This window comes from Mytilus edulis, chromosome 7 (assembly GCF_963676685.1).
Source record: "Mytilus edulis chromosome 7, xbMytEdul2.2, whole genome shotgun sequence".
In the NCBI taxonomy this organism is placed as follows: domain Eukaryota; kingdom Metazoa; phylum Mollusca; class Bivalvia; order Mytilida; family Mytilidae; genus Mytilus; species Mytilus edulis.
The window spans coordinates 72,152,096-72,288,081 of NC_092350.1; the positions used below are offsets into that span (position 1 = coordinate 72,152,096).

The following is a 135,986-nucleotide window of genomic DNA, read 5'->3' on the forward strand; positions in this document are numbered from 1 at the left end:
CATGTATTCATAAAACTCCAAGATATTCTTTAATTTACAACTAAGTTTATTTCTGTAGAATATTTGGAATGTTTAAAAAAAATATCAATTATAAACCTAAATATTATATTATCAAACATCAGAAGTAATAGAGTACAAGACACTTATTTGATTACGACATGAATACAACTTCACAATGGATAGAACATGAGAAACAATGAAAAAGAAAGCACACATTGGACCTCCAAATTTATACAAAATATGAAAATAAAATGTGGCATCAATGCAAACGATAAAGAATCCAAAAACCTAAACCAAAACCATTTACTTGTAGTTGAATATATTTTGAACACGTTTTTTCATGTATTTCATATACATTATGTACAAATTGCCTCCTAATACACAACCTTTCAATCTAAAAATGAAATCAAATGCAGTTGATATAATAAAATAAGTTGTCATTGTCTATAATTAAGTTAAAAAAACAATTTAACAGTAGCGTTTATTTTAAGCATAGTTAACATTGTATACAAGTACTTGACCATTTCGTTCGTTTGCCACAAGCAAAGATTTCAATTTGATGTTGTAGTCGATTGCCCACGGTTTTACAACCAGGTCTGTTTTTGATAGTAGTATTTTGTGTTCTTTGCCATCAGAAGATATTGCAACGACGCTATTTGATTTGTTCCCAGCGACGAACACATTTCCGAATTCATCTACTGCGATACACCTGTGTTTTCGTAAAGCCGTTTTGTTTGTAAATGTCCACAGCATCTCACCGTTCCTATTTTGACAGATGATGGTATCTGTTTCTTCGCTTTTTCCAAAGAACAGTTTATTTCCCAGAGAGGCGATATAATTTGAGGAAATAGAACTACCAATGGCATTTGTCTTGTTATCCACTAAGCTGATTTCCTGCAACTGTCCATTATTTGGAGAAACTATTAAACTGCCATTTGTGTAAGTCAAGCCTAGACAGGGAAAGATTGTTTGGATCCTTTTTATTGTTTTCCCTGATTCAAGACTAACTATTGAAATGTTTTTATCAGAAGCTGATGCTACTGCAATAGTTTCTTTACCGACACAAGAAACATCAAAAATTTTGGGCATTATATTAGTTATTTTTTTTTCAAGTGTGCCATCAGGTGTTAATAACACCAAAAACGAGGTGGCATAGTTTGAAATCACAAGTTTACCGCAAGGCAAAATACAGCAACCTGAGACATTTGACGCTGATATTTTTATTTTTGTTTTTAAGGTCAATGTGATATGATCAATTGTTTTAGGCTCCGTCTTTACTTTCATCAACTGAGCCTGGCTATCTTTCCTCCTTCGTATTGGCAGTTTACATGATTGCACGTCTACAACAGGTTTTCCGAACTTTGTTATCTCGTCTTTAATGTTATTAAATACAGAGTCTATCTCGTACGAAACTACGATGTGAGGCAAACTACCACCATTTATCCAAGACTGCATGTCATTTTCTATTTGATTCAGTTTATTTTCTAAAAGCCTTGTTTCTATATATGTTTGCATATCGGTTGCATGATTTTTTATGCTTTCTACATCTTCTATACACTCGTCTGTTTCTCTTTGTTTATTCTTCAGAGATGCAATGAAGGTTTGTATTTGATGGGTCGATTTTTCCACAGCTTTGTTTAATTCAACAATGAAATGGTGTTGTATTTCATCAAGGTGTTGATTTATCTGGCGTCGAATCGCTGATATCTCTAACTCTATTTTTTGTTTCGAACCAAACAGCGAAGATATCTTCTTTTGTCTGTCCTCAAGGATACGTTTCAGAATTTCTTTCATTTCTTGGAATGAGGACTCGATTTCGGTAAAGGTTACAGATGTTTTAGCATTTTGAATGACATTTTCAACGGGGAACATTTCTTTACATTCTACATGTTTCGCAGAAATAGCGCATTTTCTACATAAAACTTCATTGTGCTCCTTGCAAAACAATTGGTACTTCTCGTTGTGTTCATCGCAGTGCAGATTGATGTTCGCGGTAAATGATGGCAATTTATGGTATTCATCAAAAGGAACAGTCTTGTGGTTTCTTGTTGCCTTTGACAAGCTATGGTGTTCTATACAGTCTTGGCATAGTCCTTCATCACAGTGTGGGCACCAAACCACGGATGGCCTAGAAACGTGTCTTGAACTACAAATACCACAATGATCAAAAGAGGAAGCCATCAGCTGTAAAACAATTTTTGCATTATTATAATTAATCAGATATATCAAAATTCAGAATGAGGACAAAACACTAAGATCTTTATAATGAATTATGATTATATGAAATATAAGTCCTGCCGCATTATATTTTCCCTTGTTATTTTTCAATTTTGCACTGTAATCAAATAAATCAAATCGCCGTGTGAATGTTGTAATGTTGTTAAATCCAAGTGTTGTGAAATTGAACATGAAGTTTCAAAACGCGATGTCATAAAATATTTGACAAGAGTTCAGAAATATTTGTAGAAATTCAATATTTTCGGATATGAAGAGTAACTCGATTATCTTTTGAATAGACAAACACATTAAATGCACGAAGCACCCCCTTTCTGGAGATAGAACACTTTGCGACAAACAATGTTGACAAGACATTGATCCCTATATATCTATTAGAAATAGATCATTGATTTTTCAAGTGTATAATAACCCCATTTCGGGAATGATTATTTTTTAAAGAATAACTCATAGATTGAGTTCAAACCATGGAACAATTTCAGCATAGTTCTGCATTGCTAATTTTAGTAACTAATATTTTACAGCAACAAAACTAGAAAAATGAAGACACACCACTATGAAACTATTCACTGAACTGCCGTAGTCCAACTAGATGAATACTAGTAAGCTATTATAATTAATTGAGAGTGTGAAGATAGAACATTGTAGTTCTGACAAAAGTGTAAAAATCTCGTATCATAGATGTAAATTAAGGGAAATTGACCATTGCACATAAATTTCAAATGTCAAATGTATAGCTATCTCAATTTTTATCAAAATGGATATTTAACACTCTAAGACTCACACGACGAAATATCATCTTGATAACAAAATACATACCATAAAAACGTATTGTAAGCTCTTTTACTTCGTATTTGCTTTGGCATATATTAGAGACCGTATTTGCACCGCACATTTCACTCTGGGTACAGACAAACCTGTTCATCTTAAGAACTTTTAGAGTATGTACCTATATACACAAAATTTAAAAGTTTCAGATTATGATTTTGCTTTTAATTTATTTTAATTCCTGCAGAAGGTGCAAAAATAAACTAATTTGGGAATGAGGTTCGAGAAGCTGCCCTCCTATAATCAATATTGTAAGTTATATTAATTGTATCGATTGACAATAGGTGGACAATAGATATCTGCAATGCGTGTGAGAGAATGAGCCGCATCAAATTTGTAATGATATCAATCATTTGTATTTACTTAACTTGATTAGCTTTACCTGTTTACATGTGCATCTAATCTTAGTACCGCCTACCAGATGGAGTGACAGTATAACTGATTAAATATATAATTGTATTTTGGGGATTCCAAGCAGTTGTTATAATCATGTCTTACTGTATTATTAAAGTATTAGAATTTACATGGATTTAGTTATCAGTCATTAAGCTACTGAAGAATATAACAAAATTAAACTCAAGTGTTTGTTTATTTTTTTTTATCTTCTGCACACTGGAAAAAATGCACATCAAAATCCAGGTAAGATTTTTTTTTTTAAATAGACTGCATATATGTTTCCTATATCTAGGTCCAGCCATGCCTAATCATTTTTCTAGATGTTTTGGTTTGTCTATACTCAGAGCAGATTTGTAGTGTAAATACGGATATATATTTTAAATTCCTTTTGATGAACCTTAAACATATAATGGATTGCAACTCAGTTTGATACAATTTTACAAGGAAAGCAATGCAAAAACCTTGGGTCTACTTCACAACAGTTTGTCACATATTTCGATTGTTATTTTAGGAAGTGTTTCACCGTTTCATTTCCAGTTTCATGAATTTGTTCAGGCAACTTTATGGGTAGACGCCCCTCTGTGTCTGTAATGTGCTAAATCAACCAGCAAAATGAATAAGTTAGAAGATTCTTTCGTTTAATGTATAAAACGATTAATTTTGATAACAATAACTCTTGTACATACCTTAAATAAAACACAAGAACAGTAGCTCAGTTCATCAAATTTAACAAGCTCCATCCTGTGTTAAAGGAAGCAAATAACATGTCACTTTCCTCTAATCACGTGGTATATCAACAGGTAAGATAACTTAAGAATACAATCAATAACATATTTAAATCACCAATCTTTATTTAGCTCACATTGTTTTAATTTTTCTATTTAATTGAAAAGAAACACTTAACAGGTAATTTTAAAGATACAATGGACAACACAAAGAGCACGGTCTGAAGCTCTAATTAGTCATGTTAGTTGGGGTGTAATACTTATTTGGCAAAGTTTGACATTGTATAAATTTTGACAGATGAGTGTACGTAAAAACTTTAAAAGGCAGTTCGAAAATGTTATATCCCTCATAATATTTGCTTCTGATTTTCTTAAGAATGAGAAAAATTATTTATAAGAAAGGAAGCAATTGAGCTAGCTTAAAATAACTGTGAATACTCTTAGATATCATCTTTGTCTTTATGTTGTTTGCTTTCTGTGCATAGTGCCGATCTGATGAGCCAAGCCATTTCCAACTAAAGCTGATACTAATGTTGGGATGTCTCGCCACCGTCTCAGGCCTTATGGGGAGGATTCAGCAATCACAGATATAAATTACCCTGACTCATTCACTATGTACTTAAGTTAGTAAGAAGCATGCAGATGCTTGATTTCTTGATTGACAACATATTTGTTACGTTCGGAGGACGTGTTTTTCAACAGACTGTCGGCATTCCAATGGGAACAAACTGTGCCCCTCTACTTGCCGACTTGTTTCTTTATTATTATGAGGCTGACTTCATACAGGAACTTCTTAGGAAGAAATATAAGAAGTTAGCACTATCATTTAACTCTACTTTTCGCTATATAGATGATGTTATTTCACTAAATAATTCAAAATTTGGTGACTATGTGGAACGCATCTATCCAATAGAGCTAGAGATAAAGGATACTACAGATCAAATCAGTCGGCCTCATATCTTGACTTACATCTAGAAATTGACAATGAGGGTCGGTTGAAAACAAAACTTTACGACAAAAGAGATGATTTCAGCTTTCCAATTGTGAACTTTCCATTTCTAAGTAGCAACATTCCAGCAGCACCTGCATACGGGGTATATATCTTCCAATTGATACGATATTCCCGTGCTTGCATTTCCTACCATGATTTTCTTGATAGAGGGTTGCTGCTCACAAGGAAGCTATTAAACCAAGAGTTCCAAATGGTGAAGTTGAAATCATCCTTTCGTAAATTTTACGGACGCCATCACGAGTTGGTTGACCGTTATGGAATAACCGTATCACAAATGATATCGGATATGTTCCTTACGTCGTAACTACAACCCCCTTCCCTTTCCTGAATGTGACCTACCGAATTAGACTATTTACCGGATTTGTAATCACATAAGCAACACGACGGGTGCCACATGTGGAGCAGGATCTGCTTACTCTTCCGGAGTACCTGATATCACCCCTAGTTTTTTGGTGGGGTTCGTGTTGTTTATTTTTTATTTTTCTATGTTGTGTCGTGTGTGCTGTTGTTTGTTTGTCTTTTTAATTTTTAGCCATGGCGTTGTAAGTTTGTTTTAGATCTATGAGTTTGACTGTCCCTTTGGTATCTTTCGTCCCTCTTTTATAGGTTGTCGAAGGTTGCTGTCAGTCATATTTGTTTTTCTATCATTATTTTTTCATATTACACAAGGCAGTTAGGTTTTTCAATTTGAATGGTTTGAAAGGTTGTCATCTAAGTGCTTTTTGAAGCTGACTACATGGTACGAGTTATGGTCATTGTGGAAAACCGATCGTGACTTAAAATTGCTTACATCCTCCTCATTTTGACATTTTTGGAAAGTTGTCTTATTGGCAATCATACCACCTTATATAATTACAACCACAAATCTCCTAAATGACATTGTACATTATTTCTATACGTGTTTATTTCCTTTACTCACATTGTTGTCAACAAGTTCATATTTATGATCCTAACAAATTGTATTGTAAGACAAGGTAGTATTTGTTATTTGACGCGTTAAGGAAAAAAAATCATGTGTATTTTATGATAATCATGTAAAAAATAAATAAGCATTTTATAGTGTTGTATAAAAAGATCAAGTGTCTCACAAAAAACTGCTGAAAATAGCTATTTTGATAATGGAATTTTTAAACATCCACTTTGGTTTGATTATGTTTTTGATAAAATAAAAGATGTATGCCATTGAAATATTGTAGGTCGCCATAGATCAATTTTAATTTCCATTACTTTGCTTCAGACTGTTATTATGATGTCCAAATTTGGAGAATAAAGCATTTCCTCAACTTTGTAATTGAAGTAAAGGGCGGGCGATGCAGTGCATTTATTTTCCCGAGAATATCACTTCTTATAGATATCGATTTATTAGTAATGTGTAGATAATACTTGAATAGTTTGTAAAGTGTTTCCTGTTTGGCGATGAACCCCTCTCAGTGTCGTTATATACTCGGAATTCCACCGGTTCCAAAAATGCTCCATTAAACTCAACTGTTTATTCAAATGTTTATGCAGTTCTTGTTTTCCACTATTCACGGCAATGTAATCAATATTCGGTTGTGGATACAGCGTTAAAGATATTCTTCTTCCGTACAGTACGGCTGCTCATCCTCAATATCCGGTGATACGTAGGTCAATGGTCTATCTTTGATGATCGCTTCTATATCTGTTAGAATTGTATGAAGTATACCCATGTGAACGTAAGATCTACATTATGTTTTCCTCAAACAAATTTTTGTAATTCCTATAAAGCGTTCCCACCATCCACCATACCAGAGCGCTTTTTTCGGTATAAATCTCCAATTTGTTCCATATGTTGACAACGTATCGTTTAGCGATGGTGATTTGGTTAATTTTTTTAATGTTTCCGAAGCGGCTAAATATGTCGAGGCGTTATCCGAAATCATGGTGTGTGGTCTAGATTTACGACTAGCCAATCTTCTAAAGGCTTGTAAAAAGGATTTTTCTGATAAGTGCGGTACAACTTCCAGGGTACGGCTCTCGTTGAGGTAAATAGACATATAAAAACCTTGTTTTCAGTATCATGTTTATCTCTAACGTACAGTGCTCCTGTAAAGTCGACGCCGATAATTGTAAAAGGCGGTGCTTCCAGTAATTGAACTTTTGGGAGTTGCGGTGGATCAGGTGATGTATATGGTTTACTGTTGATTTTTCGACAAATTACGCCATTCCTCTTGCGTATTGACGAATTCCGGGTATCCAGTAAGTTTGTCGTATCTGAGTCATTGTTGATAAAACTCCCGAGTGTTTCATATACTTGTGTATATCAAGAACAACTAATTTAGTAAAAGGATGACTTCAAAGTAACAAATGAGGATATTTCATATTTTCACAAACAGGTGCGTTATGAATTCTCCCTCCACAGCAAATTGCGTCTTTGTTATTCAGGTGCAATCTAAGTTGTCTAACAGTAGGTTTAGTATCCTTTAATTTCAAGTACAACATTTCGTCCTTAAATGAAGTTCTTTGGCAATTTCGTATCCAACACTCTGTTGCATCCTGCAATTCCTCTCTTGAAACGTATTTTGCCTTATTTCTCTGTAATATTGGCGAACGGCAATTTCGTATAAATCGTAAAAGATAAGCTGTTATTCGTAGTAATTTTGATAATGTACTATATCTAGTTATTTGCACAATTTGGTGTATTCCTTGTTGATTATCTATTTCATTGTCCGCTGTACTTCTATATCTGTACTGATTAGTAATACTGTTGTGTCATTTGGCTTCCACGACGGCCATTTTGATATATCAGTGATCCATTCGGGTCCGTTGAACAGTAGATTTAGTATCCTTTAATTTCAAGTATAACATTTCGTCCTTAAATGAAGTTCTTTGGCAATTTAGTATCCAACACTCTGTTGCATCCTGCAATACCTCTCTTGAAATGTATTTTGTCTTATTTCTTTGTACTATTGGCGAACGACAATATAAATCGCTGTTATTCGTAGTAATTATGATAATGTACTATATCTAGTAATTTGCACAATTTGGTGTATTCCTTGTTGATTATCTATTTCATTGTCCGCTGTACTTGAATCTTCTATATCTGTACTGATTGTTGTGTCATTTGGTTTCCACGACGGTCATTTTGATATATCAGTGATCCATTCGGGTCCGTTGAACCATAGTTTGTTCTTTTCAAACTGTGACACATTGAGTCCTCTAGTAAGAAGGGCAGCCGGATTATCTTTCTTTTGGCAATATCTCCATTCTTGTGTATTGGTCAATTTGTTATTTCCGTTACTCTATTTCGTATGAATCTTTTCATTCAAACTGTGACACGTTGAGTCCTCTAGTAAGAAGGGCAGCTGAATTATCTTTCGTTGGGCAATATTTCCATTCTTGTGTATTGGTCAATTTGCATATTTCCGTTACTCTATTTCGTATGAACCTTTTCAATTGCTTTGAAGTTGATAACCACTGTAGAACTATCTGACTGTCTGATCAAAATGTTATGTCTTTTATGTGTAAAACTGATTTAACATGATCGGCTAGTCGTGCTCCAATGAATGCGGCCATTAATTTCAGCTGTGGTAGTGTTTAAGCGGTGCTACTCTATTTTTTGCAATAACTAAAGATGACTCATGATGGTTACATATGTAAACAGTTGCTCCGTATGCAGTTGTACTAGCGTCTACAAAACGTGAAGTTGGGTTTTCTGATTTGGTAAATTGGGAAAATACCGTCTTTTCAATTCTGTATAAGTCGTTTTCTCCAAATACTTGGATAAATTTATCCATGTTGTCTGTATTTCTAAAGGTGATGGCTCATCCCATACGTACTTCTGTTCCCACAATGTCTGCATTAAAATGTTTGTTCGTACGGATACAGGACTAAGTAATCCTAGCGGATCGTAAATACGTGACGACTGTTTAAGAATTTCACGTTTCGTAATATTTGGTAGTTAAATATAAAAAAAGTCGACATTTTGAAAAGTGATCGTATCTTTAACTGTATTCAATTTCAGTCCAAGTATTTTGACAAAAGTTTCTTTTTCACATACGTTATGTTGTTTGGCTTAATCAGTAAGTTTTGATCAATTTGAACTCCATGAACGAAGGTTGAATCCAGCCTCCGACATCAATGATCTGGCTTGTACAAAATACTTTGCGGCGTCATCTTCATTTTCCAAACTGGGCACTATATTATCCACGTAAAGGTCATTCTTCATCATTGCTGATATATTATTTGTGTCGCATGCATCCAAGTGTTTAAGTAGTGTTGCATTTAGGATGAACGGTGAACTTGTTGCACCAAACAAAATAGATTTAAATCGTTATGTTGTAAGAGTACTGCAAGGATTATCTGTGTCGCTCAACAACAAAAAAAGTGTGTAAAAACTCGATCCTTCTCATCTAATCTAGTATGTAAGAAAGCCTTTTCAATGTCCGTGCTTATTGCGTACTTCTTAGTTCTAAATCCCATTAATACCTTTGTCAAGTCGTTTTAAGTCTGGCGGAGTTGATATTAGGCAATCATTCAAACTTGCGTGATCTGGCGACTTTTTAGAGCTACAGTCGTACACTATACGAATTGGTGTTGTTGTCGAATCCTTTTTCTTGGCACGATGTTGTAAATAGTGGGTGCTTTTACCATTGTCGTTTTTATCGTTTACGTTCTCTATGAACCCTCTCTTCATTTGGTCTTCAATAATTTCTGAATATTTTTTTAATAAATGTGGTTCCCGACTTAGTCTTCTAATTGTGTTTTCGGTCCTTGGTTTAGCGATCATGATGTTTGAAGTCCGGATGATCCAGTTTCCATGGCAACTTGGCAGAATAACGTTCGTTTTCAAATTTGATACAGTCTTGTTGATAAGTCTTTACAAAACTCTCCTCGTCGTCCTGTTGTGGTAAATGTATTCCTCACGATTCTAGATTCCAGAATTTCTCGATCTCGCTTTCCTCTGCATGGTGTGAAGTAACATTCAAAAGAACTGATGAAGAAAAGAATTTCTTTCGGTTTATTATTACGGATCCAGATGACAAGTAACCATTTTTTGATGCTACGGCTGTAGGTCCATTCCCTCTAAGGTGTCATACCACCAATTACTCCCTCAAATTTAGAACGTATGTGAAAGTAGGCCTACTCGGACAAAAAAAAGTGCATTTGATGTCATTGTTCACCTAAACTAACTAACAAATTTGCAGAAATGAAAGTTTTGTTGAAAGAGAAATATATTAAGACCATTTTGAGCCAAAATTTACCTGTCTATGAGTTTGCATTAAAAATTGAGGATTAATGCGCTCCATAGTATACTAATTTAGATTTCCAGAAAACCAGGGGTTATTTTTAGTGGTACCTCCTTTCGGAAGCTCTCTGCTTTCTTATATGATTTTGAATGTATGTTGAAAATTGACATGCAGAAAGGTGACACCTGTACAATTCAGGATATACCTAGTTTCTATGAAGTTAAACTTAAGGTAAAATATTTAGAAAGCTGTGAAAATTGCCAAATTTGGTTGAACAGATAGGGACTTTTAATTGGTGGTATGACACCTCTAATCACGTGATCTTGAACTATATCCAAATAATAATCGGCTCCTATCAAGAGTGAAATTTCAAAACTATCAGCGTTATTTGCAGGATGTGCGAGCTTTAAATCTTTCAAGAATGGCAAATTGCGTGTAAGGTATTTTCGTCTGATTTTGAAGTGGAACTGCAATATCTGGAACAAGCCATGAATTAATGTTTACAATCTCACCTTTGTCAGTTTGTAGTTGAACGGTTGCTGTATCCAAATGGCATATATTCTTTTTCTTGTCTCCAACAGCTGACAGTTCAATTGTGTCCCTTCCGCTTGGTCTAATCTGTAATTTTTCGGCTATGCTCTGAGTGATGAATGAACGTTGGATACATTCGTCAAATAAAATTTTCAACTAGTAGTTCACTTTTGGGTAGTCCATTTCTTGATGTTCTCTCGAGCTTGGACAGATGATGAATGAAAGTTGGACACCTTCGTCAAATAAAATACTAGCTTCTGTGATCTGTTTCCCTTATGATATTGGTGCGATAGCTGTTGTCAATAAAACGCTTGTGTGTTGTGAGGTATACATTACTGCGGTTTCTGGTTCTTCTGTTTTTACCAATCTTAAAACGGTTGATTTCTCCTTGTTGTCCTGTCCTTTTCCATCTGTAGCTTGTTCCCCGCAAATACTGGTGTTGCATTTCTTACATCGGTTACGCGATTTACACTCGGAAACACCGTGGTTTCCTAGACAATTGAAACATTTTTTCTTTTGCTTTACGATGTTTATTCTTTCATTCACGTCAGAAATTATCGTGCAATCTCCCAGAAACACCAGTGAATTAGATGCATGGACGTTTTTTGTCATTGAAACGTGTCTCATTGAGGCGTGGGTTGTTTGAATTTAAAATTTTGCTGTGTTTTATTACGAGCTTCGGTCAGAAATGTTGCGGTAATATGTAAACCGTCGCGGTCGGTAAATTGTCCCGCTTCAAGAATTCTCGCTCCTTTTGTGGTGGCTTTTCTGAGGTTGTTTAGAGTTATATGATCGCTATCATATTCACGGGCAACACTTTTTCTCGTTTCTACTGGTAGTTTACTAATAATTATAGGTACTAGTAGTGCGCCATACATTTCTTGTGTTTGACCCAAACATTCAAGACCTCTTACGTACGTTTCTATGTGGTCTCCATACATTCTTAGGCTGTTTAAATCATTTGACGGTGAAGGAAGATCCATTAAAGCTTTCATGTAGGCATGAATAATCTTGTGAGGCGATCCAAAACGCTCTTTGAGCAAATTAACGGCAGTGGTGTAATTGGCATTTGTCAGTGCGAAACCTTCAATAGTTTGGGCGGCATGGCCATGGAGTTGGGCTTTCAATTAACTAAATTTCTGTATCTCGGTCAAAGTACTGTTGAAATGAATAGTTGATAGTTAAAATTTCCCCATCAAGTGCGGTAAATCTAGTTTTGGTAATCTGTGGTTTTGACTGCTATTTGATACCGAAGAAAAGCCTTGGTTGTACAAATTATTTGTAGACTGCAAGTCACGATTGGTATTTTGCATGGAGCGCAAATTACAAAAATGGGTTGACTGTACATTAATTTCAGTGTCATTGCTGCGTATAACATTGGCATTGGTAAGCGATGTATTTGTGGGGTAAGATAGCGTAAAACTGTTTGCATTTGGATCTAGAGACGTTGATGCGACATTTTGAGAATTTGAATCAGAATTTGATATTTTTTTAATTTTCCGAAGTTTAGACTTTAAATTAAACATATACTCACCAGACTCTTGAATTTCCTCTGCTACATCCTCCCTGACGTTAAATCCAGTATCTTCTCATTCAAGTTCACAATAGTCCTCTGTTTCTGTTCAATTGCATCCGAAATTAATTTCACATCGTCTTTATCTAAGTCCGAATTCTTTTCAATCCCATCAAATTTCTTTAATAACTTTAGTAACTTGCCCTCTGTGTCCTCTACGTACTGCTTTTAACTTGGATTCCATTGTTTCCGACAGTCACGGCACCATAAATGTTGTGTAAAGTAGATAAATGCGTTGTTTATAGATCGTGTTTATTCTAACGTCTGAGGGAAGACACATACTCATATGGTTAATGACATGTTGCATTAACTTATATACCTTATACAGTTCAGCCTTATTGGATGTGCCACATTCATCAAAAGCATATACGGGACTAATCTGATAAGCAAATAAAAAGGCAAGTACATTTAGAAACTGTTAATTAACGCTCAAAATATACACCAAAGAATTGAATAATAGTGCAATCTTTCGTTTAGAAAAACTAGATATCAGAATCTATCTCGATGTGTTACAGAAAGGACAATATGAAAAGATATATGTATACCTTTTTTTCTAATTGATCATCATTATAAATATCAGAGTAAAATTTGCAAATATAGGATTCCAAATGTTTTGCTTAGTAAACCTGTTTTCTAGTCACAATAATATATATATTGACCGATTGATATGATTGAAATTAAGGTCGATTAAAGATAAGTTTAAGTTTTGCCACTCTTCTAAAATATGGTTGGTGTTTAACGCACTTTCAGTATTATTGACTCCATCATGGCAAACAGTTTTTGAAGAAACCAAATTCTTCATTTTTTTCCGAAACCATGAACTGTGGTCCAATTTGTATCAATTACTAATTTACATGAATTATCATTGATATGGTCATATTTATAAATTAACTGTTTACAACATATTTTGAATTTTTGAAATACTATAGCTTTTCTACCTCAGGAATGGATTATCTTAGCTGTATTTGGCAAACATTTTAGGAATTTTGGTCATCAATCTCTTCATCTTTGTACTTTATTTGGCCTTTTTAACGTTTTTGGATTCTAGCGTCACTGATGAGTCTTTTGTAGACGAAATGCACGTCTGTCCCCTAACCGAATAGGTTGCCCGACACGATATGTCGGTGACTATACTTACTAGGGATTGTTTTCGCGGTCTTAGATCTTAAGATACCAGTCTAGTCGTTAAATATGTAACTTTACTCTATATAATTAAGCTGCTCCGAGTACACAGTTATTTCGTGGTGCATTTCTTTTAGACAAGAAATGAAAATTAAAAAAATATCCCACCTGCGCTTTCCCAATAATATTTTTTCAGTGTGTTGTACTACTTTTGGGACAAATTATATCAAAATATAGAAAACTTCATTAGCTCTAACTCAAAATATGCACAATTTTATGTTAAGGGGGTCTTGAAACCTTTTTACAGCTTTCGAAGTGCTAATTTTTTACCTTTTTCAGATGGACCTAATCACTAAAAAAAATTTGTTACAGTGTCATTTCACCCCCTACTTGCTCTATGAGGCATAAAACATGAAGAAATAAATTAGGAAGGGGTATAAAAAAAAATTGGCAAGTAACACACTGTCCACACAAGGGACTATATTCGTGGACAACGAAAGGACAACGAAAATCAAAGGACGATAACTGTGTACTCGGACCAGCTGAACTTGAGTTAGGTTTTACCAAAAAAATGAAAGACAACAATAGTATACTGCTGTTCAAAAGTCATCAACTGATTAATCGAAGACAAATTCGGAAGATATTTGAAAAAAGTATACGATGACTGTACGAATGCTTAGTTATGGTAATCATTTTATAAGAATGTGCTCTTTTTTTCCTAAGTTTCGACGAAGAGGACGGTGTGTATTTTTATTTTATGTTTATCTGTCTGCTTTTATTCATGATTATAACTGGGTCGCGTGTCAATCGACAGTTTTCGTTTGTTAAGTCGATAGTTTTCTTTTGAAATTATCTAGTCAACCATACACACGGATTCTTGATGTTTTATAATGTTATAATGATTCCAGACATACAAAATAAAATGAGAGTTCGAAAAAAAATATCTTTACATAAATTTTGCAGCTACAGCCCTTGGATGGTGTAAACTTCACAATACACGTTACACCATTACACCATATGCCATACAAAGTTCTTTTTATTTTATTTTTTCGAATTATAAACTTAAACAATAATAATAATCTTAATATTTGAAATTTAATTGCTTTATGGGTAATTTCGGATCGTGTAGATAGAATGGGGAATGGTGCATGGTGTAATGAGTAAGGTGTATGGTGCAAAGGTGTAACGTGTATGGTGTAATGGTACAAGGTGTATGGTGTAATGGTGTATGGTGTATGGTGTAATGGTGTATGGTGTTAGTGGGAAGTTTACACCATACAAGAACTGTAATGTCCCTTTTCAGGAAAAATTAAACTTAATTACTTCAAGGTGTTTAATTTGATTATGTCATAGATTCTTATAGCTGATTATGATATAAAGATATTAGACACCAGCTGGAATTGTTAATCTTTTTCAAAATATTCCTATGCCAACGAACAGAAAATGGTTCCCCTTATTGAATATTTTAAGGAAAATGCGTTATGACAGTATACTTCATCGGGATTTTTTTTTATCTTAGTTCCTCATAGATTATTTCTATCCAGTTTATGATATGGATGTTTTGTAACCTAGTTTGCTTTTAATTATGTGATTGAAAAAGGCGATGAAAAATTTTAGATTGCATTTCTCAAAATCTGCCGTGACCCTCGTTCGAATATACCCAATATCAATAATCATTTCTCATAGTCGAATTAACTTTACAACAAAGCAGTTGATTTAACAAATTGCCAATACTGTCAAGTAATATTACAGCAACACCTGCATATGGAGTGTTATTATATGTCTCAGTTGATACGATATAACTTGCGTTTCTTATCGTTATTCCTTGAAATAGGGTTACTCCTTACGTATACAAAAACTATGGCATAAAGGGTTCAAAAAGTTTCAGTTGAAGTCATCCTTTTTAAAAGTATTATGGACGCCATCCATGCCATCATGATATGCTAGAATTTTATAAAGAATATCTATGTTACAGTTTGAAATTTCGAAACGGATATGTACACATGTCGTAACCACAATCCCGTTCTCCATTGTTTGATTGGAACATTACCAAAAGCAACTATATTATAGGACAATGTACGGCCTTCAACACGGAACCTTGGCTCACACCGAACAACAAGCTATAAAAGGCTCCAAAATTACTAGTGTAAAACCATTCAAACGGGAAAACCAACGGTCTAATCTATATAAAATAAAAAAACGAGAAACGAGAAACACGTATAAATTACATAAACAAACGACAACTACTGTATATCAGATTTCTGACTTAGGACAGGTGCAATAGCATAACATCACAACATAGAAAAACACACGGTAAAATATCAATTGGCAGGCTTAACTCAATCAAAAAACGTACATTAATACACTATAAACGAATAAATTTGATCTGCAATATCTGAATACAAATGCACAGTAAATAAAAGACTATTTTTGAAGATCTTCGATATAATTCTTGTTGACACTGGAATCAAAATTTGGTTGACCTCATTCCAACAGATGTGTGTTTGTGATATGACAACGAAAAATCACTAACAAAAAATCACATACATACTCCTTTGAATTTTTACAGAAAAGAACTGCAGACACAAGTAATAATTTCTTTAATCTCTGAAGAATTGCAGGATTTTTTTTAAAACGGATTGGAACGTTATTCCTTTTTACAAGAAACGTAAATAATTAAGTCATTTAACAAAACAAGGCAAGAGTCTAGTTTATGAATAGTTGACGCTGTACAGAAATGCTCGACCATCTTTGTCGTTAGAAACAAGCAAATATTTGAATTTGTTGTTGAAGGAAACTGCCCAAGGTGAACCACATAAGTCTGTTTTCGACAGGAGAATTTTGTGCTTTGTGCCATCAGAGGATATTGCAATTACGTTGTTTGATTCGACCCCGGCGACTATAACATTTCCAAGGTCATCTACTGTGATGCCTCTCGGTTTTTGTAGAATCTCTTCGTCTGTAAATGTCCACAATACTTCCCCGTTTCTTTTATGACACACAACCGTATTCGTATCTTTCTTTACAGAATAAAGAGTGTTGTTTAATTCGGTAATACTTCTTGACACCACCGTACTGCTAATATTATTTGTTTTGTTATCCTCTAACCGGACTTCTTTCATTTGTCCGTTCTCGAGGCAGACTATAAAGGTACCTTCAGTGTAAGTTAAGCAGATAGCAGGGTCAGACGTACTGATAGTCTTGATTGTTTTCCCAGATTTCAGGCTAATTAATTCAATATTTTTCTGTGTATATGATATTACGGCAACAGTGTCATTATCAACACATGTAACATCAATGATTGTTTGCATGATGCTGATAATTTTATTCTCTGTTTTTCCATCAGTTGCGATCAATATCAAATACGAAGGGTCATAATTTGACACTACCAAGTTTCCATTTGGCAAAATACAACAGCCTGACACATTGAAGGCATTAGTGCTCATTTTTGCTTTTAAATTCAGTGTCATATGCTCTAAAGAACTTTTAGATTTTCCATTCACTTTTATCATTTGAGCCTGACCAAGCATTCGTCTTTTTAATGCTAATTTACTAGGCATGGCATGCACGACAACTTTTCCAAACTTAGTTCTTTCGTTGATTATATCATGTAATAAAGTGTCCAAGTGGAAAGAAACTACGGTTTGAGACAAATGGTTACCGTCAATCCAAGACTGCAAGTCGTTACTTGTTTTATTTAGTTTGGTTTCTAAATTCGTCATCCCTAAAAATGTTTGCTTATCTGTTGCATTTTTCTTGATGCTTTCTACATCTTCTATCCATTCCTCGATATCCCTTTGCTTCTTAGTCAAGTCCATAATGAAGCTTTGTATTTATTTAGTTGAATTTTCTACAGCTTTGGTCAGTTCAGCAACAAAATGGTCTTGTAATTTATCTAGATGGTGATTTAACTGCTGTCGAGTCACAGAAATCTCGGATTCGATTCTCTCTATTGAAGCTGATATTGAATACATATTCATTCGTCTGTCTTCCAGAATAAGAGCAACGTTACCCTTCATTTCCTGAAGTGAGGACATGATTTCTGTAAAAGCTACAGATGTTTTAACATTTTTAACGACATCTTCAAGGGGGGATATTTCTTTGCATTTTCTGTGCTTATCTGAAATGACACATTTTTTACAAGCACATTCGTTATGCTCTTTACAAAACAATAAATATTTCTCCTCGTGCTCATGGCAGTGCAATTTTATGTTTTCAATAAAAGCTGGCAACGTTTCATATTTACCAATAGGAAAAACAGTGTGGTTTCGTGAGGCCTTAGATAAGCTATGGTGTTCTCTGCATTCTTGGCACAATCCTTCGTTACAATCAGAGCACCAAACAACAGACAACTTTTGAATATGTCGCAAATCACAAATACAACAATTTTCAAACGAGGTAGTCATAGCCTGAAAACAAATAAACACTTTAAAAAAAAATATATATAAACAAGCACATATGGTTTTATTTAGATTTATTTTTTACAAAAAAAAAAAATATCGGTTTATGATGGGTTGTGCAATTTTCTATACTTTTGCATCTTTTTTTCTTTATGCAGATGAGTGCAAATTTCGACACCGCCATGGAATTTGCACATTTATGTTTAACTTAACTTCTGTATCTCAGTTGTAAGCTGCGTTTATACGGAACCATTCATTATATTTATCTGAAAATACTGCTCGACAAGTATTTTGTTTACCAATCAAATATATATTCAATATTATAACCATTCAAATTGGTTTTTATAGTTGAGGAATACAAAATGTATCTTATATAATTCATTGCAAATTTTAAACAATTATATTAAGATAATGTAATCATTTTTCTATGAAAAGAAACAAACGAAGATTTTACCTGGCTGCAGAACTTTCTGTGAATTTGCTTGTTCAAATATTTTGCTTCATATTAATCCATGAGAAACATTTGTTTTCAATTGGTTACTGATGTCATATAGTCGAGTCAATCAAGTAGAAAAGGCTGAGAGAAAATAAAATTTCTACTTGTGTGTTTTGAGTCCAGAATGTCATGCTAATTAATGAACTCGAAGTCTTCCATTTCGATATTGATGGAAACGTGTTATTTTGGGCTCATTTTATAGTTTTGTAATAAAAAAAGGCAAAGTAGGAAGTTTTTATACTAATGTTATGAATATAGCAAAATCCTTTATTACAATATAATTCTATATGAAACCATGCAAGCATGATTGTATAGGGAAATGTACTAAATTTAATGACCTGAATTTAGTATTTTGAGGCAATAACTATTCATAAAACTCGTGATGGGATTTTCATAAAATCTAAATCAACAGGAAACCGGAAATTTGGGATGATGTAACTGTATTCGAAATATATTAAATATGTAAAGGTAACTAATCGTATTTCATGACGATAAATTATTATTTTAAGTGGAAAACCTAAGATATTGATTATTAATATCAAACGCATTACGAATTATGCTTGCATTAAAATACTAGTATGAAATTATGGAATCTCGGAAAACAGAAAATTCGAAAATTTGTTAAATGTACTTTTTTTTATGTAAATATTTACCAAAGTATATTCTAAATAAGTTGATATATTTCAAATCTCTCAGTGTATGTATAAAACATATTGATATGTGTTATGTTATCAATGAAACAACTATTCGTCAGCTTTCAAAACGTGGATGTAAGCAACAATAGATCGTATGTGAGTCTTAAACTATAAAAAAGAAAGCCCTATAAAAGGTCATGTCATTACAAAACGTGAAACAATTCTAATAAAAAAAACATACGACCTGATATGACAAAACAATACACGAAAAACAAGTATGACAGACAGCCTTTAACGACAGTTACAAAATTACAGGTCCGTTACTTGGGACATACACATATAGAAAGTGTCGGGCTAAACATGTTTGTTTGTGCACAACCCACTACTAACCAGGGACACTGATGTTATATCACAACATATAGTGAAACTGCGACTGTCACAGTTATATTCCTTTGGCAACATCTTATAGTGTATATAATTCACACAATTCGTTCGTTATGCTTGTGTCTGTATTGACGTTTAGGTTTTAAATAAATGTTCTATATGTAAGGGATTTTGTTACCTCAAATTACTCAAAATCTTTACTAAATTCTACCATATCAAGATTTAGGATGAAAGTCTGAATGTGGAAAACTTATTTCAAACGGGATAGCAGATTGTAATTTTTACGGAGATATTTTGTTACAATACGGGTAAACTTATCGATCATAAAAACAAACTTATTTCAAAGAGTTACCAAAAACAACATGAATTTACAGAAAATTATCCAAGTTAGTGATATAATACGTTTGAAAGTTTTTTAAAAAATCATTTAAAAAAATCTTATTCCATAAACAGTTGTGTATCGTAAAAGAGAATTTGCTATTTGATTAGTTCATATATATTTACGGAATGATTAATGCCTTTTGTGCCTACGTGATGTAATTAGAATCTAGTGAAACGATTAAATATCCCCTTGAACAGTTATGTGTACTTTTAGGATCTCTTATTAATACTTTTCTTGGTGTTTGATTTTTGATCGGCAGAATGAATAATCATTATGCAAAGTACGAATAAAATAAAAAATAGAAATATTTAAACATACCTTAAATACAATTTGTTAGAACACCATTTGTATACGACTAATGTGTAGTAGGAAGTAAATGATATTTTATTTTATAATCACGTGAACATGGTGAAATAGTAATATATCATAAAGTATAGAACTAAACAATCAATAACTTAATAAAACTATGCTCACAAATCCAACATAATCATGGAATACTGATTGAAGTATCATTTCATGTTTTGTATTTTAGAATAAAAACCATAAAATTATCAAACTGAAAATTTGACATGGACGTTCGATGTTAGCAATTAAATCAGATACAAGAGGCGTTGTATTGACGTTGTTGACCACTATTGCGTCGTACATTTTGTATATTTCCAAACTTATGTCTGTAAATAAAACTATATTGACGTCTTGAATTGAAATAAATATAAGGAGTTCCAACTTTAGTCAGGATAAATTTTAAATAGGAAAGGAAATGTGTCTAAATATATTTTTGCTTGAAATGTCGTCGTTGACACAGCTGGTAAGAAGACGTACATGCATATGGAATTTATATGAGTCGACTGATCTGAAACAAATAAAAGAAGAAATTTCCCCTGATAACAATCGTCTCTCAATGCAAACTGAAGATTAGTCGTAATATCAATTACATACGAATTATGCAACATAAATTGCAGTATACTTCAACTTAACGACGAAAGAGATGATTTCAGCTTCCCAATTGTGTTTTTTCCATTTCTATGTAGCAATATTCCAGCAGCATCTGCATACGGAGTACATATCTCACAATTGATACGATATTCCCGGGATTGTATTTCCTATCAGGATTTCCTTGATAGAGGATTGCTGCTCACAAGGAAGCTATCAAACCAAGAGTTCCAAATGATGAAGTTGAAATCATCCCTTCATAAATTTTACGGATGTTATCACGAGTTGGTTGACCGTTATGGAATAACCGTTTCATAGATGATACTGGATATGTTCCTTATTTCAAAACTACGATACCCTTCCCTTTCACGAATGTGACCTACCGAATAAGACTTTTTACCCGATTTGTAATAACATAAGCAACACGACGGGTACCTCATGCGGAAAAGGATTTGCTTACCCTTCCAGAGCATCTGAATGTTTGGTGGGGCTCATGTTGCTTAGTCTTTAGTTTTCTATGTTGTGTCTTCTGTTCTATTATTTGTCTGTTTGTCTTTTCATTTATTCAACGTATCTGATTATACCTGTACACTTTAGATTATTTTCCAAACGCAACAACATCTTATGTATTCTTTGTAGACATTTTCAACATCTCTCTACACTGACTAATGACACCTACAGTTTACAGGTAAAATGGAGGGGTCGTCTCAAATACAAAAACAGTATGCTATGCCTAATCACTTAACGTATGTAATTTCGATTTGGCGGTTATATATATAGCAACAGAAGATATATCAAACAAAAAATAAATAGATATATTTCTCTGTTATGTTATATCCTTATTGCATGTATTTAAACGTTATTTCGCGTTGAATTGATCAAAAAAATTGCTGAAATCATTCCGCATCCTGAACATCTTTCTCTTCAAGTTTAAGATTATGCCGTCGGCCAATAACGATGAAATTTGTATTTTTGGGACTACGCGGCTTCATTGTTAACGCTGATATATTTCCTTGATGATTTTTTTTTGGGGGGGGGGGGGTGTAATTGACTGCTCTTTCCGATGAAAAATCATTTAAGCATTACATACCTGCATATGGAATATATTTCAACACGTTATTTACTGAATAGTTTGTTGTTATTGCAAATTTTTTTTTTTGGACAGTGCTAAGTAGGGATTTGGACTCAAATGACTTAGGTTATCCCTCGTCTAGTTATATGGTCGTCTTCACGAACTGATAGACCGATATAATTTTACATGTCCCGAAAAACAACATACTTTGTCACTGTATCGTAGAGTCAATCCCCAGTTCGCTGAAATGACCGCTAGGTTTCTTACAAGAAGCGGTAATTTCTTAGCAGTAAAGTTTAATTGGGTCCGTGTTGATCAAACATCGTCGGTTTTATATGTTAAACAGATATTGTTGTATTTTATTGTGTTGTCAACGGGTCAGACATTGTTTCTCTATTTCTCTTTGGCTTGACATAGATTTGGTTTTGTAATCTGTTCTATGTTTTCGTACTTATGATTCTTTTTGTTCATCTATGACCATACATAAGGCAGGTTTTGGATCCAATTCGACTAGTTAAACCTCGTCGCATGTTTTGTGCGCCTGAACCAAGTCTTAAAAATGTTGGTAATTTGTACGTCCTTGACTAGGTAGATGTTTTAGTAAAGTAAGTGATATTTGACATTATGATTTCTCCATTTTATTTTATTCCTTTTTAGTCGATCAGAGACCGCTGTTTTATTTCGTTTTTGTTTTCTTGGATTTTACTTTTTTGATATGACCCCTCACATCTTACCTGTCGTAGTCGTGTTTAACTGTAGGTGTAGACAATTGTTGAAAAGGTCTTGTACTCAATGCCAACATTGACTTGCTTAATGTTCAACTTTAAATGTTTTCTTATTTTGTGTTTTTGTATGTTCATTACGTGTCAATTGACTAGATAGAATAAATCATTTTTTGCAAATGTTTAAAGTTATAATGTATATGTGTTTTATGCCCTCATTGTGACGAAATTTGTTAAATATAATACTGAGTTCTAGTTTATTGTACTACATCGACATTTTAAGCACATCTTGAGAAAATAATCTGTTGATTCTTTATGTATTTTTTGTCATATGGAACAAGCAAATTAAAAAAGTAGGAAAATTTGGGGGAATAAAATTTGAATATTCATGATATTTATTACACACAACAGAAAGCTATCAACATGTAAAACGGTATGGATTAATCTACGTAATATTCCAGCCGACGATAAACATTTAATTAAAATGGTTAATACCCATGAAAAAAAAACCGCATAGTTGGAAAAATGAAAAAGATTAGACATGTTTAACCAAAACTATCTATTGGCAAAAAATAAAAAAGAAACCAATTGTTTTTCAAAATAAAAAAAAAAAAAAATAGAAAAAAGTTACCAATGAGCGCTAGCAACACTTGCATCATCAATTCTTACAGATTAAAAAAGACGTTATTATATTCACTAATGATATTCTTGTCATTTAGAAAAGATAACCAACGCGTATAAATGACACATTTTTATAAGTCTGCCATGAATATACAATTCTTTGGTATCCAATGTATCTTGAAAAAAAGGTTTAAAACAAATTTCATGCAATGCTACTTTTCATTTTAATATCTATTTGTGTTATATTATTTTCAATGATAAATGAAGTATTTTATAACTTTTAACGTTGCTTTCTTTGAAATAACACAGGAGCAGCAAAAATAGTTCATGCGTAAATAACGCTGTACAGAAATGCTTGGCCGTCAGTTTCATTTGCAACCAGCAAAGATTTGAATTTGCCATTATAGCAAAGTGCCCATGGAGAACCACACAGGTCTTTCTCTGACAGGAGTATTTTGTGACCTCTACCATGAAAAGATATAGCCTCAACGTTTTTTTATATGTTCCCAGCAACAAAAGCATTTCCATATTCATCAACTGTGATACCTCTGGGTACATTCAGAACCGATGTGTCTGAATATGTCCATAGAACGTCACCGTCTTTATTATGACAGACGATGGTATTTGTGTCCCTCTTTCTAGAATAAAGTTTATTGCCTAATGCAGCCAAATTCAATGAACTCATAGAACTGCCAATACCAAATGTCTTTGTATCTTCTAATCTGATTTCCTGTATCTATCCTTTTTGGGGACTAACTATAAAATGATTATTTTTATACGTTAAGCCGCAACAAGGGGAATAAGTTCGAACAATTGTGCATGTTTTACCTGATTCCATATTTATAAGTTCGATATTTTACATAGTCATTGATACAACGGCCACAGTTGTGTCGTCAACACATGCAACATCATAAATGTATGGTGAATCGCAGTTAGTTTTTCGATTTATTTTCCCATCAGGTGAAAATTATGTCAAATATGAAGGACAGTTGTTTGAAACTACATGTTTTCCAGATGGCAAAATACAACAGCATGACACATTGAAAGCTTTAGTTTTAAATCTTATTTTTAACTCCAAAGTTATATTCTCAACGGAACATTTAGGTTTCACCATTACTCTCATCATTTGAGTCTGGCTTTGCTTGCTTCTTCGTAGTGATAGTTGAAATGGTATGACATCTATGATGATTTTTCCAAATGAAGTAATATATTTATGAATATTTTGTAATACCAGGTTCAACTGGGAAGAAACAACAGTGTGAGTCAAACTACCACTATCAATCACATCCTGCAGGTCTTTTTCTTGTTTTCGAAGTTTGGTGTCTAATTGCGCAATTCCCTAAAATATTTGCATATCTGTTGCATAATTCTTTAAGCTTTTAACTCTTCTATACACTCGTCGATTTCTGTTGGTGTTTCTCCAGAGATGCAATGAAGCTCTGTATTTGTTGGGTCGATTTTTCCACAGCTTTCTTTAGTTCAGCTTTAAAATTGTCGTGTATTAAGTCGAGATGGTGATTTAACTGCTGTCGAATCGCTAATAACTAGGATTCAATTAACTTTTTCGAAGCTGAAAATGAACATAAATTCTTTTGTCTGTGTTCCAGAATTAAATCAAAGTTTTCCTTCAGTTCGTGAAGTGATGTTTCACATCTTCACTGGGGACCATTTTATATTTTCTGTGCTTTTCTGAAATGACACAAATTCTACATATACATTCGTTATGCTCTTTGCAAAACAATAAATATTTCTCATCGTGCTCATAACAGTGAAGTTTTATGTTTGCAATAAAGGTTGGCAACGTTTGATATTTACCAATAGGAAAAACAGTGTAGTTTCGTGAGGCCTTAGATAAGCTATGATGTTCCGAACATTCCTTCTTCAGAGCACCAAAATAACAGATGGCTTCGAAATGTATCGCAATTTACAAATACCACAATTATCGAAAGAAGTAGCCATGAACTGTAAGGTAAAATAAAAAAAGATATGTTACTATAAAGAATTTCATATGGTTTAATTTTCAAATATAATAATGCAATGAAACATCAAAATAAGATTCATTCAATATTTACTTGGTTTTCTGAATAAATTTAAAAAACATGTAATGATCCGTATACCATTTCATAACACAATATCTCATCAAACCTTTAAAATAGGAACACCATTTTGCAGGAGTGGAAAAGATGAGGGCTGTGTTTGCTTTACTTTTTTTGATAAAGGTCTCTCTACAACAGGCTGAAAAACTTAGCATAACAAATTTACCCCGAATAACGTCAGCCAGTTAGATTACTATATTCAACAAAGGAAGTGATTAGAGTCATTATGTGGCACTTGATATTGCAAGTACAATTGTAAAAGACTTTCAAAATAATGCTACAAGCATATGTGTTAATGTTTATTGATAAATGAATTAGTTGATAACAACGGCACACACCAATGTGGAAAAGTCACAGGTGATGTCACTATGATGTCATAAAGCTGTTGAAATTGAAATATTTTACAACGATTTAAATTTTACACAACGTTATGTGCAGTTTAGATAACAGCAAAGACTACACCCCGAAAGGTATTGTACACTCATGTACGTTTTTCTCCTTCTCCTTTAGCTGAGAATCGAATGTACTCATGTACCGTTCATCAATGACCTATTAAAATGACAAGGTCAAGTAAATCCGCCTGACAAACATTTACTGCTTGACAAATCGTTAAACAATTGATATATGAGATTGAATGTCAACTGCCAAATACAGTAATAAGTTTGATGGTACCATTTTTATTTCAGCAGATGCGTATTCCGACTATAAATGTCTCATCAGTGATACAAATATTTGAAAATCCCAAACTTATTAAAAATATAGGCTAATATAACTAAAACGAACAAAAAATATAAAGCATAAGCCAAGAAAGGAATCAGACCTTTGCTTTAGGGATATATATATTCCTCAATTGGGAAATGAAAAACTAACTTTGTTTTGAAAGCAATGTTGAATCACGAACCATGTAAATAGAAAGGGTTTACATTATAATTGATGAACCCTTGTAATGTGATGGAAATAACTCCTCTAAGCGGTAATCAATGAACCTTGAAGTTATGGTTTGATCAATCGTATTAGCTTGACGTATAGACCTTATAATCTTATAATGAATTATGCTTAATTAATTGTTTTTTTTAAATTCAAAGGGTGGTTATTTGGTGAAAATCATTTCAGGTTATACATCTATATGAGCTCGATTTGTAGATTTGACTTTACCTTGGCTATACGTTTTGTACTTTCTAAGATTATGCCACTTCATATTTCAATTAGCTTTTTTCGTTTTTCAAATAGTTTGGTCTCGAGCATCACTGAAGAGACATTTATTGTCAAAATGCGCATCTGGTACAGAAAAATTTGTACCGTCAGTGTTATTGATAATATCCTCCTGCATATGTATTAATTATTAGAGCATTATCATGTGTACATAGCTTAAAAACAATTAATCATTACTCTTGTTACTGTTATCAATTTCGACAAATTTGTACAAGAAGGTAAATAATGCGTCATATTCTCTAATCACGTGAACATGGTGAAATATTACAGATTAGATAATCCTTAATACTATCAGCAACTTAGTAAAATATCAACATAAGACCCTGAGTATCATACATGTATATATATCATTATATTGCTTAAATGTTAATATGCAATAACAAATTTCATAGTATTTAAAAAAAACAAAAATAAACAATATCTTAAAAAGGTTAATAAAAATATCAACCTGAGAATATTTTATAGATTCAGATGTTAAAGTTACAAAAGAGGGACGAAAGATACCAAAGCGACAGTCAAACTCATAAATCTCCATACAAAAGAAAAATATCATAAACACAAGGCTAATAATTTCTAAGGCAAGATGCGCGTTTTGTTTGTAAAAGAAATCATCGTTGACGCTCAAATCATAAAAGTTACAAGATCAAATATACTACAAAGGTGAATATCATTGAGAACCCATAATTCCGAGAGATGTTTGACAAATAAAACAGATTAAGAGAAAACGAAGGCGAAAATAATATCCATTATTTATTTTCCAGTTTTAGAACGTTGTGAATTGTAAGCCCTGTATGTTTTTCCCAATGTTCTACTTAAAGTTTATCAATATAGTTCCAGAATAAGATCTTTGAATATTTTTCTAATTTGAGGTTACACTTTTTTTTGGTAATGGGAACATTGCTTAATATGATTGTTATACAGTTCTTAAATCTTACGGTCCTACATCCTGTAGACACTTTTGGGATTGCACAATGTAATGTTTTTCAGACAATTTTTGAAGTCTCGTTAGCATACATGTTTTGTCACAGATCAAATTTATTCGTTCAGTGTATGTTACCTTGTTTCTATTAATGTTTCTTTTGATTGAGTTAAGCCGTTTCAATTGATATTGTATAGTTTTTCTTTCTTTGTTTTTTTTGGTTTCAAATTTGATGAAGGTTAGCACATGTTATAACATTTAAGGTGGTATATAGGAAAGAGTAAAAAAAGATATAATTTGTTCATACTTTGCCAAAACGTAGTACGTATATGGGATATGTTCATAAATATAATAAAAATGATAGATCACCGTGCATTCGCTAAAGCTACATATTGTGACAAAATGACACATGTTGTATGGATTATACAGGAAAAAACACCATCATTATGTGAATAGAAACTAAATTAAATGATAGAACTGAAAAATAAAACATGAAGGATAGCTTATAGAAAATGCTTTGAAAAGAAAAAAATGGGATGCCGTTCATTTGTTCCGGTTAAATTACAAAATGTTATGTATATAACATCAGAAAATGACCAATTTTAGAGTTACCTCCCCATAAAATGTCATCAAATAAAGACAAAAATCAAGCACAAATAATCTATGTATGTAAGCATATAATAATTTATAATTATAATCTTATAATAATTCTTTTGAATAAAGATTCACACTAGTTTGATTTGGCTAATTTGATTGAAAATCTGAACCGTAGGTTCTCTGTTGTTAACAATCCAAGATGGCGAAAGACGCCCATACCACCTTAAACCTGCTGCATTTGATTTCATCTGTCCTGAGTCAGAAACCCGATGATTAGTGGTTGTCGTTTGTTGATGTGGCTCATAAGTGTTTTGTGATTCTCGTTTTTTTATATGAATTAGACCGTTGGTTTTCCTGTTTGAATGGTTTTACACTAGTAATTTTTTGGACCCTTTATATCTTGCTGTTTGGTGTGAGCGAAGACTCCGTGTTGAAGGCCGTACTTTGACCTATAATGGTTTACTTTTGTAAACTGTGCCTTGGAGTTTTAAAGTCTATGATGCAAATGCCAATACATTTGCATACCAAATATCACTTACAATAAACGGTTAATTTTAATCTGATCTAATCACAAACTAGTACATGTAAACTCAGTCATATTTTTACAGTCAAAAGACCCGAGGGGAACATGAGATGTGCTAATGCATATACAACTGCATACCAAACAACATTAGCCTACCACAAATAGTTCTTAAACTAACCTAATCACAAACAAATACATGTAAACTAAGAAAATATTTAAGTCAATAGACTATGACTGAGGGGGAGCAGCCGAATAATCCTCATGGCAATGAGATGTGGCAATTCTAATACAACAGCATGCTAAATACCTCTGGTCTTCCACTAGTGGTTCCCCATTTAACTGACATAATCATTAAACTAATACATTGCTGACGCCGACGCCGGAAACAGCATACATATGACTGCCTTTTGACTCCGTCAAGGCGAGACAATTATTGCTGATATAAATCAGTCACTTCATGTAGTCCTCTGTGAATCACTCCAATACGTTGTCATATTAAAGGTGTATTATTTTAGGGAGTGTAAGTATAATCAAGTTTGAGCGCAAGCGATCAATGTTCAACAGAAATTCCGTTACGAATCGGGACACGAACCACCTTGATACGATTCTTTCTCTCCATTTAATACCTTTTCAAATTATTTGAAGTTTACATCCCACTCCTAAACTTAAACCTTGAATCGTGCTTTCAATTATCTTGTTTTATGATCAATGTTACAAAAACAATAGACATTTAAGTGTGACAGACAAATTCTCTATAGAATAGTGTTGTGAAAAATTTCTATAAATTGTATATGACATTATCATACACTAAAAAGTTATAAAAGATATTGATTTGATTTGCATTAAAACAAGTTTTTTTGTCAAATATTTTCGTTTAAGTTAAAATAGTTTATCAGATGGGAATATTTTTTACGCGTGGTTAACATGGTTAACAATGTACAAATATGCTTGGCTATCTTTTTGGTTTGCTACAAGCAAAACTTTTAATTTGTTGTTGTAGCATATAGACCACGGAGAACCGACCAAGTCTTTCTCTGACAGGAGTATTTTGTGCTTTGAGCCATCAGATGCTATTGCAGTAATTGTTTTGGATTTGGTCCCGGCAACAAAAATATTTCCATATTCATCCACTGCGATACCTCTTGGTCCTTTAAGAGCCGTTTTGTTTGTAAATGTCCATAGTATGTCACCGTTTCTATTATGACAGATGATTGTTTCCACATCTCTCTTTCTAGAGTAAAGTGTGTTGCCAAATGCCGCGATATACAAAGATACCACATCACTGCCAATTTCAGTTGTCTTATTATCCTCTAGCCTGATTTGCTGTAGCTGTCCCTTTTTGGGACAAACTATTAAATTACCTTCAGAGTGAGTAATTCCACAGCAAGGAGAACTTGTTTGGATAGTTTTAATTGTTTTTTCTGATTTTAAATTCACAAGTTGAATGTTCTTTTCAGTTACTGAGACTACAGCAACAACATCATTGTCGATACATGCAACATCATAAATTGTTGGCATGATGTCAGCAATTGTTTTTTCAATTTTTCCATCAGGTGAAAACAATATCAAATACGATGGATCATAGTTTGCCACGACAAATTTACCACAAGGTAAAATACAGCAGCCGGACACATTTGATGCTGATGTATTTATGTTTGTTTTTAATTTCAGTGTTATATTCTCAATAGAACATCCACATGATCCAGGTCCGATATTGTCTTTAATCAACTGAGCCTGACCCTCTTTCCTTCTATGTAATGAAAGTTCACATGCTTGACTATCAACGAACGTTTTTCCAAATGTATTTATTTCGTCATTGATATTTTGTAATACGGTGTTTAACTGGTATGAAACTACGGTGTGAGCCAAAAGTTTACAATTACTCCATGATAGCAATGTGTTTTCTGTTGCATTCAGTTTGTTTTCTAATTCTTTTATTCCTAAAAACGTTTGCAGATCGGTTGCATGCTTCTTTATGGTTACTATATCTTCTATGCATTCATCAATTTCTCTTTGGGTTTCCTGTACAGACGCAAGGAAACTTTGGATTTGTTGGGTTGAATTTTCTACTGCTGATGTTAGTTCTTTGATAAACTGGTCTTGTATTTTGTCAAGGTGGTGATTTATCTGCTGTCGAACTGCTAAAATCTCGGATTCTATTTTCTTTTTCGTATCTGATAATGAAGATAAATTCTTTAGTCTGTCTTCTAAAATAAGAGTAATGTTCCCCTTCATTTCTTGGAGCGAGGACTCAATTTCTGTAAATACTACTGATGTTTTGGAATTTTGAATCACATCTTCAACAGGGATCATTTCTTTACATTTCCTGTGCTTTTCAGAAATGATACATTTTCTACAAACGCATTCGTTATGCTCTTTGCAAAATAATGAATACTTCTCATCATGCTTATCGCAATGAAGTTTTATGTTTACCAGAAAGGATGGCAACTTTCTATACTCAGCAATAGGAACAACGCTGTGGTTTCGTGATAACTTAGATAAGCTGTGATGTTCTGAACATTCTAGGCACAATCCCTCATCGCAATCAGAGCACCAAATAACAGAATGCTTCGAAATATGTCTCAAATTACAAATATCACAGTTATCAAAAGAAGTAGTCATTGCCTGTAAAAGAGAAAGGTATGTTACTATTTAAGAATAAAACTCATTGGGTTTTCTGCAACATTTTCTTGGTATGTTTTATATATTTGGCACACTGTTTGCAATTTTTGTTCCTCAATGCTCTTCAACTTTGTACTTGTTTGGCTAAATAACTAGTTTGATCTGACTGTCACTGATGAGTCTTATGTAGACGAAACGCGCGTCTGGCATATTAAATTATAATTCTGATATCTTTGATAACTAATTATAATTTTTTGTTACTAAATAAACACGATAAACTTAAGAACAAAAAATATATAAACCATCAAACTATCAAAATAGGGACATAACTTTACAGGATTTGGCATGATTAGGATTGTTTCTGCTTTACTTTATGATTAAGGTCTGCCTACTACAGGTTACAAAAAACCTTATTATGATTAATATATCATGAATCACGTCATCAGGGTAGATTTTTAAATGATTATATATGTTGTGTACAAGTTATCATTTTGTACAAATTATAATTTGTACAAACAAATTGTACAAATTATAATTTGTATTTTGACTTTGTACAAATTGTAATTTGTACAAAAAGTGCCTATACAAATTACAATTTGTACAATTTTTGACGAAAATTCACTTATAACTTGTACAACAATTTATAATATTGATTTTGGTGGAAAAAGCATTGATACACACCACTATAGAATTGTTACTAAGTAACCGTACAGTACATCTTATGCACAAAATACAAACACATGTATATAGATCATTTGAGCTGGTGAGTGAATGATAGCATTAGAAATTTCATATTTTGACTTTCACATATATCTCTTCTTAAGTGATTTTCCAAAGCTATGTATCCGAGGTATTATCATTTACACTCATCTAGTCATTTACTCGGTTGATGTAATTGTGTAAACATGGTCGGCATTGTTGATCTGAAGAAGAAATTTGTCCAAGTTTCTGAACCTAGCGGGAAATGATACATGAAAGAACAATTATGTGTCAATGACAGCTTATAGTTGAATTGAGTATGACAATCACATTGAAACACCGATCATTTGCCGTGTGGACAATAGACCCAAGACTAATATCTAACATAGAAAACGAGACAATAACTTAGAATCAAAACTTGTTGTTTCGGGTTAATGTCATTATACATATTCCTCAGTGTGATCGTGTCCAAACCAGTTCTCAAAATATCTAAGGTGTAATTGTTGAATCTGGAGATTTTGTGTACCAAATATACGAAAAGCTATGTTAATTTTAACAGGTTATTTATGTCTTACGGTTAAATTAAAGCTTTCAAAGACACATGTTAATTTACAACATCGGTTCTTGTGCTTAAACTTTTGATACGTAAAAAAGTTTAACAGCCTTAAAAATAGCTTGTCCAGGGTTTCTTTCATGTAAATGCATGGGCGGGAATAGTGCTTCTGAATGTAAATGTGATGTCAAAAGATGCCATAATTCACTCACCTGCTCAAACGAAATCAATCATAAAGAACTGCTTAAGTATTTGATAAAAAAAAAGATGAACTGTGTGGTCATTTTACAACAGTTATGTAGTGTGTATCAGTGCTTTTTCCACCAGAATACATTTTGTAAATTATTGTACAATTCACTACTGGACGAAAAAACAACTGTCCATACCAGTAACAGTCGTTGTACGACTGTCTTAGTCTGTAAAAGACAAGTAATGACTGTCAAATCTGTCATATTTCGTTGCAACAGTTCATTTGTGTCTGTCCCAACTTTTCTACGGGTTGTGAAAGTCAAAAAATGCTACCATCAGTCATTTCAGAACTGTTGCAGTGGTTTACGGTGTTGTCACAGTCAAAATCTATTTATTACAGTCTTTCTTATAGTTGTGGCAGTTGCATAATGTCCGTTCCAACCTTTTAATAGTTGGGACAGTTAACATTTGTTTGTGTCAACTTTTCAGACGTTGATGCAGTCAAAAAATATTTGTCACAACTTTTTTATAGTTGGGACAGTCGTTAAATGTTTGTTACAACTTTCTAAAGGTTGGCACAGTCATTAAATGTTTATTACAACTTATAAAAGGTTGACACAGTCGTTAAATGTTTAAAACAAACACTTCATAGGTTGATACAGTCGGTAAATGTTTTAATACAAATATTTTAGCGTAACGGTAGTCCATCAGTGTAAAAAAAAATCACGTCTCACCCGGCTCTCAAGATTTGATTTTGTTGTGAAATAGTCTATTACTTATACTATTATCGTCTATCGTGCGATTGTAAACTTGTTTTGCTGTTTATTCATTTATTTTGCGATCGTTGTTTGTCTTTTGTCGTTTTCCATTTATTGCCGTAGCATTGTCCGTTCATTTTTGACAGTCATGTGCGTTTGACTTTAAATAATCCTTTTGATATCCTTACTTTTTATTTTATAATATCTGTTTTATAACATTTTCGTTCATAACTGGTTTTAAAAACCAGAAGCTTTCGTTTAAAATAGAGTTTTAATATTATTGCAGAAGAATGAGAAGATGGTAATGGATTCATTCAAATTCATATTTGATAAATTCTGCGCAATAGAAAAATGTACAAGGGTGTACCTGAAATAAATTTAAAGATTATGACTAAGTTACAAATATTGTACAGCATAATAAAACAGTTTTAATTCGAATTTAATAAACCAAGGATTTGTATATAGTATACAAATCCTTGAATACACCAAGAGGGACATTTCCGATGATTAAAAAAATAATTAGTAAAATCTGTCAAGTTTCATTAAAAACGGAAAACAATTCTTCACCGTAAACGATTTATCCACTTTAATTTTTTGTCGGCAAAAAAAACAAAAAAACCTGGACCTCAGGTCGATCGGCAAAGTAACTATATTTTTACACAGGTAACTACAGATGTTAGACCACATGTTCAATAATCTGAGCTGGAAAATACAATCGGTGAGTAGAAATTATCAATATTTTAAATAAAATTGAGAAAGGAAATGGTGAATATGTCAAAGCGACAACCACCCGACCATAGAGCAAACAACAGCCGAAGGCAACCAATGGGTCTTCAATGTAGCGAGAATTCCCGCACCCGTAGGTGTCCTTCAGCTGGCCCCTAAAATATGCATAATAGTACAGTGATAATGGACGTCATACTAAACTCCGAATTATACACAAGAAACTAAAATTTAAAATCATACAAGACTAACAAAGGCCAGAGGCTCCTGACTTGGGACAGGCGCAAAATTGCGGCGGGGTTAAACATGTTTATGAGATCTCAACCCTCCCCCTATACCTCTAGCCAATGTAGAAAAGTAAAACAATAACAATACGCACATTAAAATTCAGTTCAAGAGAAGTCCGAGTCTGATGTCAAAAGATGTAACAAAAGAAAATAAATAAAATGACAATAATACATAAATAACAACAGACTACTAGCAGTTAACTGACATGCCAGCTCCAGACCTCAATTAAACTGATTGAAAGATTATGTCTTCATCATATGAATATCAGGTACAATCCCTCCCGTTAGGGGTTTAGTATCATACTATCATAAAATATATGAGAAGAACATAACCCGTGTCATGCCAACAACTGTTTTTTTAGAAATAAATGTGTTTAGTTCCGATGCAAAGACCCTATCAGTGAATCAATGTTAAAGCCAAAATATGCAATCTTTAATGACCTGACAACAGTATTAAAGCATGTCTATCGAATAATCATGGATTCATAATTTTGAAGGGAAAATGTGCACATTTGTCGGCTTACAGACCTTACCATGTGTTCTCATTGGCGGATCCGACCAAAAGGGGGGGGGGGTCCAAGCTAGGGTTCGAACCTCCTTTGTTTTTTCCGCTCAATGCATTTAAATGGGGACATATAGTTGGACCCCCCCCCCCCACCCCCTGTTTCGTTCTGGGTTGGACGCCCCCCCCCCCTTTTTAGAATGGCTGGATCCGCCACTGATCCTACGGAATCTATATTGAGATACTCCGATAGGCTATATATAGCTATGAATCGACGTTCTATATTACCACACTCGTGCATAGTTGCATGTTCCAGGGAAAATATAAGCTTTGAGCCACCTTTGAGCTTCAATGTTAAAATTGTGCATCGTAATAAATCATGGAAAGTCATAAAGGACACCGTTCCCCTCCCCCTATTATCATGTGTATGTCATTTATTCCCTTAATTATTTTGCATACATCACCCCGAGTGGAATACATAAAAGGTTACTCTATATGTTCCCCTTTTTTGTGGGAATAATTTGGTCGATTATATAGGGAATCACTCAAGCATGACTGGATCAGTGCCCCTAAGGGCAGTCAGGGGCCCTGTCCCTTATGAAAAGTTCTGGATCTGCCACTGACCTATACATCATGTAGTGTACATATTGTATGTTAATGTATTGCTAACTCGGGTCATAAATTTGCATGAAATACTTGTCACTGGGCATTTTATAACCAACAACCAACCGATCTTTACATGTACGTATCCATATAAATGTGTTTCTTATCATGCTTATGCTGGATTACTAGTATTTCCCTGGTTTTGCTTTATCAGCTGATAGTTTTTGTTCTATTAAGAATGCATTGTGACGTCACGATTTCCATAAAAAAAACATGCATAGTACAAACACATATGATTTGATCATAAAATGTTAAGAAAATTATTAACTTTAAGATTAAATAGTGACTTATTTAGCAAGTGTCCACTTTCATTTAGATTTTAAATAATTCTCAAATCACATGAATCATGGACAACAAAACATTAATATATTTGATAATAGCAGGCATTGAAAGTGAATAAATATTTTAAAAATGGTTTAAAATAGCATTAATCATCAAAATAAAACAATATTATTAAATTAATGTTCCTGAAACAAGGCACAGAGTCATAAACAGTTGCCATTTAAACACAGTTAATTAAACAAATTGTGCTAATTCAATTAGTAATTGTTTTATCATGTACTACATTGTTTAAAAAACACATATTAAAAGAGCAAAGCTAGCATCATAATTTTATTCTTTTTAGATTTAACATAGAATTTATATTAAATCACTATAATCATGATAATTTGATCCCAAACTATATATTTTCATGTAAAAATTTTATATAAATTGTGCCCTGTTACAAGGACGTATATGTTAGTTATACGTCCTTGCCTGTTAGCATTGTTTTTCAAAATTCATTTGTTCCATACATGTTATCTAACTTACAAGTAGTAACATTCAATGGTCATTATATTTATTCCGCAATGATTAAGGACCTTCTAATCATAACTTATTCATAAGTCATATATATTTTTCGACACACATTCAATTGTGTTTTGGTTACTTTATTGTTGCCTAACTGTTGGGTTGATGCATCATTGATATATCCCACATCTCCTTTGATCATGTACATTCACATACGACTGCAGATTTTTTGCATTTTTAACATAATCATGATAATTATTTTATGTTAACATTCAATATGTCAGGAAAACATAAAAAAAAAATCTATCTTTTTTAAAGTATTTTATGAAGCTCAAAATATTTTTTTATAGATATAGTATTATCCAGTAAGTTCTCATAAAATTTACTGTGTTAACTGCATTGTATGTGTTGTATCTACTAATTTAGTCTAAAACAAATATTTTTAATTCAAATTCAAAATAAACAATTAAAATATTTGTATTTACTGAATATGACCATGCAAATGTGACATTAAAATAGGTAATAATCAGGATGTAAACACTGGACATAATGTAGCTAATATACAAATTAAGACACAATAGTTTATTGCCCTGGGGGATGATATTTAATCTGTCATTGGTATAATGATACAATTTTATAATAATGTTCACAAATTATCATGATTAAAATTGTCCTCTTCAAAATTTTGATAACTTTTTCAAAACAAATTATAATTTAAGAAAAATATGAAACAGCAGGATATACTATTATTTTGGATATTAAAATGCAAATTTTAAAAGTAATCTGAATATTGATTTAATAAAATAAAATTAGGTAAATAACTAAATTAAATAAAAAAAAAAGTGAGCTGCAAAGCATTATTTAATGCAAGCTGTTATAACAAATGATTATATGTAAAAAGTATTCAGGGTAACACAAAAGATGTAAAAATTATTAAACGCAATGATTTAAAACATTAATTGGGATGGTTAAGTCTTGGAACAATATTTTTACATCACAAAGGTTTATTCATTATATGCACTGGACAAAGGTAAAGTCAATATCATCTACATGTATATAGTAACAGTGCATTTATCATGTTTATTTATGTTATTTTTTTCATTCCTTAAACTTTTCTTTGTCATGTTTGTAGTATCAATATATATATATTTCATATTAAATGATAAAACATAATTAAAATGAACAAAAGAAATAACCTGTTGTGTTTTAGAGAGGAATTACTATGTCCATGATGTCTTACTTTAAAGAATTGATGAAAAAAAGTATGGTGTGAGCCTCAATGAGACAGTAACCCTTCAATGAAAGTACACAATCACACTTAACAAATTATTAATGCAGGAAAAAAGACAACACTATATAGAATTTAGACCCCCTTAAAAGATTTATTTTTCTTGTTAATAGTGACTTGAAAATAGAATTGTATTAGTGCTAGAATTTTTTGGTCAATCAAATGAGAAGTGCTAGTTTTATCTAGGTAAATACAGTTATTGTAATTAACTTTCTTATTATTGCACAATGTATATACATGTAGTATTATATATTTATTATTAGTTAAATAATTACTGTACTTGAGTCTAAATGTATATTTTATTTTGTAGAATCATACTGAATATGTATTGGTTTGACCATGATTCCCACTTAGAATATGACACCTGCTAGTACATGTGCACTTTGACGCATAGAAAATATAGATGTCACTGAGTCCCTGTATAGCTGCAAATTGTGAAACAATGGATTAATTCATTATTTAATGCTAGTTATCTATTGTTTTTGGAAATTATGAATATGGCGTGCAGCATTATTCCATGATGATAATGTGCATGATGTGAAGTTCTGATTAAATTGGACAAGAAGAAAATTGTGCCTTGTACAAATAGGAAAATTACAAATTGTATTAAAGGAGGACCACATTCCTGGAGGACTAATTACCTTGGATTATCATGATCAATTGTGAAATTGGAATAACAAAATTTCGTAGTTGCAGTGAATATTAATAGTGCAATCATACATGTTCATTATTTCTGAATTCCATGAATACCCAGGATAATTATTCATTTGAAATAGCAATTTGGAATAATGAAAATGCATAGTTTCAGTGAATACTACTAATAATAGTGCATCATATCTGAATTCATGAATACTTTTAATTAGTGGATAATCAGTCATTTTAATATAATAACAATATGGATAATGTGAATTTCTAGTTTCAGTGAAATTTACAAAACAATACATGTATATCACATCTGAAGTTTATGTTGGCATTGCAATTGTTAACTACCGCCAGCATGTCCAGGGTGTGTAAAAAGATCTTAACCAACTATTAGGGTCTCGTGCAGTCCGTGTCAATTGTTTAGAGTCAAATGACTGCTTGCTGTACTTAAATTATTAAAGTCTGAATTAGAATTAAATAAAAATCTTAATTAGCATGATTAGTCATGTTAGTGGCCAAGTATTCATGGTATTTGAAACAAAAAAACCATGCATGTACATTAAAGTATAATTTTATTATCCCTCCTGCAACAAAAGTTGAAGTACATGGATGCAAGTCAAGAAATATGTATTACAATCTGGCAGTGGCTACAGCGTACCATTTTGTATTTAAGCTTCACCAGATACATTTTAGAAGCTGAAATGCCTGGATACTTCCTTATGTTATGAAGTTTCTGTTATTGATTTGTCCATTGCACTTCACCTAGTTTTCATGGTACACTACATGTACATGTAACTGTTTACAAAAAAAACCATATGTATATTAATTGAGTTACTGGATTAATTGTTATGGTATCTTGAAAGGTGTACATGTCTCAGTGTCTGTCAGGCAGGGTTGGACTTCATTTCATGGATCATGCAGTGATTAAGGTTACTTCAGTTACATGTAATTTGTCAAGTTTGTTTCTCACACATGTTTAAAAATACTACAAGCAGTAGGAAAAATAGGTCAACTATATTTGGTTTATGAAATGAGTGTAAGGTGAATATGTCTAATTGCAAGACTTACATCAGACTTTGACCCCAATGAAAATGTCATGGTTCATTGAACAATGCTTAGTTTTTGTGGTTTGATTTATTTCCAAATGTTTCTCAGATGCTACAGTATAAACTACATGTACATGCATGACATGTATAGGATCACTATTTTTGACATATTATTGGATATTCATAAGTTAGTTTTCATGGTTTGGATGTTAAGAATGTTAAGTCTATTTCACAGACAGTATAAATCACTATTTTGGGTATCATGGGTATGGAATGTCAGTTTGTAGGGTGTACATCATCTGTCTGGCATGGTTAATTTGACTGCAACTTCATTTTCAAAGCTTAATGAAAATTGAAAGTTTGTGTGATACTTGTACATGTAGTAAAACCTTCATACATGTACATGTAGGCAAAGCAGAGATGACATTTCAGCATTTGCACAGTCACTCTTGTTTACATCTGACACCAGTAATCATGTCTACATCTTGATTTGAGGGCCTCAGGGAAGATTAGTTTATTGTAACTAACTGAGTTTACCCTCTTTAAATAAAGAATTTATTATTATTATTATACACATGTAGCTGCTTTTTGATAACAAACGTCTGACAACTATTAACAATTGTTATAATTCATTTGATAATACTAGGTATTTTAGTCTTGTATAACATATAAAAAAGAAGATGTGGTATGATTGCCAATGAGACAACTATCCACAAAAGACCAAACATTAACAATTATAGGTAACCGTACGGCCTTCAACAATGAGCAAAGCCCATACCACATATTCAGCTATAAAAGGCCCTGATAAGACAATGTAAAACAATTCAAACGAGATTTTATGTAACGAAATGAACGAAAAACAAATATGTAACACATAAACAAACGACAACCACTGAATTACAGGCTCCTGACTTGGGACAGGCACATACATAAATAATGTGGCGGGGTTAAAGATGTTAGCGAGTTCCCGACCCTCCCCCTAACCTGGGACATTAGTATTACATGTATACTGTATGATAACCAGAATAAGGAGATGTGGTATGAATTTCAATAAGACCACCATCAACCGTAAACCAAGACAGGGATCTCCATGGATGAAAATTGAACTATGGAGGAACTTCAAGTGAAGTGATGTAACTGTACATCCTTCAACAATGAGCAAAATCAGTTCCCCATAAGTGTGATAATGAAAAACCTATAACAGGCCTAGCTATATTGCATAATGTAACACGATGTAAACAAGTTCAGATGAGAAACCAAAGTTGGATTTTTATACCATGTATACAAAAGCAACATTGATACGTCAGTGATGACAAATATATTGTGGTTAATCAAAGACTTGTACTATAATAGTTGATCATCTGCCCTTATTCATGTTTTTCTACAAATCAATTCTATCTGCTTTTGAATAAATGCCTTCTAAATATATATCACAAGATGTTAAGCAACATTTTCCCATTGTTTTCCATAAACACAATAAGCATTACAAAGTCTTACATGTATAACGTACTAAACCATTATAGGTCAATGTATGGCCTCAGGGGGTTTGAACCCCCCTTTTTTGGGACGATCAAGGCATTTGAATGGGTACATGTAATTGGAACCCCCCTTTGTCCTGGGTAAGTAACAACCCCTTTTTAAAATGGTTGGATCCGCTCCTTGGCCTTCAACATGGAGCATCGGCTCACACCGAACAAAAAAATATAAAGGGACCCAAAATATTGTCTGTACATAGTTTATATCTATCTATCTATCTAGTAACATTGTTAGTTTTCTTTACTGGTCCGAGACCACAAATGTTGTCCCTTGATTTTCGTTGTTTAGTGTTGACAGTGGGTTACTTGCCATCAGTTTTTATACCCCTTCCAAATTTATTTCTCCATGTTTAATGCCTCAAATTGCAAGTAGGGGGGTGAAATTACACTGTAAAAAAATTCGGGTCCAGAATTTTAAAGGAAAGTAGTGATTTGGTCCAGGTGAAAAAGGTTGAAAAATAGCACTTCGGAAACTGTCAAAAGATAAAATTGTCCATATTTTGAGTTAGAGACGATGAAGTTTTCTATAATTTTGATATAATTTGTCCCAAAAGTAGTACAACACACTGTAAAAGTTTCTTTGAGAAAGCGCAGGTGGGATTTTTTTATTTTCATTTATGTTCTAAAAGAAATGCACTACGAAATAATTGTGTTCTCGGACCTAAGAGATTGAATAATATGTCATTATTGTACAAGCATTTATGGGATTAAATAATTTGAATTTAAACAATTGAAATGGAAAAATATTTTGGATAAACGTTAGTACATCTGATCAACTGAAACCACATAAGAGAATCCGATGTCAGTCTTTAGAATTTAAGAAGACCGGAGTCTAAAGAATACATCAAGTTCTAAAAAGTGATGTGAAAAAAATAAAAGAATTAAGATTTGATTTCCCTGTCTGAAACAATGCGAGTTTTCATGTTTTGAACATTTGAACTTTCACTGGCGCTAGTTAGGGAGCTACCATTTGATTTTTATGGGGGGGCTAGGATGAAAAATTTTGTCCTGCATATTTTTTTAGGGTACACGACAACTCGTACTTTCGGCAAGTCGTACTCAACCAACTCGTACCCTATTTTTACCAACTCGTAACCATGTTTTATTTGATATTATTTATCAAGTTTATATGCATAGTTATTGTAACTTTCTTTCGTATATCATTATATAGCAAAATACAAATAAAAAAACAACTTTCATTGTTAATAAAATTCAATCATAATTGTTTTAAATAAGCTTATAAAATGCTAATCGATATAATCATTAGTATTCCTTAGAATTGATTGTTTGAAATTGTTTGCACGGCAATTTATTTGATATGCACATTAAAATAATTATGAGTACACAATATGCTAATCAGTGGTAATTAGTGGATAACATACCTACAAAAATAGAATGGATTTGTTAAAAGTAGAATAAACAGAGAGAAGTAAATGAAAACAAAAAATCGGTATAAGTGCGGCACTATGAACATCAAAGGCCGTTGAGTTATACTTAAACAATCACCATCCTCACCGAAAAGAAAATGCATGGCTTAAACGTTGTAAAAACCAAGCTTAGAGAAAAAATATATAAACTATGGTGAAATGTCTGATCATCTTCAATTGCACTCATGGTTCGTCCACGTTGTAATGTATGCAAGAAGACTGTTACGATTCGACAAGATGCTCTTCAATGTGACACATGTGACAACTGGCAGCATCGTCTATGTGAAACTGGTAAGGAAACTAATATTCGTATTCGTAATTGTGCTGTGTATTTGCAAATAAACAAGGGCCCTTTCCTAAATGTTATCATATCTTTTATCTTTTTAAAATTGAAGTATAATTGTGATTTTATATATATCCTTTTATGTAGTCAAATATATAACAGAAAAAAGTATTATGTTGTATTCCACATGTTCCATGCAGATTTTCGATATATAAATTGTGTATCTCAATAATATTTTCCCCTAATCCTGTTATTTGGTCCATGTTTGGGGCCAATAAGAGTATATATTTCAAAAAGCTGTATTTGTAGGACCCTTATTACTATTATTAATAGCAACAAAGCCTTGTAAAAATGTCTTACAATGTGTGTGTAAATATTAGTGATACTAGTGGTTTTTTTAAATACGCCTCTCGTAATTCTTCTAAATATTGGCTTAATTTTTATTTTAACTTTTATAATAATTGAGGTCAATACGTATATAAATGATAGTAGTATTGTGATGAAATATACATTTTAAAATATAGTGCAAACGTACATGCAGAAAGATTAGATCAGGTGTGAAGTTGTTTTGATAACGGTTAATTAATGGCACGCTTCGTGTGTGAATAAGGGCCGATTAACTGGTAATCGACATGCTTCAGGTGTGAAACAATGATCAATGATCAATTAATCACCGGCACGCGAACTGCAATAAATAATTTGTGTATTAAGGTTTATGTTTAAAGGCTGTGGATTTTCAGCTATAATGACCAGTAAAACAATTCAAACGGAAAACGAACTGACTGCCATACTTATATAAAAAAAAGAACAAAAAACAAAGTGTTAACACATCAACAAACAACGTGTTTATCGCAATATTCAGTAAAAAACCTCTTCAAATATTATAAGGATCGAGCACACCTTGACACTTGAGGATTTTTTTTCAGATACAAATCCTATCAGTAGATAAATCAGTAGGTAAATAATAAAATATGAAGCATTATAATGTTAAAAATATTTTCTACTAACACGAAAAAACTAAGACATGTTCAACGCAATGTTCAGTAAAAAATATCCTTTTCATATTCTATGGATCTACCTCAGGGTGCACTGGGATACTTCAGGGAGTTAAAATATCCATATCTACGGATATAAACGTAGAAAACTTATATTATAATGCTAAAAAAATATTGGGTACGACTTAGTAGAAGTACGAGTTGGTAGAAGTACGAGTTGCCGAAAGTACGAGTTGGCTGAGTACGAGTTGCCGAAAGTACGAGTTGACATGTATCCTTTTTTTAGCTGTAATCTCTGTCCTGCCTTTTTATTTTTCACTTTGTTTGGTCCTGCTTTTTTTTTTAGTTTATCCTGACCTTTTTTTACCTAAATTGTCGTCCTGACTATTTTTTTTGGCAATTGTCTCATCCTGCCTTTTTTTTTACTCAAAACTCCTGTCCTGCCTATTTTTTTCAAATTTCATCCTAGCCCCCCCATAAAAATCAAATGGTAGCTCCCTTATTTTGTCAGGTCTTGAACAGTACGACCATCTACTAGTATTTACATATGTATGGTAAATTCTTTGCGAAAAATCCGGTGAAAATATGAATTTTTCTCGCGAGTGATAATATTTTTTTACCTCAATCATGAATGCTGACGTGCTATTTACCTGTATCATGTGTATCAATTAAGGTGGCACGGTAGTATTTCCTGGCCCATAGGGATAATGATAGCCTTTTTAGAATTTTCACCACTTTCTAACACTGCGAAAAAATCTACATTCACACTTAACTGAAGTACTTTCATTTTACTATTCAGAAATGAATTTGAATATGTATCATGACCGTTTACATTTTTTGCTATTTTTAGAAACCTAAGGCCACTAGTAATTTTAGGTCTTTTATGGTGCAGTGAATACAAAATTTAAAAAAATTCTCAAAAATTCATTTTCATCTGTATGTAAAATTATTTCATATTTTTCTACACCTGATTCATCCCTCAGTTTGGGAAAGTATGTTCAGTTGATACTGTATTTTTTGTCCAATCACACTGTTTAGATACATTTACCTAAGTAGGGTACACAAAAGAGCAACCTAAATTCTGGAATGCAAATACTACCGTGCCACCTTAACCAAGACATAACAAACTTGAAACCAGTCATGACACCTATGATGCATAGACTTCTTACTTTGGAACATATAACAATAAAGAATACTAGTCTGCACTCATTTCTTATAAAAAAAAAATGAAACATTACATCCCTACCCCATCTGGCAGATTTTCACTTTTTTTCATCTTACCATTTTTACTTAAGAAGTGAACAAAACCCAAATATATGATGTTTCAAATAAACACAGAAGTCAAACATGGTGATTTAGGAGGAATTATTGGATTGCCAACTCTGTTTATGGTAAATCTGAGTAAAAGAAACAGTTTAATCACCAAATCATGAAAACTGATATTAAAGTCCATTCCACATTTTACAGCATGCCTTACATTACTTTAAACATTTTCAGATTATGAGGGCAATACAACAAGAGTCTTTAGATTGCAGTTAACTATTATTCCGTAACCTGTTTGACAATACATGTACTAGAATACATCTCTAAGTTGACTGTTTGTCTATTTCTCATGTATGCATTAAGTTAAATTATGTCCCCTTACATAATCAATTTGCATTTATTGTGCTTTTCACTGTCAGAAAATCTTAAAAACTAATGGTATTTGCATGGAAAATGAATAAACCATTTAATCTTGCTGATATAGCATCATAAATACATTCTTTGTCAAAAATAATGTCTATTCAATGTACAGAAACCCCTATTTCTATCTCTATTTCATACCAATATGAGAGCTAAATGAATAAGTAAGGACCCCTTAATCACTTACTGGTTCCCCAAAAGCTCCTACTGGTGTCATGTAACATCAGAACTACTAATTAAACTTTAAGAAAACTAGTATAGCTATACTTATGTTGAAAAAAATAAGAAATTATGCAATTTATTTATTTCGGTGAAAATAATAGGATGAACATGCAACCGTAGAATGTCGCGTCTCAAATTTCAGTGGTTGCACATGTGTCAGACACTGCAAAAAGTTAAAGCGAGCATTTATAATTAAAAATGTATTGCAAGTTACATAAAAATAATGAAGTTCTACTTTCTATGAAAATTTTTACATTATTACCTACAGATCAGGCAAAATTTGCTGAATCAGCAATTTTTTACTCTCAGGGGTGGAATTTAAGGCTTGTTTTATCATAGTTGCCCTTAATCAACTTTTTATTGATAAACTTACAAATTGCATAGGTAAAAAAAGTTCCTTCATTGATTTAGTGTAAAAATATATATCCCCCTTAACCAAGACATAACAAACTTGAAACCAGTCATGACACCTATGATGCATAGACTTCTTACTTTGGAACATATTACAATAAAGAATATTAGTCTGCACTCATTTCTTATAAAAAAAAAATGAAACATTACATCCCTACCCCATCTGGCAGATTTTCACTTTTTTTCATCTTACCATTTTTACTTAAGAAGTGAACAAAACCCAAATATATGATGTTTCAAATAAACACAGAAGTCAAACATGGTGATTTAGGAGGAATTATTGGATTGCCAACTCTGTTTATGGTTAATCTGAGTAAAAGAAACAGTTTAATCACCAAATCATGAAATTTGATATTAAAGTCCATTCCACATTTTACAGCATGCCTTACATTACTTTAAACATTTTCAGATTATTAGGGCAATACAACAAGAGTCTTTAGATTGCAGTTAACTATTATTCCGTAACCTGTTTGACAATACATGTACTAGAATACATCTCTAAGTTGACTGTTTGTCTATTTCTCATGTATGCATTAAGTTAAATTATGTCCCCTTACATAATCAATTTGCATTCATTGTGCTTTTCACTGTCAGAAAATCTTAACAACTAATGGTATTTGCATGGAAAATGAATAAACCATTTAATCTTGCTGATATAGCATCATAAATACATTCTTTGTCAAAAATAATGTCTATTCAATGTACAGAAACCCCTATTTCTATCTCTATTTCATACCAATATGAGAGCTAAATGAATAAGTAAGGACCCCTTAATCACTTACTGGTTCCCCAAAAGCTCCTACTGGTGTCATGTAACATCAGAACTACTAATTAAACCTTAAGAAAACTAGTATAGCTGTACTTATGTTGAAAAAAATAAGAAATTATGCAATTTATTTATTTCGGTGAAAATAATAGGATGAACATGCAACCGTAGAATGTCGTGTCTCAAATTTCAGTGGTTGCACATGTGTCAGACACTGCGAAAAGTTAAAGCGAGCATTTATAATTAAAAATGTATTGCAAGTTACATAAAAATAATGAAGTTCTACTTTCTATGAAAATTTTTACATTATTACCTACAGATCAGGCAAAATTTGCTGAATCAGCAATTTTTTACTCTCAGGGGTGGAATTTAAGGCTTGTTTTATCATAGTTGCCCTTAATCAACTTTTTATTGATAAACTTACAAATTGCATAGGTAAAAAAAGTTCCTTCATTGATTTAGTGTAAAAATATATATCCCCCTTAACCAAGACATAACAAACTTGAAACCAGTCATGACACCTATGATGCATAGACTTCTTACTTTGGAACATATTACAATAAAGAATACTAGTCTGCACTCATTTCTTATAAAAAAAAAAATGAAACATTACATCCCTACCCCATCTGGCAGATTTTCACTTTTTTTCATCTTACCATTTTTACTTAAGAAGTGAACAAAACCCAAATATATGATGTTTCAAATAAACACAGAAGTCAAACATGGTGATTTAGGAGGAATTATTGGATTGCCAACTCTGTTTATGGTTAATCTGAGTAAAAGAAACAGTTTAATCACCAAATCATGAAAACTGATATTAAAGTCCATTCCACATTTTACAGCATGCCTTACATTACTTTAAACATTTTCAGATTATGAGGGCAATACAACAAGAGTCTTTAGATTGCAGTTAACTATTATTCCGTAACCTGTTTGACAATACATGTACTAGAATACATCTCTAAGTTGACTGTTTGTCTATTTCTCATGTATGCATTAAGTTAAATTATGTCCCCTTACATAATCAATTTGCATTCATTGTGCTTTTCACTGTCAGAAAATCTTAACAACTAATGGTATTTGCATGGAAAATGAATAAACCATTTAATCTTGCTGATATAGCATCATAAATACATTCTTTGTCAAAAATAATGTCTATTCAATGTACAGAAACCCCTATTTCTATCTCTATTTCATACCAATATGAGAGCTAAATGAATAACTAAGGACCCCTTAATCACTTACTGGTTCCCCAAAAGCTCCTACTGGTGTCATGTAACATCAGAACTACTAATTAAACCTTAAGAAAACTAGTATAGCTGTACTTATGTTGAAAAAAATAAGAAATTATGCAATTTATTTATTTCGGTGAAAATAATAGGATGAACATGCAACCGTAGAATGTCGCGTCTCAAATTTCAGTGGTTGCACATGTGTCAGACACTGCGAAAAGTTAAAGCGAGCATTTATAATTAAAAATGTATTGCAAGTTACATAAAAATAATGAAGTTCTACTTTCTATGAAAATTTTTACATTATTACCTACAGATCAGGCAAAATTTGCTGAATCAGCAATTTTTTACTCTCAGGGGTGGAATTTAAGGCTTGTTTTATCATAGTTGCCCTTAATCAACTTTTTATTGATAAACTTACAAATTGCATAGGTAAAAAAAGTTCCTTCATTGATTTAGTGTAAAAATATATATCCCCCTTAACCAAGACATAACAAACTTGAAACCAGTCATGACACCTATGATGCATAGACTTCTTACTTTGGAACATATTACAATAAAGAATACTAGTCTGCACTCATTTCTTATAAAAAAAAAATGAAACATTACATCCCTACCCCATCTGGCAGATTTTCACTTTTTTTCATCTTACCATTTTTACTTAAGAAGTGAACAAAACCCAAATATATGATGTTTCAAATAAACACAGAAGTCAAACATGGTGATTTAGGAGGAATTATTGGATTGCCAACTCTGTTTATGGTTAATCTGAGTAAAAGAAACAGTTTAATCACCAAATCATGAAAACTGATATTAAAGTCCATTCCACATTTTACAGCATGCCTTACATTACTTTAAACATTTTCAGATTATGAGGGCAATACAACAAGAGTCTTTAGATTGCAGTTAACTATTATTCCGTAACCTGTTTGACAATACATGTACTAGAATACATCTCTAAGTTGACTGTTTGTCTATTTCTCATGTATGCATTAAGTTAAATTATGTCCCCTTACATAATCAATTTGCATTTATTGTGCTTTTCACTGTCAGAAAATCTTAACAACTAATGGTATTTGCATGGAAAATGAATAAACCATTTAATCTTGCTGATATAGCATCATAAATACATTCTTTGTCAAAAATAATGTCTATTCAATGTACAGAAACCCCTATTTCTATCTCTATTTCATACCAATATGAGAGCTAAATGAATAAGTAAGGACCCCTTAATCACTTACTGGTTCCCCAAAAGCTCCTACTGGTGTCATGTAACATCAGAACTACTAATTAAACCTTAAGAAAACTAGTATAGCTGTACTTATGTTGAAAAAAATAAGAAATTATGCAATTTATTTATTTCGGTGAAAATAATAGGATGAACATGCAACCGTAGAATGTCGCGTCTCAAATTTCAGTGGTTGCACATGTGTCAGACACTGCGAAAAGTTAAAGCGAGCATTTATAATTAAAAATGTATTGCAAGTTACATAAAAATAATGAAGTTCTACTTTCTATGAAAATTTTTACATTATTACCTACAGATCAGGCAAAATTTGCTGAATCAGCAATTTTTTACTCTCAGGGGTGGAATTTAAGGCTTGTTTTATCATAGTTGCCCTTAATCAACTTTTTATTGATAAACTTACAAATTGCATAGGTAAAAAAAGTTCCTTCATTGATTTAGTGTAAAAATATATATCCCCCTTAACCAAGACATAACAAACTTGAAACCAGTCATGACACCTATGATGCATAGACTTCTTACTTTGGAACATATTACAATAAAGAATACTAGTCTGCACTCATTTCTTATAAAAAAAAATGAAACATTACATCCCTACCCCATCTGGCAGATTTTCACTTTTTTTCATCTTACCATTTTTACTTAAGAAGTGAACAAAACCCAAATATATGATGTTTCAAATAAACACAGAAGTCAAACATGGTGATTTAGGAGGAATTATTGGATTGCCAACTCTGTTTATGGTTAATCTGAGTAAAAGAAACAGTTTAATCACCAAATCATGAAAACTGATATTAAAGTCCATTCCACATTTTACAGCATGCCTTACATTACTTTAAACATTTTCAGATTATGAGGGCAATACAACAAGAGTCTTTAGATTGCAGTTAACTATTATTCCGTAACCTGTTTGACAATACATGTACTAGAATACATCTCTAAGTTGACTGTTTGTCTATTTCTCATGTATGCATTAAGTTAAATTATGTCCCCTTACATAATCAATTTGCATTTATTGTGCTTTTCACTGTCAGAAAATCTTAACAACTAATGGTATTTGCATGGAAAATGAATAAACCATTTAATCTTGCTGATATAGCATCATAAATACATTCTTTGTCAAAAATAATGTCTATTCAATGTACAGAAACCCCTATTTCTATCTCTATTTCATACCAATATGAGAGCTAAATGAATAAGTAAGGACCCCTTAATCACTTACTGGTTCCCCAAAAGCTCCTACTGGTGTCATGTAACATCAGAACTACTAATTAAACCTTAAGAAAACTAGTATAGCTGTACTTATGTTGAAAAAAATAAGAAATTATGCAATTTATTTATTTCGGTGAAAATAATAGGATGAACATGCAACCGTAGAATGTCGCGTCTCAAATTTCAGTGGTTGCACATGTGTCAGACACTGCGAAAAGTTAAAGCGAGCATTTATAATTAAAAATGTATTGCAAGTTACATAAAAATAATGAAGTTCTACTTTCTATGAAAATTTTTACATTATTACCTACAGATCAGGCAAAATTTGCTGAATCAGCAATTTTTTACTCTCAGGGGTGGAATTTAAGGCTTGTTTTATCATAGTTGCCCTTAATCAACTTTTTATTGATAAACTTACAAATTGCATAGGTAAAAAAAGTTCCTTCATTGATTTAGTGTAAAAATATATATCCCCCTTAAACAAGACATAACAAACTTGAAACCAGTCATGACACCTATGATGCATAGACTTCTTACTTTGGAACATATTACAATAAAGAATACTAGTCTGCACTCATTTCTTATAAAAAAAAAATGAAACATTACATCCCTACCCCATCTGGCAGATTTTCACTTTTTTTCATCTTACCATTTTTACTTAAGAAGTGAACAAAACCCAAATATATGATGTTTCAAATAAACACAGAAGTCAAACATGGTGATTTAGGAGGAATTATTGGATTGCCAACTCTGTTTATGGTTAATTTGAGTAAAAGAAACAGTTTAATCACCAAATCATGAAAACTGATATTAAAGTCCATTCCACATTTTACAGCATGCCTTACATTACTTTAAACATTTTTAGATTATGAGGGCAATACAACAAGAGTCTTTAGATTGCAGTTAACTATTATTCCGTAACCTGTTTGACAATACATGTACTAGAATACATCTCTAAGTTGACTGTTTGTCTATTTCTCATGTATGCATTAAGTTAAATTATGTCCCCTTACATAATCAATTTGCATTTATTGTGCTTTTCACTGTCAGAAAATCTTAACAACTAATGGTATTTGCATGGAAAATGAATAAACCATTTAATCTTGCTGATATAGCATCATAAATACATTCTTTGTCAAAAATAATGTCTATTCAATGTACAGAAACCCCTATTTCTATCTCTATTTCATACCAATATGAGAGCTAAATGAATAAGTAAGGACCCCTTAATCACTTACTGGTTCCCCAAAAGCTCCTACTGGTGTCATGTAACATCAGAACTACTAATTAAACCTTAAGAAAACTAGTATAGCTGTACTTATGTTGAAAAAAATAAGAAATTATGCAATTTATTTATTTCGGTGAAAATAATAGGATGAACATGCAACCGTAGAATGTCGCGTCTCAAATTTCAGTGGTTGCACATGTGTCAGACACTGCGAAAAGTTAAAGCGAGCATTTATAATTAAAAATGTATTGCAAGTTACATAAAAATAATGAAGTTCTACTTTCTATGAAAATTTTTACATTATTACCTACAGATCAGGCAAAATTTGCTGAATCAGCAATTTTTTACTCTCAGGGGTGGAATTTAAGGCTTGTTTTATCATAGTTGCCCTTAATCAACTTTTTATTGATAAACTTACAAATTGCATAGGTAAAAAAAGTTCCTTCATTGATTTAGTGTAAAAATATATATCCCCCTTAACCAAGACATAACAAACTTGAAACCAGTCATGACACCTATGATGCATAGACTTCTTACTTTGGAACATATTACAATAAAGAATACTAGTCTGCACTCATTTCTTATAAAAAAAAAATGAAACATTACATCCCTACCCCATCTGGCAGATTTTCACTTTTTTTCATCTTACCATTTTTACTTAAGAAGTGAACAAAACCCAAATATATGATGTTTCAAATAAACACAGAAGTCAAACATGGTGATTTAGGAGGAATTATTGGATTGCCAACTCTGTTTATGGTTAATCTGAGTAAAAGAAACAGTTTAATCACCAAATCATGAAAACTGATATTAAAGTCCATTCCACATTTTACAGCATGCCTTACATTACTTTAAACATTTTCAGATTATGAGGGCAATACAACAAGAGTCTTTAGATTGCAGTTAACTATTATTCCGTAACCTGTTTGACAATACATGTACTAGAATACATCTCTAAGTTGACTGTTTGTCTATTTCTCATGTATGCATTAAGTTAAATTATGTCCCCTTACATAATCAATTTGCATTTATTGTGCTTTTCACTGTCAGAAAATCTTAACAACTAATGGTATTTGCATGGAAAATGAATAAACCATTTAATCTTGCTGATATAGCATCATAAATACATTCTTTGTCAAAAATAATGTCTATTCAATGTACAGAAACCCCTATTTCTATCTCTATTTCATACCAATATGAGAGCTAAATGAATAAGTAAGGACCCCTTAATCACTTACTGGTTCCCCAAAAGCTCCTACTGGTGTCATGTAACATCAGAACTACTAATTAAACCTTAAGAAAACTAGTATAGCTGTACTTATGTTGAAAAAAATAAGAAATTATGCAATTTATTTATTTCGGTGAAAATAATAGGATGAACATGCAACCGTAGAATGTCGCGTCTCAAATTTCAGTGGTTGCACATGTGTCAGACACTGCGAAAAGTTAAAGCGAGCATTTATAATTAAAAATGTATTGCAAGTTACATAAAAATAATGAAGTTCTACTTTCTATGAAAATTTTTACATTATTACCTACAGATCAGGCAAAATTTGCTGAATCAGCAATTTTTTACTCTCAGGGGTGGAATTTAAGGCTTGTTTTATCATAGTTGCCCTTAATCAACTTTTTATTGATAAACTTACAAATTGCATAGGTAAAAAAAGTTCCTTCATTGATTTAGTGTAAAAATATATATCCCCCTTAACCAAGACATAACAAACTTGAAACCAGTCATGACACCTATGATGCATAGACTTCTTACTTTGGAACATATTACAATAAAGAATACTAGTCTGCACTCATTTCTTATAAAAAAAAAATGAAACATTACATCCCTACCCCATCTGGCAGATTTTCACTTTTTTTCATCTTACCATTTTTACTTAAGAAGTGAACAAAACCCAAATATATGATGTTTCAAATAAACACAGAAGTCAAACATGGTGATTTAGGAGGAATTATTGGATTGCCAACTCTGTTTATGGTTAATTTGAGTAAAAGAAACAGTTTAATCACCAAATCATGAAAACTGATATTAAAGTCCATTCCACATTTTACAGCATGCCTTACATTACTTTAAACATTTTCAGATTATGAGGGCAATACAACAAGAGTCTTTAGATTGCAGTTAACTATTATTCCGTAACCTGTTTGACAATACATGTACTAGAATACATCTCTAAGTTGACTGTTTGTCTATTTCTCATGTATGCATTAAGTTAAATTATGTCCCCTTACATAATCAATTTGCATTTATTGTGCTTTTCACTGTCAGAAAATCTTAACAACTAATGGTATTTGCATGGAAAATGAATAAACCATTTAATCTTGCTGATATAGCATCATAAATACATTCTTTGTCAAAAATAATGTCTATTCAATGTACAGAAACCCCTATTTCTATCTCTATTTCATACCAATATGAGAGTTAAATGAATAAGTAAGGACCCCTTAATCACTTACTGGTTCCCCAAAAGCTCCTACTGGTGTCATGTAACATCAGAACTACTAATTAAACCTTAAGGAAACTAGTATAGCTGTACTTATGTTGAAAAAAATAAGAAATTATGCAATTTATTTATTTCGGTGAAAATAATAGGATGAACATGCAACCGTAGAATGTCGCGTCTCAAATTTCAGTGGTTGCACATGTGTCAGACACTGCGAAAAGTTAAAGCGAGCATTTATAATTAAAAATGTATTGCAAGTTACATAAAAATAATGAAGTTCTACTTTCTATGAAAATTTTTACATTATTACCTACAGATCAGGCAAAATTTGCTGAATCAGCAATTTTTTACTCTCAGGGGTGGAATTTAAGGCTTGTTTTATCATAGTTGCCCTTAATCAACTTTTTATTGATAAACTTACAAATTGCATAGGTAAAAAAAGTTCCTTCATTGATTTAGTGTAAAAATATATATCCCCCTTAACCAAGACATAACAAACTTGAAACCAGTCATGACACCTATGATGCATAGACTTCTTACTTTGGAACATATTACAATAAAGAATACTAGTCTGCACTCATTTCTTATAAAAAAAAAATGAAACATTACATCCCTACCCCATCTGGCAGATTTTCACTTTTTTTCATCTTACCATTTTTACTTAAGAAGTGAACAAAACCCAAATATATGATGTTTCAAATAAACACAGAAGTCAAACATGGTGATTTAGGAGGAATTATTGGATTGCCAACTCTGTTTATGGTTAATCTGAGTAAAAGAAACAGTTTAATCACCAAATCATGAAAACTGATATTAAAGTCCATTCCACATTTTACAGCATGCCTTACATTACTTTAAACATTTTCAGATTATGAGGGCAATACAACAAGAGTCTTTAGATTGCAGTTAACTATTATTCCGTAACCTGTTTGACAATACATGTACTAGAATACATCTCTAAGTTGACTGTTTGTCTATTTCTCATGTATGCATTAAGTTAAATTATGTCCCCTTACATAATCAATTTGCATTTATTGTGCTTTTCACTGTCAGAAAATCTTAACAACTAATGGTATTTGCATGGAAAATGAATAAACCATTTAATCTTGCTGATATAGCATCATAAATACATTCTTTGTCAAAAATAATGTCTATTCAATGTACAGAAACCCCTATTTCTATCTCTATTTCATACCAATATGAGAGCTAAATGAATAAGTAAGGACCCCTTAATCACTTACTGGTTCCCCAAAAGCTCCTACTGGTGTCATGTAACATCAGAACTACTAATTAAACCTTAAGAAAACTAGTATAGCTGTACTTATGTTGAAAAAAATAAGAAATTATGCAATTTATTTATTTCGGTGAAAATAATAGGATGAACATGCAACCGTAGAATGTCGCGTCTCAAATTTCAGTGGTTGCACATGTGTCAGACACTGCGAAAAGTTAAAGCGAGCATTTATAATTAAAAATGTATTGCAAGTTACATAAAAATAATGAAGTTCTACTTTCTATGAAAATTTTTACATTATTACCTACAGATCAGGCAAAATTTGCTGAATCAGCAATTTTTTACTCTCAGGGGTGGAATTTAAGGCTTGTTTTATCATAGTTGCCCTTAATCAACTTTTTATTGATAAACTTACAAATTGCATAGGTAAAAAAAGTTCCTTCATTGATTTAGTGTAAAAATATATATCCCCCTTAACCAAGACATAACAAACTTGAAACCAGTCATGACACCTATGATGCATAGACTTCTTACTTTGGAACATATTACAATAAAGAATACTAGTCTGCACTCATTTCTTATAAAAAAAAAATGAAACATTACATCCCTACCCCATCTGGCAGATTTTCACTTTTTTTCATCTTACCATTTTTACTTAAGAAGTGAACAAAACCCAAATATATGATGTTTCAAATAAACACAGAAGTCAAACATGGTGATTTAGGAGGAATTATTGGATTGCCAACTCTGTTTATGGTTAATCTGAGTAAAAGAAACAGTTTAATCACCAAATCATGAAAACTGATATTAAAGTCCATTCCACATTTTACAGCATGCCTTACATTACTTTAAACATTTTCAGATTATGAGGGCAATACAACAAGAGTCTTTAGATTGCAGTTAACTATTATTCCGTAACCTGTTTGACAATACATGTACTAGAATACATCTCTAAGTTGACTGTTTGTCTATTTCTCATGTATGCATTAAGTTAAATTATGTCCCCTTACATAATCAATTTGCATTTATTGTGCTTTTCACTGTCAGAAAATCTTAACAACTAATGGTATTTGCATGGAAAATGAATAAACCATTTAATCTTGCTGATATAGCATCATAAATACATTCTTTGTCAAAAATAATGTCTATTCAATGTACAGAAACCCCTATTTCTATCTCTATTTCATACCAATATGAGAGCTAAATGAATAAGTAAGGACCCCTTAATCACTTACTGGTTCCCCAAAAGCTCCTACTGGTGTCATGTAACATCAGAACTACTAATTAAACCTTAAGAAAACTAGTATAGCTGTACTTATGTTGAAAAAAATAAGAAATTATGCAATTTATTTATTTCGGTGAAAATAATAGGATGAACATGCAACCGTAGAATGTCGCGTCTCAAATTTCAGTGGTTGCACATGTGTCAGACACTGCGAAAAGTTAAAGCGAGCATTTATAATTAAAAATGTATTGCAAGTTACATAAAAATAATGAAGTTCTACTTTCTATGAAAATTTTTACATTATTACCTACAGATCAGGCAAAATTTGCTGAATCAGCAATTTTTTACTCTCAGGGGTGGAATTTAAGGCTTGTTTTATCATAGTTGCCCTTAATCAACTTTTTATTGATAAACTTACAAATTGCATAGGTAAAAAAAGTTCCTTCATTGATTTAGTGTAAAAATATATATCCCCCTTAACCAAGACATAACAAACTTGAAACCAGTCATGACACCTATGATGCATAGACTTCTTACTTTGGAACATATTACAATAAAGAATACTAGTCTGCACTCATTTCTTATAAAAAAAAAATGAAACATTACATCCCTACCCCATCTGGCAGATTTTCACTTTTTTTCATCTTACCATTTTTACTTAAGAAGTGAACAAAACCCAAATATATGATGTTTCAAATAAACACAGAAGTCAAACATGGTGATTTAGGAGGAATTATTGGATTGCCAACTCTGTTTATGGTTAATCTGAGTAAAAGAAACAGTTTAATCACCAAATCATGAAAACTGATATTAAAGTCCATTCCACATTTTACAGCATGCCTTACATTACTTTAAACATTTTCAGATTATGAGGGCAATACAACAAGAGTCTTTAGATTGCAGTTAACTATTATTCCGTAACCTGTTTGACAATACATGTACTAGAATACATCTCTAAGTTGACTGTTTGTCTATTTCTCATGTATGCATTAAGTTAAATTATGTCCCCTTACATAATCAATTTGCATTTATTGTGCTTTTCACTGTCAGAAAATCTTAACAACTAATGGTATTTGCATGGAAAATGAATAAACCATTTAATCTTGCTGATATAGCATCATAAATACATTCTTTGTCAAAAATAATGTCTATTCAATGTACAGAAACCCCTATTTCTATCTCTATTTCATACCAATATGAGAGCTAAATGAATAAGTAAGGACCCCTTAATCACTTACTGGTTCCCCAAAAGCTCCTACTGGTGTCATGTAACATCAGAACTACTAATTAAACCTTAAGAAAACTAGTATAGCTGTACTTATGTTGAAAAAAATAAGAAATTATGCAATTTATTTATTTCGGTGAAAATAATAGGATGAACATGCAACCGTAGAATGTCGCGTCTCAAATTTCAGTGGTTGCACATGTGTCAGACACTGCGAAAAGTTAAAGCGAGCATTTATAATTAAAAATGTATTGCAAGTTACATAAAAATAATGAAGTTCTACTTTCTATGAAAATTTTTACATTATTACCTACAGATCAGGCAAAATTTGCTGAATCAGCAATTTTTTACTCTCAGGGGTGGAATTTAAGGCTTGTTTTATCATAGTTGCCCTTAATCAACTTTTTATTGATAAACTTACAAATTGCATAGGTAAAAAAAGTTCCTTCATTGATTTAGTGTAAAAATATATATCCCCCTTAACCAAGACATAACAAACTTGAAACCAGTCATGACACCTATGATGCATAGACTTCTTACTTTGGAACATATTACAATAAAGAATACTAGTCTGCACTCATTTCTTATAAAAAAAAAATGAAACATTACATCCCTACCCCATCTGGCAGATTTTCACTTTTTTTCATCTTACCATTTTTACTTAAGAAGTGAACAAAACCCAAATATATGATGTTTCAAATAAACACAGAAGTCAAACATGGTGATTTAGGAGGAATTATTGGATTGCCAACTCTGTTTATGGTTAATCTGAGTAAAAGAAACAGTTTAATCACCAAATCATGAAAACTGATATTAAAGTCCATTCCACATTTTACAGCATGCCTTACATTACTTTAAACATTTTCAGATTATGAGGGCAATACAACAAGAGTCTTTAGATTGCAGTTAACTATTATTCCGTAACCTGTTTGACAATACATGTACTAGAATACATCTCTAAGTTGACTGTTTGTCTATTTCTCATGTATGCATTAAGTTAAATTATGTCCCCTTACATAATCAATTTGCATTTATTGTGCTTTTCACTGTCAGAAAATCTTAACAACTAATGGTATTTGCATGGAAAATGAATAAACCATTTAATCTTGCTGATATAGCATCATAAATACATTCTTTGTCAAAAATAATGTCTATTCAATGTACAGAAACCCCTATTTCTATCTCTATTTCATACCAATATGAGAGCTAAATGAATAAGTAAGGACCCCTTAATCACTTACTGGTTCCCCAAAAGCTCCTACTGGTGTCATGTAACATCAGAACTACTAATTAAACCTTAAGAAAACTAGTATAGCTGTACTTATGTTGAAAAAAATAAGAAATTATGCAATTTATTTATTTCGGTGAAAATAATAGGATGAACATGCAACCGTAGAATGTCGCGTCTCAAATTTCAGTGGTTGCACATGTGTCAGACACTGCGAAAAGTTAAAGCGAGCATTTATAATTAAAAATGTATTGCAAGTTACATAAAAATAATGAAGTTCTACTTTCTATGAAAATTTTTACATTATTACCTACAGATCAGGCAAAATTTGCTGAATCAGCAATTTTTTACTCTCAGGGGTGGAATTTAAGGCTTGTTTTATCATAGTTGCCCTTAATCAACTTTTTATTGATAAACTTACAAATTGCATAGGTAAAAAAAGTTCCTTCATTGATTTAGTGTAAAAATATATATCCCCCTTAACCAAGACATAACAAACTTGAAACCAGTCATGACACCTATGATGCATAGACTTCTTACTTTGGAACATATTACAATAAAGAATACTAGTCTGCACTCATTTCTTATAAAAAAAAAATGAAACATTACATCCCTACCCCATCTGGCAGATTTTCACTTTTTTTCATCTTACCATTTTTACTTAAGAAGTGAACAAAACCCAAATATATGATGTTTCAAATAAACACAGAAGTCAAACATGGTGATTTAGGAGGAATTATTGGATTGCCAACTCTGTTTATGGTTAATCTGAGTAAAAGAAACAGTTTAATCACCAAATCATGAAAACTGATATTAAAGTCCATTCCACATTTTACAGCATGCCTTACATTACTTTAAACATTTTCAGATTATGAGGGCAATACAACAAGAGTCTTTAGATTGCAGTTAACTATTATTCCGTAACCTGTTTGACAATACATGTACTAGAATACATCTCTAAGTTGACTGTTTGTCTATTTCTCATGTATGCATTAAGTTAAATTATGTCCCCTTACATAATCAATTTGCATTTATTGTGCTTTTCACTGTCAGAAAATCTTAACAACTAATGGTATTTGCATGGAAAATGAATAAACCATTTAATCTTGCTGATATAGCATCATAAATACATTCTTTGTCAAAAATAATGTCTATTCAATGTACAGAAACCCCTATTTCTATCTCTATTTCATACCAATATGAGAGCTAAATGAATAAGTAAGGACCCCTTAATCACTTACTGGTTCCCCAAAAGCTCCTACTGGTGTCATGTAACATCAGAACTACTAATTAAACCTTAAGAAAACTAGTATAGCTGTACTTATGTTGAAAAAAATAAGAAATTATGCAATTTATTTATTTCGGTGAAAATAATAGGATGAACATGCAACCGTAGAATGTCGCGTCTCAAATTTCAGTGGTTGCACATGTGTCAGACACTGCGAAAAGTTAAAGCGAGCATTTATAATTAAAAATGTATTGCAAGTTACATAAAAATAATGAAGTTCTACTTTCTATGAAAATTTTTACATTATTACCTACAGATCAGGCAAAATTTGCTGAATCAGCAATTTTTTACTCTCAGGGGTGGAATTTAAGGCTTGTTTTATCATAGTTGCCCTTAATCAACTTTTTATTGATAAACTTACAAATTGCATAGGTAAAAAAAGTTCCTTCATTGATTTAGTGTAAAAATATATATCCCCCTTAACCAAGACATAACAAACTTGAAACCAGTCATGACACCTATGATGCATAGACTTCTTACTTTGGAACATATTACAATAAAGAATACTAGTCTGCACTCATTTCTTATAAAAAAAAAATGAAACATTACATCCCTACCCCATCTGGCAGATTTTCACTTTTTTTCATCTTACCATTTTTACTTAAGAAGTGAACAAAACCCAAATATATGATGTTTCAAATAAACACAGAAGTCAAACATGGTGATTTAGGAGGAATTATTGGATTGCCAACTCTGTTTATGGTTAATCTGAGTAAAAGAAACAGTTTAATCACCAAATCATGAAAACTGATATTAAAGTCCATTCCACATTTTACAGCATGCCTTACATTACTTTAAACATTTTCAGATTATGAGGGCAATACAACAAGAGTCTTTAGATTGCAGTTAACTATTATTCCGTAACCTGTTTGACAATACATGTACTAGAATACATCTCTAAGTTGACTGTTTGTCTATTTCTCATGTATGCATTAAGTTAAATTATGTCCCCTTACATAATCAATTTGCATTTATTGTGCTTTTCACTGTCAGAAAATCTTAACAACTAATGGTATTTGCATGGAAAATGAATAAACCATTTAATCTTGCTGATATAGCATCATAAATACATTCTTTGTCAAAAATAATGTCTATTCAATGTACAGAAACCCCTATTTCTATCTCTATTTCATACCAATATGAGAGCTAAATGAATAAGTAAGGACCCCTTAATCACTTACTGGTTCCCCAAAAGCTCCTACTGGTGTCATGTAACATCAGAACTACTAATTAAACCTTAAGAAAACTAGTATAGCTGTACTTATGTTGAAAAAAATAAGAAATTATGCAATTTATTTATTTCGGTGAAAATAATAGGATGAACATGCAACCGTAGAATGTCGCGTCTCAAATTTCAGTGGTTGCACATGTGTCAGACACTGCGAAAAGTTAAAGCGAGCATTTATAATTAAAAATGTATTGCAAGTTACATAAAAATAATGAAGTTCTACTTTCTATGAAAATTTTTACATTATTACCTACAGATCAGGCAAAATTTGCTGAATCAGCAATTTTTTACTCTCAGGGGTGGAATTTAAGGCTTGTTTTATCATAGTTGCCCTTAATCAACTTTTTATTGATAAACTTACAAATTGCATAGGTAAAAAAAGTTCCTTCATTGATTTAGTGTAAAAATATATATCCCCCTTAACCAAGACATAACAAACTTGAAACCAGTCATGACACCTATGATGCATAGACTTCTTACTTTGGAACATATTACAATAAAGAATACTAGTCTGCACTCATTTCTTATAAAAAAAAAATGAAACATTACATCCCTACCCCATCTGGCAGATTTTCACTTTTTTTCATCTTACCATTTTTACTTAAGAAGTGAACAAAACCCAAATATATGATGTTTCAAATAAACACAGAAGTCAAACATGGTGATTTAGGAGGAATTATTGGATTGCCAACTCTGTTTATGGTTAATCTGAGTAAAAGAAACAGTTTAATCACCAAATCATGAAAACTGATATTAAAGTCCATTCCACATTTTACAGCATGCCTTACATTACTTTAAACATTTTCAGATTATGAGGGCAATACAACAAGAGTCTTTAGATTGCAGTTAACTATTATTCCGTAACCTGTTTGACAATACATGTACTAGAATACATCTCTAAGTTGACTGTTTGTCTATTTCTCATGTATGCATTAAGTTAAATTATGTCCCCTTACATAATCAATTTGCATTTATTGTGCTTTTCACTGTCAGAAAATCTTAACAACTAATGGTATTTGCATGGAAAATGAATAAACCATTTAATCTTGCTGATATAGCATCATAAATACATTCTTTGTCAAAAATAATGTCTATTCAATGTACAGAAACCCCTATTTCTATCTCTATTTCATACCAATATGAGAGCTAAATGAATAAGTAAGGACCCCTTAATCACTTACTGGTTCCCCAAAAGCTCCTACTGGTGTCATGTAACATCAGAACTACTAATTAAACCTTAAGAAAACTAGTATAGCTGTACTTATGTTGAAAAAAATAAGAAATTATGCAATTTATTTATTTCGGTGAAAATAATAGGATGAACATGCAACCGTAGAATGTCGCGTCTCAAATTTCAGTGGTTGCACATGTGTCAGACACTGCGAAAAGTTAAAGCGAGCATTTATAATTAAAAATGTATTGCAAGTTACATAAAAATAATGAAGTTCTACTTTCTATGAAAATTTTTACATTATTACCTACAGATCAGGCAAAATTTGCTGAATCAGCAATTTTTTACTCTCAGGGGTGGAATTTAAGGCTTGTTTTATCATAGTTGCCCTTAATCAACTTTTTATTGATAAACTTACAAATTGCATAGGTAAAAAAAGTTCCTTCATTGATTTAGTGTAAAAATATATATCCCCCTTAACCAAGACATAACAAACTTGAAACCAGTCATGACACCTATGATGCATAGACTTCTTACTTTGGAACATATTACAATAAAGAATACTAGTCTGCACTCATTTCTTATAAAAAAAAAATGAAACATTACATCCCTACCCCATCTGGCAGATTTTCACTTTTTTTCATCTTACCATTTTTACTTAAGAAGTGAACAAAACCCAAATATATGATGTTTCAAATAAACACAGAAGTCAAACATGGTGATTTAGGAGGAATTATTGGATTGCCAACTCTGTTTATGGTTAATCTGAGTAAAAGAAACAGTTTAATCACCAAATCATGAAAACTGATATTAAAGTCCATTCCACATTTTACAGCATGCCTTACATTACTTTAAACATTTTCAGATTATGAGGGCAATACAACAAGAGTCTTTAGATTGCAGTTAACTATTATTCCGTAACCTGTTTGACAATACATGTACTAGAATACATCTCTAAGTTGACTGTTTGTCTATTTCTCATGTATGCATTAAGTTAAATTATGTCCCCTTACATAATCAATTTGCATTTATTGTGCTTTTCACTGTCAGAAAATCTTAACAACTAATGGTATTTGCATGGAAAATGAATAAACCATTTAATCTTGCTGATATAGCATCATAAATACATTCTTTGTCAAAAATAATGTCTATTCAATGTACAGAAACCCCTATTTCTATCTCTATTTCATACCAATATGAGAGCTAAATGAATAAGTAAGGACCCCTTAATCACTTACTGGTTCCCCAAAAGCTCCTACTGGTGTCATGTAACATCAGAACTACTAATTAAACCTTAAGAAAACTAGTATAGCTGTACTTATGTTGAAAAAAATAAGAAATTATGCAATTTATTTATTTCGGTGAAAATAATAGGATGAACATGCAACCGTAGAATGTCGCGTCTCAAATTTCAGTGGTTGCACATGTGTCAGACACTGCGAAAAGTTAAAGCGAGCATTTATAATTAAAAATGTATTGCAAGTTACATAAAAATAATGAAGTTCTACTTTCTATGAAAATTTTTACATTATTACCTACAGATCAGGCAAAATTTGCTGAATCAGCAATTTTTTACTCTCAGGGGTGGAATTTAAGGCTTGTTTTATCATAGTTGCCCTTAATCAACTTTTTATTGATAAACTTACAAATTGCATAGGTAAAAAAAGTTCCTTCATTGATTTAGTGTAAAAATATATATCCCCATTAACCAAGACATAACAAACTTGAAACCAGTCATGACACCTATGATGCATAGACTTCTTACTTTGGAACATATTACAATAAAGAATACTAGTCTGCACTCATTTCTTATAAAAAAAAAATGAAACATTACATCCCTACCCCATCTGGCAGATTTTCACTTTTTTTCATCTTACCATTTTTACTTAAGAAGTGAACAAAACCCAAATATATGATGTTTCAAATAAACACAGAAGTCAAACATGGTGATTTAGGAGGAATTATTGGATTGCCAACTCTGTTTATGGTTAATCTGAGTAAAAGAAACAGTTTAATCACCAAATCATGAAAACTGATATTAAAGTCCATTCCACATTTTACAGCATGCCTTACATTACTTTAAACATTTTCAGATTATGAGGGCAATACAACAAGAGTCTTTAGATTGCAGTTAACTATTATTCCGTAACCTGTTTGACAATACATGTACTAGAATACATCTCTAAGTTGACTGTTTGTCTATTTCTCATGTATGCATTAAGTTAAATTATGTCCCCTTACATAATCAATTTGCATTTATTGTGCTTTTCACTGTCAGAAAATCTTAACAACTAATGGTATTTGCATGGAAAATGAATAAACCATTTAATCTTGCTGATATAGCATCATAAATACATTCTTTGTCAAAAATAATGTCTATTCAATGTACAGAAACCCCTATTTCTATCTCTATTTCATACCAATATGAGAGCTAAATGAATAAGTAAGGACCCCTTAATCACTTACTGGTTCCCCAAAAGCTCCTACTGGTGTCATGTAACATCAGAACTACTAATTAAACCTTAAGAAAACTAGTATAGCTGTACTTATGTTGAAAAAAATAAGAAATTATGCAATTTATTTATTTCGGTGAAAATAATAGGATGAACATGCAACCGTAGAATGTCGCGTCTCAAATTTCAGTGGTTGCACATGTGTCAGACACTGCGAAAAGTTAAAGCGAGCATTTATAATTAAAAATGTATTGCAAGTTACATAAAAATAATGAAGTTCTACTTTCTATGAAAATTTTTACATTATTACCTACAGATCAGGCAAAATTTGCTGAATCAGCAATTTTTTACTCTCAGGGGTGGAATTTAAGGCTTGTTTTATCATAGTTGCCCTTAATCAACTTTTTATTGATAAACTTACAAATTGCATAGGTAAAAAAAGTTCCTTCATTGATTTAGTGTAAAAATATATATCCCCCTTAACCAAGACATAACAAACTTGAAACCAGTCATGACACCTATGATGCATAGACTTCTTACTTTGGAACATATTACAATAAAGAATACTAGTCTGCACTCATTTCTTATAAAAAAAAAATGAAACATTACATCCCTACCCCATCTGGCAGATTTTCACTTTTTTTCATCTTACCATTTTTACTTAAGAAGTGAACAAAACCCAAATATATGATGTTTCAAATAAACACAGAAGTCAAACATGGTGATTTAGGAGGAATTATTGGATTGCCAACTCTGTTTATGGTTAATCTGAGTAAAAGAAACAGTTTAATCACCAAATCATGAAAACTGATATTAAAGTCCATTCCACATTTTACAGCATGCCTTACATTACTTTAAACATTTTCAGATTATGAGGGCAATACAACAAGAGTCTTTAGATTGCAGTTAACTATTATTCCGTAACCTGTTTGACAATACATGTACTAGAATACATCTCTAAGTTGACTGTTTGTCTATTTCTCATGTATGCATTAAGTTAAATTATGTCCCCTTACATAATCAATTTGCATTTATTGTGCTTTTCACTGTCAGAAAATCTTAACAACTAATGGTATTTGCATGGAAAATGAATAAACCATTTAATCTTGCTGATATAGCATCATAAATACATTCTTTGTCAAAAATAATGTCTATTCAATGTACAGAAACCCCTATTTCTATCTCTATTTCATACCAATATGAGAGCTAAATGAATAAGTAAGGACCCCTTAATCACTTACTGGTTCCCCAAAAGCTCCTACTGGTGTCATGTAACATCAGAACTACTAATTAAACCTTAAGAAAACTAGTATAGCTGTACTTATGTTGAAAAAAATAAGAAATTATGCAATTTATTTATTTCGGTGAAAATAATAGGATGAACATGCAACCGTAGAATGTCGCGTCTCAAATTTCAGTGGTTGCACATGTGTCAGACACTGCGAAAAGTTAAAGCGAGCATTTATAATTAAAAATGTATTGCAAGTTACATAAAAATAATGAAGTTCTACTTTCTATGAAAATTTTTACATTATTACCTACAGATCAGGCAAAATTTGCTGAATCAGCAATTTTTTACTCTCAGGGGTGGAATTTAAGGCTTGTTTTATCATAGTTGCCCTTAATCAACTTTTTATTGATAAACTTACAAATTGCATAGGTAAAAAAAGTTCCTTCATTGATTTAGTGTAAAAATATATATCCCCCTTAACCAAGACATAACAAACTTGAAACCAGTCATGACACCTATGATGCATAGACTTCTTACTTTGGAACATATTACAATAAAGAATACTAGTCTGCACTCATTTCTTATAAAAAAAAAATGAAACATTACATCCCTACCCCATCTGGCAGATTTTCACTTTTTTTCATCTTACCATTTTTACTTAAGAAGTGAACAAAACCCAAATATATGATGTTTCAAATAAACACAGAAGTCAAACATGGTGATTTAGGAGGAATTATTGGATTGCCAACTCTGTTTATGGTTAATCTGAGTAAAAGAAACAGTTTAATCACCAAATCATGAAAACTGATATTAAAGTCCATTCCACATTTTACAGCATGCCTTACATTACTTTAAACATTTTCAGATTATGAGGGCAATACAACAAGAGTCTTTAGATTGCAGTTAACTATTATTCCGTAACCTGTTTGACAATACATGTACTAGAATACATCTCTAAGTTGACTGTTTGTCTATTTCTCATGTATGCATTAAGTTAAATTATGTCCCCTTACATAATCAATTTGCATTTATTGTGCTTTTCACTGTCAGAAAATCTTAACAACTAATGGTATTTGCATGGAAAATGAATAAACCATTTAATCTTGCTGATATAGCATCATAAATACATTCTTTGTCAAAAATAATGTCTATTCAATGTACAGAAACCCCTATTTCTATCTCTATTTCATACCAATATGAGAGCTAAATGAATAAGTAAGGACCCCTTAATCACTTACTGGTTCCCCAAAAGCTCCTACTGGTGTCATGTAACATCAGAACTACTAATTAAACCTTAAGAAAACTAGTATAGCTGTACTTATGTTGAAAAAAATAAGAAATTATGCAATTTATTTATTTCGGTGAAAATAATAGGATGAACATGCAACCGTAGAATGTCGCGTCTCAAATTTCAGTGGTTGCACATGTGTCAGACACTGCGAAAAGTTAAAGCGAGCATTTATAATTAAAAATGTATTGCAAGTTACATAAAAATAATGAAGTTCTACTTTCTATGAAAATTTTTACATTATTACCTACAGATCAGGCAAAATTTGCTGAATCAGCAATTTTTTACTCTCAGGGGTGGAATTTAAGGCTTGTTTTATCATAGTTGCCCTTAATCAACTTTTTATTGATAAACTTACAAATTGCATAGGTAAAAAAAGTTCCTTCATTGATTTAGTGTAAAAATATATATCCCCCTTAACCAAGACATAACAAACTTGAAACCAGTCATGACACCTATGATGCATAGACTTCTTACTTTGGAACATATTACAATAAAGAATACTAGTCTGCACTCATTTCTTATAAAAAAAAATGAAACATTACATCCCTACCCCATCTGGCAGATTTTCACTTTTTTTCATCTTACCATTTTTACTTAAGAAGTGAACAAAACCCAAATATATGATGTTTCAAATAAACACAGAAGTCAAACATGGTGATTTAGGAGGAATTATTGGATTGCCAACTCTGTTTATGGTTAATCTGAGTAAAAGAAACAGTTTAATCACCAAATCATGAAAACTGATATTAAAGTCCATTCCACATTTTACAGCATGCCTTACATTACTTTAAACATTTTCAGATTATGAGGGCAATACAACAAGAGTCTTTAGATTGCAGTTAACTATTATTCCGTAACCTGTTTGACAATACATGTACTAGAATACATCTCTAAGTTGACTGTTTGTCTATTTCTCATGTATGCATTAAGTTAAATTATGTCCCCTTACATAATCAATTTGCATTTATTGTGCTTTTCACTGTCAGAAAATCTTAACAACTAATGGTATTTGCATGGAAAATGAATAAACCATTTAATCTTGCTGATATAGCATCATAAATACATTCTTTGTCAAAAATAATGTCTATTCAATGTACAGAAACCCCTATTTCTATCTCTATTTCATACCAATATGAGAGCTAAATGAATAAGTAAGGACCCCTTAATCACTTACTGGTTCCCCAAAAGCTCCTACTGGTGTCATGTAACATCAGAACTACTAATTAAACCTTAAGAAAACTAGTATAGCTGTACTTATGTTGAAAAAAATAAGAAATTATGCAATTTATTTATTTCGGTGAAAATAATAGGATGAACATGCAACCGTAGAATGTCGCGTCTCAAATTTCAGTGGTTGCACATGTGTCAGACACTGCGAAAAGTTAAAGCGAGCATTTATAATTAAAAATGTATTGCAAGTTACATAAAAATAATGAAGTTCTACTTTCTATGAAAATTTTTACATTATTACCTACAGATCAGGCAAAATTTGCTGAATCAGCAATTTTTTACTCTCAGGGGTGGAATTTAAGGCTTGTTTTATCATAGTTGCCCTTAATCAACTTTTTATTGATAAACTTACAAATTGCATAGGTAAAAAAGTTCCTTCATTGATTTAGTGTAAAAATATATATCCCCCTTAAGGTGGCACGGTAGTATTTCCTGGCCCATAGGGATAATGATAGCCTTTTTAGAATTTTCACCACTTTCTAACACTGCGAAAAAATCTACATTCACACTTAACCGAAGTACTTTCATTTTACTATTCAGAAATGAATTTGAATATGTATCATGACCGTTTACATTTTTTGCTATTTTTAGAAACCTAAGGCCACTAGTAATTTTAGGTCTTTTATTGTGCAGTGAATACAAAATTTAAAAAAATTCTCAAAAATTCATTTTCATCTGTATGTAAAATTATTTCATATTTTTCTACACCTGATTCATCCCTCAGTTTGGGAAAGTATGTTCAGTTGATACTGTATTTTTTGTCCAATCACACTGTTTAGATACATTTACCTAAGTAGGGTACACAAAAGAGCAACCTAAATTCTGGAATGCAAATACTACCGTGCCACCTTAACAATTGAACTTCAAATAGACCATTCCGTACAATGTAAAATACAAAGTCGAGTTAATATTGAACTATTCAAAAATAAAATACGGTAAAATAAAATAAATTAAATTCAGATAGATTTAAGATTTGTTTTCCATAGCTGCAAAAGATGTGTTAAATGTCTGATTTTTTTTTTCATGTATAGAAATCAAAATGATTATACGGCAATATTTATAATTTTACAAGAAAAAAATGTAGCCACCAAAAAAATAGTGTGTGAAATAAGTCCTCAAGAAAATATAAAGCAGTTTTATATGGGGATAAGTTTGACAAGACTGAGTGTGTGCATTAGGAGTTCCCCGCTAGGTTTAGAGTATATCATGTATATTCAGCGTTATTATGAAGTGATGTGATTCGTAAAACTACACGTATTGAAAACAACCGTGTATGCATGAATGATTTTACACCTAACTAATTTAATAAAAAAATAATTAAATTGTTATTTAGATGATATAAAAATTGTCAACTTTTAATTCAGTTTTAAAGATACATTTGGTAACAAATATATTGGGTAACGTTTTTCGATTTTTCTGTTAGTAGTTATCTTTTATCTAGTGAAATTGCAGGTATCTAGTGCTGGTTCCGATTTTATTGGTTCGAAGAGATAAGGGCGAGGAAGTGTTAAAAAATATATCAATTCAGCACATTCACTAAATAACCAAGGAATACAAAAATGTGTTCAGCGGCAAATATTTCAAAATACTTTTTTTTTAAATCAATATCTGTCTAAAATTAATGTATTACATTAGAGTGATAGTTGTTTCTCTTTGTCACAACCTTATATTTCACACAGTAAATTTTTTTTACAAATAATTGAACCTATATCCCTGACTGTTAGACATTTTGTATACTTTTAAGTGTACATGAAGATCAATGTTTGGAAGTTGCTACGCTTATAAATTAGCTATGCCTATACAATGGTTGTAGCTATCATATTTTAACTGTTGCAACTTTTTCTGCGTTTAAACAGTTTATTTATGACTGTTTCAACGTTTTCCGTGTTGGTACAGTAATTAAATGATTGTTACAACTTTCAAATGGTTGCATCAGTTTTATCACGACTGTGACAACCCTTTAGGCGTTTAATCAGTTTATTTATGATTGTTGCAACGTTTTTCGAGTTGGGACAGTTGTAAATCAACTGTTACAACTTTGAAATAGTTGTATCAGTCCTTAAATAACTGTGACAGTTATTTCTAGCGTTGTTACAGTCGATTTATGTTGTAGACAAACACTTTTAAAGTTGGGACAGTTACAAAAAAGCTGCAGCAGTGAAATTTATCAAATGTTACAACTTTAACAAACATTATCAGTCTTAGAACGACTGTTACTGGTATGGACAGACGTTTTTTCGTCCAGTAGTGCAAGTTATAAGTGAACTTTTGTCAAATTTTGTACAAATTGTAATTTGTAGAGACACCTCTTGTACAAAGTCAAAATACAAATTATAATTTGTACAATTTTTTTGTACAAATTATAATTTGTACAAAATGATAACTTGTACACACCATATCATCAAAGAAAATATCCATTTATTTGTACCTGATATTAGAAAATAGTATGATCATTCAAGACATTCGAAAGAAGGCTTTTTTTAATTGCACGATAAATGCACATGATGATAAAATCAATGCGGAAATGTCACATGTAATGTCACTATAACGCCATTAAGATTTTGAAATTTACATTTTCACTAACAATTATCGTTTTACACATAGCTTCTCATAAGATATATGTATGAGCGAAATCTTTTCTCTAATGCTATTATACACATATTGACGTATTCTTGAATAAAATTGAATGGAAATGGATAATGTATCAAAGAGACAACCCACTCAAAGAAAAGAAAACTGCCCAAGGCCGGTCTTACACGCAGCATGAAAATCCCGTACCCGGAGGCAGGGTTTGACCCCTATACAAGAAGGAAAATGATCTTTTTAGTTAAAGTTATTTTCGCGGGGTGTAAGGTTTCGTTTATTTTCGAGGATAAAACAAAATCGCCAAAATAAATTGAGCCAATTTAAAAGTGCACGTGCAAAGGTATTTTTTACATTTTGAACCCGCCAAAATAATAACCGTCAAAATATTTCGTATACGGAATATACGGATACTTGACCTTTTGCTTATAGTTTCTAAGAAAAATACCTAATCAAGAAAACTAAACATTGACCAAAAAACAATAAAAATGAGGGAACGGTCAGATGAAACATGCCAGACAGACATATACACCTTACAACTATCTATAGTCCAGTCAAACTAAGATTTAACCTCAAACTAATTGCAACATAAAATGTTTTAGTTCTAATCTATAGCATTATGCCCTTTATATACACAGTAAAGTCCCATAAAATCTAACTTGAGGAAAACTCAAAATCAGCCTTTTTTTATATTGGAAGGGGATATAACTCTCCCAAAATGAGTCTTTTTTGGTCAGTTTTTGGTTGTTTTTCTTGAAATTTATGTAAAGTATGATACTGCGATGGGGCTATAAGTTTGTATTTGACTAAATTGTATAATCTTCTGCTCATGAAATGTACAAACCCGAAGTGTTATGGGTAGTTTAATTTTTTTCATGCATTTTTCATTAAAGAAATTTCAAATTTGAAGCTTTGTGACCATTTTGAAAAAGTAATATGAAAATTTGGTATTGTTTATATCTGTATATTATATTTTTTCAGCAACTTACTTATCTGAAAAAACTTTAAACCACAAAATGAAGAATACATGCATAATTATTATTAAATTTGAGATTCTTTACCTTGACGTGTTAAAAAATTCAATAAATGGTCAACTAATGAATTACAAAATCTAGATTATAGCTTAATAAAAGATATGAAAACACCTTTAGAGTTGTTTGTCATACTCTAAAGACCGCTAAAAAAAATCAAGAATCAATACATTCTGATGAATGGAAGTGGTAAAGTTATAACTTTGTATCAATTGTTATTGTTATTGATATTTCTGCCTTTTTTGCACGAGTTATCTCCCTTTTCAATGCAAATCTTCATAGGAATTTTAAATGGTGATTTTTTTTAGTATTCCTCAAGCTAGATTTAATGAGACTTTTTTCTGTGTATATTTGCTGTATAATGCTAAAGATTAAAACTTAAAAATCTTCTGTTGCAATTACTTTCGGGTTAGGGTCAAATTTATGCGAGATTAACTGGACTATTATGCATTTAATATATATAGTTGACCTGTTGCTGGTAGTATCTAAGAAACAAACAAAACATTGACCCCTGGACCATGAAAACGAGGTCAAGGTCAGATGGCCATTGTCAGTTGGATATGTACACCTTACAATCATAGCATACAATAAATATAGAAGACCTATTGATTATAGTATCTGATTTTAGACTTGACCACGAAAACTTAAACTTGTTCACTGATCTATGATATGATCTCGGGGTCATATGAAAGCTGTCTGGTGGGCATGAGGACCTTGCAAGGTACGCACATAGTAAATTTATTATCCCATTATTTAGGATAAGTAAGAAAATCAACATTACCAAAAAATCTTGACAGCAGTCGAAGGGCTCGAGAAAAATGGACACAATACTACTAAACGACGATCAATGATCAACAAAACTAGCAGGACGTATAAAACCTTATAATCTATTAATGGACTATGCTGAATGGATTTATTCAATGTCAAAGGGAGATCATTTTGTATAGTTCATAAGTGAAATCACCGCTTTATATGCTCGAATTCTTGTTTTGATATCATCCTGTAATGTATTAATGATAATAGCATTTGCACATACCTTAAACCTTAAATGCAATTAAACATAACACTTGTTACTGTTAACAAATTCGACAATTGTGTACTAGGATGTAATAGGAAGTAAGTAATACGTTATTTTCTCTTATCACGTGAACATAGTAAAATAGCAACAGGTTAGATAATCTAAAAATAATAATCAACTTGAGGCCTGTAGTAGCATATATGTACTGTTTGATATTCAATTACTGAAAAGTAGTATTTTTAAAATAAAATTAACAACTTAAATTAGTAGAAATATAAAATTTTGGCATGTTTATAAGGTACAAATGGGACACTATACAACAAGAGTGCAAATGCTGAAATGTCTCGCCTTCATTCCTAATCATTGATATTATGTTAAGTCCTAAATATAAAGCTTTATTACAACTGTCACATAAACTAAACATTAACCATGAAAACTAAACATTGATCAATGAACCATGAAGATGAGGTCAAGGTCAGATGAACCATGTTAGACAAGCATGTACAGCGAACAATTCTTCCATACAACAAATAAAGTTGACCTATTGCTTATAGTGGAAGAAAAACAGACCAAAACACAAAATCTTAACACTGAGCAATGAACCGTGAAAATGAGTTCAAGGTCAAATAAAACCTGAACGACTGACATATTGATTATAAAATATTTCGATACACCAAATATAGCAGACCTATTGCATACAGTATAAGAAAAACAGACCAAAACACAAAAACTTAACTATAACCACTGACCCATGAAAATGAGGTCAAGGTCAGATGACACCTGCCAGTTGGACATGTACACCTTACAGTCCTTCCTTACCCTGAATATACTAGACCTATTGCTTATAGTATCTGAGATATGGACTTGACTACCAAAACTTAACATTGTTCACTGATCCATGAAATGAAAAAGAACATTGAGGACCAAAAATTCGTAAGAATTTACAAAGCCATATCCTATTACGTATGTTCCAGCTTTCGACAGTGATTCTCCTTTAACAGTAATATGCGTTGTGTATATTTTTCACTTATAATTTAACAACAGAATAAGATCTTTAAATATTGTTTTTAATCGGCATTTTTTTTTTCTTTTTTTTCAATTATGATTTTAACAAATTAATATGTATTGTTTTGCAGTTCTAAAAACTTGAAGTCCTGCTTTCTTGCACGGTTTGGACTCACTTTGTCGGATGGTAATTACTATCATACCATATCTCTTGATGTGTATTATGTATACTAGCTCTTTTGACTAAACCCTAAACTATATATATATATTGTATCTATAAAGCATCACCAAAGAGGAGCGAAAGATACCAGAAGGACATTTAAACTAATAGATTGAAAATAATCTGACAACGCCATGGCTGAACAAAGAAAATGACACAACATAGAAAACTAAAGACTAAGCATCACGAACCCAACCAAAAAACAGGGGGTAAACTCGTGTGCTCCGGAAGAAATGACTTTGGTGTAGCTTGATGTTTAGGAATAATGAATGTTGTAGCATGATGTTTATGAATCGTGGTTTTTGTCCTTTATTCAGCCTTTTTAAAAACGATTGATTTTGTAGCACCATGCTACTATCACCAAGAAAAGATGAGGTATGTTTCCTAAGCAATATTTTTGAATAGTTTTGTTGAAAATAAATCTATATTTTCTTTATTACAATAAGGATGAATTAAAGTGTTAAAATGTCAACATGTAAAAACTGAGTAAGGGCTTATTGCAAATAATTCATCTCAAAGAGAAAGTAACTAGACTGTCTTTCTTAATTCTGGAAAAGGAATTAAGGTAAAGTGAGGTAAAGCTATTAGCACCTTCAAAATATTACAATAAGACGGTAATTAGCTATTTCCTATTTAAGATTAGATACAATAGAAGTGTTACATTTTATTTACATAATTTTATACTTTAACTATAGATTAATTGTAATTGTTATTGACAAAAACTAATCTGAACCACTGACAGCAGAGGCGGATCCAGCCATTTTAAAAAGGGGGGTTCCTAACCCAGGACAAAGGGGGTGGTTCCAATTACATGTCCCCATTCAAATGCATTGATCGTCCAAAAAAAAGGGGGGGTTCCAACCCCTGGAACCCCCCCCCCTCTGGATCCGCGCCTGGACAGTCTTTGTTAAATTACCTCGTGCAAAAATGACAAAAAAGGGGTACAAAGTATTGTCCCCGTTAAACTGTAATGTACACGTTTCAGCTCTGAGGTTCCCAGTGAAGACATTTTTTCTCTAAAAACATTTGAGGTACACAGTCTATAAAATGAAACAAACGTTTAAAAGATGATGCTCGTCTTGGCGTATACTCAAGAATTTACTAATTCGGAACTGCTTACACATGAAACGAAGTCACAAGACACATGCGAATAGTCGCTGCGTGAATAGGCAGAATTGCCCTTCATTAAATTTGAAAAATAGTGCCACAGTGCCCTAATGATCTAAAGCATAATGAAAATTATATCATACAGTTTTCTATAAAAGAAATAACATAACTAATACTTTTAGCCATAGATATTTAGATGTAAAAACACAGTACTTAAAGTTAAGTTTTTTTTGCATTTGTTCTTCGCTTTATTAAGCATGACATGTATTCTTTTTTCGACATTTGCAAAATTTTTGTGAATGAATCGAACAGCCCCTAATCGAATGCAGGATTCACTATCTTAGAAGACATGTCATTGACAAACACTAGTCTGAACCACTGACAGTGTTTGTTAAAATACCTCGTGCAAAAATGACAAAAAAGGAGTACAGAGTATTGTGCCCGTTAAACTGAAATGTACACGTTTCAGCTCTTAGGTTTCAGCTTTGAGCTGGGTTCGTCTCAAAATTATAATTGTAAGTTTCCCAGCCGAAGGTGAGTGGTTCCATCCGGGATCTCCAGCTTTCTACACCATACAAAAACCTGGCCGCCATGAAATAGCAAAACATATGATAACAGTGGCGTTAAAGACCAACAATGAATATGTAGTACCAACATCGTGCGCAATGTCTTCTTCTCAACTTTTACTGAGAGGAATAATTTGACATTTAATTGTTTGCTTTAAGATTTTGATTTTCTTTGTCAAACGAAGTTCGGGGAGGGATATAGTGTTTCATCTTTCCGTCACAAAATAAAGTCCATATATCCATGGAAGTATAAGTCATAGTTCTTGAGATTTGATGCGTCTTGTATCACCAAGGGGTCCTGATAAAAATAAGGAATCTTATCCTACATTTTACAAATGAGTAACTGATCGAAGTTTGAGTAAGAATCCATATCTGAGATACAACTCATGAAGATATAATATTTTGTCAGTAGATGCGTCTTTAATGGTCAGAATCGAGAGTCCTAAAAAATATGTCATCTTGACATAAATTCATGGATGAGTAAACGAGGTGAAAGGCTGCGTTTAAGTCCATATCTGAGATGAGGAATACAAATACTTTGTTAGTAGATGCCGCTTTGATAGTCACGAGTCAAAATCAAGTCTTGAAAATGAATTAGATGATATTCCGTTTAATCAACTGCGCTTAAAAGAATTTCGATTTTATTAACTTCACAATTAGTTATATTCTATAGCATTATCATAACTAATTGGATTGGGCCAGTTCTGGCAATTGAGGATTAAGGTCAACTCAATATACAGATTGTTTATATAATACTTTGCACTTTTTTACACAAAAAAACCTCCATATTTTTGGCCCACAAATTTGGTGCGTGAACCAATTAACTCTCTTGTAAAGCATTTGCAATGGGATAGAGTCAATTGTCTCCTTCGTATTGACCAATCAGAAGCCGACATTTTGACATGATATAAGAAGTATAATAAGATATAATGTCTTATGTAGCGTGAGATTTTGTGTGTTCATCCATGGTGCTTTTTAAAGATGCTCAGCCTGCCTTGATTAATTGCGGGTATTGCATCGCCTACACATCTAGATACTAAACGAATCCTTGCTTAAACTGCGTCCATATTTACATTAATTTCCGTTCCCGTTCCGTATTCCGTTTCCGCTGTTTATCAACACCCCTCACCCCTAATGTAGTGGTCTTTGATTTATTTTCGACTGTCTTCTTATTAGAATATTTGTGGATATCCAAGTGTGTATTTGTTGAATAATCTAGCTGTAGAGGCATTGTCTCCTTTAACACAATGGTCCCTATTGTGAAATTATGCTTAGTTTTTAAGATAACTTCAACTATCGGCAGTGGAATTTAAATTATTAACGCGATTTTTTAAGCAATAGCCATGTGGATATTCGAGGTGTCATGCACAGAGAGTTTTTATGTTGATATTTTACCTTTAAAAAAATCACGATTCATGTAGTTCAAGTAAAAGTAGATAAGTCTTTATTCCCTTTTTTGCGTCCATTCTGTTGTCTTTGTCCATTATTCTCTATATATAAACATCCCATCCAGAACTTCATTCATATATATGACAAGGCAGGCATCGTTATTGGTGAGTTATATGAAAAATATTTAGAACAAAAATTAAATCTTATTCTTTTAGCTTATAGTTTACATACTATTTAAATCTAAAGGAGATACTACAAAGCCAATTAAAAAATACTTACATTTTCAAAATATTCATTCAAACAAATCCCGACAAAACAATTTAAATTATGTTAAAATGAGAAGAAAATAGTTGTTAATTAGATCTGTTTGTGAAAATACATTTGTGGATATTTTTTTTTTAAGTTTTAAAAATGGTGGTGGAAGAACACATCTCGTAAAATGTTTTTTTGGCAAAGGTAAAATGATACTAATAACAGTTTTTCTCTGAGAACTTAAGACACTGTGCAAAGGGAGGCAAATCAAATTTTCCAAAAAAGGTGCCGTATCGCCAGCTGATGGTGCTATATCAGAAGGTGCTCTATCAGCAGGTGAGTGATAAAGACCTTACTGAAGGTAGCAGCAACCATTCCTGACGAAGGGTATTGTTTATTTCATGACGTGTTTGAACTGGGGTGTCCTTTCGTGCACTTTACGCCCAATAGTGTCCAATATATGATCGATATGGTTCAAATTTGGGCTACGATCGGGCCAAGGAAGATAAACCGAATTCCATGGGAACAACGGATCTTCCTCCAAGATGTTTATTTCCAACTTTGGCGAGCTCTGTACTCTATTGGATACGGGCAACTGTGTGTCTGTTCGTAGGCAAAGGTCCCCGAAAGGGTCTTATCGCACGATAACCAGTAGCGATGAACCGATCTCGAACAGTTCTTGTTTAAAGGCTCCTGTATGGTCATCACTCTCTTTTTAGGATTGGATTGTTTGCAATGGGTTTCCTTCTGACCAACCTTCGTTATGCTTAATTTCCCTAGCAGATGTTATAGGAGGTTTTCTTGATCTCGGAAGGTCTTTAACAACGTATATGTTGCCTGATTTTTATTCTTAAAACGACTTATAGTGGAATGGTAATGACCAACAATACGTGAAATTGTCACAGTGACATACCTGCTTCTCTCATGCTGTTTATCTGCCATCTTGCTGCAGTTATGAGTTGTGGATGACCAATTTCAAGGTGTCAATCACAAAACTTTATAAACCTTGGTTAATATTTAAAGTGTTGAAAACAATGAGGATAAAAACATCTGTTTTATTGGTTACGAGTACAGTAGCTGCATGTGCAGATAAGAACTTATCGAGTCGATATTTATTGATTTAACTCGGGTGATATTTAAATAATGTTTAACTAGTTCTATTTCAACAAGTTATATCACAAAAAAATAAAGAGTGTTTTTTTTTAATTTGAATTGCAATTTGGTGTTGCAATGCTTTTTTCCATGTGTATGTTACCTTCGCTGTATTTGGCACTCCTTTTTGGAACTTGAAGAGTCTCCAATGCTGTTCAACTTGGTACTTTTTTGTCTTAATTTCTACTGCGTCACTGATGACGAAACTCGCGTCTAGTGTATCAAATTATTAGCCTTTGATAACTATATCCAACAGTCTTTAAAATGTCCCTTTTCCATGCTGGCAAAAAGAATTGAACTGTGTTCTTCAGTACTCTATTATTATCTTTTGTTCTTACAATGTGTGCCATTATTCCGTACTGTGTATTCATTATCATTCGTTGGATACCAATTTTCATGGTTTTCGTGGGAACAGGTGAACCACGAATTCAAATGTTCAACGAATAACACATTTTGTATAGGCTCTTTGTATGCAGAGATTGGCAAAACCACGAAATCAAATATCCACGGAAATTCGGTTTTTCCTCATTCCTTTTTGTTTGCAAGTGTCTCATCCTGTCAACATGACCAGGACAGGATATTGAACTTCATTGCTTCGTATGTAACAATAGGGGACGTAGATGATTATAGAAATAAGCTTAAAAAACTGTTCCGAGGTCAAGCCACAATATTGTCCAATGGAATTAACAGCAATTTAAAACACATCTTTGTAAAATTTAAACATGATAAAGCAAAGCTATAAGTTGTGTCTCAGTTAAATATAAACATCTGCAGAAAACAAAGGATTGTAATATCGGCAAATTATACAAAGAATATTTAAGGAATTACCAAATACATTACACACAATGCAACACACCAACAGCACCAATCAAATTATTTAAAAGAGTGGTATTTTATGCTACTTTCAGCACTATATAAGCTATTTCATGGAGGTCAGTTTTTATTGGTTGAGGAACTCGGTGTGACTACCGACTTTTCTCATGAGAAGAGTCGGAATCACATGCCACGTGCGGGATTCGAAATGTTGACTGGCTAGTTATGATATAGTTGTTGGACTACGAAGACCTCTTGACAACCAACCCTTCAGTCATATGTCTCAAAAATAAAACAGCATGTATAGAACACTACCTTGAGTCTATCATCAAACAGGATGACCACTAAATTGAAAAGATTTTTTTATGTCTCATTTATGTTCATTATTTGTTCTGGTTTGTGCTTCCGTCCGTCCGTCTGTCCCGCTTTGTATTAAAGTTTCTGATCAAGGTAGTTTTTGATGAAGTTTAAGTCCAATCAACTTTAAACTTAGTACACATGTTTTCTATATGATATGATCTTTCTAATTGTAATGCCAAATTATAGTTTTAACCTCAACTTTATGGTCCACGGAATTTAGAAAATGTTTGTGCGAGTGGGGCATCCATGTAATTTGGAAACCTTGTGTTTTTATACTTTGACACGAATTAAGTGAAGCGTTATTGTGTGTTATAAGCTCGTGATAATTTTTACCTTTTGAATATTGTCGTTATATCTTAGACTAACTGTTTATTCTTTTTATCATTTGTGTGTGCTTCAAATGTATAACTACCAAGATAGTGAGATTAGTTTGGACCTTTTCTATAATCGAGTGGTTAAGTTAAAAATTTAAAACAATATTGTTACATATGATGTAAATAAATTTTGATTATAGAGGTAAATACAAATACAAAAATTACACAAAAATTGACAATAGATATATAGCAGTTAACCATTGTCTAGTAAGATATGTAAGCGTCTTGTCATTGTTAACAATAACTTAAAATGGTCCTAAAATTGTAAAAGACACATGTGCAATTTAATGACAAAAAAAATTTATAATGAAAAAAATGACCACACGTTTGGTTCATTCGCAAATGTTTGCAGCTGCAATTTATCAGCATACTTGTATCAAAATAAAGAACGAATTTGTGCGAATTTATAACCACGAAAATATGACATTATTTGTGCCTTTTAAATCTGTTTTGCCTTACATAGTATAAAAACATATAATACAGTTATTCGTAATTTACACTATACAAAAATGCGTGCCCGTCAGTTTCGTTAGCAACAAGCAAATACTTTAATTTACTATTATAGCAGACCGCCCTGGTTGAATTACACAAGTCTTTTTCTGACAGAAGTATTTTGTGCGTTGAGCCATCCGAAGTTATCGCAACTACGTTCTTTGATTTGCCCCCGACGACAAAAATATTCCCATGTTCATCTGCAGTTATGCCACTAGGTCCCGTCAGAACAGTTTCGTTTAAAAAGGTCCATAGAATATCTCCAATTTTATTATGGCAGACTATCGTATTCGTGGCTCTTTTTTTAGAGAATAGATTATTGCCTGATGAAGCCACACAAGTTGAGACCAGATTATTGCCAATTATATTTATCCTATCATCCACTAAACTGACTTCCTGTATTTGTCCTTTATCAGGACAAACTATAAATTTACCTCCGAAATAAGTTAAGCTACGCGACGAAAAACTAGTTTCAATGCTTCTGAATACCTTCCCCGATTTTACACTCAGTAATTTGATGTTCCTCTCAGTATATGATATTGTGGCCACAGTTTCGTTGTTGATGCATGCAACATCATATATATTCGGCATAATATTGGTGATTTTTTTATCAATGTTTCCTTGGGGTGTAAAAAATAACAAATAAGAAGGGTCAAAGTTTGAAACAACGAAATTCCCACTAGGAAATATGTCACAGCCTGACACATTGAAAGCTGTCGTACTAATTTTCGTTTTCAAATCCAATGATATATGCTCAACATGAATTTTAGGCTCGACGTTTGTTTTCAATGATTGGGCTTGTCCCGTTTTCTTTTTTTGTAATGACAGTTCACATGGTCGAATTTCTATAATAGTTTTTCCGAATGTATTTATTTCTTTACTGATATTTTGTTATGATGTGTTTAATTGACAAAAGACCACGGTGTGAACAAAAGTATCACCTTTAATCCAAGTCTGCAGGTCATTTTCTGTTTTATTTATTATTCTTTCTAAATGAGGAATTCCTAAAAATGTTTGCATACTCGTGGCATGTTTTTTTTATGGTTTCTACGTCTTTTATGCACTCGTTAATTTCATTTTGGTTTTTATTCAGAGACGCAATGAAGCTATGCATTTGTTTGGTTGAATTTTCCACAGTTGTGTTTAGTAAATCGGCTAAAACATGGTCTTGCATTTTATCAAGGTGAGAATCTATATGCTTTCGAAGTGCTAATATCTCGGATTCGATTTTTTCTTTTGAAGTAGATATTGAAGATAAATTCTTCTGTCTGTCTTCGAGAATAAGGCTGACGTTCTCTTTCAGTTCCTGGAGTGATGATTCGATCTCTGTAAAGGCAACATATATCTTAGCATTTTGAACCACATCTTCAACATAAAATATTTCTTTACATTCCTTGTGGATTACAGAAATGACGCATTTTCCGCATAAAAGTTGGTTGTGCTTTTTGCAAAACAACAAATATTTTTCATCATGTTCACTGCAATGCAATTTAATATTTGCAATAAAGGATGGTAATTTTTGGTATTCAGCAATTTGAATAATGTTGTGGTTTCGTGTTGCCTTTAGGAGACTATGGTGTTCTCTGCAGTCTTGGCATAAACCTTCATCACAATCTGAGCACCAAACCACGGGCAGCTTAGATATGTGTCGTAAAGTACAAATGCCACAATTTTCAAAAGAAGTCGTCATGACCTGAAAAAGCAAAATATTAGAATCTATTGATCTATATTAAGAATTACATAAAGTTCTCAACCGATAAAAGTCAGCTCATATATATGTTTTAAATGAGAACACAAATCAGCAAGATACGGATATATATGTAAACATGTTGAATAATCTTTAATCATTCTTTTAGTCTTAGTTTCTTACACATACTTTTCAATTAGACCTTGAAGTCTTTCCGAAAGTAAATTAACGTTTTTTTCAAAGAGGTACAAAGCTATACATATCCATGATGTCTAAATTTATACTTGTCAAATATAAAAGGCAAAAAGAAGAAATAGATAGAACACGTTTCCTCGACGAAGGTGTTTCATTTTGTATAATAACATAAACTTTTGTGAAAGCGTGTACTGTTAGATTTGTTTTTACCAAGGAAAACATTGTTTATCTAACCTTAATCATCTCGATGAATCGAATGACACTACACACACGACATATTTTTGAAAAATTCCTTGTAAAGAAAGGAATGTATTTTTCTCTTGCAGAGCTCTGAACGCTTGTCCGATTTTTGGTATTATTTTTATTAAAAGCCAACATACATAGAAACAAACTATTTGATATAAACAACTGCCATATTCCTGAATTGGTACAGTTCATTTGAATAAAAAATGGTGGGTTGAATCTTGTTTTATGACTAGCCAAACCTCCCACTTTAAATGACAATGTTACAAAATATAACTTAAATGACAACACTACGTGATCGAAATACAGCACAAACACACGCAAGAACACTCATCACAGAGAATCGTACAAATAAATAATATGACAGTCTACACAACATGCAAACCACAGAACAACAACGAACATCTTTCATCAAAGACAAACAGTGACGTATATTGATCTTTGATACATTTAACTTAAAAACCACCTGATCTATTCACCGGATGTTACCCATGTTCAATGTGGGATATCAACTATGACTAGAATAAAACCCTTTAGTCTTTTTCGTATTCACGGCAGCTCTGGCATTCACTCTTATATAGATTGCCATTCTATGGAACATGATACCACATGCAAATCGAGTTGGTAAGTGGAAAATACAGATAAACGCTATTCATCATGTAATGATACACATTTTAAAATCGACTATAACATCTTTAATAAATGTTTATTTGTATTTAGTATTGGAGTCCATTGAGAGTGTGTTGAATACAATGTCAAATTATGTTCACACAAAAAATAAACTACAAAGGAACATACACAATTATTTCCAAGTAAACGTTGTTCTTTTAACAACATATGATTGTCCTTCATTGCAAATTTGGCCAAACTATAAGGATAAAAAGGCAATGTTGTCAAAGTCTAATTATACATACATTTTTTTTTACAAATTTTGAAAGCATACAGAAACTCTTCAACGTTTTCTGTCTTTATATATCCTTTGATTTCAAATATTCGGATTTGAGCGTTTGGTTTTTGTATGCCATTTTCATAATGTTGTTTACTAGTAAAATATCCATGCAACATAGTTCACAATGAGAGCAGACAAACCTATTGTTTATCAGTATTTTTTCTCTTTGGAATTGTTGTTCCTTTTGTCATGTCGGGATCTTATTAAAGGTTACTTTATTTGATCGGTTTAATAATTGTTGAAGCCACTGGTGATAAGTAAATGTTTACATCTATAGATGTCATTTTGTCTCTGCATATAGATACTTGTATTTTATGGGTAATAACTTCTCATAGAAAGTGATCAACAATTTCTGCCCTGTAGACTTGTTTGTAGATGTTATCTTTCGGATAATGTTTTTCAATTAAACAATTATACTATATTTATCTGGATGATAAGGCGATCGACGTTGTAAATTTAATCAATAAAGAGCTATAACTCTTTATAGAGAGTCTCCTTTTTAAAACTAGATATCCCAAATACTGATTCTGTTAACGGACGACGACGACGGACGCCAAATGATGTGAATAACTGGCTAACCCTTTAGATCAGGTGAGCTAAAATGAATCTTAAAATAGAAAAAATTAAAGAAAACATGTATTACTACACTAACTATGTGTGGACAGGCCTACACACTTCTTAGTTGCACAAGTGCATCAAGTACATTCTGAGATGAAAAACCAACCATTTGGTGATATAGTTCTGTCGAATGTTAACCAAATATTCCCTGTTCAATCCATTTTATCCTTTACTCAGTATTAAAATTTTTTACATACCTTAAATGCAGTCAAACATAAGAACATAAATTAGTAAATGTCATCCAATTTACTAAATTCAACACTTCGTCATTTGAAGCAAATAAGACGCCATATTTCTGTGATCACGAAGAATAACAAATGGCTATAGATCGTTTAAATAAATCGATATTTAATAATATATACCAACCCGAGGCTCTTAAAATTTTACCTGTATGGCTCACTGAGATTGTAAATTATGTAATAGTAATCACATGAAGACGAGGTGTGTTAGCGTAAGATCATCCCGATGGCCGGAGGCCAGAGGGTGATCTAACACTGACACACCAAGTCCGAATGTGATATTTCTTTTACATCCCAGTTGTTATAGATTAGTCGAAAAGACATTTAAAATTCATAAAATCTAGTTTAAAACGCCACACAACCGTTATAATATACTTTATACATTATGTATGCCATTTATGACCCCGAACACGATGATTAAATATGAAACAATGTCAACTCGCTCCACCGGCCAATCGGCCCACACTAGATCCCCGCTTTATAAAAAAATCGACCCACTCTTGTTTACCGACTTGCCCCATTTTTGAAAAAGTTTGAAGTCAAATTGAACAATCAGTCTGACAACTCACTTATTCACGAATAGGGTTTTAACCCCACTGAATAATGGTGTAAACTCGTTCCACTTATAAAAATATTTTGCTTCCTTTAAGTATGTTAAATTACTGATATAAAAAAAGAAAATGTGGTTTGATTACCAATGAGACAACCGTCCACAAGAGACAAAAATGACACAGAAAAAAACATCTATAGGTCACCGTACGGCCTTCAATAATGAGCAAAGCCCATACCGCATAGTCAGCTATAAAAGGCCGCGAAATGACAACTAACGGCCTGATTTATAAAAAAAGATAGTTTGTAGCCAGTCGTCCTGGTGTAGTGGTATGTGTCGTGGGTTGATATGCTTAAGGTCTTGAGTTCGAAACCCAGCATAGTCTACGGATTTTTCTATGTAAATTTTGATAGAAAGTCTTTTTAGTATAATTAATTATAAGTTTTATAGTGGATTCGACATTCCCGCCAAAACGCACAGAACAAAGGAAAACATGCAAAATAAAAAAACTCAAGCTAGGGTAATCTGGTAGGGAAGATCCGGCTCAGATCACCCCTGGTAGTACAAAGGCAATGATTTTATTGCTATTTTATTCGCACGGTGTTAACACTATTTTTTTTTATTGTTGTAAAGCATTCTGTGTCGACATGAATTATCATTGGTATTGTCATAACATTATTATAAAAATTAACTGTTTACAAAACTAGGAATTTTTGAAACACTAAGGCTTTTCTACCTCAGGAATAGATTACCTTCAGTAAGCTGTATTTGACAAAACTTTTAGGAATTTTTGGTCCTCAATGCTCTTCAACTTCGAACTTGTTATGGCCTTATGAACTTTTTTGATTCGAGCGTAACTGATGAGTCTTTTGTAAACGAAACGCGAGTCTTGCGCAAAAACGAAGTTTTAATCCTGCTATATATGATGTGATTATGTTTGAATAAAAAAGGTGAAAAATTACATTTGTTTTAATCATTTGAATACCAGCTGCTAAAGCTCGCCTCCGGGTGCGTTTTTCCCGCTATATTGAAGCCCCGATGGTGGCCTCCGGCTGTTTTCTACTCTTTGGTCAGGTTGTTGTCTTTTTGACACATTCTACATTTCCATTCTAAATTTTACTCTAATGATGTTAAAAATTATTCATATTATTTTGAGGTAGCTTTATTTACTTTTCAATTTTCATATCGTACAGTAAAGCACAAATAATCCAAAAAATATTCAAGACTGAAAATCATATTAAGACAATTTAAAAAAAATCTTATCATAATTAAATTGTATACTGGTATAATGGATAAATAAGATTTCTATTTATCGAAAATGGATGCGTAAGATACCAAACAAAAATTCAAACTAACAAGTCGAAAAATCAAACCGACAACGCCATGGTTGAAAAAGAAAAAGACAACAGACAAAAAGACAAATAACAGTTCACAACACCAAACGAAACTCACAAAACACTTCGGCTGATCACAAGTGCTCCGGAAGGGTAATAAGATCCTGATTTACATGTGGTACCCGTCGTGTTGTTCATGTAAGAAGAAACCCATTGATACGTGTAAGGATTGAATACTCTTGTACAGAATAATAAAGACAAAGGAAATCTTATGGAAGGTTTATTTTAAAATATATCAATGTTTGTTGAAGAGAATATAACTGCCCACAATTTGGCATCCGTATAATGCATGCTGATTGTACATCTTTTCATTACATAAAAGTAGACGGATACACGATAAAACATGGATAATGATCAGAAATTTAAGAAGAACTCGCGATTGTAAAGAGTTCTGCGGAATTCATAGCCCCGCCTGCGATTTCTTGTGGTAGTGTTTAGTGTAGTAAAAAAAGGTTTACTGCCAAATCTATTTCATTTCTTTGAAAGATGTGGAAAACCCGTATTCTCCAGATGCCATTCCTGATTTTGCAGATATTAAGTTTCGTAGCTTTCCATGAATGTTAAAAAAGTGGGTTTTTTTTAAAATCAAACACGTTAATACCAATAAAATATCAATAGAACATGTAAACATGGTAAAATACTGGGAAACAAATATTTTTCTAACTTTTTAAAGATGTAATCTATGTATGGTAATGCATCTTTTGTCAGAGTCTTAGTAATTCTATAAAGGGTTGACAAAGTTGTTGATGTCTACATCTAAGTGTCATCTGTCATCAAAACACGAATTTTATTTTTCACTAAAATACCAAAATATTTAAATAATTCAACTTTGGATACTGTCTCGTGATGACGAAGACGCATCTGCTCAAGTTTCGTAAAAGTCGATGTCTGTCGATGTCTGTCAATGTACTCTAAATATTAATTGCTAAGAAGTCAACTCAGTAATCTCCTTTATCAGTAAAATACGAAATGTTGAAAATATACGGAGATGTTCTTTTAATCATGAAAAAGCTACTGTTAAGTTTCGTAGAATTCAACAAGGTTCGAGAAAATTATTGATGTCTGAAGATAACGAAGCAAACGACGACAGAATGAAGGATCACTATGTTTCTCTTCTATGACATGCAACGAGTGCTAGAAAAAACCGGAATGGAAGTTTATGCAGGTTATTTGTACGACATATTCATAATTGAATAAAAAAAGTTTTCCGTGTAAAATAATTTGGAGTAAAACAATACAACAGCTAAAAATATAATTACGAGTAGTGTACACTGTACAAAAATGCTTGACCATCTTTTTCGTTTGCTACAAGCAAAGATTTCAATTCGCTGTTGTAATCAATTGCCCATGGAGAACCACATAAGTCTGTTTCTGTCAAGAGTATTTTGTGCTTTGTGCCATCAGATGATATTATAATTACATTTTTTGATTCCTTTCCGACGACAAAAAGATTTCCATGTTCATCTACTGTTATACATCTGATTTCTTTTATAACCGTTTCGTCTGTAAATGTCCATAGTAAATCTCCGTTTCTGTTTTGACAGACTACTGTATCTTTATCTTTCTCTTCAGAATAAAGATTATTCCCGAATGAATCTACATATAAAGAGCCAACACTACTGCAAATTATATTTGTCTTGGTATCCTCTAGCCCGACCTCCAGCAAATGTCCTTCTTTAGAAGAAATTATAAAATTACCTTTAATGTAAGTTAAACCATTGGAAGGTAAATCTGTATAAATGCTCCTGAATGCCTTCCCTGATTTTAGATTTACAAGTTTAATATTCTTCTCATAGATTGATACGACCGCAACAGTTTCATTGTCGATACATGCAACATCATAAATATTAGGTATGATGTTGTTAATTCTTTTTTCAAATTTCCCATCAGAGAAAAACAAATTCAAATACGAAGGATGAAAGTTTGACACAACCATTTTACCGCAAGGTAAAATACAACAACTTGACACACTTTTAGATAAAGTTTTGAATTTCGTTTTTATTTTCAGCGTTATATGCTCAACTGAAGTTTTAGGTTCCAGACTTACCGTCAACTGTGCTTGTCCTTCTTTCTTTCTGTGTAATGATAGTTCACATGGTTGTACATCGACGCTATGTGTACCGAACTCAGTTATTTCGTTACTGATATTTTGTAGTATAGAGTTGATCTTGAAAGAAACTACGGTGTGACCCAAGCCAGTACTGTCTGTCCAAAGCAATATTTCGTTTTCCGTTTCATTTAACTTGTTTTCTAATTGTTTAATTACTAAAAATGTTTGCATGTCTGTTGCATATTTCTTTATGTTTTCAACATCTTCTATGCACTCCTTAATTTCCCTTTGGGTATTCGTAAGAGATGCAATGAAGCTCTGTATTTGTTGGGTTGAATTTTCCACAGTTTTATTCAAATCAGCGATGAAATGGTCTTGTATTTTATCAAGATGTTGATTTATCTGGCGTCTAATCGCTGATATCTCGGACTGTAGTTTTTGTTTCGAATCTGATAGTGAAGATACATTCTTTTGTCTGTCCTCGAGGATAAGTTTAAGATTTTCCTTCGTTTCTTGGAATGAAGACTCGATTTCTGTAAAGGCTACAGATGTTTTAGCATTTTGAATGACATCTTCAATAGGGACTATAACTTTACATTCAACGTGGTTTTCAGAAATGACGCATTTTCTACAGAGCATGGCATTGTGCTCCTTGCAAAACAGTTGGTACTTCTCATCGTGTTCACCACAATGCAGATTAATGTTTGCGATAAATGATGGCAACTTATGATATTCCTCGAGAGGAACAGTCTTGTGGTTTCGTGATGCCTTTGACAAGCTGTGATGTTCTATACAGTCTTGGCATAGTCCTTCATCGCAATCTGAGCACCAAAAAACGGATGGCTTAGAAATGTGTCTTGAATGACAAATACCACAATGATCAAAAGAGGAAGCCATGACCTGTAAAATCAATTTATATATTATCCCAAAGAATGACATATATCAAAATTTTAGACTGAAAATAAAAACTAAGACTGTAACAATGAATTATCATTATATGACATATAAGTACTGTCGCATTTATTATCCATCGGTATATTTCTTTTATGTACTGTAATCAAAGAAATCAAATATCATCTTGATAACGAAATGCTATTAAAATGTTGTATATAAACTCATCATAGATACCAGGATTAAAATTTATATATACGCCAGACGCGCGTTTCGTCTACAAAAGACTCATCAGTGACGCTCGAAACAAAAAATGTTTAAAGGCCAAATGAAGTACGAAGTTGAAGAGCATTGAACACAAAAAATTCCTAAAAGTTTTGCCAAATACAGATAAGGTAATCTATTCCTGAGCTAGATAAGCCTTAGTATTTCAAAAATTCAAAGTTTTGTGGTATCGACCCAGTGGTTGTAAATAAACTCATCATAGATACCACTGCTGGTGGAGATTTATTTCCCCGAGGGTATCACCAGCACAGTAGTCAGCTCTTCTGTGTTGACTTGAGTTATTATTTATATGTTCATAATTATAAATTAACTGTTAACAAAACTTTGAAATTTTGAAAAAAATGAGGATTTTCTACCTCAGGAATAGAATACCTTACCTTACGTCATGCACACCCAATCTCTAGCTCAAATATTCTAAGATTATTTAATTAAAATTGAGCCAAACTGACTGCTAAAAAAGCATTATTATTTCACTGTTTCTCTTTTATTAACGAATGAACAAAAACAAAAAACACATCTCGTAGCATATTTCCCTTTACAACTCAGCGTTTATATCTGTTGAATTTATTGTTGGAGGTTAACATTTTAATGCCGAAACCTTAAATTTATATTCCTATGTAATCTATATATATATGGAAAAGTGGTATTGACAAATATAATAGACCGATGCATATCTATTTGGATTTGTTGTGGTGTTGTGCTTCATTAACGGATTTTTTTTATTCATATTAATCATTTGTTAATTCAAATTTTAGAGTAAAGAATAAATTAAGATTATGTTGCAGGTGTTTTTAATTCTTGTACTGTACTGGTAAAAGGTCAAACAGTGCCCAGTTTTATTCATCTGCTCATGAGTATGTTAAATAGACAATTCACCGTGAAGATTGATGACCCCTTCTGTGGTCATGTAAACTACTAAATTTTAAATTTTAAAACTGCAATAGTGTCAAAACAGCAAAGATTATGGATAATATGGATGAGCCATTTGTACATATACCAAGGAGAAACTTCGTGCAAACAATTAATATTTATTAGATTGCATTTATAAGAAAAAGGGGATTTTATTGCAAATAAAACCAAGTTGTTTTTTTTAGAAAATCCACAGATGTTAATACAGAGATTTTTGTTATAAACATTTTAAACATAGATTACTCGCTCTATTTTTTATGATTTGTTAGTGTTTATTGTTTACAAAAAAATCACACTTATAATAACATTAAAATTCATCTAGAACCACTGTGTAGACAACTTATATATAGATTGCACCATAAGCGATACGAATTACTGAACATTATGCCTAAGAGGATAATTAGAAAATGCGGCATTAAACATTAGTACTTTTAATAGTGTTGTCAGATCACCTCTTTGCAATATTTAAATATCTAAAATGCAATTTTACAATATAAGTTTTACATTTTAAGATCGGACACAACTATTTTTGTGTGGATAAAGAACTTTTATGAGTGTAAATAATTCTTACGGATCTACTGTAAATATTGGTGGAGGATATTCAGTGTATATATCTAACACTTCTTATATACCGTACTCCGGGTTCCAGTATATATTTACAGATAGATAGATAGCATTGCATGCAATAATTCTATCAAGCATCGAAATGCCAAACATGAAAGTACGAGGGGACAGGCTGTGCATTTTCTTTAAAATTTCTATATGTTTTGCATTGAATCAACATAAGCGTACATACTCCATAAATATGTTTTGCTTGAAACTGATATTGCTGTTACAATTTTTAAAGGGAAGTAATCTGTAATCTTCGAGTAAATACTTGGGGTCTAAAGAAATTTAGAATAGTCTGTTGTCTAATTCTTAGTTTCCGTCTATAAACCGATTAATTTTGTTAACGATAGCTCTTGTACATACCTTATCAGGTTATCAAATTTAACAAATTCGATTTTCTGTAAAAGGAAGTAAATAATACGTCATTATTCTCATATCACGTGATATAGCAACAGGTAAGATAATTTTAAAATAAAATCAATAACGTATTTAAAGGCCCAATCTATATATATATATATATATATATATATATATCTACATCTAGGGGTTAAACTGCACACTTCGGGGGTATTTTTGGACATAATCTGTACACTTCAGTAAAGTGTACAGTTGAGGTGTACACCTTAACTGTAGGTATATGTACAAAAAAAAGTATAAATATTAGCTATGTCAAACTAATGCCACACGAAAGATCGATATAATGCGATTACAAAACGGTTTTGATGGTAAAAAACTATCGAGAAATAAGAAAGATATTGATTTCTGAAGTGACCTACCCCCATTTTTCTATATATGTCACTTTTCACCAAATCGGTACAAACCGAGATAAAGTGTACACTAACTTTAATCACGATTAATTATTGGTTCCCCCGTATATATGTAATGAAATTCTGTCTCAAATGATAGCTTAATATATCTTTTATTTTTTGATACTTCATACAAGTATCGGAACTTATTCGTTAAGAAATTATCTAAGATATATAATCGATCCTGACATATATATGCATGGTTTTCGATCGGCTTGAAAAAGATATACACATCCGGGCATTTGAATGTTTGTTTTCGTTTTAAAAGAAAATGGAGGATGTTCAAGCGATGACCTATATCATCATTTAGCTGTCGGATAATGGTTTACAATGACTGAAATACGTAAAATAATGTAAGTTTATATTCAATTTTATGAAATAACGACTTCAACAAACAACAGAATTCCTGAAAGAAGAAACAACGATCGTCGTTAACAATGGCCTGAGATCTGTATCCTGCGACCTTTATATTCATTCTGATTGACAATTCAGTGTTAGATAATTAAAATATTTTTTGTTTTTATCAATATTGGTATAAGCATGAATAGTTCAGCAACAATCTATAGAATACGGGCGAATCGTGTCTATAAACAATTACAAAAAAGGGGGGACACATGTGTATGATCAATCTGAAAATGATTGAGACAAAATTGTTATTATTGTTTATTTTTCTTGACCCATCTCCAATACACTTTTTAGCTCACCTGGCCCAAAGGGCCAAGTGAGCTTTTCCCATCACTTTGCGTCCGTCGTCCGTTGTCTGTCGTCGGTCGTTGTAACTTTTACAAAAATCTTCTCCTCTGAAACTACAGGGCTAAATTAAACCAAACTTGTCCACAATCATCATTGGGGTATCTAGTTTAAAAAATGCGTCCGGTGACCCGGCTAACCAACCAAAATGGCCGCCATGGCTAAAAATAGAACATAGGGGTAAAATGCAGTTTTTGGCTTATTACTCAAAAACCAAAGCATTTAGAGCAAATCTGACAGGGGGTAAAAATGTTTATCAGGTCAAGATCTATCTGTCCTGAATTTTTAAGATGAATCGGACAACCCGTTGTTAGGTTGCTGCCCTAAATTGGTAATTTTAAGGAAATTTTTACTGTTTTTGGTTATTATCTTGAATATTATTATAGATAGAGATAAACTGTACACAGCAATAATGTTGAGCAATGTAAGATCTACAAATAAGTCAACATGACCAAAATTGTCAGTTGACCCATTAAGGAGTTATTGCCCTTTATAGTCAATTTTTAACCATTTTTCTAAAATTTTAGTATTCTTTTAAAAAATCTTCTCCTCTGAAACTATAAGGCCAAATTTAACCACACTTGGCCACAATCATCATTTGGTTATCTAATTTTAAAAATGAGTGGCGTGACCCTTCCAACAAACCAAGATGGCCGGCATGGCTAAAAATAGTACATAGTGGGAAATGTAGATTTTGGCTTATATCTCTGAAACCAAAGCATTTAGAGCAAAGCTGACAGGGATAAATTTTTTATCAGGTCAAGATCTATCTTCCCTGAAATTTTCAGACAAAACAGACAACCTGTTATTGGGTTTCTGCCCCAGAATAAGTAATTTTAAGGAAATTTTGCAGTTTTTGGTTATTATCTTGAATAAATTTTTATAATATATTTTCAACTGTAATTACTGGGCCAAGTTCATTATAGATATAGATAATAGTAGCAAGAAGAATATCCAGTAAAGTAAGATCTACAAACACATCATGATCACCAAAACACAATTTTGTCATGAATTTATCTGTGTCCATTGTTTAATCTGCACATAGACCAAGGTGAGCGACACAGGCTCTTGAGAGCCTATAGTTTATAGCTCACCGGCGTGTTATTTAAACAGCGATAATGTTCAGCAAAGTAAGATCTATCTAGACCAAAATTGTCAATTGACCCCTAAAGGTGTTTTGCCTTTTTTGAGTGACTTTAATCATGGTCAAAGGTCAATGACAAGTTATAATTGTTTGGCTTATCCTTGCTTCTTTTCAGAAACCGCATAAGAATGATTAGGTATTGACATATTTTTTTGTCCTAATTTTGTTAGTTACAGTACGTCTAAAAATGTATATTTTAGTTGCAAAGGGTGTGTTTACTTTTGATGGGACTTTCCACCCCTCTTACACTTAAAATTAGCTGTATTGGGATAGAACTCATATCCCATATTATAGTGGAGACTTGGGGTCATTTGATTTGAAGTACCTGCTATATGACTTTGAAATTTAATTCAAGGGGAAAGGTAAATTTGACGTTCTATATTTTGACCTTTACTCTATATCATTATTTATACATGATAGAGCCATTGTGTCTTTAAAATAAGGTTGGAAGACATATGATATTGAAAATGTCAACCAGAAGTAAACTTTTTAAATCGGAAGTAACAACTTATCTCCCTTATTTTAAGAAAAAGGTTTTAGAAACTAAATATTATGGGAATCAGTGTAAAGTTATTATTTGAAACTGGAACGTGACTTTGTAAATTGGCTTATTATCTTCATAAGTTGATGATACTTTTGCTTTCAAAATTATATTTTCAAAATTAGTTTGTGATTAACTATCATTTAAGGTGGCTCACCCCAATAGTGACCCCCGGTAGAATTTTTTTATTTTCACATATTCTGTAGATTTTTTTATGCTGAATCCAAAAATGCAAAGAAAAAAGGGGGTCACCAGGCTCGTTTTCTCCTCAAATTGAAGCGAAATGTGCGATTTTGACCCTATTTCCAAACATGCCCACCCTTCCAACAATAACCGTTACATCAAATTCAAAGACTTTTAAAACCAAGTCAGTATGATTTTTATGTGAAAAAACATTAGAATTTGAAATGTAAACCTTTCCCTTGGTTGTTTTTGACTTAAAAATCCTTTTATTTTCAGATTAATGTCTAAATTTTGCATTTTCTAATTTTAGTTTAAGGCAAAAAATATTGGTTTAATCGATTTTTCGTAAAATTTCCCCGGTAGATTTTTTTTAAAAACAGATATGTCAAAGCTATGAACTTTTCGAACATTTTAAGGTAAAATAAAATGGGGGTCACCAGGCTTTTAAAAAAGTTACGAGCTTTTGTTTAACCCCTCTACCCCATAAGGTGTGATTTCATTGCACTCCATTAATTACTTAATTGTGAATTCTTTATTGATGGCTTTAATAAAATAATGTTTGTAATTATATCAATAAACGATTGCTGAATATAAATGTGGTTATCGTATTACTGTTTGTTATCAAAAAGTGAAATTTTGATTATTTTGGTGAAATACGGTAATTTTGTCTGGCGCGAGTTGCTTCCCTCTAATTTGGCGCCATTATCGGACCAGAGGAATTTCAAGGTCGCCATTGCCGAGCAGCATACTATATTGATGAATACGACCATGTACATGCATAACAGACATTGTGGCGAATATACAACGATGAAGGTAGAGTTATTACATAAGAAAACATAGATTTCGATATATTAGGCAGCCAAATGTTATCAGTATAACGAAAAATACAAACTTGGGGGTTGTCTCAAAATACTCGCTACTGTTGAAAATCACTGCGGCTGAAACCTTGCACGGGCTCAATTTCTGTTCCATGTTTAATATTATAGATCGTTATAACTGGTATCTTATTTGTGTGTTTATTTTACCTTTTACAGACAAGTTGTAAACATGTCTGGCCAGTTTTGCAAAATATCCGTGTGCAAACGGCCGAAGAGGAAGGGATGACATCTACTGTCATTTTTACGCTACCGTTAGCAATGGTTAGTGTCAATGAATTAGTCTTTTTTAATCATCATTTTTAATAACTTATTTCGTAGCCAAGTTAGGTTCATATTAGTCCGAGATTAGCCCCAGCTTGTCTGGCAAAACAACCGTTGGACGTCAGAGAAATCTCGGACTAGGGTCATATGTATGTGGGGTACCCCATAACTTCCATCGGGACAGTTTCTACTCCTTGACCCCAACTATATTTCCCTTCCCATTTTACTCTAAACCCCCCCCCCCTTCCTTTTTACTTCAATTCTTCCATCTCCTTGCCCCAAGACAAAATATATTTCAAAGATACCCCCTTTTCCCTGATCCCTCATTCCCCTGTCTCCTTACCCCTGTCCACCCCTCTATTAAGGTCTGGGGTTTGATTGACTTCTTTATTTTCTTGAGAATATGATATAATTGGCCTAATTTGTAAATGATAAACCCTACAGTAGGAGGCAAACGAAGGATTCATCTTTATCAATCACAATTTGTTTACCATTAACCCCCCCCCCTAATTCTGTTAGGTATACAAAAATGTCTTAAGGTCTAGTAATAGAAGTATCAGGGTTAAACATGTACAGAATGCAGCCATAAGTATTTGTCACTTGAGATTTTTAGCTGTTCATATATATTGTATATAATATAAAAAAGAAGATGTGGTACGATTGCCAATGAGACGACTATCCACAAAAGACCAAAATGACACAGACATTAAAACAACTATAGGTGTATACATTTTTTCAAAAAAAAAATATTTTGGATTGATTTTAAGCATCCTGGTACCAATAGAAGCAGTATTATCACAGGTTTATTTTTTGGTTATATTTTTTTTGTGTCTCATTTTCATTATGTTTTGTTCAGAAATTCGATATACATGTATATTCAACCAAATTAAATTATAAAAAAATATTTTATGTTTTCTCAAGGGAAAACAAAAATAAATGAAAACGAACCTATTATCAAATAGACACATATTAATTTAGACCATTTTAGTTCTTTTAAGGTTACCCTTGCATTGTCAGTCTTATCAAACTTGCATGTACCTCCCAAATTTGGTTTCTGTTCTCCAATTTCAGTTTGCCTCTACCAACGTTATGAAACTAATACACAATTAATGCATATATATATGCTTACTACATTGTACCAACAAACACACATGAAGTTTGAATTTTTGTTGGGGTCGCTTTTACTTTTCTAGAGTTATGCCCCTTTACAAATTAAAAAAATGCTGAAATTTTGTTCCTTTCTTTAACACAAGTTTGCTTCATCCAAATGTTCTGAAACTTATATGCAATGCTTACTACAACAACTCTCAGATCAAGTACAAATTTGGGTGGTGTCACCCTTTTCATCCTTTATATGCAAGCGGCTGCTCATCTGTGTCCCATGGACACATTACCAATATGAACTAGTCTACATCTATATGCTTTTGAATGTCAATAATTGTTGATTTTCTGACAGAATTACTCTGATATTTAATTTCAGGCTGCAAGTACATTTGTACATGCACATTGCAAATGGAAGGAGTGAGCTTGGAATGTTCAACTTTACTTGGAAACTATTGGCAAAGTACTGACAGAATTTCATGAGAAGCCAGTATCATATTCTAGTCTTGCAACCGGAAACTATGCGTTAAGTGCTGAAACTTAAGAACAACATTCTACATGTATATATGCAATATATGTTGCCACAATCCACTTAAGGAGCTAAGATCAACTATAAATCGGAACTACATGTATATGCTTTAGTGCTGTCAAAATCCTTTAAAAAAATATAATCAAAAGGACCTACTTCACCTATATTATATAGCTACCTGTCCCAATGATGAATACAGATCATATATATGAGTCTACTCTTATAAATAAAACAGTGAAGGAGAATAAAAATAAAGAAAATATAGAGCTGATCAGCTAATGATTGTACATGTACATGATGTATAAATGGCAACAATTCGTACATGTATACTAGTACATTGAAATTAATTATATTAATAGATGTTTTATAAATTTGATCTCATAGATATTAGAGGAATAAAATCAATCACGTTTCAAAAATTTGATTTAGTTGAGCCTTTTTTTTAACACCAGTTTTCAGGACATATTATGGTATACCATTGACTGTCCGTCGTCAGCATGTCGGACATATACTCAAAAATAATAAATACTAATAGGTACATGTAGTAGTCAATATTGTGTAATCAATAGGTCATCTTCATGTATATTTGGTGTATGAAATGATTATTAAATGTCTTATCACAAATTAAAATATCAAATGAGAGGATGTGATATGATTGTAAATGAGACACAACAGACCAAATAACACAGAAATAACTATACCTGTTGGTCACCATATGGACTTCAATAATGAGTAAAACATATTCTGCATAGTTGGTTTTAAAGGTCTCGAAATGACAAATGAATAATTTAAAACATTTAAAATGAGAAAACTTATGGGTGATTTATGTACAAAATAATAAATGAATAACAAATATGTCTGTCTTGCAGGGTTTATCTGAACTTAACCTCATTTTCATTGACTTGTCTGTTTCTTGAATTCTAAATATGTTTCAAAATATTTGGTTGATGGGATGATTGTTACAGAGTCCGACATAGGGTGGGGGTTAATTGGTGGATTATATTGCAAATAACTGAAGCCAGCCCCGCTTTGGCAGTCAGTCCCCACATTGCCACTAGAGAAATAAAATAACTAAGAAAAAAAAATTAAATCACGATAATTTCCTGTCGATATGCACATCTACATAGTATGTCCTTATTATCTACAAAGTTTCATGAAATTCTGTTGTGTGGTTTCAGAGGAGTTTCGATGACAAGCTGTTTGCAGTTGTATACTGCAGCAAATAAGTTCAAAGGGGCATAACTCCTAGAAAAATAATTCGTAATTTCCTGTCGATATGCACATCTACATGGTATGTCCTTATTATCTAAAAAGGTTTTATGAAATTCTGTTGTGCGGTTTGAGAGGAGATGCAGTGACAAACTGTTGCAGTAGTATATTGAAGCAAATAGGTTCAAAGGGGCCTTACTCCTAGAAAAAAAATATGTATATCTAAATAGTATGTCCTTATCTAAAAAGGTTTCATAAAATTCTATTGTGCGGTTTGAGAGGAGATGCGATGACAAACTTGCAGTAGTATATTGAAGCAAATAAGTTCAAAGGGGCATAACTCCTAGAAAAAGTTTGAATCATAATTTCCTGTCGATATGCACATCTGCATAGTATGTCCTTATTATCTAAAAAGGTTTCCTGAAACTTTGTTGGGCGGTTTGAGAGGAGTTGTGATGACAAGAAACAGGACTGATAGACTGGCTGATGGACGGACGGACGGGTCAAAAATGTTATACCCTGCGCCACTTCCTTGTGTAGGGTATAGAAATAGGAAGATGGGGTGTCATTGTTTATGAGGCAACTCTTCATCAGAGACCAATTTACATAGAAGATAACAATTATGTCCCCGTACGGACTTCAACAATTACTATAAACTGATATACCACATAGTCAAACAAATAAAAGTCCCAGAAATTACGTTTTTTTTATATGACTGCACATAATGAAAATTAAAGTTGTGCATACTGAATGATCACTGGCAAGTATTTCAAGCATAATACGGATGAGAACATGCAGATAAGTATCAATTATGAAAGTTATGCAAAGTAAGACGGGAGCTAGATTTATGGACTGCCATAAAAAAAAACGAATGGACAATTACGCTTGGTGCATGTGTAGGCAAAATTCCACCTTTTTACCCTACGAGGCTTCGTATGTATACATCCAGCTGTTTGAACACCCTGTATAATCAAGGGGTCATCTGTCAGATTAGTCATATTTCTATGTTAACCATACGATATGAAAATAAGCAGATGTGGTATGATTGCCAATAAAACAACTATCCACCAAAGTTCATATTTAAAATTCAATATTATAAATAAAAAAAACATTATCTCCTTTTATCATCACGCATAGATCGATGATTAGTTATGCATTTCTTTGCCACGGTAAGATCAAATCAGTGTTCACAAACAAAATTGTCATTCACATTTTTTTTGCCGCATTGACATCACTCAACTATATTTGTGATCATTTGTTTTAATCAAGAACTTTCCTTATTAGCTTACCTTTTAAAAAAGCATTTCAAAAATTAAGATTAAAGTTAAAGTTTGCCAACATCACCGGCTAATATAGCGTTCTTCAGGGAGTAGCTTTTAAATTACAATCCAAACTTTTCCTGAACCTAGTAGTAGTATTGATTTTTTTTATATATAAAGTCTTTAGTAGTGTTTGAGACTGCCCGGCACGATGCGGGTGTATGTCCTAGCAAAACCCCGACATGGTGAAACCAAAAATTTTGCGGTTCTCCGCAAAGCATGCAGTATTTAGGAATTATATCATAGACCGATATATAAGGTCGGAATACTAGGCCAGTCCCGGTTACTTTTGACAGTGATGGATCCAGGGGGAGGGTTCCGGGTTCCCCCCTTTTTTGGACGATTAATGCCTTTGAATGGGGAAATATAGTTGGAACACCCCCTTTTTGTCCTGGGTTGGGAACCCCCTTTTAAAATGGCTGGATCCGCCCGATTGATCGTTGCTGGATCCATTAGTCTATTTAATAACATTCAGTGCTCTGATTCAATTATTTTAGTTTTAATGCTGATATTTCTTTTTTTTTTAATATGAACTCGGTTGACATATTGATAGATACAACAGAAAATTGCAAATCAACAAAATAACAATTCACAAAATAAGTAATAGAAAAGTATCATAAAAATAGAAAACATTGGTCCCGATGTCTTAGATTATAGGACTAAGTCTAGTGTTCCGGAAATCATGGAATTGTGATACGAGAAAAATTATCAGATGATTTTCGTGCAGGTAAACATATCTTTAAATGAAAATGTTAAGTATTAAGTCTGTTAGAAAATTGACATGTTCAAATTTGTTTTGGTATAACTATAATTATCAAAATTTTGCAGTTGAAAAATATATCGCATACTCGGGAATAAACTCCTAAAAATACTTGGAAATAAAGATATTTCAAGTTTTAAATATATTTATGACAGAAACAAACTGTTATAAAACGCCAAACGGATTATATCATGATAACAAACCCGCCCCGATGTTTTAAACCATACTATACGGGCAGAGACATATATACACATATATGTCTCTGATACGGGTCACAAGTTTACCAGTTTTTGAAAGCTGTACGATGACATGAAGTTGTTTACATCGCTATCATTTGTTTACAGTTAATCATTGCGTCATTGGCAAAACATTTTCAAAAATAAATATCCACGACATCATTTAATTCAACTGGTATTTAAGTGAATTCAAAATATGGTACGAACGGACCCAAGAGGCGACCGTGTAAGATGAGAATGCGTTTTGGGAGCGAAGCGGCACCAAATACCGTCGACGTCATACATGTGACTTTGTCAGTATTTATATATTCTTTTTTTTTAATGTTATGCTTAAATCATGTATATTTTTCTCCTTTTAAACTTTTATGCGAAAAATGAAGAAAGCACTGTGAATTTCTGACCGTTCGTATTTCCTGTTTTGAAGAACATTTAGCGTCTCTTGTTTACATCGTCAAGGGTGCTTTCATACACGCCCGCGTTCCAAGGTGGTCAAAGCTATTTTTGAGAAGACCCCTGAAAGCGACCGTTTCCAAGGCACTCGTCGTAAGAAACATGCGTTAAAATATGCGCATTGGTAAAGGGCCGAGCCACCTTAAGATGGGAAATACTGTTTTAAAAAAAATATATTTTAATAAAAAACAAATCTAGAAAAATATATTTTTGAAAAACTTAATGAGTCGGTAAACTTGTCAATCTATTTTAAGTAATAATTTGATATAAACAAAAAATAATATTTTAATGTTTAATACATTGGGGTAAGTCAGATCATCATTGCTAATAAAACAATTTGAATTTAATTTTACACTTATGTTATTAAAACATAAAAATTTTAAGGTTTGTTTGTCATTTTAAACTTATACAATGTATGCGATGTGTTTAAGCATTATGGAATACTTTGGGAGTAAAAAATGCAGACTTTTTAGCATAATGAGCACATAATTTCTTATTTTATAAGTCATAAAAACCTGTATGGCTGTATGTTGAAAGATAAAAAAAACTTTTCACTAACATAAGGACAAGATAATGAGGATTGACATTTTGAGGGAAATGCATCTTTATACAAGACGTATAATTCTTTGATGGGAATTAACTGAATGAGTTAGTTTGCCAGTGCTACTTATTATAATTCACTTTTTTTTAATTTTTGCAAATCAAAATGCAGAGATATTTCATTGTGCATTTATACATTAGACAACTTGTAAAGGAATGCAATCTTAGTTTCTTGGCTAGAAAAATAATGTCACAAGTGTGGGACATTAAGTTATAGAATGTGTAGTAATTAAACATTGTATATTAAGTAAATGTTGATTTTATTAAACATTAAATTTATATTATAAACTAATGTTGTCAAAAATGATATTTAGGTAAAAACCCTATGATATCAATTAAACATAATAGATATTCATTTAAATACCAATTTTATCATTATGCATGCACATTACAAATTTTACTTAAAATTCACAACAGCAATCAAAGTTAGTAAAACATAAAAAAAAATTACGTTATAGATAGTTTATTAAATAATGTGTTTTAACATTTGCTGGAAAGACAGTCATCACGAACAACTAACACAAATGTTGCAGTACGTGAAGAAGGTTAAAATGCAAGTCAAACATTTCACTTTGTCATTTTCCATTATGATTAAATTATATCTTTCAGTAACTGCCATACTTTGGATGAAAATTACTTGTTCATCCTCCAATTATTATTGTTTTCATCCAAATATTTTGTCAAAACATAAGATTTGGTATTATGCTCTTTGCTGAGATTCTCTATTTACTGTCCATTACAGGTATAAGTTTCAACTCATCTTCAAATATCCAAGGATCTCTATTTATTGGAAAGGCATCAATCGCAAACAACTAACACTGCAATGTGGCAGCTAATGAATGTCGGTCTTTCAGATACTGCCATGTTTTGGATGACAAGTGTTTTTTATCTTCAAAATTGTTTAGTTTTCTTCCAATAGATTTGTCAGAATTTATATGAAGTGGTTTTATGTTGTCTGCTAAGATTCTCTATTTAATGTTCATCACTTATGTCTGGTTCAATTTGTCTTTTTATATCCAATGACTGTAATGGAAAAGCACAACAAAATTATACAATCCAGGAGTCAGTTTCACAAAAAAAACGTCATAAGTATACTGAATTGTTCATGACTTACGAGCAATCTTAATCGTTAGGTTTTTGCGAACTGACTCCGTTTTCAGTATTTTCTGACAGGAGAAAACAATTTTTAGATGAACGTAATTTATGTTTGCTGATCTTAAATTGCATTCTGACAATTGCACTGAAATGGAACAATCATGTTTTGTTACTGTTTAGTTTCAACGTTTTTGTAGCCATCATATTAGGGATCAGAATATATTTTGAAAGAAAAAAACGTTGCACTCAAATACCCACTTTATCATTTAAAATTGAATGGCCATTCCCTTACATTATAAAATTGCAAATGGATATGGGGAATGTGTCAAAGAGACAACAACCCGACACTTATAAATGTTTGTGCAATAATTGATACTATCAAGGAGTATATGATTTATTTGTAATTTGTAGTTGGCTGTGAATTAGAATTTAGAAACCATGACTTGTATTCTATAAGGCAGCAACCATTTGATTTTCTGGGGGGGGGGGGAGGGGGGCTATGTTTTTTTTTCTGTACAAACTTTTTTTTTCGCCTCTGGCGAAAAACAATCTATTTTTTTCGCGACAAGTTGAAAACAATTTTTTTCTTTCAATTTTAGCATTACATATAGTGGCAGTTTTTCTCCAAAACCTAGAAACAAACTTTTTTTTCCAAAAAAAACCATAGCCCCCCCCCCCCCCCCCCAGAAAATCAAATGGTTGCTGCCTAATAAATGTTGGTGTTACACCCCATCTCGGTTTTTTTATAGCTAAAGCGCATTGTTGCTTTGCATCACGGTGTCGAGCTAACAGTTTCAGTCGAAATACACGCCATCTTGAATAAATAACTTATCACGTATAGCTTCGGATTGGTTGCATTTAATGCGACTGAGATACAGCAACAGCTTTTGGCTTAAATGAGATAAAGATTTACAGACTTTTCTTGTCCAGGATAAGACATTAAATGCCAGAAAATGAACTGTGTACATTTTAGTTCCATTCAACTGTCATTAATTCATGTTCGTTTTATAATGCATACATTTCACTGATAACTTCAATATTGAAATATCAATTATTAATACGTATTATATTGCATGTTACTCTGCAATTTGCACGATTTCCTTTGCTAAACAATGTTCCTATACAACAAACATTTACAGAAATGCATAATCTGTATTTTATAACTTCTGATAATATAGGCAAGAGTCGTGTATAAATTTATAATAATTTTCATTTTCAACTTGAAGAAATTTAATTTTTGCAAAAGCATGGGTGTAAAACGCACACTCTTAAAGTACAGCCATTTAATATCAATCAATATCTAAAAATACCACATTTCCAATACTACTTTAACAACCACATGCACACATATAACCTTAAATTAGTGTAGAGCGAAGCAGTCTATAGTTTTTTAGAAAGCTAAAACTTGTCGCAATTTAAGATCGGTTCTGCTAGCTATCTTTTAGAACATTGTAATACCATTTCCAGTTATTTCCCTTTGGATGCAATCAAATAATTGTCATGATTGGATCGGCGATTGACAACATGAAAGTAATTTATCTGCGAATTCTAACTGTAGACAATTTAAAAGAAGACTAGACGATCGTCTGAGCTATACTTTTTAGATGCAGGGAATAAACTATAACATTTCAAAGATCAGTCGGCTGTTCATATATTTTCATATGACAATGATTTATCAGTTTATACATGTATGTGTATCCGATAGGGTAACACGAATTACCGAATAACAGTGTTATTATCCGAATAACTCATGTAATTACCGAATAACTCTTCAAATATCAATATTAACACATTTAAGTGACTTTTAAACATATATTATTGAATAAAATTATATTAGAAGTGTATTTTATAACCTAAAAATAAAAAAAAAGTTGCAGGTAAGTTAATATTGATCATTATAAAATTATGGATATCGGTGTGTACTTCCAAGATGGCGACCAAGGAAAACGTAAGAAATGAAGAAAAGAAAGATTGCATACAATCCCTCAACGTGTTCATCTTAGACCACCAAAGTGGAGCCCTCACGCCACGTCACGGCAATGAACAATGTGAGGGTGGGCATTTTTTAAAATAAAATATGGAATAGTAAACTATTTAAATTAGTTTTTGTTTTAATTTTAGTTATTAAAAAAATATTATCTTTATCATATTTTTATATTTGTGATTTAGAAATGGATGTTAACTAAGCCCCTTTAAATCTATAAAATTACAACTATTAAGATATCCTGCACAAGGCACGGGCTTATCTGTCATAGTCCGCGGAAATACTTTATTTAGAATTTATTGTAAAAAATTTATAACTACTAAGATATCCTGCACAAGGCACGGGCTTATCTGTCATAGTCCGTGGAAATACTTTATTTTAGAATTTATTGTAAAAAATTTATAACTACTAAGATATCCTGCACAAGGCACGGGCTTATCTGTCATAGTCCGCGGAAATACTTTATTTAGAATTTATTGTAAAAAATTTATAACTACTAAGATATCCTGCACAAGGCACGGGCTTATCTGTCATAGTCCGCGGAAATACTTTATTTAGAATTTATTGTAAAAAATTTATAACTACTAAGATATCCTGCACAAGGCACGGGCTTATCTGTCATAGTCCGCGGAAATACTTTATTTAGAATTTATTGTAAAAAAGTTTATAACTACTAAGATATCCTGCACAAGGCACGGGCTTATCTGTCATAGTCCGCGGAAATACTTTATTTAGAATTTCAACCTGAAAACATGCGAAACAATACTATACATGCATTATGTATCAAGTGCATAAAACAGCAGTGGGGAAACAACAAAAGAAAAATGCATTAAACAGAATAAAAATAAATTGCATAAACGAAACTGTATACTTACTTAAACACTAAAATAATTGAAAAAAGATAATTGAACCTGCATTGGTTGCAACGTAAACATGTACTTACCAGTATAACTACATACGAAATATACACAATAAAATTGAACATGAACAATATACGAAAATGTACACGAACAGTATAGAAAAATGTACACAATGAAATTGAAAATGAACAATACAAAAAATGTACACAATAGAAAATGAACACAATAATGAACATCATGAACACCATGAACAATACATACTTACTTACCAATGACTGAAGAAGAAAGAAAACAGAATTAAGTTATCAATATGCTATGGTTAAAGAACAGGATTTAAATGAGCACACAATATACTTACCAATAAGTAAAACAGAATTAATCAAACAAAGTAATTGCAGTATTAATAAAAATACAATTAGATAACACAACTTCATTTAAACAATTTAAGTCACAATTAACCCACTGCTGTAATAATAATGTAATACATGTATAGTATTAAATACACAATCAGTCCCATGGCCAACTATTGTCCTCAGTGTAAGCCAGTACGAGTTATCGCGCATGATTTTGATTTCTTACCCGTCTGATCAGTCTTAACGATTCCAACTATCTTATTCATTCGATAAATAAAAAAATAAAAAATTCTGCAAATACATGTACAATATAAATGCAAGAAGATTTCCGGGGATGAGTTGGTATGAGTTCCAATGAGACAGCTCTCCGTAAACTTTACCTTAACAGAACAATAATTAAAACAAGTTTCCTTTTTAATACAAATTTTACATAAATGTTCAAGTATAAAATTAAATATATTTCCCGATAGAAACTTCTGAAAGGAGAGAGACAAATTAAAATTAATTTTATTTTGTTCTATGCGATTTATTTTTCTCAGTAACAGTTAAAATGATAAAAGGAGAATGTACATCAAACAAGCAATAGACTAGTATACATCACATGTACATGTAAGATAGTACAGCGATTCATATTGCCAATCAAAAGCAGTGAAAAGGTATAAAATTGATGAAAGAAAATTTGACGTTTAAGATTTCATTCCAAATCCATCTACTACAAAAGATCTTCTGAAAGTATTACTGCATCTGAAAAATTTGAGATAATGACACTTTTCCTGTTTCATCAAAACTAATTGGTCTTTTTAGAACATGAAAATAATATATATAAAATATGTATCTATTACTTCTATGTTAATCAGATGAGCATGTTTAAGTATCAAAATTGTTTAGTTACGGCCGCCTAATTATTTAAAAAAAAAACTTTTAAAAAGATATGTAAGAAAATTGCAAAAAAAAAAAATCATTTTAGATGGGATTTCAATTTTTTTAATACGCTTCACGAAAAACATCCAAAAGTCTGAGTTAATGTAGTAGTGAAAGATTTTATATTATCAAAAATAAAGAAAACTGACGGCTGGACAAAAAAAAAAATTCTTTTAAATTAAAAGTTACACTTCTTTTACTTTATTTACTGAATTTTTAAATTCATGATATAAAACATTGTATTAAATGTATAAATATTTTATGTGCAAATAGATTAAAGTTTGTTTTGTGACTTGTGATCGAGCGAATTACTTGGTAGGACCATGGAAGTACTATATCAATATAATACTTCCATGGACTTAGAATTTTTCTCGCAATCTTCAAACAATGACAATAACTCCAGTTTTGGATAAAAAAGGCCCCGATTCATTAAATTTTCTAAAATATCAAATATATATCATTGGAAAGACTATAAAGCAAAGAATATATATTTATGCCAATGAATTTATTTCTAAAAATAGTGAAAGATGTAATCATATATGAAAACTCCTTTGAAAACGTTTTTGATTTTGAATTGTATGAAGTAATAGGGAATGAACCACTTTTTTAAAAATGAAAAAGGCCGTAACTTCTGCTATCCCGATTCAATTATTAAATATGCCATTAGAAAGCTAAGAAAATGTATTTTCTAATGTGATGCCAATGAAAAAGATATTTATTTTTGTTTACTGTCAGCTAACCAAAATTCAATATTTCCTTTAATAATCTATAGTAAATTTATCGATATCGATTGCGATCAAATTTAGCGCATGCGCACTGCGGGTGCTGATAATAGTTGCGTATGCTTTTTCTTTTTGAAGGTTGTTGTTCTCTCGTTTATCTTTCTTTTGCGTTGTCCGATTTTCTTCCCCAATGCTCTCGAGAGATAGTGAACAAAATGATGAAAAGCATAGCTCTTGAAAATCATTTTGTACATAATTTCAAGCCAACTAATGTTTATAGGGTGGAATACGAAGCTCGTGACGGGATACATTTCACTGAAGAGGGTTACCGTGCCTTCTTAGTAGCTTTGAGGAAGTCGGTCAGTTGGTTTATTAACAAAGTTAGGAAATGAACTGAACTATTTTCTCAATGACTCCACGTGCAATGTATTTTGTTTAAGAAGAGGGTTTTTTTTAACATCGAATGACTAAAATAATCCAAAAGTTCTTACATATTTTATAATTTACAAATTAGAATTTGCCAGAAGAAAGCTTTTTTTAACAGGAAAACTCAAATTAACTTTATTAAAATATCTTTTTTTAATAATTTTTTATTTTAAATAATCAAAAATTATTGGTGAAACATTGAACATTATTACCCTTTGACAGAAAACTAACATAGGATGTACATATTGTATATAGTTGTAAATATTTATTTGTGTTCTATTTTTCATTATTATAATTATTGGTGTTGGTAATGCAGCCTTGGTATACCAAGACAGTCACAAGCCTGTTTAATGCAGAGTGTCCATACTGTAATATAATTTCATTATCTCTTAATGATTAATTATGTAATGGGCACGTGTCAGTAAACAGCAACCCAATTAACAATCTAACAGAAGTGTGAGGTAATGATTATTTTGTTTATTGGAACTAATTAACTCATTATCACTTTCAAATTATTCAATGTATGAAAATAAATAAAAGTAGCAATAAAAAAAACGTAAATACTAATTTTAGAAGAATATTAATTGAGTATTAAATCCTTTCTGAAAAACAATTATTAGACAATTCTCTGTATATACAGTAAATTATTTAATACTATATTTTCATAGCGTTTTCCTTTGAAGGCATATATGCAATCTTTCTTTTCTTCATTTCTTACGTTTTCCTTGGTCGCCATCTTGGAAGTACACACCGATATCCATAATTTTATAATGACCAATATTAACTTACCTGCAACTTTTTTTTTATTTTTAGGTTATAAAATACACTTCTATTATAATTTTATTCAATAATATATGTTTAAAAGTCACTTAAATGTGTTAATATTGATATTTGAAGAGTTATTCGGTAATTACATGAGTTATTCGGATAATAACACTGTTATTCGGTAATTCGAGGTACCGTATCCGATATGATAATTTTTTAATGACTAATGTCCACGTGGAGCTTTTTACACCTCAAAATACACACCCGCAGCATCACTACATGTAATATATGAACTCACATTTTATACAACACACAGAAGGCATTCATCATTTTCATTAAATCAGTAAGGTTTATGACCCCTTCTGTAGCCATTTTTAGCTTACATGGCCCAAATGGCTCATCACTTGGCGTCTGTCGTGGTTTATAATCCGTCGTAGTCTGTAAAATTTTACAAAAATCTTCTCCTCTGATAGCACTAGGCCAAATTTATCCACACATGGCCGCAATCATGACATCAATTTGGGGTATGTAGTTTGAAAAATGTGTTCACTGACGCGGCCAACGCCATGCAGAAATGTCCAGTAGCATCGTATATTCTTCAAATATTTTCTTGCACAATGTCTGGACATTGGTGGACATGCAACATTGCAAAACCACACGTTTACAAATAAAAATCAACACCCAGACTATAGCTATAGTTATTTGTTTCATCCTAATCATGCTAATGAATGTTGTCTAGCCATTAAAAACATGTTGATCCCAATAAATAACTGGAGCATTCTTAAAGTGTTGTTGTTGTACATGTATGTATAAATAGAATCTTCTACAGTATTTTTTTTGAATTTTATTTAAGTTGTTTATAATGATGATTTGAATTTTTCAACAGATTGAGACTTCAAGTTTTGTGTATCAATGAAATGCAAATTCACTGGTTTGAGCATGGTGACAGTCAGCATTTAAAATCTGCTGCACTTTTCTCAATCCACTGGTATGCATAATACAGCATAGTGCCATAGACGATTGGTGGATTAGCAAAATCATGCTGGAAATAAACATCATTAGCAAAAGGCTACAGCTTCATGTACATGTACAGTAGGTGCATTTTATTTTTGTTAAGTAAATTTGTCTTAATTGGATTTTTTATATCACAGCCATGTAACTCATATCAATAACTGGTGTATAAGTGAATGTTCCTCTAAAATTGTTCAAAACTTCAAAAGGAGGGTTATGATTGAATTTGGGGGCTATCATGGCTATGGCCCAAACCATTTAGGAATATGATTTTCATGTTTGGGGACAATAACTTGAGCAAAAGTCTATGGATCTTTATGAAATTGTACCACAGGTTCCAAACCAAAAAAGGAATGTTAGGATTGATTTAATTTTGAGGGTTGAATAGGTGCAGAAAAAAAATTGTCACACTAGCATTTAGGTCTGTCTGGAGGCACAATTTTAAAGCCAAAACAAAATCAATAGAATCTACATTTGAGTCAACATGCCCAAACTGTCTGTCTGTCTGTCTGTCTGTCTGTGTCTTGTGAGCCTCCTGTCTGTGTCTTGTGAGCCTCCTGTCTGTGTCCTGTGAGCCTCTTGTTTAATAAAGTTGACCTACTGCTAAATAAAAAGACGAGTGAGTGTCATAATCAAATGTTTGTTCATTTTAACACCAATGTTTTGTGGGGGTTTTGCATTTCTTTTGGTAAACCTGATAAATAATGCAAAAAAAAAGCACAGAATCGTTCATGACACTTGGAATATCAACAAGATACTTTTTGCCTATCTTCAAACATATATTTCCTGATTTATGTTAATTTTAACCTACGATAGTAGAAGGGCGTTATGTTCTCTGGTCTGTGCGTCCGTTCGTTGTCCTGTCCCACTTCAGGTTAAAGTTTTTGATTAAGGTAGATTTTGATGAAGTTAAGTCCAATCAACTTGAAACTTAGTACACATGTTCCTTATGGTATGATATTTCTTATTTTAATACCAAACCAGAGTTTTTAGCACAATTTCACAAAGAGTGTAAGTTCTCAAATCCCACCTTTTTCTATAATTTTCTCCTGTCTCATTTGTTCCCTTCTGTTACTTAGATCCTACTTTTTTACACACTATATACTGCAATATCACCATTTTCCAAGTTCCACATCTTATCCGATATCACCATTTTTGAACACCCTATATCCCTCATTCCATTCTTCTATCATGTTTCGTTTTAATACAAAATAATAAGAGCATTACAAAATTTGGGTAAAATCATTAAGAAAGCAACACCATGACACAAAAATGAAAGTTTAAGGTCAACAGTGCGTCATCAATATAGCATACATAAAATTGAGAATGGAAATGGGGAATGTGTCAAAGAGACAACAACCAGACCATAGAACACTTACAGACAACAGTAGAAGGTCTCAAATAGGTCTTCAATGCAGCGGGAATTTCCCGCAATCGGAGGCGTCCTTCAGCTGGCCTCTAAACAAATATAATAGTTCAGTGATAACTGACGTCATACTAAACATCAAATTATACACAAGAAACTGAAATTATAAATGCCAGCAGAGGCGGATTTAGAGAGTTTTTCAGGCCCCCCCCCCTTTTCTGGGAAAAAAATGGTTGATTATATAGGGAATCATTGAAGCATGACTGGAGCCGGCCCCCTCTTAGGCAGTCAGTGGGCTCCCACTTATGAAAATTTGACACTCGAGTATAATTAGATGGGTATTCGGGCCAGGGATTCGGGCTTCGCAGGATATATGGAAGATAATGAAAAAATAATTTCCGGACCATATTACTGAGTACTTGAACCATACGTATGTTCATAGCTATATTCATGATATATGCAAATGTTATTATAGTCCGACATACGCGTACCGGGTTGGACCATATGAGATTTATACTCATTTGGTAATGTTCCGGATCATATTTAATTTAGTACAATGTATTAGGAGTTTAGGACCATACGTGTATGGTCATGACCATATGCGTATATTCATATAGTCCGACCATATGAGTAAAATACTCGTTTGGTTATTAACGGGCCGGACCATATGAGTATTTGGACCATATAGGTATTTTTTTATCAAATTACATTATAAACGTTTCAATAATACAAAAATTTTATCTAAAAAAACAATAATGGTTACATTTAATTGTTAATTTTTATAATTCAAAAACTACGTAAAATTTAAATATTGATGTCATAGTTAGTTTTTATCGCTAGTTACATTCTTACTAGGCTTGGGTGACATTTACTTCCACAAGGCTTTTTTGCATTTGCAAGTCTTAGTTGTGCAAGATCCTTTTCATGTACACCTTTTGTCTGCGAGTGAAAATCTAGCTTTATTGCAGCTGCGTACAGTGAAACCGAGGTCTTTGGCCATTGTATGTATGTATGTAAATGTATGTACGAAGATCCCTCCGTGAACGGAGCACCCGATTGCTCCGAGGGTACAATGTAATCCCTATCAGGATTAATGGAGATGTGTCGGTCACTTATATACAACCCACCACAGGACAATCCCCAACCCAATACAGAGGGATTGTTAGGAGACACAAGAAAGTCAGTTATTATGGTGTAGGAAACCGTAGAACTCGAAGAAAACCACCGGGCTTCTCGGCGGGAACAGACAAACCGAGGGGATATCTATAGATTGGTCTCCACGTCAAAGTCGGGGACAACTTTGACCAACCGAGGCCCCCAAAGTACCTATTCTAGTTTAATCTCCGGTCTAGGTCCCAGAGATGTGTGTGGGAGGGTCAAAATCACCCTACTAATGGTATTGAATTTCCAGCGCCCCGAGTCAGGATCGAACCTGGGACCTTCAGCACTGTAGCCTTCGGTCTTAACTACTAGGCCACGAACCAACATATGATATATTAAGCTTCTCAATGATCAAAATTAGTTTTTGTCAAAATGCTATATAACCAGTGTAATTTTTCTGAAAAAATGGTTGGCTCAAAGTTTCTGAATTTTTTATACTTTTGTCAAATGGTCAAAGTAAATACTTTGTCATAATTTTATGAAAATTAAATGAGCCAAACTAATTTTAGTGAAGGTGTTGGGTACCATGTACTTAAGAAGTTCTAGATCTCAAATATCGTAAATATGACTGCAATACACCATATTCACAAGACATTTTAAATAAACTATGTTACTTTCCAGTAATGGAATTGATTGGTGCGACCCTATAGTCCCTAATCATAGATATACATTATACTCCATTTGAAAGTTTATTAAGAGATGAACAAAAGGTATATAGTCGATATGTTCAGCAACGCATATTAGAGGAGTAACGAAGGAATTTCACATCGAAATACGCTTGAACATTAAGAAATAACTTATTTTGAATAACGGAATGCACTGCCGCAAGCCGTTAGCCCCTTATCAAGGCAAAGTTAATTCACCAAATTAAAGCTTATTGATAGAAGAATAAATTTAGTTTAAACGATATGTGCCGTAATGACTATTATAGAGGGGTTACGGAGGACCTTATTTCAAAAATACGCGTGAAAATAAAGAAATAGCCAATTTTTAATAACGAAATTGATATTTTGAATAATGGAATTGACTGGGGCGACCCTTAAGCCCCTAATTATAGATATACATTTTACTTCATTCAAAAGCTTATGAAGAGATGAACAATTAAGAAATATCCAATTTTGATAAACCAAATTGATGTTTTGAATAGTGGAATGGGCTGGTGCGACCCTTTAGTCTCTAATTATAGATATACATTATACGTCATTCTAAAGCTTATGAAAAGATGAACAAAGGGTATATAGTCGATGTGTTCAGCAACGCATATTAGAGGAGTAACGAAGAAACTAAACATCGAAATACGCTTGAACATTAAGAAATAGCTTATTTTGAATAACGGAATGGACTACTGCAAGCCGTTAGCCCCAAATCAAGGCAAAATTAATACAACAAATTAAAGCCTATTGATAGAGCAATAAATTGAGTATTAATGATATGTGCTGTAATGACTATTAGAGTGGTTAAGAAGGACCTAATGTTCAAAATACGCGTGAAAATTTAGAAATAGCCAATCTTGAATTATGAAGTGGATATTTTGAATAATCGAATTGACTGGTGCGACCCTTTAGTCCTTAATCAAAGATTACATTATACTCCATTCGAAAGCTTATTAAGAGATGAACAAAAGGTATATAGTTGATATGTTCAGCAACGCATATTAGAGGAGTAACGAAGGAATTAAACATCGAAATACGCTTGAACATTTAGAAATAGCTTATTTTGAATAACGGAATGGACTGCTGCAAGCCGTTAGCCCTTATCAAGGCAAAATTAATACACCAAATTAAAGGTTATTGATAGAGGAATAAATTAAGTATAAACAATATATGCCGTAATGACCATTAGAGGGGTCACAAAAGACCTTATTTTCAAAATACTCGTGAAAATTAAGAAATAGCCAATTTTGAATAACGAAATTGATATTTTGAATAGTGGAATGGACTGGTGTGACCCTTTAGTCCCTAATTATAGATATACATTATACTTCATTCAAAAGCTTATGAAGAGATGAACAAAAGATATATAGTCGATATGTTCAGCAACGCATATTAGAGTAGTAACGAAGGAATTAAACATTGAAATACGCTTGAACATTAAGACATACATGTAGCTTATTTTGAATAAATTAAAGCTTATTGATCAACGAATAAATTGAATATTAAGGATATGTGCCGTAATGACCGTTAAAGTGGTTAGGAAGGTGCCGTAATAACCATTAGAGGGGTTACGGAGGACCTTATTTCAAAAATACGCTTGAAAATAAAGAAATAGCCAATTTTGAATAACGAAATTGATATTTTGAATAATGGATTTGACTGGGGCGACCCTTTAGTCCCTAATCATAGATATACATTATACTCCATTCAAAAGCTTTTTAAGAGATTAACAAAAGGTGTATAGTCGATATGTTCAGCAACGCATATTAGAGGAGTACCGAAGGAATTAAACATCGAAATACGTTTGAACATTCAGTAATAGCTTATTTTGAATAACGGAATGGACTGCTGCAAGCCGTTAGCCCTTATCAAGAAAAATTAATACACCAACTTAAAGGTTATTGTTAGAGGAATAAATTTAGTATAAGCGATGTATGCCATAATAACCATTAGAGGGGTTACAGAGGACCTTATTTCAAAAATACGCGATAAAATTAAGAAATGGCCAATTTTGAATAACGAAATGGATATTTTGAATAGTGGAATGGACTGGTGCGACCCTTTAGTCCCTAATTATAGATATACATTATACTTCATTCAAAAGCTTACGATGAGATAAACAAAAGGTGTATAGTCGATATGTTCAGCAACGCATATTACAGAAGTTAGGAAGGAATTAAACATCGAAATACGCTTGAACATTAAGAAATTGCTTATTTTGAATAACGGAATGGACTGCTGGAAGCCGTTAGCCCTTATCAAGGCAAAATAAATACAACAAATTAAAGCTTATTGATAGAGGAATAAATTTAGTTAAACAATATGTGCCGTAATAACCATTAGAGAGCTTACGGAGGACCTTATTTCCAAAATACGCGTGAAAATTAAGAAATAGCCAATTTTGAATTACGAAATTGATATTTTGAATAGTGGAATGGACTAGTGCGACCCTTAAGTCCCTAACTATAGATATACATTATACTTCATTCAAAAGCTTACAAAGAGATGAACAAAGGGTATATAGTCAATATGTTCAGCAACGCATATTAGAGGAGTAACGAAGGAATTAAACATCGAAATACGCTTGAACATTAAGAAATAGCTTATTTTGAATAACGGAATGCACTGCTGCAAGCCGTTAGCCCCTAATCAAGGCAAAATAAATACAACACATTTAAGCTTATTGATCAAGGAATAAATTGAGTATTAATGATATGTCCCGTAATGACAATTAGATAGGTTACGAAGGACCCAAAACACGCGTGAAAATTTAAAAATAGCCAATCTTGAATTATGAAATAGATATTTTGAATAAGGGAATTGACTGGTGCGACCCTTTAGTCCCTAATCATAGCTATACATTATACTCCTTTCGAAAGCTTATTAAAAGATGAACAAAAGGTATATAGTCGATATGTTCAGCAACGCATATTACAGAAGTAACGAAGGAATTCAACATCGAAATACGCATGAACATTAAGAAATTGCTTATTTTGAATAACGGAATGGACTGCAGGAAGCCGTTAGCCCTTATCAAGGCAAAATTAATACAACAAATTATAGCTTATTGATAGTGAAATAAATTTAGTTTAAACAATATGTGCCGTAACAAACGTTAGAGGGGTTACGGAGGACCTTATTTCCAAAATACGCGTGAAAATTAAGAAATAGCCAATTTTGAATAACGAAATTGATTATTGAATAGTTGAATGGACTGGTGCGACCTTTTAGTCCCTAATTATAGATATACATTATACCTCATTCAAACGCTTATGAAGAGATGAACAAAAGGTATATAGTCGATATGTTCAGCAACGCATATTAGTGGAGTAAGAAGAAATTTAAAAACATCGAAATACGACTTGAACAATAAGAAATAGCTTATTTTGAATAGCATTATGGACTGATGCAAGCCGTTAACCCCTAATCAAGGCAAAATTAATACAACAAATTAAAGCTTATTGAAAGAGGAATAAATTGAGTATTAATGATATGTGCCGTAATGACCATTAGAGTGGTTAGGAAGGATCTAATGTCCAAAATACGCGTGAAAATTTAGAAATAGCCAATCTTGAATTATGAAATGGATATTTTGAATAATGGAATTGACTGGTACGATTTTTTAGTCCCTAATCATAGATATACATTATACTTCATTCGAAAGCTTATTAAGAGATGAACAAAAGGTATATAGTCGATATGTTCAGCAACGCATATTAGAGGAGTAACGAAGGAATTAAATATCGAAATACGCTTGAACATTGAGAAATAGCTTATTTTGAACAACGGAATGGACTGTTACAAGCCGTTAGCCCTTATCAAGGCAAAATTAATAAACCAAATTAAAGATTATTGATAGAGGAATAAATTTAATTTAAACAATATGTGCCGTAATAACCATTAGAGAGCTTACGGAGGACCTTATTTTCAAAATACGCGTGAAAATTAAGAAATAGCCAATTTTGAATAACGAAATTGAAATTTGAATAGTGCAATGGACTAGTGCGACCCTTAAGTCCCTAACTATAGATATACATTATACTTCATTCAAAAGCTTACAAAGAGATGAACAAAGGGTATATAGTCAATATGTTCAGCAACGCATATTAGAGGAGTAACGAAGGAATTAAACATCGAAATACGCTTAAGAAATAGCTTATTTTGAATAACGGAATGCACTGCTGCAAGCCGTTAGCCCCTAATCAAGGCAAAATAAATACAACACATTTAAGCTTATTGATAAAGGAATAAATTGAGTATTAATGATATGTCCCGTAATGACAATTAGATAGGTTACGAAGGACCTAATGTCCAAAACACGCGTGAAAATTTAGAATTAGCCAATCTTGAATTATGAAATAGATATTTTGAATAAGGGAATTGACTGGTGCGACCCTTTAGTCCCTAATCATACCTATACATTATACTCCTTTCGAAAGCTTATTAAAAGATGAACAAAATGTATATAGTCGATATGTTCAGCAACGCATATTACAGAAGTAACGAAGGAATTAAACATCGAAATACGCATGAACATTAAGAAATTGCTTATTTTGAATAACGGAATGGACTGCTGGAAGCCGTTAGCCCTTATCAAGGCAAAATTAATACAACAAATTAAAGCTTATTGATAGAGGAATAAATTTAGTTGAAACAATATGTGCCGTAATAACCATTAGAGGGGTTACGGAGGACCTTATTTCCAAAATACGCGTGAAAATTAAGAAATAGCCAATTTTGAATAACGAAATTGATTATTGAATAGTTGAATGGACTGGTGCGACCCTTTAGTCCCTAATTATAGATATACATTATACCTCATTCAAAAGCTTATGAAGAAATGAACAAAAGATATATAGACGATATGTTCAGCAACGCATATTAGTGGAGTAAGAAGGAATTTAAAAACATCGAAATACGGCTTGAACATTAATAATAAAAATAATAATAATAATAATATCTTTATTTAGAGAGAGTAACTCATTTGGATTACACCAATTTTCAATAAGGCTCTCTTAATACAATAATAATTACATAACAAATAAACAATGCATCAATAAAAATGGTAAATAAAGATTATGTACAATTTAAAATACAATAAACAATTTTGATATGGCATTACAGTAAAAATATGATGGTAATGTTAAAAGTACATAGATTTGTATATATGTTTAAATTCTGATACTGTATTTGATTTTGTTATTGAATTAGGAAGAGCATTCCACACTTTTGGTCCATTGTACGAGAAACTAGACTTATACAACTCTGTATTTAGTTTTGGAATAATAAAATTATCTGAGGATGAAAATCTCGTATTATATTTTTGGTTTGCAGAAGCTGATACAATAAGACTGGACATATATTCTGGAGCTAAGCCATGTTTTGCCTTATACATTAGTAATGATTTGTGATAAAGTATTCTTTGTGTGATTGGCACAATGTTACATTCGTGAAATAATTCTCTTGAAGGTTTGGTGTAATCATGTTCGTCTAAAATTATTCTTGCTGCCCTTTTTTGCAGTTTTAGTAAACTATCTAATAGAAAGTTATTACAGTTTCCCCATATTGAACAACAATAATCTAAGTGAGGTAAAACGTAAGCGTTATAGTACATTTGTCTAGCTTTATGATTTAAATATTTCTTTATCCTTTTTAGTAAAGCTAAAGAAGAGTTAACTTTTTTGATTATATAATCGATATGAGATGACCAAGATAGAGATGCATCAATAAAAACACCTAGAACTTTTTCACATGTACTTTCTATAATTTGTTGTCCATTTAAAGCAATATTGATGTTTTCATTTGATGTAACGGAAAGCTTTTGTTTAGATCCAATGCATATAGCTTTCGTTTTAGATACATTTACAGCCATTTTATTGTTATCACACCAGCGAAAAATATCTTGTAAAACCGTATTAAGTTTTTGACTGATGCAACTTTTGTTTTGTCCAATGACATTAAGAAATAGCTTATTTTGAATAGCATTATGAACTGATGCAAGCCGTTAATCCCTAATCAAGGCAAAATTAATACAACAAATTCAAGCTTATTGAAAGAGGAATAAATTGAGTATTAATGATATATGCCGTATTGACCATTAGAGTGGTTAGAAAGGATCTAATGTCCAAAATACGCGTGAAAATTTAGAAATAGCCAATCTTGAATTATGAAATGGATATTTTGAATAATGGAATTGACTGGTGCGATCCTTTAGTCCCTAATCATAGATATACATTATACTTCATTCGAAAGCTTATTAAGAGATGAACAAAAGGTATATAGTCGATATGTTCAGCAACGCATATTAGAGGAGTAACGAAGGAATTAGATATCGAAATACGCTTGAACATTGAGAAATAGCTTATTTTGAACAACGGAATGGACTGTTACAAGCCGTTAGCCCTTATCAAGGCAAAATTAATAAACCAAATTAAAGATTATTGATAGAGGAATAAATTTAATTTAAACAATATGTGCCATAATAACCATTAGAGGGGTTACGGAGGACCTTATTTCCAAAATACGCGTGAAAATTAAGAAATAGCCAATTTTGAATAACGAAATTGATATTTTGAATAGTGGAATGGACTGGTGCGACCCTTAAGTCCCTTACTATGGATATACATTATACTACATTCAAAAGTTTATGAAGAGATGAACAAAGAGTATTTAGTCAATATGTTCAGCAACGCATATTAGAGGAGTAACGAAGGAACTAAACATCGAAATACGCTTGAACATTAAGAAATAGCTTATTTTAAAAAACGGAATGGACTGCTGCAAGCCGTTAGCTCCTACTCAAGTCAAAATTAATACAACATATTAACGCTTATTGATAAAAGAAATAAATTGAGTATTAATGATATGTGCCATAATGACCATTAGAGTGCTTAGGAAGGACCTAATGTCCAAAATACACGTGAAAATTTAGAAATAGCCAATTTTGAATTATGAAATGGATAATTTCAATAATGGAATTGACTGGTGCGACCCTTTAGTCCCTAATCATAGATATACATTATACTCCATTCAAAAGCTTTTTAAGAGATGAACAAAAGGTGTATAGTCGATATGTTCAGCAACGCATATTAGAGGAGTAAAGAAGGAATTAAACATCGAAATACGCTTGAACATTTAGAAATAGCTTATTTCGAATAACGGAATGAACTGTTGCAAGCCGTTAGCCCTTATCAAGGCAAAATTAATACACCATATTAAAGGTTATTGATAGAGGAATACATTTAGTATACATAATATATGCCGTAATAACCATTAGAGGGGTTACGGAGGACCTTATTTTCAAAATACGTGTGAAAATTAAGAAATAGCCAATTTTGAATAACGAAATTGATATTTTGAATAGTGGAATGGACTGGTGCGACCCTTTAGTCCCTAATTATAGATATACATTATACTTCATTTAAAAGCTGATGAAGAGATAAACAAAAGGTGTATAGTCGATATGTTCAGCAACGCATATTAGAGGAGTAACGAAGGAATTAAACATCGAAATACGTTTGAACATTAAGCAATAGCTTATTTTGAATAACGGAATGGACTGCTGCAAGCCATTAGCATCAAGCAAAATTAAGACACCAAATTAAAGGTTATTGTTAGAGGAATAAATTTAGTATAAACGATATATGCCATAATAACCATTAGAGGGGTTACGGAGGACCTTATTTCAAAAATACGCGAGAAAATTAAGAAATGGCCAATTTTGAATAACGAAATGGATATTTTGAATAGTGGAATGGACTGGTGCGACCCTTTAGTCCCTAATTATAGATATACATTATACTTTATTCAAAAGCTTACGATGAGATAAACAAAAGGTGTATAGTCGATATGTTCAGCAACGCATATTAGAGAAGTATCGAAGGAATTAAACGTCGAAATATGCTTGTACATTAAGTAATAGCTTATTTTGAATAACGGAATGGGATGCTGCAAGCCGTTAGCCCCTAATCAAGGCAAAATTAATACAACAAATTAAAGGTTATTAATAAATGAATCAATTGAGTATTAATGATATGTGCCGTAATGCAATTAGAGTGGTTAGGAAGAACCCAATGTCCAAAATACGCATGAAAATTTAGAAATAGCCAATCTTGAATTATGAAATAGATATTTTGAATAGTGGAATGGACTGGTGCGACCCTTTAGTCCCTAACTGTAGATATACATTGTACTCAATTCGAAAGCTTATTAAGAGATGAACAAAAGGTGTATAGTTGATATGTTCAGCAACGCATATTACAGGAGAAACGAAAGAATTAAACATCGAAATACGCTTGAACATTAAGAAATATCTTATTTTGAATAACGGAATGGACTGCTGCAAGCCGTTAGCCCTTATCAAGGCAAAATTAATACACCAAATAAAAGCTTATTGATAGAGGAATAAATTAAGTTTAAACAATATGTGCCGTAATAACCATTAGAGGGGTTACGGAGGACCTTATTTCCAAAATAGTGTGAAAATTTAGAAAAAGCCAATCTTGAATTATGAAATAGATATTTTGAATAATGGAATTGACTGGTGCGACCCTTTAGTCCCTAACTGTAGATATACATTATACTCAATTCGAAAGCTCATTAAGAGATGAACAAAAGGTGTATAGTCGATATGTTCAGCAACGCATATTAGAGGAGTAACGAAGGAATTAAACATCGAAATACGCTTGAACATTAAGAAATATCTTATTTTAAATAACGGAATGGACTGCTGCAAGCCGTTAGCCCTTATCAAGGCAAAATTAATACACGAAATAAAAGCATATTGATAGAGGAATAAATTTAGTTTAAACAATATGTGCCGTAATTACCATTAGAGGGATTACCTTATTTCCAAAATACGCGTGAAAATTAAGAAATAACCAATTTTGAATAACGAAATTGATATTTTGAATAGTGGAATGGACTGGTGCGACCCTTTAGTACATGTACCTAATTATAGATATACATTATACTTCATTCAAAAGCTTATGAAGAGATAAACAAAAGGTATATAATCGATATGTTCAGCAACGCATATTAGATGAGTAACAAAGGAACTAAACATCGAAATTCGCTTGAACATTAAGAAATAGCTTATTTTGAATAACGGAATGGACTGCTGCAAGCCGTTAGCCCCTTATTTATGCAAAATTAATAACCAAATTAAAGCTTATTGATAAAGGAAAAAATTGAGTATTATTGATATGTGCCGTAATGACCATTAAAGTGGTGAGGAAGGACCTAATGTCCAAAATACGCATGATAGAGGAATAAACGGAGTATAAACGATATGTGCGACAATGACCATAAAGAAAATCAAGAAATAGCCAATTATGTATACGAAATGGATATTGATTTATAGCATGGACTGCTGCCACTATTTAGCCTCTAATTATAGATATGCCTTATAGCTCATTCGAAAGCTTATTAAGAGAGGGAAAAAAATATAAAGTCGATATGTTCTGCAACACATATTAGAGGAATAACGAAGGATCTTAACATCGAAATTCGTTTGAACATTAAGAAATAGCTTATTTTGAATAATGAAATGGACTGCTGCAAGCCCTCAGTCTTTATTAAGGCAACATGTATAGAGGAATAGAGTGACTTTAAACGATATGTTCAGCAATGCATATTAGAGGAGTAACGAAGGAATTAATCATCGAAATACCCTTGAACATTAAGAAATAGCTTATTTTGAATAACGGAATGGACAGAAAACCTGTCAGATAGAAAGATAGCTGTTTCGTCGATGTATTTCCACACCACCTATTATTCAGATTTTTAAAAGATATAAATATGCTAAAAGGGCATGTGTGTCAGAAGTCACCTTAAAACAAATGTCTTAATATTAAAAGAAATAAGAAATGCATCTATTTGCTTTAATTATATTATAATTGTGCAGATCAGAAGATCTTTCTATCATGTCTATATAGCATGTTTTTGAATGATATTTCCCAGTTCAAAGTGTTTTATTGAAACCATATATTTAACACCAAAACAAAATTTTAATTCCAAATTAATACTCGGATACAAACACTTTGGTTTGTTTTGAGACTAAGAAATGAGCGGGAAATGTAACTGTAAGCTATACATTATAAATCATCATGTGTTAACCCAACTAACATGTTTATTTAGATAGTGTCGAAAAATGTTGCGACAGAAGCGGGAAATATAACTGTAAGCAATTATACATAACATGCTGATTACGCATTTCTCACGGATATTTGATACAGGGAAGGTCGTTGTTTTATCATCTCAACCACAAGTACACATTCCATCGTCTAGTTTCCGCTGCAATTTATAATTAATCGACAGTGCTCGACATCATTCTTAAGTATTTTACGTCACCGATAAAGGATTAGATATAAAAAAAATCAAAAAATTATTAAATAAATATGATACTTTAAATCTTTTTCATTAATAATATGATACTTTAAGTCTTTTTTCTAACTATTTTAACACATTGACCATCTTTTCATTTTTAAAAGAAACCATGTATATTGAAAAAAAGAATATGTTAGTTTTTTCCAGGGTGTTTATATCCTTCGATTTGGAAAACAAATGTTTGTTCCAAGCAAATATAACTATGCCCCTTTGAAAAGATGAATATTGGGGCTAAAAAATATTTGGTTTTTATTTAGAATTTTTTTTTATTATTTCATGATTCAAAATAAGCTATTTTATAATTTTCACCCGTATTTTGATTTTTAGGTACTTCATAACTCCTCTAATATGCGTTGCGGAACATATTTACTATATACCTTTTGTTCATCTTTTAATAGGCTTTCGAATGCGGTAAAAGGGATATTTGTATTTAGGGGCTGAAGTGTTGCAGCAATCCAATCCATTATTCAAATTATCCATTCAATTGTTCAAAATTGGCTATTTCTTAATTTTCACGCGTATTTTGGCATTTTGGTCCTATGTAACCGTGTGGGTTTTCTATCAATAGCTTTCACATGGAGTTTTTAAAGTTTTCCTAATTTAGGAACTGAGTCATTGCCTCTAAATAAAGTTGTTATTACTGACCAGTCACAGCAGTTCATTCTTTTATTAAAAAGAACTATGTCTTAATGTTTATATAAAAAAGATGTGGTATGATTTCCAATGAGATAACGGTCCATAAGAGATTTAAATGACACAGAATACGCATTATGTATATTTCGACATGTTAGATCCTTCGTTTCTCCTCTAATATGCGTTGCGGAACATACTAACTACATATATTTTGTTCTCCTATTGATAGGCTTTTGAATGAGGTATCATGTAAATATGTAATTATGGGTTGAAGGGTCACAGCAATCCATTGCATCATTCAAAATTGGCTATTTCTTAATCTTCACGGTTATTTTAATTTGTGCTCCGTAATCTCGAGCTCCCTAATGGTCATTGCGGCACATATTATTTATAACCTAAACCATTTTGTTTCTCGGTCAATGGACTTTCAAATGGTTATAACGTTTTCCTTAATTAGGGGCTGACGTTCTCAGCAGTCCATTTCATTATTTAAAATAAGCTACATTTGTATTTCTTAATGTTTACATGTACATTGTATTTCGATTTTTAGATCCTTCGTTACTCTCCGCGTTGCGTAGTATATACGATTTGTTCCTCTATGATTAAGCTTTCGAATGAGCTTGAAGGTATTTCTGTAATTATAAGGCTGAAGGGTCACAGCAGTTCATGTCATTATTTCAAAATATTCATTCCGTTATTCAAAATTGGCAATTTCTTTCTTTTCACGTATTTAAGTCATCCATTACCTCTCTAATGGTCATTGAGGGACATATTATTTATACATCTTATTTCTCTATCAATTAGCTTTCACATGGTGTATAAAGTTTTCCTTCATAAGGGGCTTACGGGTCGCATCAGTCCATTCCATTATTCAGAGTAAGCTATTAATAAAGCCATAATGTTCACCCGTATTTCGATTTTTAGGTCCTTCATTACTCCTCTGATATACGCTACATTTGGTGACCTTCGGCTGTTGTGTTTTCTATGGTCGGGTTGTTTGACACATTCCCAATTTTATTGCAGATCATATTGACAAAATATCTTTTGTTCCTCTTGTAATAGGCTTTCAAATGAGATATAAAGTCATATGTAATTAGGGCTGAAGGTTCACATCAGTCCATTACATTATTTAAAATATCCATTCCAGTTTTCAAAATTGTTTATTTCTTAATTTTCACGCGTATTTTTGTATTTAGCTCCTCCGTTACACATCTAATTGTCATTGGGGCACATATTAGCTATACACATTTTGTTCCTCTATTTATAACCTGGCAAATGGTGTATAAAGTTTCCCTTAAGTAGGAGCTTACGGGTTGCAGGAGTTAATTTCATGATTAAAAAAAAGCTATTTAATAATGTTCACCCGTATTTCGATTTTTAGGTACTTCATTTCTCCTCCAATATGCGTTGCGGAACATATTAACTATATACCTTTTGTTCCTCTATAATTAAGCTTTCGAATGAGGTTAAGGGTATTTCTGTAATTAGGGGCTGAAGGGTAACAGTAGCTCATGTCATTATTTCAAAATATTCATTCCATTATTCAAAATTGGCAATTTCTTTCTTTTCACTCATTTAAGTCCTCCGTTACCTCTCTTATGGTCATTGAATGACGTATTACTAATACATTTTGTTTCTCTATCAATAAGCTTTCACGTAGTGTATAAAGTTTTCTTTTATAAGGGGCTGACAGGTCGCATCAGTCCATTCCATTATTCAGAGTAAGCTATTAATAAAACCATATAATGTTCACCCGTATTTCGATTTTTTAGGTCCTTCATTACTCCTCTGATATACGCTACATTGAAAACCTGTTGGTGACCTTCGGCTGTTGTGTTTTCTATGGTCGGGTTGTTTGACACATTCCCCATTTCCATTCTCAATTTTATTACAGATCATATTGACTTAATATATGTTGTTCCTCTTGTAGTAGGCTTTAATGAGATTTAAAGTCATATGGAGTTAGGTCTGACGGTTCACATCAGTCCATTACATTATTAAAAATATCCATTTCAATTTTTCAAAATTGTCTATTACTTAATATTTAGGTCCTCCATAACCCTTTTAATTGTCATTAGGGCAGTCCCCGCACATATATATTATCTATAAACATTTTGTTCCTCTATTTATAACCTTGCAAATGGTGTATAAAGTTTTCCTTAATTATAGGGGCTTATGGGTTGCAGAAGTTCATTTCATGATTTAAAACAAGCTATTTTATAATGTTCACCCGTATTTCGATTTTTTAAAGGTAGTTCTTTACTCCTCCAATATGCGTTGCGGAACATATTAACTATATACGTTCTGTTACTCTTTTAATAGGCTTTCGAATGAGGTAAAATGTTTATTTGTAATTAGGATCTGAACTATCGAAGCAATCCATTCCATTATTAAAAATTGGCTTTTTTATTTTCACGCGTATTTTGGCATTTTGGTCCCCTGTAACCCTATTAAAACGTCATTGTGGTTTCTCTATCAATAAACTGTCTCATTGTCTATAAAGTTTTCCCTAATTAGGGCATGAGTTATTGCCTCTGAATAACGATACTATTACTGACGAGTCGTAGCAGTTCATTATATTATTAAAAAAGCTATTTCATAATGTTTATGTATATTTTGACATTAAGATCCTTTGTTACTCCTGTAATATGCGTTGCTGAACATATTAACTACATACATTTTGTTCCGCTATTAATAGGCTTTCTAATGAGGTATTATGTATATCTGTAATTAGGGGTTGAAGGGTCACAGTAATCCATTCCATGCGTACATGTTATATCTAAAATAAGCTACAGTTGTATTTTTTAATGCTCGCATGTATTTCGATTTTTTGTCTTTCGTTACTCCCCCGCATTACATTTTAACTATACAGTTTTTGTTCCTCTATAATTAAGCTTTCGAATGAGGTTAAAGGTATTTCTTAAATTAGGGGCTGAAGGGTGGCAACAGATCATGACATTATTCCATGCTTTCATTCAAAATTCTTTCTTTTCACGCGTATTTTTGTCAATTAGATCCTCCGTAACCCTTCTAATGGTCATTGTGACAGCAATGAACTTTCAAATGGTCTCAACGTTTTCCTGAATTAAGGGATGAAATGTCGCAGCAGTTCATTCCATTATTTAAGAGAATTTAATCTATTACTTAATGTTAATGCGTATTTCGATATGAAGGTATCGTTACTCCTCTAATATGCGTTGTGGAACACAGTAACTATGTACCTTTTTTCCTCAATTAATAAACTTTTGAATAAGGTATATATAAAGTATATCTGTAATTAGGGACTGAAGTGTCGTTGCAGTCCATTCCATTACTTAAAATATCCATTCCATTATAATCAAAATTGGCCATTTCTTCCTTGTCTTGCGTGTTTTTTCCGTAACCCATGTAGCAATCATTGTGACACAATCGACATGGTTTATAATCAGTGGATAAATAACAGCAAATGTCAAGTGAAAATACATATTTAAAAATAACCGTAATCTTATATATGTCTTGGTTTTCAGGTCGTCCATACATTTAACCTTCACTTTTTATCTTGAAAACAGAAATACAAACTATATCATTATTCATTATACATCCCTTAACATTGAATTTTGACTACTGAAAAATTAATAATGGACATACATCAGTGCAATGCTTTCTGGTCTTAAATTGTCTGATCTAGCCAAAAAATCCTTGCTAAAAATTCTGCATGACCTCCTACGGCACCTATAAGTAGTTAAAAATTTGATTTTACTAAACAAATTAATTTAATTTATGACCTGCATGCACGTATCGCTTAGAAAACGGCCATATACCATAAAGTCAATATTAATCATCGATGTAATTTGCTCTATGGGATGTTTGAAATTTCAACGGAGGCAATTTTTTGGCATGACAAGACAGCCTCTTAGCGATAAAAGAATATTTTGAAAGAACTTAGCATTTTGCTACCTTTTATTCTTCAGTTCGTTTTTAAAACCTCTTTGTTTCTCCAATTTGAAAAATAGAAAATAAAACTATATATCAAACGAAAACTGAATAAAGTGAGAAACAAGTTTCTTTCATTAGTGAAAAATACTGCTTCCTTACTTATTTCAGAGTTTGAACACTTGGTGCTTAGTTTCACTTCATTCGTAGTTGACAAAGATGGACAGATTCCATGTCGAAGGTCAGTGTCTCTCTCCGGGCGTCCAAGTTTTTCTCTACATGCCATGAAATAGCGAATAATGATAAAAGTGGCGTTAAAGACCAACAATGAACACACCAATCATTAGATATCCTCCGCGTTTCACAAACAGATAATAGTTTTGTTAAACATAAATATTATTATTTGAAATTGAATTTGACAATAGAAATTTCCTCGAATCGTTTAATGGTGAATCCGGATAACACTGTAATATGTGCCGCTGGATATAAACGGGCTCAAACTTTAATAATTTTCAACAACTAGTGGAATAGATATTTTTAAAGCAAAACTGTCTTAATGTTTTGTCAGCTACCTTTAGGAAAGCAATAAGTAATGAGAAGATATATAAGATTTCCAAGGATAAGGTTACATTTCTTACTCAAAGTCGACACCTAATAATGTAGAATATCTATTTCCAATAGAAAAGAGTAATTCTGAGAATAAATAAAGCAATCGCTATTCAAAAGGAGCATTCGCTAACTGAGAAGACATGTTTGGAGGGTTGAGATCTCGAAAAACATGTTAAACCCCGCCGCAATTTGCCTCTGTCCCAAGTCAGGGGTCTCTGGCCTCTATGAGTCTTTTATTCTTAGTTTCTTGTGTATAATTCGGAGTTTAGTATGACGTCCATTATCACTGAACTATATATAATATACATTTTGTTAAGGGACCGGCTAAAGGACACCTCCGTGTGTGGAAGTTTCTCGATACATTGAAGACCCATTGGTGGCCTTCGGCTGTTGTCTGCTCTATGGTCGGGTTGTTGTCGCTTTGACACATTCTCCATTTCCATTCTCAATTTTATGTCTTTGACTAGCAATACTTTGAACCACTGACAACGGTCTCTTTAACGATCCCATGCTCAAAAATGACAAAACTAAAGAACAAAGTATATTGTCCCTGCTAGCCTGAATAGTGTAGGTTTCAGCTCGAGAGTTCCCACTAAAGGCATTTGTTTTTTTTAGATAAAAAGATTTGTGATACCCAGTCTACAAAATCAAACAAAAGTTCAAAATCTGACTCTCGTCTGTACTAATTGTTTCATTGGCAATTATACTACATTTTCTCATTATTATGTTGCTGCATAAATGTCTTTAAGGATGAAACTTCTGTTGGTGGTTACGGTTCGGAGATGGGCTATTCTGCCCTTGTCAGATTTCTCATACAAGTGTTTCTATATTAGTATTCTAGTTAGAAGAAAATAGCTTGCAGTTATCCGCTATCTCAAGAAGTTACACATTTGCATTAAATAACATGCGATGAAATAAACACTTGAAATGAGTGAAATTCTAAAGATGTCGTAGACATGTTGATTTATTAATTGATTAGGATAAGATATCTTGGTTTTCAGTTGATTGCATCCGTGTCGTTCTCTCACAAGTACAAATGAAGATCTCGATCATTGTTCTGTTTATTTCTGTGTCATTTTGTCTCTTGTGGAGGGTAATCACACCACCTCGTCGTTTTATGAAGATCTCGATCATTGTTCTGTTTATTTTTGTGTCATTTTGTCTCTTGTGGAGGGTAATCACACCACCTCGTCGTTTTATAAGTACAGAAAATCTTGGAAAGCTCATTTTTAATTGTTTTATTTTTTCTTTAATCGAATATTACAATCGTTACACCATTTTCCAAAGTCATGAATGCTTGGCGCCTTAAACATGATTTTACCCTGTCACATTATGTATATATATATGTGTCTGTTCTTATTTAGGAGCCTGTAAACCAGTGGTTGTCATTTATTGCTGTATATCATATTTGTTTTCCGTTCATTGTTTTAGTACATATGTCATTTTTTTTATTTGTCATTTTGGAGCCTTTTATAGTTGACTGTACGGCATGGGTTTTACTCATTGTTGAAGCCCGTGCGCACGTGGCGACCTAATGTAAATCTGTAAATTTCAGCGTCATTTGGTCTCTTGTAGAGTGTTGTCTCATTGGCAACCATACCATGTATTCATTTTTTTTAAATACCAGTTTATAGGTAGTCAATTGCACCAGAAAAAAAACTTAATATGGGGAATTCTATATGTGCATGTACCAAGTTAGTAGCCTGTAAAAATCTGTATTCTTGCATTTATTGCTATGTATCATAATATTTTTCCGCTGTTGTTGTACATAAGTTGTTTTATATTTGTCATTTTGCCATTTTGAGGCCTTTCATAGCTTACTATATGTGGTGTGGGTTTTGTTCATTTTTGAAGACCGTACGTTAACTAATAGTTGTATAATTTTTGTGCATTTGTTCTCTGACCATGTGGAGATTTGTCTCATTGGCAATCATACCAAATCTTCCTATATAAATATACTAGTTAAGCATGTTTTGTAAGGGAAACCCCGAACGATTACACGGTTAAATAACTGGTGAAAAACTTCATGGATTGTAGAGTTAAATTATCTCAGTGAAGTTAGATATGTCGATGTTAATCCAATTGCGTACCATATATCATTAATATAAGAGACCTATAATCATGATAATCAAACTTTAAATCGTGCCAGTAACATAGACGAAAAGTTCCAGTCGATGAACAGTCCACTATGCGGACTGTGGCGACTGGGCCATGTACTCTGCGGCATAGAAATGAGATGTTCTAATATTATTTCAACTGCATACCAAATATTATGACTGAGCAGCTTTATATGGGTCCATCTTTGATTGACAGACATTCCATCACAACTTCAACATTGAAAGTATATATATTATATAAGCAAAAGTTTCAAAATCGACCATGCATTCATATAATATTCACGGATATGAGTTTTGCTAATGCTAATACATCTGCAAGTTTTTGTTAATTAGTATCGTCCTGAATTTCATGAAATATTGTCCAGTGGACGTGAAGCAAACAACTTATATCCATACATTGTTTTTGATATTTAGTCTATTATATCATAACGCAAGAAATCAAAACCATCCAATAGTCATTTTTTTCGGTTTAAATCTAAACGTCATTCTTGTGTTGGTAACAGTTTGACATTATTACATTGAAAAAAAACCCAACAGTTAATATTGTTTTATAAGTCTCACTATAGGTTATTAGAACAAAATGAGTATGGTTAGATTATTAAATGCATGTGTAAACCTAATATTATATGTAAAACTGAAGTTTCTTTTCAATTTCCTTCATTCTTTTTTAATGCATTAAATGTATGTGTATAGATAATTTGTCAAAGTTGTCCCATTCCTAGAACATGTACTATATTTTTCTATCTTTGAGTGGTTATCAGAAAATCCTAAAACCTTAGAAACTTGTTGTTTTAGCATATGTTATTATCTGCATGCCATAACAGATTAATAGCTTTACTTTGCCTTTTTATAACTGAGAAAAAATCTCAACGGCTTAGATCATGCAGGACTGTATCTTACTGATGTAAAGCTTAAAAAAATACAAATCATAATACTAAATTACATCTCTTCGCACCTTTTGATAAAACTGTTGCATATAAATGTTTAACTCAATTGATATGTATTCACTTAGTCGTTGCTAATGATATAAGTGCGAGAACTTTAGACGGTGCATCATTGAACTGAATTGACCTGCGTAGGCGTAGGTACAATAAAGCTGTCATTTCACTTATCAAGCTTTTAACCACATAACGGTAACCAATTCATCATGCATGCTGATTTTGAGCACGCGTCTAATCGTTACAGTCCCTTTAACAAATACCGCTGTTATAAAAGACCTTTAATAGATAATCAGGAGCGTAGCTTACGTTGAGGCAACCGATGCAACTGCCTCAGTAAAAAACAAATCCTTCACTGTATTTTATTTTAAATGATTATTGCAGCAAACTGGCTACTAAACAATAATGTAGCAACTTGTTATGTCTTGTTGGCGTGGTTATTGATTCATACCCTTTACGAATTATTCAAGACTTATGGGAACATTTGAATTAACTTTCCCTCCTCTACTTGGAAATACCCTTTACGGTAGTTTTCTGTAATTCAAGTTTGTCAGAGTAAAAGGAAATCGACAACAGATTTATTTTGTCCTACCCCATTGCAAGCGAAAACAGTGAGTAGAATAGATGAGGATGCAACTCACGAGTCACCCGATCAAATCACTTTACCATTGAATTAGGTCAATTAGTTTATTTTGTGTCAGAATAATTTCTAGTATATGAGGGCCTGGGTGAGGTTTTAAGAAAACAGAAAAATCGGTCCTGAAATTAATTTAAATTTGAAAGAATATGGATTTAAAATGGTGCTAACTTATAAAATAAAGGAAAATCAAATTATTGGCGACAATGATTAAAAAATAAATATTTGATAATCCCATTCTAAGCATTCAAACCCTCATTTATAACCGTTGACATGTTCCCCTACGACTATGTTCATTGACTTTGGTACTAAACAAAACAAAATATGCATTTACATTTATATATATATTATAGTGCACAGAAAATAATTTATATGTTGTGGTTCTGAAGTTTTATTCTCGCTATTTTAAATTCATAGTACGTTTTCACAAGCAGGGAATTTAAAATATTTAAAGGAATCACTAATTCCAGAGAAATATGTCTGTTAGTTAATACATAATGTCAGTTTGTATATATATAAAAAAAAATCAACCGAATGCTGTTCATTTATAATGAAGACTTCAGAATAAAGTAAATCTTAGTTATTCCCCGGTTGGCATGTTCATCGTGAATGAAAAAAAAAGTTAAAAATCATTCAATATGTAATTTCAAGACCTTCGAAGGAATACACCACCAAAACAAGTGCCGTGCTACACTTTACATATAGCATATGTTTTTCTCCTTGTTTATCCTGAAATTCGTTTGTTCAATCCAGCAGTCATTTTGTGGTGATTATCTATAATTCGTTGATTCGTGACCTACGACCAAACATATTATCATCACTAAACTTATTACAAATAAACCTTAATATTTGCGTTTTTTTTTTCTGTATTGACCATTTTGTACAGGTTTCTTCTATCCACCGAGCAAGGTCATGATATCTTGTGATATGACGTGTGATGTACAGCCAACTATATTAGAGTGTACTACGGCTTGGAAATATATTGGGAGACATTAGGCATTTGAGCTGGCTTTCTGCTGGGAACAGTATGTCAATATACATATATATGTACATATGTTCCTGCTTTTTGTAACTGCTAGCAAGTCAGGAAACTGACTTTTCATTGGTTGTCTAATGTGATACCTTCACCGTCGTATTTTGTTATTTTTATAGCTTTGAGTATAGATAGTAAGGCATATAATAAACATTATTATGATGAAATAACATTGAACAACAACTGTGCCCCCCCCCCCCCCTGACCCCCTGCCTCGGTATGAACAGAAGGCAAGCTACGCCACTGGATATTTTCAGCTTCCTTTTTTAATCATTAATTAGAATATTCATTCTTCCGACTTAGGTATCTTGTTATTTAAAAAGATGTCTTTGTTTTAGGTTGAATTTCTGTAATTAATAGGATTTTACCGAAAAGCACTAAACTTAAATATTTTGATATACGTAATTCCAGAAACATCTTTTATTATTTATTATATGGGATGTGATATGACTGTTGTTTCTCTACTATCTATTACTATCTAATATTTGAGACCATTCAGGTAAATGGTATTTTTTTTCAATCAGATTTTCAATTGGTTTTGTCTAAAACTACTACATATAAATTCAACATATTTTTACTTAATATATAACATAAAAATATAAAATCAATTTACACTAGTACAAAAACTGTCTGTAATAAAACTGAAAGAAAAAAAAACACCTCTAGATCTAAATAATCGAGGTCCCGAATTTACAGAAATTTAAATCCCGACATCCCGAAATTAGAAAAAATAAATCTTGGATCCCGAAAGGGTCAATCCCGAAATCCCGAGCTTATAAACACCTGATCCCGACGTCCCTAAAAAGTCAAGCCCTCTCCCTCTGCCATGTAATTATCAAAATTTTCCGAGCTTAAAAACACCCGATCCCGACGTCCCTAAAAAGTCCTGCCCTCTCCCTCTGCCATGTAATTATCAAAATTTTCGTGTTTATGCTGCACACAGCAGAATTTGTTTTCTTTCTTGATACTCAACCCAAACAACTCAGACTAAATGATCTCATTAAACATATTGCGGATAGCCATTTAATAAAAAATTAGTATAGAAACTAACTAACTAAAGTTTATTCAGTACAAAATCCAGCACAAAAGGATCATCGCTGAAACACTTGAGCACATATAAAAAAAAAAATTAAAAAAACAAACAAACAAAAATCATGAAACTGTTATTTGAATTATAGAAAAAAGATATCAGTTTCCCTTTGTGATCCTTTATGTATCCAAACCAAAATTGTAAAAAAAAAACAACAGTTCTTTGATTTGCAAAGAACGACAATAAATTCTATGTTATCATTATTTGAACTGATGAAGGTTATACAAAAAAAAAAGAAACATTTTCTCATTCGGCAATCCTTGGTAGAATCCGCTACTCTCCTTCCTAGATGAGGATAAAATCGTCCGAGTTGAGACGAAGACAAGTTTTAGAACTATGTAGATAAGAACATGACAATTGCCATTACATTTACAGTGCGTGCCTAGATCGTAAACGTCGCACAAAGTGCTATAATAGATACGATGATGTCTTAAAAACCTTTTTATAGATTTTATGATGTAAAACGACAAATTCTATGCGTGGATTAAGTTTTTAGACACTATGAACGTTTTATTTTATTTTGATGAAAACAGAGTCTCTGATGAAAAGACAAAGTGTTTTTAGCTTTTACTGAGAGCCTTAGTCTATACTGTGACTGTGTTATAGTAGTCTCAGGTCTATATTGTGAAAGGCGAACTATTTTAGATTTTAATGCTGCAAGCTTGTTATTCTTTTTACCAGTGCGAA

General features: G+C 32.3%; 4 protein-coding genes and 1 long non-coding RNA gene across 6 annotated transcripts; 1 reads left to right on the forward strand and 4 right to left on the reverse strand.

The window, feature by feature from the left end:
* Positions 1 to 486: 486 nt before the first annotated feature.
* On the reverse strand, positions 487 to 4,222 carry LOC139483404 (uncharacterized). Its single transcript, XM_071267422.1, has 2 exons — positions 4,146 to 4,222; positions 487 to 2,184 (listed from the first exon to the last, which is right to left on the reverse strand). Exons 1-2 carry the CDS (start codon positions 4,197 to 4,199, stop codon positions 487 to 489), a joined length of 1,752 nt encoding a protein of 583 aa, XP_071123523.1. The 5' UTR covers positions 4,200 to 4,222.
* Positions 4,223 to 15,834: 11,612 nt separating this feature from the next.
* On the reverse strand, positions 15,835 to 20,303 carry LOC139483620 (uncharacterized). Of its 2 annotated transcripts, none has more exons than XM_071267613.1 (2): positions 20,245 to 20,303; positions 15,835 to 18,038 (listed from the first exon to the last, which is right to left on the reverse strand). In XM_071267613.1, exon 2 carries the CDS (start codon positions 17,445 to 17,447, stop codon positions 16,341 to 16,343), a length of 1,107 nt encoding a protein of 368 aa, XP_071123714.1. In that variant the 5' UTR covers positions 17,448 to 18,038; positions 20,245 to 20,303; the 3' UTR covers positions 15,835 to 16,340. The 2 variants fall into 2 exon arrangements, with proteins under 2 accessions (XP_071123714.1, XP_071123715.1); XM_071267614.1 differs by lacking the exon at positions 20,245 to 20,303 and adding an exon at positions 18,484 to 18,742 and having other exon boundaries at positions 15,836 to 18,038.
* A 9,001-nt stretch (positions 20,304 to 29,304) lies between these two features.
* Positions 29,305 to 73,629, reverse strand: LOC139482140 (E3 ubiquitin-protein ligase TRIM71-like). The gene is made up of 2 exons (XM_071265827.1): positions 73,530 to 73,629; positions 29,305 to 31,246 (listed from the first exon to the last, which is right to left on the reverse strand). Exon 2 carries the CDS (start codon positions 31,241 to 31,243, stop codon positions 29,531 to 29,533), a length of 1,713 nt encoding a protein of 570 aa, XP_071121928.1. The 5' UTR covers positions 31,244 to 31,246; positions 73,530 to 73,629; the 3' UTR covers positions 29,305 to 29,530.
* LOC139483621 (uncharacterized) lies at positions 34,088 to 38,830 on the forward strand. The gene is made up of 2 exons (XR_011655048.1): positions 34,088 to 34,160; positions 38,005 to 38,830. It is a non-coding gene; the product is annotated as an uncharacterized lncRNA (long non-coding RNA).
* Positions 73,630 to 87,323: 13,694 nt separating the features above from the next.
* On the reverse strand, positions 87,324 to 92,293 carry LOC139482141 (uncharacterized). The gene is made up of 2 exons (XM_071265828.1): positions 92,224 to 92,293; positions 87,324 to 90,066 (listed from the first exon to the last, which is right to left on the reverse strand). The coding sequence occupies exon 2, from the start codon at positions 90,061 to 90,063 to the stop codon at positions 88,372 to 88,374; it is 1,692 nt and encodes a 563-aa protein (XP_071121929.1). The 5' UTR covers positions 90,064 to 90,066; positions 92,224 to 92,293; the 3' UTR covers positions 87,324 to 88,371.
* Positions 92,294 to 135,986: the final 43,693 nt, after the last annotated feature.

Coding starts and splice junctions, on each gene's coding strand:
- LOC139483404 (XM_071267422.1), bottom strand. CDS start 4,199: ATGGAGCTTGTTAAATTTGATGAACTGAGCTACTGTTCTTGTGTTTTA. Junction 2,185..4,145: donor GTTCTTGTGTTTTATTTAAG/GTATGTACAAGA, acceptor ATTGTTTTACAG/CTGATGGCTTCCTCTTTTGA.
- LOC139483620 (XM_071267613.1), bottom strand. CDS start 17,447: ATGGACTTGACTAAGAAGCAAAGGGATATCGAGGAATGGATAGAAGAT.
- LOC139482141 (XM_071265828.1), bottom strand. CDS start 90,063: ATGGCTTCCTCTTTTGATCATTGTGGTATTTGTCATTCAAGACACATT.
- LOC139482140 (XM_071265827.1), bottom strand. CDS start 31,243: ATGACTACTTCTTTTGATAACTGTGATATTTGTAATTTGAGACATATT.